Here is a 121,658-nt window from a genome sequence, read left to right on the forward strand (position 1 = left end):
TAGTTGTCAGCACTGTTGCCGCACGCATCTGGGACCAGCAAGCGTTCAAGTCTCTGCCAGAGTTCTGTGTGTGCAGTTTGCATGTTCTCCCCGTGTCATGCTGGGGTCTTCCCCAGGCACTCCAGGGTCATTCCCCGCCCTGCACCCATAGGCTCCAGACCCCCCTCAACACCCTGAAGACGACAAGCATTTATAGATGATGGATACTTCTGGGGACTGTTAGATCACACTCCGAGAACTGAAAGGTAGAGATGTAGCTACAACTAGCTAACTACATGCAAACCTCTACATTGTACTGTAGTACAATTTTCACTTGACTTAACATATTTGCGACAATGAAAAAGAGAGAGTTGCTGATGATGGATTAGATTAAGCTATTACTAAAACAAATGTATAAAAAAATCAAATTCTGCTAAATTATGAGTTGAAATCACCATCAGTTTTCAATACTGCATTTAATAAAATGTGATTTTTTTTTAAAAGGCATTTTGGTGCTTGCAAACCGGTATGACAGCAGTAAATGCGATGTTATTTGTTCAGAAGTCTGTAAAAAGCCTTTTGAAGAAGCCTGAATTTGACGAATCAAACAGAGACTGTGCCTGTTGAACTCTCCCGCTCCTTCCATCTCTCTGTGCTTACAAACAGCTAATAAAAATTCAGGGCAGGGAGCATGAGCACCTGCAGCTTTTACAGGGGAGATGACAGAGCGCTCATCCCGCTCTTAAGAGGCAGGTGTAAACAGCGGGCCCCACCCCCTCGCCCAGGAGGGGGCGCTGCTTCTGAGGCCCTTTATACTGCCTGTCAGGCGGCTCCAAATCAGCCCGCTCGCCGCCTGCAGCCTGTCAGGTCCCCCTGTCGCTCAGCGACAAATCTAACTCACCTGGGGAGCGGAGAGGACACGGAGCAGTGCCTAAGCCTTCACAAGTCGGTGAAATGAAAGTTACACGGGGGGAGGGAGAGAGAGACAGAAATGGTGCCCAAGGCAGTCTCCCCTAAATCTGATTCTCTCATTTAATCAAAAGCACATTCTCTCTCTGCACTCCTCTGACGCAGACAGGCAGCACGCCCACTTTAAAGCGCCTTTCTTTAAACTCGGCGTTAGAATCCAGAAAGTGAAGTTTGCGGCTTAGATGGGCCGCGTTTGACGGCTGCTCTTTGCGACAGCGGTGGGGTCGGTCTGGCGCGCCGGGCGGAAGGCGGGCTTTAATCGACTCGGTTACGCGCATCGCTTTGCGCCGCGGCCGGCGCGTCATGGCGATTTGTCTCGGACAGTCTCACGGTGGCGCTTGCTGCTTTATCGCAGAGAGGCAGAGCGGTCTAGCCGCCTCCGCGCTTGTCTGAAGCTGAGTTTTTCTGAGTGATATCTGCGAAGCCGCCTCGGGGGCTGCCCCCCCCCCCCCCCTTACCTAGCCTCCTAAACACTGCACATGCCGGCCCCGCGTGTTACCGTGGAAACGTTCTACCATCCTGCTCATGTTGTACAAGCGCATGCAAAAACATGCTGCCTCTTTACCTTTGCGTTGCACGCCGCTATCCCTTACAGAAAAATACACCGCACGAGGCCAAAAACTATACACTTAATTTTGATTTTACAAATTATATACTGATAACTCCATTACCACCTACGTGGGGCAACCTGTTACAGCAATGTATTTATGAGTATTAACTGAAAAACTGAAAATTAGAGTGTGTTCTCTCTGGTAGGCTTTTGTACATTGTGACCATCGGCTCATGATTTTTACACTTCAAACAGGGAGATTTAAATAATGATTTTCTAAGTACCTGACAGCAGCCAGTCTGCTGAGAAATTCTGGTCAACACCTGGGCTCAGTACCTCAAGCCACCACAAGATGCGCTGCAAACCTCATGAATGTACTTTTCATTCCACATATTGTAAATCCTGTTCAGCTTCATCAGAAGGTTCCGGAGCAGCTTTCCAGCGTGGTCATTCTCAGCAGCCCAGAGCCGGGCCTTGGTCACAGATGCAGAACGTAATCCTGGGACCCACAAACTGTAATCTGGGATGTACCATGACCCACACATCAGCCTGGCAGGGAAGGGAACGGTCAGGGTCTACAAGATCTAGAGATCTAATCCAGCAAATGGCTGGCCTTCTGTCAGGTGTTCCATATTCATGGGACATGCATGGATTCTAACACGTACAGCGTCATTGAAATTCTCTCACCCTGCCAGATATGTACTGAATTTCCTTTGTGAATAACTAAATAATCTAAACCACAACATAGACAGATGAGTACTTTTTTGTAGGCAATTTGCATGTGTTACTCTGATGTTCCAGCTCTGGTCAGATGCACAAACACATTAAACCCATCCAGGATTGGTATTCTCATCCCAGAGACCCTGATTTGGCTGCAGTGCAGTACACTGGGGGTGGAGGTTTGATCTGTTGCGTAAAAAACACCCCCCCCCCCCCCTCCGTGAGAAACATTTATTCACTTCCTGGTGTTTCGGATTATGCCGGTCCAAGGCGCCTCAGCGTGGGCCGCGCCGGAACATTCCGGAGCTGAACCGGGAGCCCGCCGCCGTTCCGAGCAGACCGAAAGAACAGCTTGTGAGAGAGAGAGAGAGCGGCATACCTGCATGCATATCAAACGGGATGACAAGATCTGGTGATCGGCCAGAGGAAGAGAGAGACTGAGATGGGGATCGGTGCCTAAAAGTCAAAGTTGGTCCAAGTGAAAGCCATGGCATAGATGGAATTACCCAGAAAAACTGAAGGAAGCTTCCATTCCACTATAATTCACTTTTTATAATCTATAAAAAGCATGGCGGGGGAGGGAACGTGCCCTTGCCGTGTGACAAAGCACCATCTGTAGAGTTTTTCCCTGTATTTTTAGACTTTTTTTGTGATTACTTCTAAATTCTCATTCACGGCCATTTTTGGACTCATCCGAATGATGAATTCCTGCCATAAGTGTCAGATATTAGGAGGCAGAGAAGCAGCGCTTTGATATAAATTCCATGACTTGCAAATGAAAGCTAATAGTAGGATCTGACAGGGCTGAGGGTGGGTGAGGGTTCGTTCTGTGCCCTGGATCTGAGGACGTCCCTCTCGTGTGACCCTGAGGCTGGGGTACACATAAAGAGTTCACCATGGTTCAGATGCCGGAGCTGCACTTAAAGGAATGTATTTTTAAATCAAAAATATCCACTATGTTTCAAAGTCCTCCTGCTTTCTGCTGTCTGCCGATCAGACAGATGAGGTGAAGTAGCTGCTTTGCTGGCGTCAAAGATAAATTTATGGACCGTGCAATTGCATTAATCATGGATTGCTCCCAAAAGAGAAAAAAATAAAAACAACCTTCTACACAGTATATTTAAGTTCTGCCATTGTTCTCACCCAGCTTCGAAGCTGTTTCGTTACTAAGCCCATCAAGCGGAGTAACCGATGTCAACAAAATGAATCACGCAAGTCCCCTGTGAAGGTAACAGCGCGTGGCTGTTGCATTTAACATTTTGAATCCCGAACCACTCATTGTCTGTTCGCTGCAAACCCTGTATTCAAACTCAGCACTTCATAGGTGTGGAGTCAGTCATACAAGCTGTAAAGACACACTGAGTCATAGCTGCTGTTTCTCCGCCCCGACAGTGTTGGGGGGCACAAAGCTGCAATTTTATGTTCAACTAGTCAAAAAGCTTAGACTACAAATGGCAGGCATACCAATAAAATTACAGTCCTGACGTGTCAAATGCAGTGAGACACTGCATATATAACAATATGGAAGCACCATAGGGTTACATACAGGTAGCTCCAGGGTATGAACGAGTTCCCTAAGTCTGTCCCTAACAACAGCAACAACAACAGCAACAACAACAACAATAATAATAATACTAATTTATTATTATTATTATTATTATTATTATTAGCCTGCTCTTAGCCTGGGACTGCCTGTATTCACATACAAGTATTGTTCTAATGAAACACGCAGGACACCGTGAAAGCACATCATGTCAGACCCTAACCAAACCAAATATGTTCCTAATTTTTTAGGGCCCCTGTCACTCAGGGGACCCCAACATCATCCTGACCCACCACCACCCATGGCGCTCTTTCAGATATATACAGTTAGATATGGACCACAATCCTTTGCTGCTGTAATTTCAAAGGGTATATGAAACCAAACCATTCACACACACACACACACACACATACATATACACACACATACATACACACACAGGTTTGTAATTATATCTTTGTGGGGACTCTCCAGTCATTTCTATGGGGAAAACTCCAATCCCAACATGACGACCTTAACCCCTACCCAGCCCTAACCTTAACCATAAGTAACCAAAATAAATACAGTACAAGACATTTTTAGTTTTTTGATTGTATTAACAGATCTTTGTGGGGACCTGAAAAACAGTCCCCACAGTGCCAAAATGACAGGTCCCATGTCCCCACAATGTAATATAAACCTAATCTACACACACACAGACTCATAACTCAGATTACTTATGGGGCTGATGTTCCTGCAGGATAAGTAGGCCTATCATCCAGTGGAGAGCCAGACCCGGCCACAAGGGACAGGGGCTCAGTACCGCATGGGGTCACGTCGCTGCCCTACATCTGGAAGGACATTATCTGCAGCTCTGAGCGAACACTAGCAATATTGCAGATTCTCTGAATCATCAGGCTGCAAGAGTCAGCTACCTCACAGTAACTGGGTTATGGGGTAAGTAATGCCTGTAGAGATGTGTGCAAACGTACAGTGTGACTTCCAGCCACATCAACTTAGTCACACCAGGGTTATAAATGTCTTTAATATAAAAGCGTAAGAATCCAGAGATTAGCAGAAGTCAAATGATGAATCGGCAAGCTTCTAAATTTAGAGATGCTAATAGAAATGCATGTTCCAATATTTTAAAACTTTATTAAAACAAATAATGTACAGTAGAAGCTAATTTGGGCTGGTATGGTGACTCAGAGCCCAGCACTGCCGCTTCACGCCTTTGGGGTCGGGAAGTTTGTTTGAATCCCACCCATGGTTCTGCCCAGACAGAGTCTGTCACGATCTCCACGTTTGCTGCAGGTAGGACTAGACGACTTTGCTCTCAGAGCTCAGATACACAGCCAGGTGAACTGATGTCTGTAAATCGCAGTAGCCTATGTGTATTAAAAAAAAAAGGTCATTGTGTGTATTAAAACTGCAGGATGTGGACGTTTTTGTGTCTTTGCAAACATTTTAGCTGTGAGATTTTAAAAACTGCATGACACTTAGGATTTAAGGGTCCTTCCGGGAATGGAAACGTTAACAGCCATTAAAATAATTATCGGCTGAAGGGTGTGTTGAAACATCTTGTTTATGACAAATAAATTGAGTACAAAGGTTCGTACTTCGTGGTAAATATGTATAATTGTAACCGAAAGGTACATTGCGCTGGAACAAAAGCTTTTTAATACCTGCGGACGAAGACAAAGGGTGTTGGGCTCCCGAAGGACGGCGCCTTTTCACTGCAGCGCACCTGCTTAGATTCGCAAGTTCGGGCTCCGATCCCCGTCGCTGGGCGAGGGCGACATCAAATAAACCCAGCAAACGTGATAAACTGCGGGACAAAGACACAAGTTCAAGTGATGCCCCACTCCCGAACGGAGCAATTAGCAAAATCCGGGGGAAACTGGGTGTCATCGGCGGCCGCATTGTACAGCACGCACCTGTATGTTCCCGGACGCTTTGCATATCACAGAAACCAGCCCCTTGTATGCATTTATTTCAGAGGATAATTAATTAATGAAAAAAACAAACATATGAAACATTCAGGACTAGTTTAGGATATCTCTTTTGGAGGGCGGGGGGGGGGGGGTGTAGAACAATGGAGGCCAGATACTATTGTGGGAAACAGAACAACACGCGCATCGAAAGCTATCAAATTAACATAAATTCATGTTTGCGACTGATTACGTGCCACGTAATTAGCAAGTGAAAAGGGAATCCGAATGCAAACGAACTCGGGTCGTGTCGATGGCTTCGCGGAGAGAGATGTAGAGAAATAATCTCGCACAGCTATTAATGGGTGGAGAGTGGATGTGCAATTCTAATCTGTCAGGAAACACTTATGGAAACATCTGTCTTCCTGTTTCAGCACAGCACAGATTTTTTTTTAAAAAAGGTTACAGCATCAGTTTTTCAGGGACAGCGTCCGGCCGAACCCAAGCTCACCGCGGCTCAACTGGTACCACTGGCTGTACCAGTAACAGCAGCGGCAAGGATGGAGGTCATTTAGCAGACCACGTTTTTCTACAGTCCTCGAGCTTATTACCTATACAGGGTATGACATCCCCTCAACTGAAGATTCACGCTCTGTCTGTCGTATAAGCACAACGCAATGACTGCATGCAGTTTTTCTCAGCCCATCTGGCAGCTAGCTGAAGCCGACAATAGGCGCATCTTTAAATGAGATTACTTAAAATCATTATTATTGAGTTAACTTTCCTTTTGGGGACCAATTGAGTTGAATCACCAAATCAATTATTCTGCAAAATAAACAAATGTATATTTAATTATTAACAGAGCTCAATAATGCAGTTGTGCATTATCTATTGACTTTTTAAATGGCATATTAAACATGCTACAAGGACAAAAAGTGCATAAAGGAATGAAATTAACTAAAACTGATGAGAATTCAAAAGCGGCCAACCTTTTCAGAACACAGGTGATTCTATTCATTTAAAACCACCATAAAAATGCTATATTTTGTAAATCAACACAATTCTTATCGCTAATAAGTTTCACCACAGGTTATCTTGCCAAAAATGTTTACATTTTTTTTATTAATGTCGAGAGTTGTATGTTTAATAACAGACTGCTCCCTTAATGACTGTACAATCCTCAATTTCAACTATCACTGGGGTTTCCTGATTAAGTTATTCAATAAATTTTGTTCTATTTCAAGGGAATTAAGATGCTTTAACTGTTGCAGGGTATCCAGCCTCCACCAAGTGAAGAAATTCTGATGAGTTTCTGAAGTGTATGAAAAATAAAACAATGGTACACTTTAAAGTTGAACTGGCATGAATCAGGATTTTTTTTTTACAATTTAGCCAAACTAAGGAAGGATTCCGCAGCTGTGCACCTGCCCAGGCCTTAAGCTCACTGCCGGCAGGAGTGCTCCGGCCCAATCGAATCACCAACTCAGAAGACGTCTTCCACCAGCCTGCTCGAAGTCACACGCATCAGAAAGCTTCTTCGACTTTTCTTCCACACATTTCCTTCCTCTCCGGCGCCTCCATCAGCCTCAGCCCACTTGGAATTTCTCCACTTGGCTCAGACTCCCATCCAGAGAGACTTACACAGCCGGGGTTAGTCTGTGCATCACATGACCAAACTAACTGGAGCTGAACCACCCTTTTGTCAGAAGCTGGACAGAAAACATTCCCTTTCTGGGGGACCAAATTCTTGCATTAATTAGTTAATTCATCTTGAATTAATTGGATTTATCTCCAAATTTTTTGGGTATGCACAACATACATTATAAAACACAAGGAAAATCACATCATAGGAATAAATAACCTGAAGGAACAATTTTCCCTTCAGGGGAGATTTTCAGCTTATCAGCTACTCTAAATTCTAACCTTTAGCAGTATTTACTGTTAATTGTAGAGTCATTCAGAAAAAGCCATCATTGCCGCAGCACATTGCCTCACCAATCAGAAGACATGAAGTACAGCCAATGGTGTGTCAGCATCAATGACCCTATTTAGACCTATGGTACATTATCCTTCTTGTTTACCAGCTTTTTCTTACCCTTATATGTGCATATTTTACATTTTAAGTAGACAATTAAATTGTTATTTATACCTTGTGTCCATATTTCTATATAAAAACAAACTTTCAAAAACAATGCTTATGTGTCCCGGGCCTTCATTGTGAATTTACACTAATTATCTCAATTTTTTGTCTCGATATATATACTTAACATGAAGAGCAAAAACGGACACAGAGCCTGAGAGACACTGATGCGTACCTACATGCCAAAATAGAATTCATTAATTGCGTGCCGGACCTTGTTCTCGTAGGCTAGCTGCTAGCGGTCGTTGTACGTTTCATTATTTCTGTGCGTGACTGGCACCTCGGAATTAGCTCACGCACTAAAAGTCAGGGCAGGCTGCTCTTCTCTCATTAATTATGCTGCCCGGGTGTAGCCACAGCTTTTAAACCCAGACAAGAGATTCCCGTGCAGATAAGCCTGCTGTTTCTGCCGTAGATGTGCATCGGAAAGGTAACAAGGAGAGTTGGAGAGCGAGCATCTATTACTATTACTATATTATCACTAATTTTTAAAATCCCCGTCTGCTGTAGTCATATGCTTTGCTTGTCTTCACAGATATTTGAGCCAGTTCCCTAAATCACCATCTTGAACCCAGAACACGAACCATTCAAAACAGATTTGCAGCCTTTTAATTCCTCTTATTCAACCTCAACATGCTTGCATTGATGTGAATGCCACGTGTCTGTCCATTTTTTTTTACTGGAAGACAACAGAGTAACCACAATGTGTTTAAGTCGCCAAAATAGTCCATTCTTCCACCGTATTGACGGAGGAATTAACAATCCCTCCGGCCCGTAGTAGAAGCCCCCGGAATTTTGTCCAATCGCACGGTTTTCCCATCACACCCTGCCCCGCCATGCAAATTGCAATTCTGCGCACGAGACGGCAGCAGATACAGTTGTAGGGATAAATCGGTTCTGACGGACGCCTGGAAACAAGAGGCTGGACCGAGGAGCCCCCTGAGATTAACTGAATTTCCTGTAGGAGCACCTCGCAGCGTTAGATAAGAGCGGGGTGAGTAATGGAGCGAGACCCCCCGCCTGATTAGGTGGCCGGCACGTGTCACGGCCCTCTGTGGTATTCTCAATTAGAGAATCAACGTTCGGCTCGCCAGGGGGCGGGTGCTCTGCACGGCGGAGCAGGAAGGTACGGACTTTCAACGGACAACAGAAACATCAGCAGAAGTATCTAACTCACAGTGACCTGCTGAATCCCCCTTTGCATCAACTGGAAATTTAATTATAAAATAAACTTGATTCTGCTTCGATTTATCAGCAACGCCAAGCTGTCTTGTAGGGCCTGTTGGAGATTGGACCGTTAGATATGACCATTGTCTACTTTTTCCTGGATCAACAGCTACCGATAAGGCTGAGGTAATGTATTGCTATTGGCAAACAGGGGCTCCGTTATCTGTGGAGAAAATGGCTTCTCTTCAACTCAGAGTGAGGATTTAAATCAGCCTGAGATGCAGTTTATTGCCAGTGGTCCTCTAAGTTTGGGGGAAGGGGAACTTCCTGACCCCCCCATTCCTCTCCAACAACAACCATGCTGACTCACACCCTATAGAGACACCAAATTACAGCCAAAACCACCTTTTTTATACATGCAATTATCGTACCTGCACTATTTTGAAAGTTGATGCCTTTTTAAAGAAATATAGTTGTTTTTGTGGCTTTGGGAAAATGCCGTGTTTCAGACCTATTCTTTGGGGAGATCACATCAGTATGTAGGACAACGTTTCCATAAATATTCAACAGAAATCTGTGTTTTAAGACGTAGATTCCAGAAATCGAATGAATGGCATATTTCCACCTTCTTCGGGGATGACGCTGAGGTTTGAATCTCTGCTCAGCGCATAACGAAACATTCACGGGCAAAACAGACCCAGAAGGCAAGGCTGCATTAACCGGCCCTCTATCAATCCAACCTCCTCCTGAAGTTCTCCCATTTTAGCACTCTAGGGGAAGTGATGGGTCTGCCCTCGCTCTTCATGTCCATCACAAACCCCGCAGACTTCGATTTATACCCGCAGATCTGCCGGGTGAGCTACGGCTCACCTGGAAACGAAGCCCACCCCCAGGGCGGGGGCTGGGATTGGCCCGCCCCAACTTTGTTCCTTCGTGATGGGAGGGCGATGTTGCCTTCAAGGCCTGCACCTCATCATAAAATAAACAAGCCACACTTCCCAGTGGCTGTTTCACATTTATAAGGGGCTGACAGGTGACGGCACAGTGATGTGGCACAAGCAAAAACAAGCCACACTTCCCAGTGGCTGTTTCACATTTATAAGGGGCTGACAGGTGACGGCACAGTGATGTGGCACAAGCAAAAACAAGCCACACTTCCCAGTGTCTGTTTCACATTTATAAGGGGCTGACAGGTGACGGCACAGTGATGTGGCACACGCAAAAACAAGCCACACTTCCCAGTGGCTGTTTCACATTTATAAGGGGCTGACAGGTGACGGCACAGTGATGTGGCACAAGCAAAAACAAGCCACACTTCCCAGTGGCTGTTTCACATTTATAAGGGGCTGACAGGTGACGGCACAGTGATGTGGCACAAGCAAAAACAAGCCACACTTCCCAGTGGCTGTTTCACATTTATAAGGGGCTGACAGGTGACGGCACAGTGATGTGGCACAAGCAAAAACAAGCCACACTTCCCAGTGGCTGTTTCACATTTATAAGGGGCTGACAGGTGACGGCACAGTGATGTGGCACAAGCAAAAACAAGCCACACTTCCCAGTGGCTGTTTCACATTTATAAGGGGCTGACAGGTGACGGCACAGTGATGTGGCACAAGCAAAAACAAGTCACACTTCCCAGTGTCTGTTTCACATTTATAAGGGGCTGACAGGTGACGGCACAGTGATGTGGCACACGCAAAAACAAGCCACACTTCCCAGTGGCTGTTTCACATTTATAAGGGGATGACAGGTGACGGCACAGTGATGTGGCACAAGCAAAAACAAGCCACACTTCCCAGTGGCTGTTTCACATTTATAAGGGGCTGACAGGTGACGGCACAGTGATGTGGCACAAGCAAAAACAAGCCACACTTCCCAGTGGCTGTTTCACATTTATAAGGGGCTGACAGGTGACGGCACAGTGATGTGGCACAAGCAAAAACAAGCCACACTTCCCAGTGGCTGTTTCACATTTATAAGGGGCTGACAGGTGACGGCACAGTGATGTGGCACAAGCAAAAACAAGCCACACTTCCCAGTGGCTGTTTCACATTTATAAGGGGCTGACAGGTGACGGCACAGTGATGTGGCACAAGCAAAAACAAGCCACACTTCCCAGTGGCTGTTTCACATTTATAAGGGGCGGACAGGTGACGGCACAGTGATGTGGCACAAGCAAAAACAAGCCACACTTCCCAGTGGCTGTTTCACATTTATAAGGGGCGGACAGGTGACGGCACAGTGATGTGGCACAAGCAAAAACAAGCCACACTGCCCAGTGGCTGTTTCACATTTATAAGGGGCTGACAGGTGACGGCACAGTGATGTGGCACAAGCAAAAACAAGCCACACTTCCCAGTGGCTGTTTCACATTTATAAGGGGCGGACAGGTGACGGCACAGTGATGTGGCACAAGCAAAAACAAGCCACACTTCCCAGTGGCTGTTTCACATTTATAAGGGGCGGACAGGTGACGGCACAGTGATGTGGCACAAGCAAAAACAAGCCACACTTCCCAGTGGCTGTTTCACATTTATAAGGGGCGGACAGGTGACGGCACAGTGATGTGGCACAAGCAAAAACAAGCCACACTTCCCAGTGGCTGTTTCACATTTATAAGGGGCGGACAGGTGACGGCACAGTGATGTGGCACAAGCAAACACAAGCCACACTGCCCAGTGGCTGTTTCACATTTATAAGGGGCGGACAGGTGACGGCACAGTGATGTGGCACAAGCAAAAACAAGCCACACTTCCCAGTGGCTGTTTCACATTTATAAGGGGCGGACAGGTGACGGCACAGTGATGTGGCACAAGCAAAAACAAGCCACACTTCCCAGTGGCTGTTTCACATTTATAAGGGGCTGACAGGTGACGGCACAGTGATGTGGCACAAGCAAAAACAAGCCACACTTCCCAGTGGCTGTTTCACATTTATAAGGGGCTGACAGGTGACGGCACAGTGATGTGGCACAAGCAAAAACAAGCCACACTTCCCAGTGGCTGTTTCACATTTATAAGGGGCTGACAGGTGACGGCACAGTGATGTGGCACAAGCAAAAACAAGCCACACTGCCCAGCAGAAGGGCTTCAGAGTCAAGATCCAAGAGTATTGGGTGCATTCCAGAAAACCTCTTAATTAAGCTTAATTAAGCTGTTAGAGAATTTCCAATTTGGATCATAGGGATGTATTGAAGCACATCCCATCCAGACTGTGCCCCAGCCTTGTGCCATAATCTCCCTGGGACTCGGACCAGCATGATCGCTTTGGAGATGGATGGAAGGATCTATTGAAGCATTTAAATGAAACACAAATTTTGTGGCAATGTGAAAATGAAATTTGTTCCTCCGTCAAAACTATTGGGGGGAGCATTTGAGTTCACCCAGGTTCATTCAGTCGACATTTAAGCTGCTCTTAGGGATTACAGGCAGCTTGGGAAAAAAATCTCAGAAAAGGAGGTCTTAAAATACTTCAGAAACGCTTTTCTGCATTTGACGCATTGTGTGCAACTCAAAAAGCAAAACACAGAGATACTCAAAAAGAAAAAAAAGAAAAAAAGAATTTTCCCTTCCTATCTGTTTATTGTATACTGCGAGTAACTCCACAGTTTATTCGATACCGAAAGAATTTGATAAGATTGGAAAAAAGGTCCACATTTACCGGTGAGATCATATTGTATGATATATGACTGTATAATACACCTAGTAGGCAATAATCTTTTGTTGTTTGAACCCTCGGGTTAATTTTGGGCTTTTCAAAGCTTTTTGTTGCACCGACTTAATCATTTGCAAATCATTTGTATTCTCGCAGTTTTACACGGAAGAAAGCCTTTCTGTGCCACATTGTGCACGCTGACACCGCGATGTCAGGATGCCCATTAAATGGCCGGAGAGGAACGGCATTCCCATGCCGATCGCCGTCGCCTTCAGCCCCAAGCTATTCCGTTCCCACCGCTCTCCGGCAAAAAACTCACGCTGTATTCACACAACGCTCAAATGCTCTTTCTTCTCCTACTAAATCAAGACTTCCTTTTTCTCAAGTGTCCCCGTTTTCTGTCCGTCACTCACGTCTCTCTGAGAAATCACAGTGGTGGCGACGTGAAAACCCGTCCACGGGTGTCGGCATTCAATGAAACACACAGGCGTGGCCACGCACGCGTGCACGCACACCCGCGGCCGCCGTGTATGTCAGGCAAAAGTCTTGTCAGGTTTTGATTTTTTTTTTTATCATAAATCCAATAAAATTTGTATTGCACGTTATATATCAAGCTGTAAGGCAATAATTCTGAAAGAAAGAATAACTGAAATATAGTCTCTTTGCATAGCCTAATAGATCTGACATGCAATCCACCTGATACTTTATTAGTTAACATTTATATTATTAATTTAAATGATGTTACTGAACCAGAACCGTCATTAAAGTGAGAAATTGCTATATGCACCATATCATGGCCAAAGCGGATGATTAAATTCATCCTGACAGCTGAGCCCCCAGATTGTGCCTCTCTCCCCTCCCCCGGATCCCTGCTCTACGAATCCCTGCCATCTTCTCCGTTTAACACCTTCGCTTTCTCCAGTGCCTCGCTTCATGTGTGAGACCAGGTAAGACCAACAGGAGTTTGCCTTCCAATCTGCATCATGTGGAGACAGGATGTCGTTAACCTTGGTGCTGAATCCGGGATTGGATCCTATACCTGCTCCTCGAATAATCTACCATAAATTATGAACATTTCATATCTATCTAATTTTCACCCTAATGCGATCCAGAACAGAAAATCCCCCCTATGACAGAGTCTTAAGCACCATCCCTGGGTAGGTGGGGGGCGGTGTGGATCGCAGTGGGCTGGGACTCTCTGCCTCTGATCAGAAGGTCACAGGTTTAAATCCTGTGGTCCACGGAGTGATTTCAGCATTGACCCCTTGAGCAAGGCCTTTAACCTCAATCGTTCCAGGTGTGCCCCTGTTTTTCCAAAAATGTACATTGCTTTGGATGAAAGTACCTGGTAAAAAATATTTCTTTCTGATGATTCAAATTCACCACACCCCCCCCCCCCACACACACCTGTTAGGTCATCATTTACTGTTTTTCTCAGCAACATATCCAGTGATGCATCGGACCATTTGTGACTAATAGATTTATGAATCTTTTCATCCTTTTTTACACCTGTTCTTTATGACTTATCTGGAGGGGATAAAAATCACCAGGAGCGCGGTCCGTGAAAAGCCGTGAGAGAAGACGCATCCGGAATGGGACGCTGGACCCTCTGAGGCCAGGCACACGCATAAGGCAAATTTAAAAGGTGTCAGTTCACCTGAACCCGAGCAGATCTTCTGACTGTTAGAAGATCACGTCAAAGGAAAAAGGAAAACCACAGAAATGCAGAGGCAGAGCAAACCTGGAACCTGCAGCCCTGGAGCAGTGAGACTGCAGTGCTCACTGTCACCCTACACTGGATATGAGGAAAACACATGGATGGATGGACCTTTATTCCTGCACACAGAATAAAAATTTAAGTTTGCATTTCAAAGCCATTAAAATATCGACTGAGATAAGTAATAACTCAATAACCGGCTCACTTTCCCGCCTGCCAGGCAATGTATTTACAAAGACTGAAAGACTGAATGTTTAGTTTGTGACCAAACAAGTCATTTGTCATAACATATGTATTTTTAGCTCTGCCGCTAAGCTGAGCTCTGAAGGTAAGCATCCGTCCGCGGCTACCGGAGATAAGATGCCCTCGCAAGAAGAATAATCTGAGCCCTTACTGACGGTGTGAGAGAACTGGGATTTATCCAAAATAGCCAGAGCTGAGTGACACAAGTATTGTGTTAGTTAATCCCCCCCCCCCCCCCCCCCCAGAATACCAAAACACTTGACAGCGACATTCTGCTTTAACACATTCTGCAAAAACACACAACTGAAAAAATGGCTCATCCATCTGTTCCTCACTATGAACTTTAAACAGAAATGTAGGACTTCACATATTCACTATAGCCCTCTGACCCCTCCGTGGTCCTTGTACATAGGTGCTGTCCTATCAGAAAGCTCGATTAGAAGCACATCCAATGGCAAGCTAGTGGTCTGTTAGAATTCCGGAAGGTTAATCTATTCAATGGAAACCGCTCTGTAACATGGATATCATCGGCATATCAGCACTGTAGTCGATTCTGACCAAGGTACATTAGCTCACTGTCACCCAGTTTGTTGTCATTTGACGTTGCATATGAATAGCTAAGTGTGTTTGCCGAATAGTGTGTAGCTTTCATGGAAAATGGTGCACCTGGAAAATGGAAACTTGTCCACACTCTTAGCAGTTTTTGACTGGGAAGGGAATGCTCAAGTCTGAAGAGACTGACAGACAACAAGACAAAAGGCAGACTTTAAGCCCATCCATTTCCGAGATGATGGATTTAGTTTCTTATATGAAAAGTATCAAACAAGCTAGTCACAACAAACATTTGGATAGATGCAGGTGGATCTCAAAAAGGAACTCTCTTGTTTTCTTGATTAGTATCAGATATCAAAGAGTCTGGCAATTGGAGAGAGTATTTACATAACTGATGGGTAGGCTGCGTTTCATTCCTCGGATATACACAGTCTTAACGTGAAAACAGTGAGCCAATTCCGAGGAAAACAAAAGGCTTAATTTGCCTTCATGGGCCTGCTGGGCTTGCTAACGGAGAGCAAGCAGTGAAAATCGCACACAGTCCTGCAGATCCTGCTGTCATGCAGAGTTTGACTCCGTGTGACTTTGCGGAAGGAGGTTCTACAAGACGTGATGAGAAGATGACGAAAACACTCAAAACTGAAACCGAGTGCGAAGGTATTTGTTTAGTGTATCATAATAATGTAACTGCGTAAACTGTTGGGGACATGGAGTAATACATAGCTTTGTTATGTTTTGTTCCATGATATGTTACAAAATATAATTTAATTTGCCTGCAAGTGAATCCAGGTCCACGTGTCATAAAAATTATCTTAATTGTGTATCCAATTAACAGAGCTTTACAAGAAAGGGTCAGGATTTTCATAATTAATGGATGTCCTTAAAAAAATAAACCAAAGAACACAGTGAAAGGCCATCTTGGTTCATGAGGAACTTCGTCACTCGGGTCTGAAAAATAGAACACGGGGGCAGGGGGGTTTAATAATGAGTGTTCACTTACGAGTCTCTGTCTGCGTGGCGACCGGAAAGGAGCAGCTGGCCACGGACCCTGGCCTCGGACCGGCAGTGCGACTTTCGGTCAGCTGTGAAAACGGCGACGTGGCGAGCGGCACAATCCTCACCTGCCCTTTGAAGTTCGCTCACACTAAGAGTTGCACCCACACACAGAACACCCCCCCCCCTCCCCACCACACACATACAAACGATCCCAGCTGGAGTCGTGTTAACCCCCCCAACATGAAACCAAAAAAAAAACAGCCTTTACTTGTTGATTCATGGTAGCATCACAATGATGTTTGAATCGCATCCAACGGTGAGTGAATCAGAATCTGGCGCTGATCACCATGGAACAGTCGACTGATCGTGTCATTCCATCCCAACCCCCCACCCAGCCCCGGCCCAGTCCATGGTCGGTGACCCTCTGGAGCTAGGTCAGACATGCGGCATGCTGGGATTGATCCGATTCACAGATTCACCGCTCCCAGACTCTCCATGTGTGACATGTGTTCGCTGGTATCGCCCTCCCACCCCCCCCCTCCCCACAAGGCCTTTCCACACTGACACGATGGAGAAACATTCACTGTGCTCCCCAATACGACAAAGAAATTCAGCACATCGAAGCACGAGGTGAATTCATAACAAAAATGACTTAAGACTGTATATGCACACCTGGGCAGCAGACTGAACACAACTCTGCACGTGTCCCGTCGCTCATATGCATCTATATAACCTCGACGTCGTGACGCTCTGTTTAAATTTCACATTTCCATATGAACAGAACACCTCTGTGGGTGGCTGTCTTATTCATACCGTGACTTTTCTCCTCCCACTGAGTTCCCAGCATGCAACGTGCCAGGACCAGGCTGCAATCTCAGACAGATGTAGAAGGCAGCTTATATTCTATAATATGTGTGTTTGGACAATCTGAATTTTTCTTCTGCGCGAGTTGGTCAAATACCTTGGGGGGGGGGGGGGGGGGATATATGAGGGGCGTGGGTTGTTGGGGCAGAGGGGGGCATCCAAGGTCTAGAACGACGACAGAGAGGAGTGGGTGGGGAATGAAGAGCCTCCCATCGATCTGGGTCTTCTGGCCTCGTGCAGCCCGCAGACAGAAACCGCAGGGGATCTGTCACGAATTGCGCAAGAGCAGAGCAGTGTGCTTTGCTGGGGGGGGGGGGGTTTACTCTGGGTGGATAGAGTAACCACTAGCTCTTATAAAGGGTACTCCCCCTGCTTTTCAGTCAGACAGCTGGCCAAACACATCCGTACCCCGAATAAGTTTATGCATATTACCGCCGTTTTCTTCACTTCTGATCAGCAAAAACGTGGCCAATTTCAACCCATAATGAGACTCATGCCTGCAGCCCCCACCAGGGAGGAGCGGTCTAACACCCAACCCTCCATTACGTTTCGTACTTTGATGGTTTGTGCTTTATAAACATCTGTGTGTCTGCGAATTGTCGGGAGACGCGCATTTACGGTAACGGGGCTGATGGACCCAAACGGGACGCGACAGACCGAGGTGCTCACCCTGTCTCATGCGCGCCCCCCCCCCCTCCCAGGACATAACTGCATTTTTAAAAACAGGTTTATTCAAGAGTGATCTCACAACGAATCTGGGGGTGGGCCAGCAAAAAATTAAATATTTAGAAGTAAGAAGGACTATAAAAGAGAAAGACTTCACACGACATGCCCATATAAAGCGCCTTGGGGCGACTTTGTTGTGAAAGGCACTATATATGTAAAAAAATATATTTTAAAATACGTCACACAGGCAGCTTGTTAATGGCAAAATACTTTTTTGCCCGTAAGCATGCATTTTAACCATGTATTTGTAGCAAAGAGCCACTCAGGAGGGAAAGGGAAAGCACTGGTACTGCAATCTGGTACTGCGATGCGGTACTGCGATCTGGTACTGCGATCTGGTACTGCGATGCGGTACTGAGTTCTATCCCTTTAGAACCGACCAAGCCTCAGAAGGGGATTCCTGTGAGAGGTTTCATTTAGGCTAGGAAACGCTTAATTTGTTCACCATTTTAATTCATATACACCATGTTTTCATTTGAACTGGACGGATAATGGACAATACATATGGAAATGGAAGATAATATTATAAATTATACTAGTGAAATACACTAATTCGTTTGATATATGCCGATTTGCATTCATTAGCAGACCTCTGGTGCCTGAAAACAGCCAAAAGGGAGACGTTACTGGATCTAATTACAGCTACGATCACAGCTGAGAGCTCTCCAGCAGTGAGGCTTCAGTTTCTTTTTAAATGTTTAAATTTGTGTGCAACGTCTAGATTAAACTATTAACAAAAAACATATGTTGGATTCCGACTGCAATAAGACGACATACAACGGATGAATACCGTTTTATATGAGGGAGTCAGTCGCCCTGCTGAAATATTTATATACTTGAATGAACGTGTGAATGTGAGTGAGTGTTCAGACCCGTGGAGCAAATTAAATACCGCGCAACAGGGAAAGTGCCCCATTCATCTTCTACAACTGCCTGTCCAGTAGAGGGCGATAGCGAGCTTGGAGCCCATCCCAGGACGCAGTGGGTAGGAGGCAGGAGACACCCTGAGTGGGATGCTAGTTCATCGCAGTGAAGCCCATTTGAACCACCACCAGTAAACAAATATTAAGACCTGGCAATGAAACAGCTACAGCACCCACAGTCAGGTAATCCTGTCACCAGAGTGTCCCAGCCCCCCCTCTGGCTCCTCAAATTTATGTTCAATTTAGTTAGTTACACCCAGTGGCCTGTTTATTAGGTACACATGCTTGTTAACCCAAGCAGCCTGTTCCTTAAAACAGCCAATCATGAGACTGCAGCACGCAGATAGGATCAATAGCAAGGTCCCCGAATTCCAGTCCTGGGGGGCCGGTTTGCAGCACACTTTGCAGAATTCCGTGCTGTTCAACCACGTATATTAAACCAGGCGATTGGAAGGTGAGTTGAATAAAGTGTGTTTGAGCTAGGAAATCTGCAACAGTGCTGCAGGCTGCCTGTGCAGGACCGGAACTGGGGAACCTTGATCTACAGGGTCATGTAGCGTTTGACTGAACGTTAGAACAGCTAAGACACATCTAAATTATTTTGAACATGGTGTGTGTGTGTGTGTATGTCTGTGTCTGTGTGTGTGTGTATGTCTGTGTCTGTGTGTGTGTGTGTGTGTGTGTGTGTGTGCGTGTATGTGTGTGCAGGTGTCAGACGTGACATTTCCGGCCTCTCAGAAACAGCCACCCCTGTGGGACTTTTCACACACTTATTTTGTCTAGTTTACAGAGGATGGTGAAACAAACAAAAAACATCCAGTTCAGGGGCAGTTCTGTGGGTGAAAACAGTTTGTTAATGGCCACTCGTTAAAGCTGGCAGGAAGTACAAAAATATAACTGAACACACGACGCATCAGCCGAGGGGACCTACCCACTACTAACTAGGTGTATCTAATAAACAGGCCACTAAGTGTATGTTAAGCTATAAGTCAAGCCTGAACTTACACAGAGTTATTATTTCTATACTAAACTTTAAGACCATAATCCTCCAACCCAGAGCTACTGATTGCTCATGGAATAACTGCATGGGCTCTTACAGAACTGGATGCCAGTGAAAGACCCACACAGTCATCATATTTCACACTTCTGTATGAGCTGTGCATTGCTTTAACACTGTTTTTTAAACATTATTTTTTTCCAGCAAAACACAGCTTTCAACATTACTTGCACCCCCCTCCCCCCCCTATAAAATATGAAACAAAACAATACAGAGAAACCCCTGTTAGAGATAGTCTCTGTTTCCTGGAACTGCATTTCTGCCTTTCATACTCACTGTACATTATTAATGAGAGACTGAATGTGTCTCTGATGGCACAGAACATATCAGCCACATGCTTAAAACATTCATCAGACACAAAGGACCTAAAATCTCACGGGGGCTGCAAGTTGTGTGACTTCATTAGGCAGATCTGAGGTTAAATCTTTCACAAATAGCCCCCTTATAATTACTTATAAAACACAGGGATATCTCACAGACAGGAAAAGCATGCAGACGTACACACTCAGGCAGACACGCCCATTAATGAGCTCACACCAAAATACATCCGCTTCATTTTTACCCAGTATCCCTGACGGTCCCTAAATGTCACCTTCTGCCCCGTCACGTCAGCCATATTGCCCACGGAAACTGCTGCAGGGGCTGCTAATGATGCTCAACTGAAGTGCTTTTGCCTGGTTTCCTAGGCGTTATGGGATGGAGGACCATGAGACACAGATAAGTGTGACAAGCTGGCTTGGGGGGGTGGGGGGAGAGACCAGCCAAGGGTGAGACGTCCACCGGCGGAGGGGGGGAGGGGGTGTGATATGCGTCACACCTCTGCTGCAGCGGATCCTCTGCTTTGTGCAAAATATCATCGTCTACAATGTAAGTTTGGGTTCAGGACCAGATGCGATGTTAAGAAAGTGACTAAAGGCACTTTTCAAATCAAATCAATTTAAAGAATCTTCTATTCAATGCATAACAGAACAGGGAACAGCATTCGATAAACTCATTTGAAAGATGTCTTCAATTAAAAAGAGACACCTTGTACGTGATAAAGATCTATTAAAAGATAGAGATGAAGCACGCAAAGAATCCTTATGGATTCAGTCTCCGTTACTCTCCATTAGATCCTAAAATCCGCATCAGGCAGTGGACAGACGGCATGCTGGGGTCCTTCGGTAACACGTGCCCTGCAGCCTCTGCATTCCACATGTGGTTTACTGGCCGCGCCAGAGGCAGGCGGACGGGCCTCAATGTCACAGCTCAGACAGGCTGAGGTGCCCCTGGGCAGGAAGCAGGTGGCATTTGGTGGGTCACTTTCTGACCTTTGACCCGGGGGCCCGTGGAGTGATTAGCGGTTCCTCTGCTCCAGAGGCGCGTGAACGACACCGAGCTGAAAGGATAAGACACAACATTAATCTCAAAGACACATCGCTCAGGGGAGGCCTATCCATCCATCTCCCATAATCACTTATCTGGTAGAGACTCCTGGAGAGTCTGAAGCTGGTCCCAGGAAACAGGGCAAAAGGGATGTCAGTCAGGGAAGAAGCCCGAATCAATCCAAATTACACTTCCTTCAATTCGAAAAGGTAACAAAACAATACATTTTCATTATTGAGGCAAAACATTTTTTACTAGCTGACATCGTTTTCACTCCGTTGATCCTCTGGCGTTAAAAACGCAGCTCATACTTTTAACACTTTGTTTACTCTGGTTAGCTTAGCATACATTTGTCTTTAGCAATTAGCGAAAGCTCTTCAGATGACTTCCTGTTACAGCCTCCATTCCTCCGTCTCTCATTCCCCTTCCCTTCCCAGGCTTCTCCTTTTGGGCTGATTGCAGAGAATTTTTAAAATCAGCCCCCCCCCCCCCCCACCGACCAGAGCCCCACCATGATCAAAATGTGATCCGCTAGCCAAGTCCAAGGCTAAATGCCTCAGATGGTGAACGTCCCCCACCCCACCTCCCAAAAAAACACTTCCCAAACCATCCATTATCAGGGGCAAGTTATTCCAGTTCATCTAATGAGCGCTTCCTGAAAGCATTCTGGCGGATAAGGGCAGCAGCCAGACATACAAAGCATCCAGATGGATCACAAACACCAAGGGAGGGGGGCTTCAGTAAAATGTCAAAATACCAAGGCTGCGCTTTCAATGGGACGTAAATTAACGGATTCTCACGCGAAACACGCGCTCCTACGGGATTTGGGCAGTGATTTCACAGAGGAAGATGGCATGTCTCTTCCCATTACAGCCATTGCATTGTCTCCCACCAAACTGAACCCTTTTCCACAAAATGGACATGGGCCAAGATCGGGTGCATTTTTTTTTATCCCAAAGAGTGCAAGTGAACAGCATTATCAAGTGAAACTGATCAGTTTGCTTATTTCCTCACCTTATTTCCGCACCTATATTTCCGCAACGATAATTTGGGCCGTTTCAAGAAAAGCTGTCTTTGTGGTGGCACAATTAAAAATGGGCTTTACAATCTACTGTGTTCCCCACAGACCTCATTAAATGAGATGCTTTCTGGTTACCGGCAGCCTTTATCTGCTTCGCGATTGTTTAGTTTGTCCTCCGGCACTGACTGTAAGAATCGTTCTGTCAATCAGATGGTACTGTTGACAACACAAAAACTCTGCAGAAATCAGCAAGGTTTGGAAATACAAAAAAAAAATCAAGCGATCAACTGTGCCACATTGCTAGTCAGGATTTTATTTTGATGGTTTTCCACTAGGCTAATTTCATACAATGATGTTGCCATAGTATTTTATTTATATAAAGTAACTTGCAAATCGCAAACGCTCTACCTTGTAAATTAGAGTTCCACAGCACAACACGAGTGTTTACTTAATATTTGAGCATTGAAGGGAAAGGGATTGGACACGAACGGTCCAGCACACGACAGTCTCACGGGTGAGAGGAGGGCATGTGGGCAAGTTCAGATCGTCATTATCTCCCCTGTCGACTCTAACGATGTGTGTGCTCAGCCTCCTCTAGATTTGAGTGCTGGAGGACTCCTGTATCCTCTCGAAAACCACACTGGCCTTTCTGGAGTAGTGTTGAAATTGGTTTCAGTTCTCTCTTACTGTTAAGGGGTCCCTCTCAACTTAGATCGCCATTGCATATAAAAAAAAAAACGATATTACCCGCTATGTTCCACAGGGATCTATTTTGGTTTTTTTTTCATTATATGAGTGTTCAGCTGGTAGTGTGTGGGCACAGTGTTGATTTTCACAGCTACGTTGACAATACACAGTTGGGTATATCTGTCGGGCCAGACAGTGATTATAATGTCAATGTATTGCTGGTCTGTTGGACGGATATAATATTCAGGATGTTTAGGAATGTTATTAAGAAACTTAATACATAAAGGTCTTCATTATCATCCCAAAAGCATACTGAGAGTCTTACACAAAAGCTAAGATTAATATATAAGAAAAACAGGAAAACGCCAAGGAATCGAGGAACGGTGCTTCACACCAAACTAGATTTGCAAGCATATACATCTTATGTAATAAAAACAGCCTCTTCTCACTTATGGAAAAGAGCAGAACAGACGATTTAACTGGCCCCCGGTGCAGAGGAGGGAATCGCTGCAATCAGAACTGGGCTCTTTTCACAGGGGAAAAAAAGAAAAACGATATCTCGATGGAAGTACAGCAGCATGAATGCTAATAAAAACAGAAGAAAATCATCAGTAAATACAGCAGCAGATATTTGACAGATTAAGGTGCTTTGGATTGTTTTTAAAAGCCAAAATTGCGGAGCAGCTGTCTACATTATGGGCTGTTCCTCCTAACACACTCAGAGACGTTGTGGTTGAGCATCCCATCCTGCCTCCTCCAGATATTCAGAGCCTGAGCTCAGTCGACAGGAGCTTGATGTGCAACAAATCAACACCACATATTACTGAAACCAGCTGTCAGGATATTTTTAACACATCACTTTTCTCGGACAAAGTATTTTGAACTGTATTCTGTATAACGATAGTAATGACTTTCCAAATAACTTTGCAAGTTTATCCCTGCATAAAAATGTAAAGACAGGGGAAGGACGTCAGTTGATAATGACACCGAACATAGACGGAAGGTCAAAGGTTTGCCGGAGAATGACTTTTCGTACAGAATTCGTAATAAATGTCTATGTGAGCCTGTGAGAATGTGGGCACATTTTGCACCACTAACCCAAAAGCTTAGCTACTTTATTACCCGAATCGGGTCCGATGATGGCTGCATTTCCTTTATGAGTCACACAACAAGGCAGTAAATCTGGGCTTAACATTTAAAGGTCCAGTTACCGTCCCAGCATCAGCTGGCATTAAATCATTCAAGGGCCCACATGACCTCTGTTCCACCCCCCTCCAAAACATCCCATCAACCCCCTGAACGTGTGCAACATGAAGAATCGTCAGCTCTAACTCGTGGCATTGCACTGACATTAATAGGTCCATAAACAGTTTAAGGCACCATTCCAGCATATGTCAGTGGGCGCAGTAGCTGAGGCCTTATGGGTAGGTTCCCCCACTTCAGATATTTTAACCCCAAGATCCACGAAGACAAATGTTAGGCAACACGTCAGATGCCAACGAACGTCATGGAAGGTCAACTGACGTCATTTCTAACAGCTGGGTGTTTTTGCTTGCAAATTTCTAGGATTTAACTCTTTACTCACTGTGACGGATTCGAAGCAAACGAGACCAGGGGTGAAGATTAGCTGAAAATAAGACAAGAATGCTTGTGCAATTTGCATTTTTAATATACAGTTCCCTGTTAAACTGCATTTTAACTAAAAACCATATAGAGGTATTCAAATGTGTGTAAACATCCAGGAGTTGTAGATGGATGTCACGTTTACTAGATCTCTTTTAACCAGTAACAAAACCATTAATGGCTTATTATTCCATTTACATTTCAGCTATTTAGCAGACATTTTTATCCAAAGTGACATTCAGGAGAGCAGGGCCTGCCAGTCCTGGAGCAGATGGGGGTTAAGGGCCTCGCTTAGGGGCCCAATGGTGACATCACTCTGCCAACTGTAGGATTTGGCCCAGCGACCTTCCAGCGCACTGAGCCCCAAACCGCCTGTGTGAAAGGCACTGATATCTGACTCAGAGAGGCTTATTATTAGTGTTTCCATTAGGACATCAATAGCTGAGGTTTGTACCCTGAACAGGGACATGGAGGCTGAGCTGGAAGATAATGAAAGGTCTGGGACAAGCAGCTGAACCTGCACCAGACAGACCAGGAAGCAGCAGCTTCTATGAAAAAAGAGGGTTTTTTAAAGGCTTCCTCAGTTCAACAAGGATAGTTGGGTAAAACCTTCAGATAAGCAAGTAAATTCTCATTTCAAGATGTCCTGAGATACAGGGGGGGGGACGTGTGAGACTTTGAGATTTTTTTTTTTGACGTTCAGCCAAGCCTCCTGTGAGATTCCTCATGAGGAAAATGGTGAGTCTTAGTGCTAAGTCTCATCTTTACGGTGTACTAAACTGCTTGTTTTTTGTGGGTTTTTTTTTTTTTTTAATGGAGAAGAAATAGAACAGAAGACCTTTAGCGCAGACGAGTGGAGCTCGGGGAGGGCAAGCCCGTCCACTTTTGAGGACTTGTGCATTTCAAGCGGCCTCCACAGAAGAGTGAGAGGAGTCCATCGTGGTTCCCATAAGCGGCGGACAATCCCCGTGTGAGGCTGCTCATTCAGCTGTGCTGGGGGGCTTAACGCTGCCATTGAGGGCCTGTCACCCGAGCCCGCCGCGCCGGCCCAGGGAGGCTCCCGACCCCCTCACACACTGCCCGCCTGTGTTTGTTGGGTCTGAAGTTTCCGTGGGCCGGACTGGTAGAAGTCCAGCGAAGCCCAATCCAAGCCCAAGGTATTCTTCGACCATGGTAGAGGGCCGGCTCCCTCCCAGCCCCCCAAGACTGGCTTCCCTGGTGATCTTACAGGGAACAAGAATGCACCTTGTTTGTGAGTGCTTGGCTCTCGTGGAGGGTTAGTGGAGAGGTTTTGGGGTTCAGTGGGGGGAGGGGTTAGGAGCTGAAGTGGTTTGGCGTATGGGGGGGGCTAGAGAGAGGGGCGAGCAGCCTCTCCATAGTCTCATAAAAGACACCCCTCCCCCGCCAGTAAAGAAACGCGAGCGGATCACTAACTCATCATCACTAACAAACTGCCAGCGGTCAATGAAGAGAATAACTCCTCGTTTAAAGGCCCTGTTACATCATAAAATCACATGATCACATGACCATGTGACCTTGGCTCCACCGAAACGCACAGTTTCAGGAATTTTGACTAATTTCAAGTATCTTAAAGCATATGAGCTGCATGGAGACATAACGAATCAAAACGTTTGTACAGTGGTGAGTAACTTAATTAATACAAAAATGCTCTGGGCATCGCATCTGTGATTGTTGAGAGCCAGGCTAAAATCTGCTTGCACATTGAGGACAATCTGCTTGTGCATTGTCCTCCGTCGTCATGATTTGATGCTCACCATTCGATCGTAGCAACACTGCTGATATGATATTGGGGTCATGCATGAAAACTTAGATCTAAACTGAAACCACATTATGTCCAGACATATGTAACAGTTGATACTGTCAGATGACAGTTCCGGAATCTTCTGCTTGAGTATTTTCTGTTCTTATCATACTAACGTTAGCAATGGATGGCGAGCGGCCGATGTTTTGAACACTAAGATCATGGAGAGGCTTTAATCGCAATCACAGCTGCGGCGCTGCCTTCGTCTGACTGCCTGACCGCAGCATGGAGGTTCTGTAAGAGCACAGAGAGAAAGTGTCAGTGAGGATGAAGGAACGTGAACTCAGCAGCAGGACGGGAAGGGGGGTGGGGCATCATCAGCACGTGGACAGCAGGGAAACAGGTTTGCAATTACCCTGGATAACCGGCGAGCTGTGTAAGGAAGCCGGAGATTAAACACCACCCCCCCCCCCCACCCCCCCGCTCACTGCTGAGTGGACATCTGAGGCAGATCGGGAAGACGCACGCGGGACATTTCTCATTTCTGCCGGCCCCGGAGCTAAGTGCCGTGTCAGGAACAAGATCGATTCGGCCACGTGCTTTTCACGGCATCAGCCCCCCCCGTTTACAAAGTTTACACACCCTAGCATCACTCGGATAAACGGCAAAGTGCAAGAAAAGGTGTCGTATCAGGACAGATTTGCAAAAGGACATTTCGCAGTAGGTTATTATAGAAACTGCCAAAGAAAATACACAAGGTGTGGTGGCCTCAGAACTACAGTCACTTAAATGTGGTGTTATAGGGGGGGCAGCAGCTGAAGACTTCCCTACATATCCTTACAGCCATTCCATGGTGATGACGGATAAAGGATGATCTTTACAGAAACCTGCTTAGGATTTCTGACATTGATGTCCCCATGCAGATATGAACAGGAGCAATTAGAGGTTCTCCAGTGGACAATTAAACGTCCCAAAATCTCATCTCTGTGCTTGAGAAAAAGAGGCTGGCGGACTCGAAGGTAATTTGCACATAAGCGTGGTGGTTCTGACAGCATCGCAATGGCATCCCCATTATGACATCGTCACTGTGTCGTTCCCATTATGACATCGTCGTCGTGGCACCCTCATTATGACATCGTCGTTGTGGCGTCCCCATTATGACAGAGTCCCCGTGGCATCCCCGCGATGCCCCGATTGTGTCCCTACAGTCACAGAAATGAAAAAAACCATGTCGTGACTCAGTAGCAGAAGCTTGTGCTGTGATTGACGCGACTGGAGAAGCTGCAGCGTGGACAGCAGTCGCTCATAAATATTACATAAATGTTACAATATTTAGCAGGGAGTTAAAGAACAGAGACGTCTGCGGAATTCTGATCGGCAGGAGCTGAACTATTACATATAAATCAGAATGAAAAACTATGTTTTCAGGGACATTTTTTTTGGGGGGTAGATTTTGAACATTTCAATTGATCCACCATTTCTTTTAAAATAATTTTTAATAAAAATTTTTTACAAACAATAAAATGATCCATATATCTGCCTGACTTCTGAGAGCCCATGTCAGTATACCATGAGATATCTCTTATTATGTTGCTGTCCATATTAGACAGAAAAACTATTCACTGGAGTTGTGGCTTTTTTATGGCGATAAAAGAGCGCCCTAAAAATAGCCGGAGAAATTAATCAGAGTTTACTTTTGAGGTTGGCACTTTAAGCACCTTTTGTTTGCTCTTAGAAGCGTATCTCCCTTGGGAATCTCCAGCAGGTGTGTACCTTCCCGTTCAAGGGGCCAGACAAAATGGGGATTATCAGAGTTTCCATCCTGCAGAGCCTCTCAGGGGAGATTAAATATCCTTCTTGAGTCAACCAACGACACTGCGATAAGGAGCCAAGCTAACGGCCTGGTATCAGATGGCGGGAATGATCAAACACAGGAGGTGTGACAGAGGGCACATTCAATCATGGGGGACGTAAAGGAGGCTCATTTTCTAACCTAAACTTGAGCCCGACACACCTTCTGAGGCAACTAGCCACATGGCGATGAGTCTGAAAAGAATATGTCAAAATAAGTCATGAAAAAATGTTGTATTTTGACACCCCCCTTTATCGGGTCTTGGGGGTGTGTGTGTGGGTGCCTGCTGGCAGAGGCCTGCAGAAAACTTAAGCACTGTGAATTTAATTAGGATTTAATTAGGACTTCTCTGAAAAGCAAACAATTAAACGATTGGCACGTTCAACAAGGTCAGACAGCAACTGCACCATTTGAGCTGAAGAGTCTTTAGCGCTCACCGTTAAGTGTTTACGCTCTCGCGTGGAGTCTCACCAACACACTGAACACCTTGCTCCTCATTTACATAGAATCCGTACATCATTTTACACCTCAGAAACTGGGAAATGAGAATGTGTACAGATAGCAGTGAGCTGTGTTACATTTTGTGTTTTTGATATTACTGTATATATTCATTGTCTGTAACAGAATTCATCTCACCTGTGACGAATGGAAGGCCCATAGAGGGAGGGGCCTGCAAGACAGAAAGGCTCACAGAGGGAGGGGCCAGCATGACAGACAGGCCCACTGGGGGAGGAGGCTGCATTTGAGACAGAAGCACAAATGGTGGAACCTACATGGTAGACATGCCTATTGGGAATGGGGCTACATTACAGACTGGCCCAGCCCATTTTCTTATGGTTGTCTTCTGTCTCAAACATCTAAGGTAGACCAATCCCAGATCATTGGGGGTCAGCCTTACATGGTAGACATGCCCATTGAGGAGGGCCTACATGGTAGACATGCCCATTGAGGAGGGCCTACATGGTAGACATGCCCATTGGGGAGGGCCTACATGGTAGACATGCCCATTGGGGGAGGGTCTACATGGTAGACATGCCCATTGAGGAGGGCCTACATGGTAGACATGCCCATTGGGGAGGGCCTACATGGTAGACATGCCCATTGGGGGAGGGTCTACATGGTAGACATGCCCATTGGGGGAGGGCCTACATGGTAGACATGCCCATTGAGGAGGGCCTAATGGTAGACATGCCCATTGGGGGAGGGCCTACATGGTAGACATGCCCATTGAGGAGGGCCTACATGGCAGACATGCCCATTGGGGGAGGGCCTACATGGTAGACATGCCCATTGAGGAGGGCCTACATGGCAGACATGCCCATTGAGGAGGGCCTACATGGCAGACATGCCCATTGGGGAGGGCCTACATGGTAGACATGCCCATTGAGGAGGGCCTAATGGTAGACATGCCCATTGGGGGAGGGCCTACATGGTAGACATGCCCATTGGGGGACGGTTTACATGGTAGACATGCCCATTGGGGAGGGCCTAATGTTAGACATGCCCATTGAGGAGGGCCTACATGGTAGACATGCCCATTGAGGAGGGCCTAATGGTAGACATGCCCATTGGGGGAGGGCCTACATGGTAGACATGCCCATTGGGGGAGGGCCTACATGGTAGACATGCCCATTGAGGAGGGCCTACATGGCAGACATGCCCATTGAGGAGGGCCTACATGGCAGACATGCCCATTGGGGAGGGCCTACATGGTAGACATGCCCATTGGGGGAGGGTCTACATGGTAGACACGCCCATTGGGGGAGGGTCTACATGGTAGACATGCCCATTGAGTAGGGCCTACATGGTAGACACGCCCAATGGGGGAGGGTCTACATGGTAGACACGCCAATTGTGGAGGGCCTACATGGTACACATGCCCATTGGGGAGGGTCTACATGGTAGACACGCCTATTGTGGAGGGCCTACATGGTAGACATGCCCATTGGGTGAGGGTTTACATGGTAGACATGCCCATTGGGGAGGGCCTAATGGTAGACATGCCCATTGGGGGAGGGTTTACATGGTAGACATGCCCATTGGCGGAGGGCCTAATGGTAGACATGCCCATTGGGGGAGGGCCTAATGGTAGACATGCCCATTGGGTAGGGTCTACATGGTAGACATGCCCATTGGGGGACGGTTTACATGGTAGACATGCCCATTGGGGAGGGCCTAATGGTAGACATGCCCATTGAGGAGGGCCTAATGGTAGACATGCCCATTGGGGGAGGGCCTACATGGTAGACATGCCCATTGAGGAGGGCCTACATGGCAGACATGCCCATTGAGGAGGGCCTACATGGCAGACATGCCCATTGAGGAGGGCCTACATGGTAGATATGCCCATTGAGGAGGGCCTACATGGCAGACATGCCCATTGGGGAGGGCCTAATGTTAGACATGCCCATTGGGTAGGGTCTACATGGTAGACATGCCCATTGGGGGACGGTTTACATGGTAGACATGCCCATTGGGGAGGGCCTAATGGTAGACATGCCCATTGAGGAGGGCCTAATGGTAGACATGCCCATTGGGGAGGGCCTACATGGTAGACATGCCCATTGAGGAGGGCCTACATGGCAGACATGCCCATTGAGGAGGGCCTACATGGCAGACATGCCCATTGGGGAGGGCCTACATGGTAGACATGCCCATTGGGGGAGGGTCTACATGGTAGACATGCCCATTGGGGAGGGCCTACATGGTAGACATGCCCATTGAGGAGGGCCTACATGGCAGACATGCCCATTGAGGAGGGCCTACATGGCAGACATGCCCATTGGGGAGGGCCTACATGGTAGACATGCCCATTGGGGGAGGGTCTACATGGTAGACACGCCCATTGGGGGAGGGTCTACATGGTAGACATGCCCATTGAGTAGGGCCTACATGGTAGACACGCCCAATGGGGGAGGGTCTACATGGTAGACACGCCTATTGTGGAGGGCCTACATGGTACACATGCCCATTGGGGAGGGTCTACATGGTAGACACGCCTATTGTGGAGGGCCTACATGGTAGACATGCCCATTGGGGGAGGGTTTACATGGTAGACATGCCCATTGGGGAGGGCCTAATGGTAGACATGCCCATTGGGGGAGGGTTTACATGGTAGACATGCCCATTGGCGGAGGGCCTAATGGTAGACATGCCCATTGGGGGAGGGCCTAATGGTAGACATGCCCATTGGGTAGGGTCTACATGGTAGACATGCCCATTGGGGGACGGTTTACATGGTAGACATGCCCATTGGGGAGGGCCTAATGGTAGACATGCCCATTGAGGAGGGCCTAATGGTAGACATGCCCATTGGGGGAGGGCCTACATGGTAGACATGCCCATTGAGGAGGGCCTACATGGCAGACATGCCCATTGAGGAGGGCCTACATGGCAGACATGCCCATTGAGGAGGGCCTACATGGTAGATATGCCCATTGAGGAGGGCCTACATGGCAGACATGCCCATTGGGGAGGGTCTACATGGTAGACATGCCCATTGGGGGAGGGTCTACATGGTAGACATGCCCATTGGGGGAGGGTCTACATGGTAGACACGCCCATTGGGGGAGGGTCTACATGGTAGACATGCCCATTGGGGAGGGTCTACATGGTAGACACGCCTATTGTGGAGGGCCTACATGGTACACATGCCCATTGGGGAGGGTCTACATGGTAGACACGCCTATTGTGGAGGGCCTACATGGTACACATGCCCATTGGGGGAGGGCTTACATGGTAGACATGCCCATTGGGGGAGGGTTTACATGGTAGACATGCCCATTGGGGAGGGCCTAATGGTACACATGCCCATTGGGTAGGGTCTACATGGTAGACATGCCCATTGGGGGACGGTTTACATGGTAGACATGCCCATTGGGGAGGGCCTAATGGTAGACATGCCCATTGAGGAGGGCCTAATGGTAGACATGCCCATTGGGGGAGGGCCTACATGGTAGACATGCCCATTGGGGAGGGCCTAATGGTAGACATGCCCATTGGGTAGGGTCTACATGGTAGACATGCCCATTGGGGGACGGTTTACATGGTAGACATGCCCATTGAGGAGGGCCTAATGGTAGACATGCCCATTGGGGGAGGGCCTACATGGTAGACATGCCCATTGGGGGACGGTTTACATGGTAGACATGCCCATTGGGGAGGGCCTAATGTTAGACATGCCCATTGAGGAGGGCCTACATGGTAGACATGCCCATTGAGGAGGGCCTAATGGTAGACATGCCCATTGGGGGAGGGCCTACATGGTAGACATGCCCATTGGGGGAGGGCCTACATGGTAGACATGCCCATTGAGGAGGGCCTACATGGCAGACATGCCCATTGAGGAGGGCCTACATGGCAGACATGCCCATTGGGGAGGGCCTACATGGTAGACATGCCCATTGGGGGAGGGTCTACATGGTAGACACGCCCATTGGGGGAGGGTCTACATGGTAGACATGCCCATTGAGTAGGGCCTACATGGTAGACACGCCCAATGGGGGAGGGTCTACATGGTAGACACGCCTATTGTGGAGGGCCTACATGGTACACATGCCCATTGGGGAGGGTCTACATGGTAGACACGCCTATTGTGGAGGGCCTACATGGTAGACATGCCCATTGGGGGAGGGTTTACATGGTAGACATGCCCATTGGGGAGGGCCTAATGGTAGACATGCCCATTGGGGGAGGGTTTACATGGTAGACATGCCCATTGGCGGAGGGCCTAATGGTAGACATGCCCATTGGGGGAGGGCCTAATGGTAGACATGCCCATTGGGTAGGGTCTACATGGTAGACATGCCCATTGGGGGACGGTTTACATGGTAGACATGCCCATTGGGGAGGGCCTAATGGTAGACATGCCCATTGAGGAGGGCCTAATGGTAGACATGCCCATTGGGGGACGGTTTACATGGCAGACATGCCCATTGAGGAGGGCCTACATGGCAGACATGCCCATTGAGGAGGGCCTACATGGTAGATATGCCCATTGAGGAGGGCCTACATGGCAGACATGCCCATTGGGGAGGGCCTAATGTTAGACATGCCCATTGGGTAGGGTCTACATGGTAGACATGCCCATTGGGGGACGGTTTACATGGTAGACATGCCCATTGGGGAGGGCCTAATGGTAGACATGCCCATTGAGGAGGGCCTAATGGTAGACATGCCCATTGGGGGAGGGCCTACATGGTAGACATGCCCATTGAGGAGGGCTTACATGGCAGACATGCCCATTGAGGAGGGCCTACATGGTAGATATGCCCATTGGGGGAGGGTCTACATGGTAGACATGCCCATTGGGGAGGGCCTACATGGTAGACATGCCCATTGAGGAGGGCCTACATGGCAGACATGCCCATTGGGGAGGGTCTACATGGTAGACATGCCCATTGGGGGAGGGTCTACATGGTAGACATGCCCATTGGGGGAGGGTCTACATGGTAGACACGCCCATTGGGGGAGGGTCTACATGGTAGACATGCCCATTGGGGAGGGTCTACATGGTAGACACGCCTATTGTGGAGGGCCTACATGGTACACATACCCATTGGGGAGGGTCTACATGGTAGACACGCCTATTGTGGAGGGCCTACATGGTACACATGCCCATTGGGGGAGGGCTTACATGGTAGACATGCCCATTGGGGGAGGGTTTACATGGTAGACATGCCCATTGGGGAGGGCCTAATGGTAGACATGCCCATTGGGTAGGGTCTACATGGTAGACATGCCCATTGGGGGACGGTTTACATGGTAGACATGCCCATTGGGGAGGGCCTAATGGTAGACATGCCCATTGAGGAGGGCCTAATGGTAGACATGCCCATTGGGGGAGGGCCTACATGGTAGACATGCCCATTGGGGAGGGCCTAATGGTAGACATGCCCATTGGGTAGGGTCTACATGGTAGACATGCCCATTGGGGGACGGTTTACATGGTAGACATGCCCATTGAGGAGGGCCTAATGGTAGACATGCCCATTGGGGGAGGGCCTACATGGTAGACATGCCCATTGGGGGACGGTTTACATGGTAGACATGCCCATTGGGGAGGGCCTAATGGTAGACATGCCCATTGAGGAGGGCCTAATGGTAGACATGCCCATTGGGGGAGGGTCTACATGGTAGACATGCCCATTGGGGAGGGTCTACATGGTAGACACGCCTATTGTGGAGGGCCTACATGGTACACATGCCCATTGGGGAGGGTCTACATGGTAGACACGCCTATTGGGGAGGGTCTACATGGTAGACACGCCTATTGTGGAGGGTCTACATGGTACACATGCCCATGGGGGAGGGCTTACATGGTAGACATGCCCATTGGGGGAGGGTTTACATGGTAGACATGCCCATTGGGGAGGGTCTAATGGTAGACATGCCCATTGGGGGAGGGTCTACATGGTAGACATGCCCATTGGGGGAGGGTCTACATGGTAGACATGCCCATTGGGGAGGGTCTACATGGTAGACATGCCCATTGGGGGACGGTTTACATGGTAGACATGCCCATTGGGGGAGGGCCTAATGGTAGACATGCCCATTGGGGAGGGCCTAATGTTAGACATGCCCATTGGGTAGGGTCTACATGGTAGACATGCCCATTGGGGGACGGTTTACATGGTAGACATGCCCATTGGGGAGGGCCTAATGGTAGACATGCCAATTGGGTAGGGTTTACAGAGTAGACATGCCCATTGGGGGAGGGCCTACATGGTAGACATGCCCATTGGGTAGGGTCTGCATGGTAGACATGCCCATTGGGTAGGGTCTACATGGTAGACATGCCCATTGGGGGACGGTTTACATGGTAGACATGCCCATTGGGGAGGGCCTAATGGTAGATATGCCAATTGGGTAGGGTTTACATGGTAGACATGCCCATTGGGGGAGGGCCTACATGATAGACATGCCCACTGGGGGAGGGTCTACATGGTAGACATGCCCATTGGGGGAGGGTTTACATGGTAGACATGCCCATTGGGGGAGGGTTTACATGGTAGACATGCCCATTGGGGGAGGGTTTATATGGTAGACATGCCCATTGGGGAGTTGGGCAGAGATCTGACATACATTTCTGACCACCTTCATCACCTTTCCTGTTTACAGGGATGATTGGCACAACTTGTGTTATTTTCCAGCTTGTCAGAAACTGAGACACATGTCCTTAGCCCACAGCAATGGACAGGCTGTTCAGGCAGGCAGTCAGGCACCTCAAGCCCCCGGGAAAGCTGGACCGACCAGATGCCCTCTCCGTGGGGGAAGGTGCCGATAAAATGAGGCACAGCCAGCCCAGCTGACTGGCTCTCTGAGGTCTGCGATTCCCAGGGGGCTGCTACTGAGATGGACAATATTAATTCATTCTGGAAAGAAGCATAAGCTAGGTGATTAAAACGTAATGGTGTAAATGAGCCACTGTGCCATCAGGTTAAATGGCATAATATTCCACATAATCCCAAGCCACAAGTCCAGCAGGGGCAGGACTCAGAGATAAACATCACTCACCTAGGGCAAGGAACTCAGGAATGGGCACCGCCCACCTCAAAGCCAGGACTCAGGGATTGGCACAGAGCACTCTGAGGACACGCCTCCATGACAGGCACCACCCACTTGGGGGCGGGGTTCATGGATGGACACACACACATATGCATCCAAATGAGGGCTGGATTCAGGGACAGACGCTGCTAAAAAATCTTGGATTAATAAGAAGAAATGACAGAAAAACTTTATAGTTTATATAACAGTTACATGCCGATTTGTATTTTCTTCTGTTACTCTACAGCAAACTTCAGATGAAGCATTGTGTTTATAGAATTGCAGCACCTGTTTAAATTTTGGCCATCATTCATTCTGTTGTATTAGATACTAACCAAGTAGCCTAGAAGATAAATTCCCAGATACAATGAGGCTTACACAACTCATAAGGAGGAAAGAAAGCAAGCGAATATCTGTCAGCATCTCCTGCCTCAAACAATTTCAAGGAAAGAAATGCAGCATTTCCACCATCAGCATAGTTTACACATTTCAACGGTCTAATTCTATATTCCCACACAAAAAGATGACAGTTATGCAACCATTCGCCACCACTGGAAAAAAAAGAAAATTAAAGAACGTCAGATTGCATTGTTTTATGCGTTTATATGCATAATGTTCATTTTAACGCACTTTACAGATTGGTCCCTGGACAACAACAGCACGATTAAACACGATTTAGGATCAATTTCATATTTATCAGATGTATTTCGGCATCAGCCTTCCAGGCTCAGTCATTATGCCACTTCCTCTCCTCCTGTTATCGCTTCTTTTTACTTTCGCGAAACTGCAAGTTCAAACAGGCTTGAATTCAGCTCGTGAGCCTGGGAGGGAGACAGAGATTCGCGGCACGTATGCGGAGCCGCATAATTCAGGAACTGATGCAAGAATGACGCCCGTGAAACGGCATTATCTAATAGCATTAGTCTTTTCTGGCCCAGCATTTTTTTCTGCGTAGGGAAAAAACTGTACATGGTTATAGCCGAGGGTCTGCCCACAGCGTAAGGTGATAGCTGGGCCGCCGTCAGATTACTTGTATTAATTTATTTAGCAAACAAAGGAGGACTTAAGACGTACGTGGAAACCAATTCCAGCACATTCTTTTCCCAGATAAGACCCTAGGTTCTTTGCGCGTAATTGAAATGCAAGAGACAGATTTTAAAATGCCAAAATGAGGTTTTACTAGCTTCAGGTTGTGAAACATTTATTTCTCCGTAATAAATTTAATCAAAACAACAAGTGCATTTGAAATACGTATGATACGATTGACGCCATCGGAATAAAAACTGCAGTAATTAAAACCAAACTAGATGTATCCGCTATATACTATATTTACGCGGGTGTGTAGCGTCTGATCCGTCATTTGAGAGTAAATGTTTGTATATAGTCTTGAGTTCCCGCTCTTTCTGCGGGACTCTGGGAACAGGTGCTGGCGTGCTGCATGTCTGAGGTGCAGCATCGATGATCAAACAGGTATCGCTTATAAACAAAAGCAATCCCCCCAACCCCGTTATAGTGGCCAAATTCGGTTTTCACCACCCCCTCCCCTACATACACAAACTCCCGCAGTCCACATGACAGAGCAGCAATGCAGGAAGACATTGATTCAAACCCCAAAAACCCAACAGCGTCGTGCTGGAGGCTCATATTATTTTATTGATGCTGTGTATTATCGCATCTCCTGCTTGTATCTAGTGCAATTGTTAATCAATAATTCAGAAGAGTGCAGTTAATATTTCATGAGAGGGGCTGTTGTGGTCAGTTGCAAATGAATTGACTGTGGTATGTGACTGACCAGAACAGAGCGCAGTACACTGCAAATCACTGCTTGCTGCAAAATCTGCAGTTTCTTCACTGCAGATCTTCAAACGGTGATGGAGCAATGTCATTCCTCAGGCGTCAAAAGGCTTCAAAAGCCTTTCCTCATCACTTCAATAAAACTGCATTGTCTAATGCCCTGAAGTGGTCAGACGGACAAAGAGCGTGATTATATTAATCTCCACCAGAGAAGACCTAGCAGTGACACTTAAATTAGACTTTTCACACTTCAGTTAACATAAATTTGAGGTGCTGGAATTACCTCCATTAAATAAATCATTTTTTAAACAGTTCCCCTACCTTAAAATAAAGCAAATTGTTTTTGTTATCTCCTGTACCTTTCATGATTTAATGTATTTTCTGCAACTAGGTGAGGACCAAGTAAGGAGTAGTGAATTCAAACACAATTGAACTAGGCCAAAGATTGTAATATATGAATTTGAACCAAGACCCATGAGTAGTGCAGAAGTTGGATTGAAGAATAGTAATGGTGAACACTTAGCAACATGAATCACCGGGAAAGGTTCCGGTCTGTCATTCAATATAAAGGAAAACATCAGTCAGTCTAGGGTTTTTCAAAAGGAAAAAAAAATTACACAAGTATTGGTGGAAACCCAAGAGCTCGCCTACATAACAGATATAGCACGATCTTCAAATAAAAGGGCTTGGCACAGTCTGCATTTCATTTCCCGAGTGACGTTCGTATCAAAAGAATCTCACCATTTTTATACATTTACACAAGTGGTTATTTCACTAGAGCAGTTCGGGCTATGCACCTCACTCTAGGGTCCAACAGGCAGGACCATCATGCCTTACTGACACTCTTTAACAGCTTCTCCTTTCTGAAGCCTAGACAGCTACGGCACCCGTGAGGAGAAAGTGGGAGTGTTTTACTATATAAATGGTGCTTTAGTCTAAAGCACATAACCCATCCAAGTATATAATGAAGTCTAGCTACTGTAAACTCATAAAGGATCAACTTCTGTTGCACTGCATTATAAGAACAACATTTGCATACAATGTTTTTCCTTCTTGTGATGAATGAAACGATAACAGGCAGGATTTCCCCGTATTGTTTCAGCTTCGTCTGTATTCAGGGGCGCGTGCATGATAAACACCCATGTGTCAGATGCGAGCGGCCTCAAAGGCAGCCCCGTCCCAGTGCCGCGTCATGGAATCAGCACGTCTTGAGTGCTCTGTCGAGGTACTGCGGTGGGGTGGGACAAGAGGGGGGGGGAGGGGATGTTGCACTGATTCCGGCTGCTGAGCTCATCATAAGTCAGACAGGGCCTCTGCTTCAACCAGATGCCAAAAAGCGGGATTCTCCGGAATATTCCACTGTATCCTTGAACCAGCTTCAACTTGCAGTTCACTATAGTCGCACTGAAGCATGATCCACAGGCGATAAGGTGCCACTCAACGTTTTAGTGGCACTGAGCTGTGGTAGTGAAAAAGTTACACAGTTCATTGATAAAAAATTACAAACACAGAGGAGCTCTTGCATAATGGCATGGGGGTTTGCAGCATCACCCTTGAGTGTTAGGGGTTCGAATCGTGCTTCAGTGCCCCTGTGAGGCTATTCATGAGGGACTCCTCCCCCAGTTTAATTGAGGTTCACTGAATTAGTGTTTCTAAATTGCCCGTCGATGGACTTGTGTGATGTGCTGAACATTTCCTGGGATAGGATCCAGGCTGTCCGCAGTCCTTACTGGGTAAGTGGTCATGGATGGATGGATGGATGGATGGATGATTTTACACATATGACACAAAGCAAAACCAGTTCAGACAGTAAAGATACCAACACTGATTCGATTAATTTTTCGGTATTAATTAGTATCAAAACCTTTCCATCCATCTTAATCCTATACCTGCTTATCTATGCAGGATCATTACCTTTAAACGGTAAGCTGATCATTGTAAACATTTTTAAATTAGTTTAAATTTGAAGGACTTGCTTCAAATTGGAATAATAAAGCTCCGAAATGTGGGGGGACTTGAAATCATAAACTGGGCAGCAATAATCTCAGCAAAAATCCCAGCCGTTCCTACTTTCAGCTTCTACATTTTTAGGTTAGATCAAAACGGGGGATGGGGTGCTGAGATTACAAAACAAATTGCTCCGTCTGTTCCCGGCTGGAGAGACTACACTCCCCCCTAGCTCACTCAGCAGCGGGGGGACAAAGGACGCATTATTCACCCATCAGCATTTCATGACTGTGAAGCTGTTGAAGGCTCTCAGTACCCCGAGAACAGACTGCATGATTAACAAGATATGGGTACCAATTCCTGCTACCCACACGCAAAACAACAACAGCAACAACTACGCAACAGTACAACACAATACAGCGACACACGGACCACAACGCGGCACAACACAGATCCAGTCCAGAGAAGAAATATGTTAACATATTTAAAATGTCTGCTTTGAGGTCTTCGTCTTAAGTGCACAGGGCGCGTGTCGAGCGTGATCTCTGAAACCGCGCGTGCAGGCATGTACGTCATTTGTCTTCATAACGACGTACTACTTGCTCAACAAAAGGCTCTCTACAGAACCAGGAAACCCAGCCTAAAGTCCGGCTGTTGCCACTCAAATGCTGCTCCCCTCACTGAAAGCTCGCCACAAAAGATCGTTAATAAGACAAGTGAAAGGTTTGATATAAATATATAGAAACCGAGTACCTTCTGTCGGGTAATATTTTATGCATACAAGAAATTCTCATAATTACAGTGCGAAGCGACCTGTTAAATGTCTGAAGATGCTGCAAGTCTGATTTAATCAAAATTTATTAGCGGCTCCGAAAACACGATGTAAAGTTAACTTTAAAGGAGCCTTGTGTTCTTTGTTTTGAAATGTACTGTGTGTGTGATAAATTATCCCCTCTTCGGAAAATATACCATTTAGGCAGAAAGGGAGATCGAGTGTATGGCATCAGACTGAGAACAGAGCAACCTGCTGTGAGCAGAGAGGAGCAGAGTGTTTTTCCGATTTTTTTCGATACATTTAGTGATATTGGATTTATCTGCGCTAAGTATAACATTATTTATGTTGCGTTGGCATTAAAAGGCCTTTAATTAAAAATTGACTGAGGGCATTTAAATCTTAAGTTAAGAATTAAAAATAAAATTAGATACGTGTTTATGCAACATTATCAGTATTACTGACTGTTCATTCCGTATGTTTTTGAAAATAACCTTGTTTCATGGTTTTACAATCAAATTTGTAGTGACTGAGGCTGTGGCCAGCCATGAACTACATGCATGACCGATTTGGTTTGCAAAACGAAACATTTTTGTTTACGCGGCATTACTGCTGCTTTAAAAATAATGTAAATTCATTTTCGGGTCACAAAAGTTAAAACGAAAGCCATAACTAAACGCAACTGTTGCGACTGACTCCCCTTTAAAATGCTGTAAATTTACACCTGATACACTCTGCATTTCACTTCACAGCATGCATTTTAAAATCTGTTAGACCGCTTAACAACACCCCTCGCTCATGTACAAAAGGTAAACTTGTAACATGCCCGTTTAAATATCTTACATGCATGAGCTAGATGTAGATTAATCACGCGGTTCATGCATAAGTTTGGAGCAGAAACGCCATTTCAAAGTGTCGGGAAAAAAAGTTCAATGCACTTTTCTAACCTTGAGAAATTCTAATACTGCACACTTTAAAGGCTGCAGAGAGTGGCTTTACTTGAGAAGCGCCTTTTTGAGCTGCGCAAATGCTCGTCCCCGTTTTTATTGTTTAAATGGGGAACGCACAAGAACTCCCAGCCAATGAGACAGCGTTCCGCGGCGAGATTGATTGCTGTTGCTAGGAGACGGGAGCATCCTCTGGCAAGCGGCGCTGCCCTATTGAGAACACGCCGCTTCCCCCCGCTACTCTTCCCTCGCGCGGAGGTTTTTATGGAGAGCTACTACACCTCCGCTGCTTATAACTCCCAGAGTGTGCGACGCCACGGAAAGACTCGCAGGACCGAGCAAAGCGTACATTTCACAAACACGGGAAGCGGCTAGTGGACGGATCTCTGGAGCGGATTAAGGAAAAGAGGAAGGCAAGTCAATCGATTGTTTTCATTGATCAATCAATTTAAATTATAGTGACAGCGGTAATTTTACATTGGCAAGTGGTCGATGCGCGGGAAACAGGTGAAGAGTGCGAAATGTTTTATTTTTTTCAATGTATAATATACATTTTGATTAGTTATTTTTAAACTATGTGCAGACGCATGCAGAACTGAAATTGTCATTGTGATATTTGGTTTTCTTCTATTTGAAAGGCAACAACTAAGAGGTAATACAAGAGATGAGGGATACAAGTTAATGTTGCTATGGACTGTCCTTTTCTTTGAGCTTGATCATTTTCGGAACTGTAATTTGGGAACACTTGCAAGTTATATAACAGGCGAGGCAGAAAGGGACAGTAATTAAATTGGAGGAATTTAAGCCGCCACAGAAGAAACTGTTTCAAATATAGACAATAGTTAGGCCTAATGTAAGTTGCTTTATTGACAAGGCATAAACGTGCCCTTATCTCCTTTGCGGAAGCACCCGGTGCCTTACAGTGTTAACAATTAATCTCCTACGCTGAGCGCAACACCCAATTATTCACTTGTCATTCCTCTCATTTAAAGCGACGGCCCGGAGCTTGTTACTACAGCGGTGCATGAATGCGAGTTTCAACGCTTTCATTAATCGCATCTTGACAAAAGCAAAAGAACAATGGCTACACGGATATCGCCTTGCGAGATGGGCAGGTTTCTACACCACGCTAAAAATATTGCCAAGAGCTCCCCGTTAACTGAGCTGCCGATCGCGTAAACATTTAGACACCAAAGTATAATTCAGGTGAGGAGAGAATTGTCAAGCGGAGGAGCAGACGTGGTGAAAAACACGTTTGCTTTGAAATGTCTAGAAAAGGACCCCATTTCAATGCATCAGGCATCCTGTCCATAACCAGTGCCTAGACACTCTTGCCTGTTACACAAGGACATCTTAAAAGTATTTGGAGGCATTATTTATATCAGCAAGTACCTTTCATGGACTTGAAAATAGCCGACACATGCTGATCCCTCATTCATATATAATTTAAAGGCTATGTTCCATGATTATCCACAGCACTAATACTGTTTATACCAGGGAGAGACATTTACAGCTAGTTCTGGATCGACAAAATCTCAGATGCTGACTGGGAACTGGGAACCAAGTGTACGTAAGACCTAAACTCGGAGCGCAAGCAACAGAAAAAGAGGCTAAATCTCACACAGAGGAGCAGTTTCCATTTGTTGGGAAATCACAGTGCAAAATTCCCACCCTTCCTCCAACACAACTCAGTCTGCAGTGGACACAGGGAACAATCAATGAAAAGCACATAATATTAGCTGTAAGCAGCTGTATACACTGCTTGTTTAGCAGAGGGTAATTATGGCTCTTTAAGAGGTTGTGCAAGTGTGATTAGATGTTAAGTGGAAATGTGACCCGTTACCCTGCTTCAGCAGATGCTAAAATTGTTATTTTGAACATGACAGATGCCTGTGACATTGCCACAGACACACATGCTGATTGCCTGTGTTCTGGAAACCACCGCGCACTCCCAGAGCGTGTATTCGAACCGCGTTCACAGGGCGGAGCTGCAGACAGACACAGGGGAAACACGTTCTCACGTTCAAGGCTGCCCGTCTTCGATCTCCACCAAGTCCGCGCAAAACAACTTTGGCGAAAATGGGGTCTGATGCCGTAGAGAACGCAGTGGTTCTCCGGATCTTGGGGATTCACCTGTGTCTGATTAGTTAAGGCGTAGCAACAAAGCTTGACCCAATGTAATAAATAATGATGTATCTCAGAGCTGAGTATCCATAACTGCTGCCTTGTTTTATCAGTATTCCTGTGAAAAATCATATTTAAGCCGTCTGAAAAGAAGTGATGCCTGGCTGCACATACAGATCTTGGTTCTGAGGACTACTTGTAGAATACAGCACAGTAACAGAAACCTGCTCTATGGATTCCTCCCTAATTGTTGTCCATAACCCTCTGATCATTCATCCTATACTCTTTCCATGAGCATTGTTAGGTACAGCAGAGTTCCAGGCAGAGGTTACATGAAACTGATAAATTCATATTAGATGTTTATGGTGAGAGTGGATGTAGCTTGAGCATCATGTCCTTCTTGGCCGGCCGACATGCGAGCTGCTGTTGTTCCTCAGGGCGGCCAGCTGTCACACGACGTCCGCGAGACGTCCGATCCCTCCCCCTCCCCCCACCGTCTCCCGCCCCTGGTCCGAGCCGGGCCAAATCTCAAGCCATTAAACCTCCGCTCTTCAAAAGGATTGAACTTTAATAAAAACAAGCCGAGTGTTCCTTATCCGACAGCCTGTGGGTGTGGATAGCCTTCGATCGCTGCGGCTGGACCACAGATGCTTTGGAAGAACTTGATTGTTATTGAAGAACCAATGAATACAAATTTATGTCGAGCTTGAATCGGAAGCACAGGGATAAATGAACGAGCAGCAATTTTTATTCAGTTTTTTATGGCCTTTTTAAAATGTCACCGTCACAAACATCTGGCAGCTTGTTATAATCGCCTTAAAAATAAGAAGCTTCCACACTTTGGTTAAAAGGTGGTCAGTGGCATCGTCGATTCCAGCTACGCCCTGATTCTCACTTCAGCCATAGCTTCTGATGCCAAAGTGTGTTTCGCGCGATGGAATCTTCCAGAATGATTAGTGCCAATCCAGCAGCTCAGTAGTGCCGTTCTGAGCAGGTGCCTTCTGCATAGTCATTTCTTACACCAGGGTATGTCAAAGTTTCTAGTCAAAAGTCCACATCAGATTTTTTTGTTCAAAGTCAGAGGTCTGGAACAATTTTCAATGACAAAACTGCATTACGTGAACTATAATGAATTAACAGTAACCTTTAATGTAGACGTCAATATATAACAAAAATGGAAACATTTAACATCCACTAATTGTTTTAACTTTCTGTCATTGGCTGGAAGAATTATAAAGGGTTGGGTGTGTGTGTGTGTGTGTGTGTGTGTGTGTGTGTGAAGTCCGTTGGTTCTAATACATTGTATTTTTGTACTTCAAACCACGTTAAGCCATTTTACGTTAACCATTTATAAGGTGGGGGTTGGTGGCACGATCGGCACTCCAGGTTCTCATCCCTGAGGTGGTTTGTTGTGTGGTGTGTAATCAGTGCATGCTCCTTACCTGACCTTATTCATAAGGGGCAGTATCGGCTGGGTCCGGATTAACTTGCAGTTCGGTCTGTATCCAAACCGCGGTCTGGACTTTGGGAACCCCTGCCTTATGGAGTATGGCATTCGATACTCTTGGTTCACATAAACCATGATTTAAGAAGATGAAGAGTTTAGGGCTTTTCAAGACCGGGGCTGGGTTCAGCCGGTTAGGCCTTGGATCAGAAGGTTGCCAGTTCAATTCCCGTGCTTGACAGAGTAACCATATCATTGTTGGGTCCTTAACTTCCTGAAAAAATCCTCCAGGGGGGCTGGATGGACGGCTACTCTGCACTCAGACCAAAAGCTTTGCTCTGACCTCTATATGGGTGTACCTGTACAGGTACCTGTACCCTGTGTACCTGTACAGGTACCTGTACCTTGTGTACCTTTACAGGTACCTGTACCCTGTGTACCTGTACAGGTACCTGTACCCTATGTACCTGTAGTGTGCAGACAAAGCTTCACATCATTTTACGTGAAGCATCTCTGAGTGGTATGAGCAGGTAGGTGAATGGACATGGGTTGGTAAATTGGCACCAAAAGTGAAGCTTCAGATCGGTGTGATTCATCACCACACAGATACGCTGTTGAAGGCGACCAACTGCTCACTCTGAGCCCTTCCTGACTCCAAATCATGGGGTTCATCACAAATCTAATGCATCCTTACTCAATGATCACAACGATTTTCACACTTCAGCACAAAAATGATACCATGCACTACTCACATTCATATACACGCAGCACATGCAAGTAAGTTTACCACATACAAATACCTGTATTGTAACTTTACTGTATAATTGACTAACGAGCTTGTTTTTAATTATACACAATGTACACAATCTATTATTTTTATTTTTCCGCCTTATCCAACAGCCCAGCAAGTAACCTGAGTATGACAGAGATGTAACATCTACCATTCCAGGCATGATCACAAACGCCAGAAAACGATTTTGGCTGCGGTTATGCATCGGCTAGCTGTGAAGCCTGCATCTCAGAGCCACATTCGGTGGGATCACGCAGGAATACGTCCGACACACTACGACCCCCTGATACCTGTACGTGTTGCGTTATCTCTGACCATGCAATGCAACGGCAGCTGCTTCCCCTTGCATCTTATTCATTGTGTTTTATACGCACATTAACAAAAGCACATCGTTTTAGCTGAGGCACCACAATACGCTTCATGAAGCCTGATTCCACAAAACCCCAAATTCTTTTATTATCTTATAAGCACAGATCACAGCAGCTTTACAGAATGCAAGTGTCTCCCTCATTTGTTTTTAGTGTTATTGTCCCATAAGGTACTGCGATTTACGGGCCACGTTTTGACCTCACTTTCATCATAATTGGGAACGTGTCTCTATTTCCAGGAAGAAAATTGTGGTTTTCATCAACTGCATCTGTGAGAGGAAAGTCCATCATAAACTCTATAATTGCAGGAGATGGATTACTTGCTTCATTGGTTTGAGAGCCTTACAGAGATGGGGATGAAGTGTATACACAAGTATGTTACACCCAGATTAATTTCTGCTGTTCCTTTTATACACTTTTCAACAGTAAAATTCTTCTTTGATGCGTTTTATAATGATATGAGATGTGAACCACTGATATGGATTTCACGTACGTCTTCAGTGTGCAGGTATACAGTACATCTCCCATATGGGAGTGTCAGACACATAATGACTGTGCTTATAATAAATCAGGTGATGCACGGGGTGAAGCACAGAGAGACCATTCTGATAATAGAATATTCATATCCCATCAATAGATCAGTGGCATTTCAATCTTAAGAAATGATCTTAGAATAAGTAATAATATCTTACCCATTTCTCAAGTTCTGGGTGTCTGGACTTGGAAAGTAGCTGCGCTGAATTTAAGATTCACAGCAGCTTGCTGTCGATTCATAGAAATGTTTTTTCAAAGAGGCGTTTTGTTTTGGTTTTTTTTTATTATTGAACGTGTTGGTCAGCCATAACTACGCAGAAACAGATCACAGCAACATACCTGCCCAAATGGAATATAAATAGCTTTTTAGGTTACTGTTAACTCACAGATATTAAGAACACTTCCCTGCACAATTTCACAAAAGCATCTTTCTTGGGGCCCAAATGACAGTGACCAAAATGGTAAGGACACGGTGTCGCACCTTTACTTTACCAGTAAATGCTCTGAACATATCACCAGATAAAAGCTTCGTTTAAGCATCTAATTGTGGCACTTGTAAAGAGAGAGGGTGTCGATTCTTTAACTGTGAGGTTGCTGACTCTAGTTCGAGATGGGATCCCATTGTAATACTCTTTCAAAGTGAGCAACTTGACCTCAACTGTGCCAGTGAAATATCCAGCCGTACAAATGGGTGATAAAAGACACTTTAGGTGGTATTGAGCTTCCCATACCCTGTACAAATGGCCATCAGTGGAAAATTGCCAAACCTGGGTTTCTGAGGGAATTCAATAATGAAACAGGAGCAATGAATTTTGATATAAAGAGGTACATTCTCCAGTGTCATTTTATCATAGCAGATAACACGGTCAGTACGGCAGAGGTTTAACCGGTACCTAAAGAGGCCATCCAGTTTGGCTGAGCAACAAATAGCTAAGAATCACTTATTATGGTGACCTGTAGGGAGACAGCTGCACATGTAGCGGGGGCTGCTGGGATAGCAGGCTGAAAGGCACCGTGACCGGAAGAGAGAGTGAGGTCATGCTTCTCTTTCCAGTGGAATGCGTGGTCTCCATAAGAAAGTATACCATGGGAGTGCAGCCACTGTGCACACAGGCCCCATGATCCATGCTGACCAGGGAGGTCATCTCCAACAGCATGTTCAAATTGAAAACAGCTTTACCTCCTACGAAATGCAGGACTCCGGTGATGCTCCATTATCTTCCATCAAAAAAGAGAGAGACTAAGGAACAAAGCAGTTTGTGTAAGGTTATATAAAAGCCCACCTTTTGAATTAGCATTTTAAATGACAAGCTATTAATTATTCAAATGAAAGTAAATGTTATTCAAATTATCACTGTGGAGTACTCTAGAATTAAGAATTATTTGTCAAGTTATAAAATGCAAAAATAATTCATCGCATTAGTTAAACGTTAAAGCAAATTTGCATGTGCAGAGATGAGTCTCCCGCCCTCAGAGATTCTCTCAGTCTCTTGCGAAGTCAAGCAAATCTCAGTTAAGTATAGAATATCATGGTGGAGTGATTGGGTTCTTAGAAACTGCTGAATGGGTGCCGTTTAGCATTGCTGTGACAATGGGCTCCGCATGGTCACCATCGTCATGCACGTCTCTCACTGGAACATGGGATTCATGCTGGGACCAGGCAGGGATGGGCGGGCACCTTTGGTCTGGAACCAAAAACAAGAGAACGCAATGGGGCACAGAAGGGAGCGGCAGCCATGTTATTTCCTCCTACCAGTAGGGCGGCGACACTCGCTCCATAAAACTGAGGGGGAGGAGAATGATAAAATGAGCAGAGGATGAAGGGTCAAAGCCTGCAGGTGTTATTAGGTTCAGGGTGCCTTAACATGACTGTGTTGAACTGCTTCTTAGTTTGTAGTAGGAGTATTTAATCCAACTATCAAGCTCGAGGAAGAAAGCTTTTCCCAAAATCTGAAAGGTTAGGTTTATGCACCAGAATTGCCATCAAAGAGGTCATATAAACGAATGGCTTATGGGACATTCTGAGGCAGAACGGGGGACTCAGTGGACAGTATGAGGTTTCAGGCCGTTTCCTTCCTCAGGCATGCTGCGGGGAGGGGGGTGGGGGGGGGATGGAGCTGTCAGTTGCCATTTGCATGTTATCATGTATGTCTAGCAATGGTCTGACATCCCATCCAGGGTGTCCTCCTGCCTTCAGCCCTGTGCATCATGGGATAGGCTCTGGAGTCACTATGACCCCGTACTGGGGAGGAGATAGACAGCGGATGAATGTATGGATGCTTAGATTGTTGGATTCACAATCGAGGAACATTCACTTGCTGGTGGACTTTTAATGGAATACAGCAAATCTGTTAGTTTCACTGGCATAAGACAGTCAACTGATAACGATTAAAATACAACACAAGGAAAAAGGTATTTTAGTCTAGGCAATGCTTTTTATTTGCTGTTTGTGCTGATATCTGTGCATGTTCCTTGTCAGGAAACTCCCCACTAAACATTAAACCAAATAACATAACCTCATTCTAACCCTTCACCAACAATCAGTCGTACTCCTCTATTAAACAAAATTCAACAACCATTACCAGCAATTACCCACAAAAATTGCAATTATAATAACAGCTTGTATCTCTGGTGCTCTTTCATTATGGCGGAAATCGCACAGGCATATTGCATTCTTAATATTGCCTTAATTAGGAAAAACATCAATTACTTATACCAATCATCTAATCAAACCCAATCAGTGTTGTTTCCCGGGAGTTAAACACAGTCCGTGGCAGAACGACTGAGGCGTGCAGGGGTGGTACGATTATGACATCATAGTCTACACCGGAGGCTCTGCTCTTTCTTAGGAAGCTGACATATTTGCACGAAACATATAACATTGCTAAGCCAAAGCTTATGCCTGCATTCTGACAGTAGATTTATGTGCTACAAAGAAGCTCGGAATACAGAATCACTTAAGAGCCTTTGATGCAAGCGCCCCGAATGCTAACACCATACAAAACTGTGAGCACTCTAATTAAATGCTAACAATACTCCCCACACCCACAAGCTACATCTGCCTGGGGTAACAGCAGGGGGCAGCATTGCCACCAGAAGTCTCGCCTTAGTGGGCAACTCCCCCCTGTCAGGCCACCCGACAGTCACTCTGCTGGAGGCAACATCGGTCATGGTTGGCCGTGATTAATGTCCCTTCTGTCATTATAGAACTAACGATTAGCGACTGGTGACAAACCCCTTACTTTGCAGATAGCAGACTGAAATTAAGGTATACAATAATCAGGCATAACATTAAAACCACCTGCCTAATACTGTGTAGGTCCTGCTTGTACCACCAAAAAAGATCTGACCCATAGAGACATGGACTCCACAAGACCTCTGAAGGTGTCCTATGGTATCTGACACCAAGACATTAACAGCAGATACTTTAAGTCCTGTAAGTTATGAGGTCAGGCCTTCATGGATCGGGCTTGTTTGTCCAGAACAAAACACAGATGCTCAATTGGATTGAGATCTGGGGAATTTGGAGGCCAATTCAACACCTTGAACTCTTTTTCATCTTTCTTAAATCATTCCTGAACAATTTTTGCAGTGTGGCAGGGTGCATTATCCTGCTGAAAGAGGCCACTGCCATCAGGGAATACCATGAATGCCGTGAAGGGGTGTACTTGGTCTGCAGCAATGGTAGGTGTCAAAGTAACATCTACATGAATGCCATGATCCAAGGTCTCCCAGCTGAACATTGCCCCAGAGCATCTCACTGCCTGGTTTACCTTCTTTCCATAGTGCATCCTGGTGCTGTTCTCTTCCCCAAGGAAATGACACACGTGCACCCAGCTGTCCATATGATATAACACAATATGTGACTCATCAGACCAGGCCACCTTCTTCCATCGATCCATTCTCCAGTTCTGCCGCTCACATGTCCATCGTAGGCACTTTCAGTGGTAGACAGGGGTCAGTATGGGCACCCTGACCGGTCTGCAGCTAAACAGCCCCATACACAGCAAGCAGTGATGCACTGTGTGTTCTGATGCCTTTCTATCACAGCCAGCATTAACTTTCTCAGCAATTTGTGCTGCAGTAGCTCTCCTGTGGGATTAGACCAGGAAGGTTAGCCTTCGCTCCCCATGTGCATCAATGATCCTCGAGCGACCATGACCCCGTCGCCGGTTCACTGGTTGGCCTTCCTTGGCCCACTGTTGGTAGGTGCTGACCACTGCATACTGGGAACACCCCACAAGACCTGCCATGTTGGAGATGCTCTGACCCAGTCTTCTAGCCCTTGTCCAAGTCACTCAGATCCTTACACTTGCCCATGTTTCCTGCTTCCTACAGATCAACTTCAAGAATTAACTGTTCACTTGCCTAATATGTAATGGCACCCTTGACAGGTGTCATTGTAACGAGATAATCAATGTTATCCACTTCACCTCTCAGTGGTTGTAATGCTATGGCTGATCGGTGTATAATGACCTGAAACCTAACCTGAGGGGGAGCAACTGCTAGCATTAGCTTTGCAGCATCAGTTTAGTGAGGAAGTGAGATTTGATCCTGGACACATGGCAAGAAGTGCCATTGTAATAAGGGAATCCCACCCAGAGCGGCACATCTCCAACTAAGGTGACGTGTTTCCTCGGATAGCTAGCAGAACAAGAGAAGCAGGCCTTCCCAGGAGACACCGAGCGGAATATGAGTCATTCATCTCTGTCTGTCTGACGGAAGTCTGTCTGCATGCCTACAGAAACATCGAGTTCCATACTGAATTTCGTGAAAGGCAGCTTTCCCCGGGTATGGTGAGCTGTGCTGACATGCGGCTCAGAATCTAGAACGCGTCTGCTCTGACGATCAGAAACCCTTTATAAGTATAATTCCTATATGTGTGCCCAGATGTCACACTCATCAACAAGATGAATAATGGAGACAGTAAGAGATACAGAAGATGTAGCGCGGTGTAATGAAATGGGAATTGCATTTATTCACAGAAGAACACATGTATGAATGCCTTTTTACTGCCCCCCCCCCCCCCATCATTTTATGGAATGATGCTGTATTTTAGCACCACAGCAAGCTCTCTCAGCTGTGACACAAAGCAAGAGGACCCTGGGAGCAAGGGGACACTGGGAGAAATGGGACACTAGGAGAAGTGGGACACTAGGAGAAATGGGATGCTGGGAGCAAGGGGACACTGGGAGAAGTGGGACACTAGAAGAAGTGGGACACTAGGAGCAACGGGATGCTGGGAGCAAGGGGATGTTGAAAGCAAGGGGACACTGGTAGAAATGGGACACTAGAAGAAGTGGGACACTAGGAGCAACGGGATGCTGGGAGCAAGGGGATGTTGGAACCAAGGGGACACTGGGAGAAATGGGACACTAGGAGCAAGAGGACGCTGGGAGCAAGGGGACAAAAAGCACATTCAAGGTGTTAACTTTGATAAAAGCTGGCATTAAAAAAATTAAAAATCCAAACCGCAGTTTCATCATCTGCAAAAATGTACTCTAAATTCATATATTCACAAATAATTGATAGATATTCCTGTCTCTGAACTCAAAAGCTCGACCAGCTTATAATTCATTGTTCAAACGTGTCTGTTCATAGCCTTGCATTTGTACCTCAGCTTTCACAACTACCATCCACGCAAATTAGTTTGGCCCTTCATCTCTTGTGGATTCATCTCTGCACATGTTCTAGCTTCGGAATTAATAGCCAGATCAAGGTGCATAAAAATTAAAAAGCAGTAATAAAATTAACACATCTATAACTACGGCCCTTTGCAATGAAAGAACTTTAATAGAATTTTTACCCTTCTGTCCATTGTGGAGGATAAAACTATGGCCAAACAATGAACTGCAGCCAGTAACAATCTCAGGGATGATTTAATGAAATAAAACAGCAGTAATTTCTTCATCCAGATATTAGGTTGCTTTCACATTTTCCATCTTGCGCTCCATGACAGACATACACATGTAAATACATGCGAGAGCAAGTTTGGAGAGTAGGGTTAGGGGATTTCAATGGCTCTGAAGCAGTTTGGGTTAAAGACCAAACATAAGATTACTCTGTTGGGATTTGAACCCACAACCTCCTGGACAGATGCCTAATCCACACACCATCGAATATGAATATCACAATGGTGTGCTCTAACTGGTACCTGTATAGGTATGTGCCATAGATATGTGCCCAATATACTGGTGGGGTGGGGGGTAATTGGATCCCATATGGGCCCCCACCCCCCTTTTCTCCATCTAAACTCTGACAGACTTTCCCCCCCTCCCAGCTGATTTGATTTGAGGCTCCACCCCCCCATCTGCCCAATGCCTGCGCCTCAGGTCCAGGTTCAGTCAGAGCTGGACAGAAGCGGGACAGAATGGCAGCGGGCGGGGTGCTGTTTGTCCCCCAGCTGAAGGGGGCAGTGTTGCTACATGAGGGGAGGGCGGTAACCGCCAGGGGAAGAGCCGGCGGCCCGGTCCGGCGGTCTGACTTTGTGCTGCTGCCAGGTCCATTGAAGATCAGCTTGGTTTCATAGGGGCATTCCCCCCCCTCCGCCCCCCCCACCACTACCACCCCACCGGAGGGGGAAACCCAAATGAGATTAAGGCAGCTTTGCCAAGGCCCAAGATCAAAACACAAAGGCATATATATCAGCCTTTGATCTGAGCAGGCTCATCCGCATACAGCCAGCAGCCACTGTGGACTGTAATAGCCCCATCCCCCCCCCCATCCACCCAAAAAAACAAAACACTCACAAAACGCAAATGGAACGTTATCGTGACAGCTGCAGTGCTGCAGGGTCCTCTGCTTGTGTGCTTGGCGTTTTAAGAGGCTTCTGAGGATTTTTGGACTTTAAAGGGTTCACTCCCGTATAAAAGTACAGTTCTTTGTCTTCGAAACAATGCATATTTTAATTAGGCTCTTAAGTAATGAGAGTTAATTATCATTCCATTATCGTTATCAGTGTGAAGAACGATTTTAGCACAATAGGGGAATGGTTATCATTACTGTAAAATGGCCTTGTCAGGGCTCTGGTGAAAGATGATGTGTCCTAGTTTCTCAGCTTCTGGGGCCTTGGAATCTAGCTGCAGAAACAGCACCTGCTTTTCGACATGCTTATAGGACTGAAGATGTATGAGGTTAATGCTTCATGATGCGTGTATGGCTGCGTTTCTCGACCCAGTCCTTGGGGATCCCCAGATAGGGCACATTTTTGCTCCCTCCCTGCTCCCAACACACCTGTGCTAGGCATTTGGTGTTCCTGATTGGCTGGGAGCTGTGAGGGAGCAAAAATGTGGCCTATCTGGGGGGACCCCATAGAATGGGTAGAGAAACACTGGCGTATGGTGCACAGAACCACCATGATGTAAATGGTACTTGCTTTGGTGCTTTTCAGAGGTCCTGGGGCCTCCTGCTCCATGCTCAGCCGGACAGGACACCTGTCACCCCATCCATGGGCAGCATCCAAGGGCACGGCTGCGTCTGAGGCCCCGCCCCCATCTGAGTAATAACCCCGCCCTGAAACCATGACGACCAGGCTGCCTGCCCCACTGCCGCTGCTGCTCCTGCTGGCCAGGGGCCTAACATCGCTGGGCGACGCCAGCTTCGGCAAAAAGGAGATCAAGATCGACGGTGACCTGGTGCTGGGGGGGCTCTTCCCTGTGCACGAGAAGGGGGCGGGGACTGAGGAGTGCGGCCGCATCAACGAGGACCGCGGCATCCAGCGGCTGGAGGCCATGCTATTCGCCATCGACGAGATCAACCGCGACCCGGCACTGCTGCCCGGCGTCACGCTGGGCGTGCACATCCTGGACACGTGCTCCCGCGACACCTACGCGCTGGAGCAGGCGCTCGAGTTCGTGCGCGCCTCCCTCACCAAGGTGGACGACACCGAGTTCATCTGCCCCGACGGCTCGTACGCCCTGCAGGACAACGTGCCGCTAGCCATCGCAGGGGTCATCGGCGGCTCCTACAGCAGTGTGTCCATACAGGTAATCGCCAGCAACGCGCTCGGACAGACCGCAGGCGAGACTGCATGCATTACGGGTGTTAATTAGCGCAATAAATGCAACCATTTCCACGCAACAGGAAAGAGTGAACATCAGGAGATACTGGGTACACTGACATCGTACGTCTGCAAGCTCCCACGCGATATTATAATGCTATATGGCAATATTACATAATTTGGCAAATGCATACATTAAATTTCTACCATCTCTGCTGAAGCTATTGCTTCATTTTCCCACGAAAGATGGCTGTTTCAGAACCTCGCCATAGCCCAGCTCGATTCAAGCTCTCTGTGAACGGCAAGGATTCCCTCAGCACAGTCTTTTCCTCCAGGTCTCCCTGCCCACACAAACCGCACCCCTCCCCCCCCCCCAAGGCCCACCTCAAGGAGGCTGGGACAGCGTGCCGTTATAGAGCACCCAGGGAGTTCTCCTGACAGAAAGGAGAGTATTTGCATAGCTTGAGAAAGAACCCCCCCCCCCCCCAAAGCACTTTGCATTCCCACACAAAAGGGCTGCCTCCCTATCTGCTCCGGAATCCTTAATCTCCTTACAATTCGGGATCCGGCCTCTCGCTCCCAGAGGAGACCCTGGGGGACCGATGACCTCAGCCCCTCGGATAAGGGCTCTTATCCCCAGAGGTGGAGATTTGAGGTCCAGAGAGTACAAATCCTGACCAAGATTTCATTACAACCAACCAGTTGAGTAAAAACAGTCACAGTCACAGAGTACTCAACTGGTGCAAACACCCATCTTCATCCGCGTTTACATGTCCGTCCAGGTCCAAGCTGAATCTCTGGGCACGAAAACCACAGTTATCTTCACTTTCACTCAGGGCATCACCACTGCTGTTTTTTTTTTGGGGGGGGGGGGGGGCTGTACCTTAGCCTATAGCCAACAGTGAACAATAAGATATCTAGATATAGATATACGCGTACAGATATCAATATATAGATATATAGAACACATGTGGGCCAAATTGAAGTTTCAGTCAAAGCCCACATGCCGCCCTAGACAAGCTTCACCGCCAGCAGCCCCCAAACACAAAGTGAAATCGGCTTGCTAAGTTGCCCCCCTAGTAGATGGCACCCTAGGCAGCCGCCTATATCATTTAATGGGTTGATCGGAGTCTGGAACCTATATCCCAAGACATTCGCCAAACTGCATGTTACCGGAGTGCAGAAGGAAACCAAAGTGGAGGGACAAGATGAAAACTCCATGGGATTCGAACCCAGAACCCCGGAGGTGAGGTTCCAATGCTAGTCTCTGTGTAGTTTTAGCTTCTAATAGGTCCAAAATTTCTTCCCCCCCCCCCACAGGTGGCCAACTTGCTGCGGCTGTTCCAAATCCCCCAGATCAGCTACGCCTCCACCAGCGCCAAGCTGAGCGACAAATCCCGCTATGACTACTTCGCCCGGACGGTGCCTCCCGACTTCTACCAGGCCAAGGCCATGGCGGAGATCCTGCGCTTCTTCAACTGGACGTACGTGTCGACGGTGGCGTCCGAGGGAGACTACGGCGAGACGGGCATCGAGGCCTTCGAGCAGGAGGCGCGGCTGCGTAACATCTGCATCGCCACCTCTGAGAAGGTGGGCCGCTCCAACGTCAAGAAGTCATACGAGGCCGTCATCCGGCAGCTGATGCAGAAGCCCAACGCCCGCGTGGCCGTGCTCTTCATGCGCAGCGATGACGCTCGAGAGCTGCTGGCCGCCGCCGCCCGCCTAGCCGTCTCCTTCACCTGGATCGCCAGCGATGGCTGGGGGGCGCAGGAGAGCATTGTCAAGGGCCACGAGATAGCGGCCGAGGGCGCCATCACGCTGGAGCTGGCCGCCCATCCTGTGGAGGAATTCAGCCGCTACTTCCAATACCTGGACCCGGGAAAGAACAGACGCAACCCCTGGTACAAGGACTTCTGGGAGCAGAAGTTCCAGTGCTCACTGGGTGGGGAAGCATCACGCAAGCCGTGTGGGAAGCACCTGGCCATAGACCGCACCAACTTCGAACAGGAGTCCAAGATCATGTTCGTGGTGAACGCCGTCTACGCCATGGCGCACGCGCTGCACAAGATGCAGCGGACGTTGTGCGCCAACACGACGCGCCTATGCGACGCCATGAAGCCGCTGGACGGGAGGAAGCTGTACAGGGATTACCTGCTCAACGTCAACTTCAGGGGTGAGTGCTTCGGCAGGGCGAAAAAGCAATTAACGGCCGTCCTTAAGTCGGCTTGCGGTTAGTCTGAATACCGGGTTTTGCATAAGAATCGCGGAGATAGACTATTCCTGTGCTGCGCCCTCTCCAAATGCAAAAAATAAAAGGTTAAACTGGCGGAAAATAACTGGACGGCGCTGGTCACTGAGATTTTAAATCCACCTTCTATAATCGTTATTTCACACTTAAGCCTACCTGCTAACTGAATGATGACAGGGAAGAAATTAAAAAAAGGAAGAAAAAAAAACATCCCCACAAACAGCCCTGGTGGGCAGGTGCAGATAAGGTGTCCGGCGTGCCCCTCTTTCAAAAGCACCATCTTCGTCTTCCAAGCTGGGAATTAAAACAGGGTGTGCAGAGCTGTCTGGGACCACTTAACTTTCAACCCCGCACCCATTTCTCCTGAGTAATTGTGGAGAGCCCATCCCCACCCTCCAGACCGGTGGTGACCTGTTCTGGCGTTTTTTCCCAGTGACATGCGTGAGAATTTTGAACCGCCCAACATAAAGCAGTTCTAAACACCGGTATGCTTAATAAAAGCTCATCGTCGCCATCGCTTATGACGGTAATAATCGCCATTAAGCAGATGACTCGGCTGCCGGTGATTACGGCGATCGCCATGAATAATGAATGACAAGCCGTCCGCTGTTTTGCACACGGTCCCAGCTTTTTGTAAAATCCCACAGAGCGACGCTTTAATGTAGCGGGTCAGCAGAATGGCTTTTTTTTTTTTATCTTTCATTGCAAAGATCACCATGACACCCCCACTCCCGCATAAAGTGCAGCAGAAATTCCCGTGGGTTTTTCTTGGGTGAGGTGGGAGGGGATCGGTAAAGGACTCGGACATGCAAGACAATACAGTTTGAATCTCTCGTGGGGAGATTTGATTAATAAAACGCCACATGCGTTGACAGAACAAATAAATTCAAAGTACCCTAAAGCTGAACAGAGTACAAAGTGATATAAAATGGCAGGATAGGATAAAAAAAATACAGCGATCAGGATGTGAGGAAGTGCGAAAAGGAGTTTACAGCATAGATCCCTCAACACGCCTCCACAGCGACTCGTAACAAGTGTGTCACGTTACCCCCCCCCCCCCCGAGCATCTGTTACAATGCACGTCCAAAAGCAGTACACACCATCTGCAGGTACCAAAGCACCAGAGGGGAGAAGCAGAAAAGCGCTCTGTGACGGACAAGACGTCCAGAAGCGCAGACTTCTTTAAACAGCAGATTTAAACGCGTCGTTTTCAGGCAGTGCAGTGTTGCATATGGCTTAGCGATACTGCGTCGCAGCGGAAATCCAGCAATATCCGACGGTTGCCTCGCCCGACACCATCCCCCTACTCTGAATCCGGCGTAAAACAGCATCACATCACGCTTTCATCTTCCACAGCTGTGGCATTTATTCAGTGGGGAGGGGGGGGGGAGGGCGATCTTGAGGATAACTCTAGCCTATACATTTTTAAAGCCATCATACGGCACCCATTCCCAACATCTATCCACCCTCTGCGCTCTTGATCAAACAAACACGGTTGTCTCTCCCATTTTCCCTGCGCTTACATTCCCAGTACTGTGCCAGACTGCAACGAAATGTCTGCAAGACAATATTTAGTCAAGAAATGAAAGGTTAAACCGCCAGTAATGACCGCAAAGCTCACTCCGTACGCCCTCCTTACGGATTTAAGCACGCACTGCTACATCTGCACGCAGGAAGCAAGATGTCTGCGCAGGAGTAGTCAAGAAATCACTGCATGGTCTATTTTAAAAGCTGCAGTCACTGGAGATACACAAAATATCCCACGTTTGGAAGGGTCTATGGGAAACGTATCCAAGTTGTGTTTCCCGGCTCTGTTTTTTAATAAAACACAGGAGCAAATCTGGTATTAATAAATCCATCTTAGCCCAGATCATTTCACTGAGCGATGAATGATCGATGGCTCCGATAACAGCGCCCTCTTCTCGCCATCGTGAGCGCGTGACTGACGTCTATATTAAATTACGCCTCATTCCCCTTTTCCACGGGCATTTGCATGTTTGATTGTACGACGTTTAGTGTGCCACCCACTTCATTTCACACACGACTGCCTGCCTTTTGCACAGCCCCCCCCCCAAAAAAATGCCCTACTCCCCATCTATAGCTACAGTCATATTGTGCTGTTTACTTTCTAACGCTCTTAACACTCGCTATAGCTACAATTAATAACAGAAACAGAAAATCAATACGTGATATTCCCTTTATGAATTAAGAAGATATCTTTTATAGTGCTAAATTCAGACAATAGTACCAACTCTTGTAGGAATAATTACTCGAGACCTTTAACTTGACTTAACTAGACAATTTCTTTTGCCACTGAGACTTCACTGGCATATAGACATTTTAAATAAAAACGTCCCGTCCCTGTGAAGGCATCACGAGCCTCGCCAGAAGTGGCCGACGAATGGAGGAATAGAAATCTCGAGCCGTAATTAATAAAAACGCGCACATACACACACGGAGCATCTGGCCATGACAAAAAAAAACATTCTGGAGGGAAAAAAGACCCCCCCCCCCCCACACACACACACACACACAATCCTACACACCCACTCCACTAGAGGAACGAGAATAAATTGGATGTGAGGTTGATTCCCAATGTGCGCCACACTCACACATCGGAATCGCAGGATGCGTTCATTGCACGATTTTCCTCTCCTGATGGGCGGGCATTGGACCTAGGCTGTTTAAGTGACAGACATAAAGCTGGTCTCAGAAAATCAATATGGGGGCTGTTTACTGCACCTCTCCATTTTGCGTAATATAAAGTTAGCCGCACAAATGTAGTTGCAGACGATGGCGAACCACGGTTAAGGGTGACAAAAAATTATCATTCATAAGAACATGAAGAAGAGGTTCTCACATACAAGTTAATGGTGTCTTAAATGTAAACTTAGAGCCTTAAGGAAGTTTTCTAGCCAGTACATCGGTAAATTAAAAATCTGCCTCAATCTCCATCTTTCAGCAGTTTTTTTCTTACATCAGCCAGCATTAGTATGCGAGTTAATCCTAAGAAAATTTTGTTTCTTGGCCAGGTGTTGCAACTACATTGCATATTTTGATATTTCATACGGTTTAAGGCCTGAAGAATTCATTTCTGATGCACTGCTGTAATTGTACTATTGGAAAACTACGGCGCCCTCCCTGAAAATGACGTTTTCGATATAATTGTGGGATAGAGGCCGTCTTTTAGAAAGCATAAATGCTGGGGCGCTGGAATTTGCATAATGGATGTCCGTGTTGGCACAGCCTGCAGCATTAGCAGTTTAGTTGCTAACAGCTAGTTGAAAACACACCTTATGAAACCAGTCGCAATAGCCAAGCAACAAGAGCGAAAATCCACAGTTCACTCGTCGCCAGGTTCTGCGGTCACATGTTGCCAGGAGATACGTAATTCTCCCCAAATATTACCCGTTTCTCCCTGGAGGTAACGTGTAATTACAGGAGCGCGAGCGCGTCCGACGTGGACAAACAGCAGACTTCCTTTCTGCAGGAAAGAGCGGTACTAGGGAAGTTGCCTAAGTGCAATCCGACAAGGATCCTCCGGTGTTTGTTTTCGTCTTTTTAATGAGAGGCATCTCCCCAGGAGTGTGTGGGATCTACCTAGTTTTGAGATCAGAAACACAGGTGCTAGACGGACTGATTTTTTTTTCTCACACGTCTGGTCTTCAGGTACAAAAATGAGCCCCATCCACCCCCACAGCTCAAAACGAGCGTTTCTAAATCTAGCAAAAAAAAAATTACCTAGAAAGGTGTGAGGTGTGGAAAAGACATTCGTGGGGAGGCAGATGCATTTGACCTGAATGTCCTCCAAGTATTACTTACACTAGATTGCCAGCATTAAGAAGCAAAAGTCAATTTTGAAAACCGCTAAGTTATGTATCTCACTCTGATTTCTTGTTTAGTCTGTCATGGTTGGGGCAGTGACGGCCTAATGGTTAAGGAAGTGCTCTTGTGATTGAAAGGTTGCTGGTTTGAATCCCCAACTAGCGAGGTACCCTGAGTAAGGTACTGCCCCAAAGCACTGCTCCCCGGGTGTAGAATTAGCTGCCCGCTGCTATGTCACATATGGGGCAAATGCAGAGGACATATTGTGTTGTTGTGCTGCTGTGTGTCAACAATGACAATGATTCACTTCCGCAAGTTTGATGATTTTGTTTTCGTCGTTAACTTTGTTTTTCACTCGATCAAGCACCCCGGGGCTCCCGCGTTTAGATTACGTCAAGAAAATGTGCTTACCTTAACCCTCAGAATAATGATAGTAATAGTAATAATACATTTATTTCAGATCCAAGTAGCATACACATTTGGGGGGGGGGGGGGGGGGGGCTGCATGTCTTGGCGGGGGCACTGCCCCCCCCCCCAGAACCGCCCCTGCTGGGAGCAGAACTGCTTTGAATCCTTGCAGAATCACTGTAAATAACATCGGCATCTTAACGATTGGAGTTACGATTCATTTCTAGCCGCAGGTCCTGTGATACGCTACTGATTTTACCCATAGAAATCGTGAGCTGTCAACTGTTTTCAGAAGCCCGTTCGCTGCCTCTCGACTTTATGTAACCGCTTGTGTCCTACTGGTGACCATATTTATAGGGACTTGGATTCTGCCTATTGCTCGATCAAATCCTGGGAATGCTCATTTATGTAATAAGCCTGAACACTGAACGGAAACGGAATACCCAGCAACAAATGTGTACATCGCTAACTCGCTTTCGGCAAATGTAGCATGATTAACATGTCAGTTTTGTTTCTGAAACGAAAAGCATTGTCAGTAGCTGTAACACAACAACCAAACGTCTATTCCCCATAGCACTGATGCAAGCAGCTGAGACTGACAGCAAGTGGAAATACTGTACGGAGTATCACAGAAGCCTAGAGCTCCTCTTCCTTTAACCTCAGGGTCGCCGACTCTCACGCATCTGGCGTGACGCTCATGCTTTCAGACTCACCCAAGAAATCTTACGGCAAATCTATATTAGGCCTATTATTAAACCTAAAGTTAGCTACGTCAAAAGCGTTGCGGCAGCCTGCAAACCCTATAGGCTATTTACAAGATAATAAAACTCTTATATACATGTAAAATGGGTGTGCAGACCTGTCTCGAATTGAAAATCTCACTCCAGTCAGCTGACCAAATTTGGCAGCCTTGCTTCCTAAGCAAGCTTCTCACAATAATATGTAGATTACAATTAAGACACAGAAAATGGCATCTGAGGGCCTTCAGACCCGAGTTTAACACTCTTCCCTTAAACAATCGTATTCTCTTTCAAGAAGCCATATTAATATTTCCCTCTGATTCAGCAGGCGGTATTAAAGCGCTATGGCTTTATCTCAGCCTACAATCCCCAGTAGCCATTTCAGAATAAGATACTTGCGTAGATAGTGACCATAAACTCATTCTTTCCCCACCAACACAACTATGTTGTCCTTATTTTTATGATACAAACCGGTTTTAATCGGTTCATTATCTGCATGCATTCAATTCTCTATAACCAGGCAGGCATAATGTGCGTTTGAGTTATTATGCGGATATTTGCGAAGAAATGCCGACTTTCTTTGGTTTTCATGAGCTTTGATCTGATCCGATAAGCTCCTTGTATTAACGTTTTGATGGCAGCCGTTAGTCCATAAAACCGCTCACTGCGTTAACTGGCCTCCGTCTTGGTAAGCAGTATATTTCTGAGATTAGATCTTCATGTTTTCTGCGTCGAGATGTATGGGGGCGGACTAAGTGAAACATGTCCCCATTGCACTGGACCCTCCAGCCTCCTGGGAGCACGACCGGCCCTGCCTGGGTGATTTGCGCGTCCCCAAGCCGGGGAGCCGACGATTAGCGGCATCATCAAGCCGGCGTCTCTAACGCGGTTAATTTCAGCGTCCGGTAAAAGAGCGCCTGCTTGGTTTAGACGCTCAAGATACTGGAATTTTCGCTGGGTAGTATGGAGGGTATTAGAATGAAGATCAAGATCATATTTATACTCACACTCTTTTACACTCAGCGGAATATGATACATCCTTAATGCCCTCTTTAATGTTCATTAAGTAACATTTCCTGCTGAGACTTCACATGCCCATTAACGATAAAAAGATAATTATACCCATTATTATATACGATTTGAGGTAGGGATACAGCTGCTTGGTGCACATGTTAGTTTATGCTCTTTATTCCTGGATAAAGCTTTTGAAAGTCATGCGACGTATCAAGCATTTTTTCACAGCATTTCCTGATCCTCCGGATTAGTTTAGCGCTATTTTAGATGCATTATTGCCCCCTAGAGGTAGAAATATGTAGACTGATGGATCCAATCCATCGACGCCTGCTCCCTTGGTAACATGTTATTCCACATATAGTTCACATATAGTTATGGGAATTTCTCAACATCCGCGTAACCCATTAGTTGAAATTAAGGTGGCATGCGATCTGTTCAGGTATTGATTTTTAATAAATCACAAATCTCCTCAAATAGTAAAGAAACCCATCAATCAATAAAATGTCACGTTATTACTCCAAAAAAAGAGTAAAAAACAGCGATTTGATCATGAATAAATATGATTTTTTTCGTTCACTTAATCTTAATGGAAGTTTTTCAAAACAAATAACAGGCAAATGAGTTGCAATTAATATTTATTGACAAAATGACTATAACATTCAATGAAAAGTGAGGCATATTGATCACTTATGAGAAACCGGGGGAGGCAGCCCTGCCTGGGTTTGTCCACACTACAGATACAGTATTTCTTATGGGGTGTGCATGATAATCCGGATGCATATTAGTTCTATTTCCAGATGCTTCCTTGAAAAACATGGACCAGGTTAGGAAGGCAATATCATCTTGTTTTTTAGATATATGCTGTACTAGATGTATTGGGTTTCTGTCATATCCAGGGAGGTGATTGGGGGTAGATGTGTTATGTTTTATTCGGACGCAGAATTCAGAGAACCGTATAGACTATGTGATGAACTGTGAGGGGTGAGCTGTGTTTAGAGCATTGTAGGTCACACTTGGGTGAGTGCAGTAGGTGTATTTTAAGCTGTGAGCACTGCATGATCTGTGCATGGAGGCCTGAGGTCAAAGGTCACCTCCTCATGCCCTCCCTAGCTTCCTCCTGCCCTCTTATAATCCATTATCCTGTAGAATCGGGGGGGGGGGGGGTAGGATAGTAGCTATTTGGCAACTCGATCATCGACGTCACCAAAGGACCGACTGTCTTGCTTTTCACCCCATCTGTCCAACAGATTGTCCACTACCTCTGGCCAGGGCCGAAATATTACAAGATAGCGTATTCTTCTCTTTTTTCCACGATTAAATGTCTCATGTTTGTTAAGTTTGGAAGTCATAGATCCTGTTAGTCAAGCTACATAAAAACAAGGAAGCTATATGTTACGCCAATAAGAGAAGATCTGAGACATACACGCCTCAAACACACCTAAAAAAAAAAAAATTGGCCTGCTTTGGTACTGTTCATATATATGACACGTTTATTGTTAAATTAACAGCGTGTCACATTGCATTTGGTCCTTTAATGATTTCCTGAAGGTTCAATCAGTATTTTACACGAGGATGAATACGATAGGAATCGATGCAGTGGTGTGTCTTCACGGACTGTGAAATCCCATCATGTCCGCCGATTCTGACCGTAAAAAAAAAAAATCCATTTTCACTCCCCAGCACCTTTCTCTCCGTCCGGCGTGGACAATGTGGTGAAGTTCGACGCCTTCGGCGACGGCATGGGCCGCTACAACATCTTCAACTACCAGAGGCGGGGCGACAGGTACGGCTACGTGCATGTGGGCGAGTGGGCGGAGACGCTGACGCTCAACAGCGAGCTGATGCAGTGGCCCCGCCTCTCGGTGCCCACGTCGCAGTGCAGCGACCCCTGCGCCCGCAACGAGATGAAGAAGATGCAGGCGGGCGAGTTCTGCTGCTGGATCTGCACGCCGTGTGAGCCCTACGAGTACCTGGCCGACGAGCTGACCTGCGTGCCCTGCACGGCTGGCCAGTGGCCGACCGAGGACCTGACAGGCTGTTACGACCTGCCTGAGGACTATATCATGTGGGAGGATGCCTGGGCCATCGGGCCTGTGGCCATCGCCTGTGTGGGAATCATCTGCACCTCCCTGGTAGCTGGCATCTTCATCCGGCACAACAACACGCCGCTGGTGAAGGCATCTGGCCGTGAGCTCTGCTATATTCTGCTGTTGGGCGTCCTCATGTCCTACTCCATGACGTTCTTCTTCATCGCCAAGCCATCGCCGGCCATCTGTGCCCTGCGCCGCCTTGGCCTGAGCACCTCCTTCGCCGTCTGCTACTCGGCACTGCTCACCAAGACCAACCGCATCGCCCGCATCTTCGGCGGCGTCAAGGACGGCGCCCAGCGTCCGCGCTTCATCAGCCCAAGCTCCCAGGTCTTCATCTGCCTGAGCCTCATCTCCGTCCAGCTGCTCCTGGTGTCCATCTGGCTGCTGCTGGAGGCGCCGGGGACGCGGCGCTTCACCCTGCCGGAGAAGCGCGAGACGGTCATCCTGAAGTGCAACGCGCGCGACTCCAGCATGCTGCTGTCCCTGGCCTATGACGTGCTGCTTGTCGTCCTGTGTACCGTGTACGCCTTCAAGACCAGGAAGTGTCCCGAGAACTTCAACGAGGCCAAGTTCATCGGCTTCACGATGTACACCACCTGCATCATCTGGCTGGCCTTCCTACCCATCTTCTACGTGACCTCCAGCGACTACAGAGTAAGTTATTAGGCTGAGCGCGGTCGTGAGATGAAGGCATTAATATAACGTCAGCTCAGTACCAGTTGCAGCCCATGCAGGCAAGCCGTACCGCTGGCGCCCTCTGCCTGAGACAAAGTGAAATTGTCTTGCATCCCCCATAGAAGACGGTGCCTTAGATAGCCGCCTGTGTTGCCTAATGGGTTTAGCAACAATACGTCAGATACACAGATACGGTGTGGCTACTTCGTATGCTAAATTCACCAAAGTAATATACTCATGTCTGGAGTATTAAGCACATTGCAGTGTGCTCATAGGATTTATGTTGATTATTTTCAGCCACTGATTTATTATGCTCTATGTTAGAATCTGAATGCTTTTATTCATCAATTACAAAAAGTACAAGAAGTTTGTTTTGGTGCAAGTTGGTGGCGTGAAGTGTACACTAAAATAGTATAAAAGTAAAACAGGTAGCTATAGAAATAAGGAAGTACAGATAAATTAAAACATGTAGGTGAGAAAAACTGGATACAATCAGCTTTAAAGTATGTGTAAACAAGCTTAAACATGCTCAAAGTCACTCTGCATGCATACACATATAGCAGTTCACCTAATCTATATGTAAATCACAGAAATCTATTATGAAACAGTTATAAGGTGTTTTAAACATTTACCACTTCTGCAAGATGTGTAGTAATTTAAGTGTAAAATTTAGAGAGACAGCAGTCTATTTAGGTTGAGGTAATGACTCACACGAGTAACTTGGAATGAAATGTGTTGCTACCCCTTTAAATGAACAGCCTGTTATTTAATATGGGATTTAGAATACAAGTGAACTGAGTTACACAGGAAGTGAATCATACGGGCACATTTGTGTAGCGTTTTAATTAAGTGCAAATGTCAGGCTGGCTTTCCGTGTTTGACAGAGACAAAAACACAGCTTCAGAGAGCCAGGCCTCTGGGATGTTACATCACAGCTATCCATCACCGTGCGTCTCCGCTGTGCTGTTTGATGACAGTGCGACCTGGAGGGGGCGCTCATGAGTTTCTGTCTGGCTCCGCTTCAGGTACAGACCACCACCATGTGCATATCGGTCAGTCTGAGTGGCTTCGTGGTGCTGGGCTGCCTGTTTGCCCCCAAGGTTCACATCATCGCGTTCCAGCCGCAGAAGAACGTCACCAGCCACCGGCTGAACCTGAACCGCTTCAGCGTCAGTGGCACGGCCACTACCTACTCGCACGGTGAGGCCTCAGCGGGTCAGTTTTTCATTTTAATCATTATCCACTTACAACGTCTTCCTAAAAATAAGATTATAGATTTCAAGTTCAATAAAAATATCGAAAGCTACTTAAAATCTGGATCAGATTTAGTTTATAACACAATAGTTATTTAATATTGCGATTCCTTTCAGTTAGATGATTTTAGACTGCTGTGTTATATTTGCATTATAGTTCGCACTGTACTGATTAGCATGAGCATTCCAATGACTTTTTAGCTATTCCCGCGGCAAACTGCTCAGGTAGTTTTAAGACCCTTTAGGCCAGGTGACAGGACACTGGAGCTAGGTGTCTGCGTTTGGAGAAACATCACTTAGGTCTTTCCTGGGCAGTGATTGAGAATGTGACCTAGACTGACACTGTCCTCCTCTTTCAGCGTCGGGGGGTGCCAATTACGTCCCGACTGTCTGCAACGGGAGAGAGATTGTGGACTCAACCACCTCGTCCTTGTAACCCACCGTCAAACTCGCTGTCGCAGCTGTTAGACTGTTAGCCAATTTGCACATATTGTGCATCTCCTATGAGCTAGTATCATTTACGTAGAAATTAAATTATTTTTAAGGGCTGTACATATTAACTGATGTTGTAGACAAAAAAGAAAACATTTCTAGGATGTTTTGATAGTTTATTATACCTTGTATATAATCATAAACTTCACTGGTAAATGGTTTCCATTGGGTTAGCTAAGCTCTGAATGGCGATCCCAGACAATGTTTTTTCATGCCATTTTATAGACCTCACGGTAATAATCAGCGGGTTATACATTTCTATGTTGTACATATGTATATTATGTCTAACTGATGGTTTCAACAGCACAGTAACAAGTTAGCTGTATGTAAGATGTGTGCTGGGGAGGGCAAGAGAGTCACGTGACACAGGGATGGGAGGAAGGAACGGGGCTTTATTTGGGACCAGGAGCAGAGATGGCTTTAGAGAATGGTGAGGAGGGACAAGCACAAATGGCAGCCATTTTGGAATTGTTATATAAGCTAAACATATAAACGAAGTGGGTGGCATGTCTTCAGGGAAGCAACAGTGGAGTGTAGGAAAAGGCATCGAGGTCTGGGCAAAAAATGAAAAAACGGAAAAAAAACAGACCCTATTTTTAATGAATCCGTGATAAGGCATGTCCTGACTCGTCCACGCCTCTCTGTCTGACACCACTTTACCGGAATCATCTCTGGAAGACAGCCATTTAGACCCCCTGACACTCAGTTCCTTCCACAGATATGTCACGGCTGCAGGTTGTCTTCAAGATGGTGGAATCAGCTATGGAGAATTTACCCATATAATATGTGACCCTCAGTAAAAATTTAATAATTTTTACACTCAGTAAAAACAATGTAATGTTTAAGAATGGCTAGTTGTGCCTTAACTTACGTCTTGTAGTTTTATACTGAAGCCTTGCTGTTAGATTTTGTGCATGTAGGACGTGGCAGGGAGCCACCTTTGTATGAGTTGTTTACATTTTCGTACCGTGTCGTACTTTTGACCTCATTCGTGAGACTGTTTTCAGAGACTCAAACTTCTACCAAGTGCTGCTGATATTACAGAAAGCTTGTCTGTGTCCATTAGTGGCTTGCGTTTGAAGGGTTAGAGACTAGCTCTCGTTTTTAGTGACACAGGAAGTCAGCAGGAAACCGACACCTGAGCCCAAAGCCAGTGACGTTTATTCAACCATCCCAACAACAATAAATAACAGTTATAAACAGGTTTGATCAGCTGCGATGAACACCACAATACAAAACGTACAAAAGAAGTCACCGAAATCGCTAGAACTGATCCGTGTCGCCCATTGGATGTAGTGATAAACGGTTATCGATCTGTCTTCCAACGTATCCCTACCGCCAGACCAGTGGCTTGGGTCTGACCATATAGAGACTCCCTCATAAATAACATCAGATCTGGGCCTAAAGAACTGCACATATTCAGAGAAGACAGCTCGAAGAAAGACAAACAAAAGAAAAAAAAGGGAAACAAATAAACATGGGTATCGGAACCTCCCCACTGGTATGGGTCACTGTACTATAGGGTTCTGGGTCTACCTAGTCCTTGTTCTGTTCTCGACAAACTACTGTGGGAGTCTGAGAGTGAAAAGGGAACAAGTGACATCCTATCAGTCTTGCCCCAATTTCACTGGTCTAAAATAATGAACAATAAAACCACCAGGGTGCGCTGTGCAGTTTTGTGGATGTTCTTTATCGTACACATTCAGTTTCTGTTTGTGTCAAAATGGCTGCTTGTGAAGTTGCTACAGATGATCCCGCTAGCCAGCAAAGTTTCTGCCATTCTCTGCACAGAGGACGATGCCAAAGAGGATTCCGGAAGATCGGAAGCCTTAGCCTCGTTCGAAATTCAGCTGTGGCTATGAAGGGGCCAGCTGGACTCGACCTGGGACCGTATGATGTACGCCACTGGGTTTATGGCCAACGTTTGAGACATAGGAAATGGTGGTTGAGTTTTTTTGTCCAATTTTTCATGTGTTCTAATTAAAAAAAATACCCAGCAAAAATAGTGTTCAGTCAGACTAAAGTCTGGCTAAGTCTACCTAATCCTGAAGCAATAGTTCAGTGCTCGTCGTTTGTGCAATAACAAGGAAATGATGGAACAATAATAAATAAATAACTATTCACAGTCTGGATCTGCTTATTCTCAGTAGTTCCCGATGCCCATTTCCCTGACCAAGACAACCAAAAATGACCAGTTACATTCAACAGGGGTGTTTGCCAGCACTCAGCCCACATGTGGGGCTTTTGACTGGGGTGCTTGTGACTTTTTGAGGCCCCACAAACAACAAATCAGCCCCTCATAACATTTTACTGGAATGGAGCTTTTCCACTGCCGCCAGGAACCGAGCCAGACCCGAGCTGTACCGTAAACTGACGGTTTTCCAGTATGCGAGCCCCACCTGAGTCGTTCCCATATTGAATAGAATGGATTCATAATGAAAATTTACGCGAGCAATGCTAATTCCGTTAGCGTTGGATGCTGACATAAGACGGTGATTCTCATAGACTTGCTAACAGAGTTTAGCACATAGTAAATTATCATGTGCACCGCATGAACAGTAAATAAGCTGGTCTTGCATTTTACGTCACTGTCGCTCTCCAAACCCGACAACGCCTTCACCGAGCCGACCCATCTGTGTGGAAAACCGAAGCGAGCTGGAACTGCGCTGTGACGAGTCCCAGTTCATGGTACGGGTCAGGTTTGGCTCGGTTCCTGTATGACAGTGGAAAAGCACCGTGAGACACAATGAGCAGCCATATCTAGTTGTGGTCAGTTGTGCAGGTTTTTGAGTACAAATCTGTGTACAAAGTCCTTCACTGACAGCTGAAGCATCGGATGAGGACACAAACCTTCCAAAGGATTATTTCAACAAAGCACTGAGGGACTGACAACAATAACCTAAACTTCCCTTGCAGCCAACCAAAAACTGCTGAGCTTCCATGTTATAGATTTTTCAGTAAGGATATTTTAATTGCTTCAGCAAAACACCCATCTTTGTCTGCCCATCACTACAATGTAAGTTATCTGGCTGCCAAGCAACTACAATCATAATATAATATAATACAATTAAAAACAGTAAGTACAGTCTGTCCCTTATTTCTGTTCCTCAACATTCCTCCCACTACCCATCAATCTGAATTAAATTGAAAAACCACATTTGGCCCTTTATGAATAGGGTTAATGCATTTTTGCACACTCCTTTCCAGCTGAGCAAATTTATAGTGAACAAAGGGGTGTTTTTATTGCTGGTCTGTCTGGATGGTGAAAGGAATTTTTTGGAATTTGGGAGAAAAAATGTTTGTCCTTCCTGGGACGGCAGCTCCAGCCTGCCTTTCTGGTCTGAGTTAGTCTGTCTAACGATCAAGTTCTAATCGTTCTGAGAATCAGCCCCACCCCCCAGAGTATGGATCTTCCTCTGCACCCCCCTCCGAAAAAGCCATCAAACTTCATCAGTTTTTTAAAAAGGGAAAAACAAAGAAAACAGGATGTTAGGGAAGCTTTTCATTTTTTTGTATTTTGTCTTGAAATGAGATAAAAAGTATAGCTGGACATGACCCATAATGCACTGCAGGCCAGGCCCAGGCTGACAACAGGACACTGTCCCCTTTCCCATAATGCACTGCAGGCCAGGCCCAGGCTGACGACAAGACACTGTCCCCTTTCCCATAATGCACTGCAGGCCAGACCCAAGCTGACCACAGGACACTGTCCCCTTCCCCATAATGCACTGCAGGCCAGGCCTAGTCTGACCACAGGACACTGTCTCCTTTCCCATAATGCACTGCAGGCCAGGCCCAGTCTGACCACAGGACACTGTTCTGTTTCAGCTACTGCACTCAATAAGTCAGAATTCCTTCAATTCACCGGCTCAGAAATCAAATCTATGACCTTTTAAATAGCTTCATTTTGACAGCATGACAGGAACATGTCACTGTACGATAAAGAATGTTCCCTTAAAACTGGTAGACTTTGATTAACATTGATATATCCACCCAGCTGAAAGGCTTACTGGATGGACCCTGCTGCTGGGAACTGACAGAGTTGTATTGCATTAATAGCAAATAGAAGTTTTATTTTCTGCAATTATACCTTTCATTGAAGGGTAAGCCAATATCTCTAGAAGCACATGCCATTCTAATTATCTTAGTCCTTGTCTAAAACATTTTAAAATGTCCAAGTAGGTACAATATAGTCCAACAGAATGAATATTAACACAATAAAATAAAATCTTAACACATCTCTGACATTCACAGCAAGTTACCAAGCCTTTGGTGAGAAACCTCAGATGAAATATGGCCTTCAGCTATTTTAAATGACCACAGGGACATCCTACAAAACCCCTGTCACCACCATGGCCCTGGACGCTGATGTCCAGCTGTAGATCAGGTCCAGGGGACATGGAGAAGTGGAGATTGACTGCCCTTCCTGCTCTGACCCTCCTCTCCAAAGGGTTACACAAACAGGGAGCTTGACTGAGCCTGATTTTATCTCAAAACATAAATGGGGTAGATTTGCTAAGGAGTTGGGGGATGGGCCAGCCTTACTCAATGTTACCATGTGAATAACTGCCCAAGAGAAAAGCCCACATCAGTTAAAAACAAAAAGAAATGGTCTGGAGGCGTCTATCTCCACGTCAACACAGTCCCGCACATCTTCAGCCTCCAAAGCCTCTCCGAAGACCTCCACTTGGTTATAGGGCCACCAGCTGTAGGCGTCTTCACAGTACTGTACTTGGGTTGCGAGTCTTTCCTTGGGTTGCGGGGTTTTGCCGTTGTATCCTCAGACCCTCCCAGCACCAGTCACGCACTCCCTTTATCCCCACACCCATCTCTCTGCCCCGGAGCACTTCAGCTGGACCGACTCGCAGTTCTCGCCGTTGCCCTGGAAACAAAGAGGGACCACACGTTGCACGTGGCTGGCATGCTATGGCAGAACGCAGGTTTATATTAAAACTGTCACAATTGTGGTGATGCCCTACGTTTTTATTTATGACGTGTGAGTTTGGTTTGCATTTCTCAGTTCCGTTTAATTTTTCAAACATGTACAGAATAGTCTGACTCAGGCAAAACACTATAACCTCACCCTGACTCTGTCTGTGAGAAATTTGCACGTTTTTGCCATGTTTATCGTGAACCAAACATGCATTTAGGCACTGGTGCCTCTGAATTGCCCACAGTGTTTGAGTGTGTCCCCTGCAATGGACAGATATCCTGGTGTCCTCTGCTAATGCTTTGTGTTTCCTACATGTATAGCCCATTCTTTTGTACCACAGAGACTGCATACATTGAAACCTGAAAGGTCAAATGTAACACAGCAAGCCACGAGTTCACAGAAAGTCCAGCCGATGACACTCTGTGAATCATAGACCATTGATGCCGCAGCTCCCTTGTTCACCCTGATTTTGCAGAGCGATGGCCCTCATTAGCCTGTGAGATGGTTCTTGCACCTTAAGGAGTCAGGCACGTAGTCATTTAGTAAATTACGGGTTTGAACCCCCTCAATATCAGCCCTCAATCAGCAAAATCTACAGAGGGTGACCTCAACCCCCCCGTCAGCTTAGTGACCTGAGGGGGAAACCCCCACCCCCCAATCAGCAAAATCCACTGAGGGGGACTTAGCGGATTGGTTGCCAGACCTCCAACAAAGTTTATTTCTGGCCACGGGCCTGGTAGGAGTAAATCCTGGCTCCTCGGCCTCACCTTTGTGGCAATGGACTTGAGCTTGCCCAGTAGCGAGGGCTTGTTGGTGTAGACCACGTCATCATCATTGTCCTCGCCTTCCATGATGGCGCAGCTGTCGGCGGCTGGCAGTTCGCACTCCCTGTTGGCAGTCATCACCAAGCGGGAGTATTTGTACTCCAACCTGCCAGTGGGTGCAAAAAAATGACAGATCAGTTGCCATCCAGCCCTGCTACCACACAATATGAGCACAAGATTCACAGACTAACTAATCAAGGCTCACGCACAAACACTTAATCTCCTTCGAGGGTGCTGCCTGTCTTGGGCAGAAGGTGCCAAGAAAATTCGCTTAAAATTTAGATTAAAAAAATATACATCCACTGTTACTTTTAAGCATTTTCAAGGAGCTTCAATGCTTCTAGACATATCATCTTCTGTGTAGGTAGGGAAGTGTGCCAGACAGAGTCAGTTCACTGTGCCAGATACCACAGAAGGGTCTACACTGAGGACCACAGAAACTGGCCACGAACAAGTGTGCCCGTACTTCTTGTTCTTCTTCCAGAAGTAGCAGGTGAGGGCAATGAGGAGCACACCCATGAAGGCGCCGAGCCCAGCTCCGACCTTCAGCCAGAAGTTGATGTCCTCACAGGGCATGGTCTTCTTCGCTGGGAGTCGGATGCCTTTGGTGCAGAGCTTTGGCTCATTCCAAACATAGAGAGTGTCCTGAAAGGAAGTAGAGGAACATTGTAGGCCCAGGTCAATACAAACACATGAAGGAACAATGCAACAACAATACATCACACACAGTCACTTCCAGAAGCCCAGAGTGACAGTATACATGCCAAAAAAAGCTTGAGTCAGGCTTGGAAACTAAGAAGATAGATACTCACCTGGGCTCCACCTTTGCAGGCTCCCTCGATCTCATGGTAGTCCATCTCCGTGCAGCGAGGACATGCGCTACCACTCTCCCACAGGAAGTTGAAGATACAACCATCGCAGGTTCCCGCAGGGCATTTACTGAGTAAGCAGACTGGGCGTTGGTCATACGGAACCATGTATAAACCGCTATATTGGTGTTCCACTCCTCCTGGAAGGATTCACTGTTCTTTTTTTTAAGATCTACTGTCAACTTTAAAACATTCTGATTAGGTTTTTTCACAGGCTGAAGCACTGCAACATCTTTACCAGAACTTCTGAGGAACTTCTGAAGAACTCGGAGTACTTAAAGTGTGCTGAATTTAGCTGAATTTGCCAGGTCATACATCAAGGAAGATCCAAATGCTGCCAGACTAATTTAAAGGACTGAGTCGAATTCAGTGAATCCTGGGAATTTGGTTCCCTGAACATTTCATGCCTCAGCTCCTTCAAAGTCTCCTGCGTTGAAGCTGTAATAATTTCCTCCAGGCGTCGATTGTGCACGTATGTGGACACAGCGACAGAGCAGCAAGCCCATGTATAATGCTGGTGAAATGCTTTTCATCTCTATTCATACATCGTTGGTCACTTTAATTAGCGTCCATTGTTTAATATTCTACCATATTTACGGCACGTGAATATCGTTTTATACGTGTAAGACTGGGAGGGGGTATGGATGCCCCAGGTTAAGACCCCATTCATTCACCTGTTCCTAATTGCCGGAAGGCTCCTCTCTCTTGGCCTTTCGGACCACACTCGCTGATTTTGTTTTCCAATCCGACTGCAGCCATTCCCATGCATGTGAGCCTGACCACAGTCCTTCCTTTAGCTAGTTTTACAAAATGCATTAAAAGACACACTGGAATATCTGCTGGCTGTTGTTTTTGTACTTATTTTTGATCTCACGCATGTTCATCTGAATATGCGGGACACTGTATACTCATGAAGAAAAACTGAATTCCAGTGCTTTCGAATGTTGCAGTGCTTTAGTCTGTTTAAAGCCTTGCCGTACACCCCTCTGTCTTTTCTTTGGAAGTCATCCATCACTCATTTTCACCCCTCTCTGCTTAAACGGCATTGCTCAAAGCCACCAAACACCTAAAGTTCTACAGATCCTCAGGTATTACTTTGAAGAAGACCCTAAAATTGCCTGTGCAAGTCAGGGCATGCGTGGGCATGACCCTCCTAGTGGGCACCTTTGCATGGCAGCGACAGCTACCTGGGCACGGAGAGCTCTCCTCGTTCCGTTTTCTCTGGGCTACATCTTAAGGTGATGACCGTATGTCGGCCCTTGTCACAGGAAGATGTCGCCTGCGGAGATCTGAGAACAGAAGAGCGTTCTCATGACATTGAGCAAAAATGAGCCAACAAGTCATTTGAGAACAAAGTTCATATTACAAATTTGAGCATAATAGAACATTTCGTAGCAGCATGAAATATCCCCAAAGCAAAATAAACAGGAACCATGCAACCAAGTCTAAAATTGGTATCTAAAACAAACAGATGTGTTTATCCATTTGATTGAATTATACTGAAAAATATCTCCTTCCTGACTAGCTAACCCTTAGCACATGCTCACTCATCTGCAGACACTCACCGGTAGAAGAAGTTGACGTCTGGCACTTTCTTCAGCGTCCCAGGGAACAGGTCGGGTTTCACGGTGACGCCTGCGAGCGTGCCGTCCACCGTCGCTCCTTCGGGAATCAGACGGGATTACAGAAGTCAGACTCGGGGCATCGGAAACACGAAGGCCGGTTCTCAGGAAAATAGCGGGAAAGTGCTGATGAAGATTTCTCAGGATTCTGAGTCCAGAGGCTATTCATAGCATAGCTGCCAGACAAGGGAGCTGCCCAAGCAGCTCAGATAAGCTGACAAACTTGTTACATCTTCATAAATAAAAACGAACGGCAGACACGCTCCTCTATAATCCATTATTGAACTTTAGCTTCCTGAAAAATGATTAGGTTTGTAGCATGTGTGTGTGTGTGTGTGTGTGTGTGTTTATTTCCTGTGGTAAAAAAAGTAGCAGAACTGATGGCAGCTTTGGTGGTAAGAAGAAAGCAATTTCACACAAGGCCGCCCCTGGCTCTCGTTAACAGTGATGGCTGGCAGGTTCCTGTCAGGCAGGAACAGCTAACAACAGCGTTAGAGAGCTTAGTTCTCCATTTGAATGAGCTGCAACGGGGCTCAGAAAATCGCCACTCAGCAGACTGACTTGCAGGTCTTCAGGGCTGGGGCTTTGTGGGGGGGGGGGTGGGTAGGAGGGGCTTTGTGGGGGGGGAGGGGCTTTGTGGGGGGTGGGTGGGAGGGGCCTATTTTCTGGTGAGTCTGACATGTGACCCAAGACACTGGGAACAGTTTGAGGCCCCATCATACTTAGCGACCAGCTGAAGTACCCTGGATACTCTCAATTTTGTGGGTGAGTTATATTATTCTCAAGGCTAACATCTGGCCTCAAAAACTTGCATTTTCATTCATCTGGCAGACATACTTATCCAAAATCCTATCCTAAAGCAAAAGCAGAGTCAGACAGACCCTAGAGGAATTGAGGGTTAAGGACCTTGCTCAAGGGCCCAGCGGTGACATCATTCTGCTGGCGGTGGGATTTGAACCAGCAACCTCCTGATCACGGCATCCTAATCTGCTGAGCTACACACTGGCCCAATTATCTCTTTTGAGTCAGCTATAATGCAGTGACTTAAAAGCTCACAACTTACAAATACTTCCTAACACTTAGTACCTCCCTGGTAGCACTAAGTACCATGAAGTACCACTGAGTACTGCTAGCACTAAGCAAGTGCACCCCCCCCCCCCACTCTCTCACACCCATTTTGCGTAGCTTCTCTGCCACCTGTAGGGCAGACCTCCTTACCCAGGAAGGTGTCTGCCAGACTGATGGACTGGGAGGAGAGGGCCGTGCGGAAGCCCCGCCCATCCGAAGGGATGATGGTCGATTGGCAGATGAAGGTCTCCACCCAGTTCACCAGCTCGCTGGATTCGCTCTGCACATCCTTGCTGGACAGGTCCGTCACGTTGTCGGCGCACATGGCCAACCGTCTTCCCTGCAGAGTGGAGCAGGGGGACAGACATTTCCAAAAAGGCTGCTTTCATCGAGCAACAGCCCAAAACTGAACACTCAGCAGGAAATCAATAGATCAACCCTGTAGTTTACAGGATTGTATACCTCCTATTTTGCAAATACAAGCTTTAGCCATTTACAAGTAGCAAATGGATGTAGTAATGGAGCCAGACCTCACGTCCGCACAGGCTGATGTTGAACTGGTGGAAGTACTTGGTCCCCTTGGATGTGAAGCTCGGCCCATTCATAATGGAGCTGACGGCGCTGAGCGGGCTGAAGTCGTAGGTCAGGGTCTGGTTCTGCAGCGTGTGGGAGAAGCTGCAGTCGCTGAAACAGACGGAGTGCTCCTTCCGGGGCAAAATGGGACATGGAAGCGGGTTGGATCAGAACCCAGGAAAGAGTGCATTCTTTCAGTAACAGCCATACCTGAAGGCAGGACTCCCACCAATTCCCATACTGTAGGGTGTCCAGATCATCCATGTCAGGGAGGACACTCTGAGCTAGGACGGGATTTCTAAAGGACCCGGATTTCACTTTAGCACTGAGCTCTTGTTGTGTCCTGATTGGTCAGTCTCCTAAAATCATGCATGTGCCACTGATATTAATGTTAAACAGCTGGATGAGTCTTTCAATAAAGTGAAATTCACAAGAAGAACTTAAGCACTTATCCAAGCACAGGAGCCTTTCAGTTTCAAATTGGCTTGTAAAACCTAAAGTAGCTCAAAGAGTTAGACAGGGATTATCTGGTCACCCTACCATATTAGGAGGCAGAACTCTCAGCAATGCCCATACTGGGAGTGAGTACTCTGAGTAATACCCATACTGGGAGGCAGTACCATCTGCAATGCCCATACAGAGAAGTGGTAATCTCAACAATACCCATACTGGGAGGTGGTACTTTCAGCAATGGCCATACTGGGAGGCGATACACTGTTAGCAGTACCCATACTGGGAGGCGATACAGTGTGATACCTTGTTGCTCTTGCTGCCGGGACCACAGGGCAGGCAGGCCTCCCTGCCGTAGATCTGATGGCCTGACAGGTAGGTGTCCGGGGGGCATTCCCGGCATCGGTTGGTCTCCTTGTCGATGTAGTGGCCAGCGGGACAGGGCACGCAGGAAGACTCCGACTGCTGGGATACCATGGCGCAGGCACGGCAGGAGGACGCCACGCCGTCCTGGGCGTTGGTGACCGTGATGGAGTAGATCTTCACGATGTCGTTGACCAGCCTCCTGCCCTGGACGACAAACCACGTGTGGGGTTGTAACATGTTCATGTTTCTCCATCTTCGGTCGGCAAGCTAACGCTGCCAGGAGATTCCTCTGCCAGGTAAGATAAGCTTAACTCTAGACATTCTATTCAAAGCCCTGCAAAAATTACCCACCATGAAAACACTCTCAAAGAACAAGTCACCTCACCTCCTCCTCAGAAGAGCATCTGAAGGAGGTGCAGGTTAAGATCTCCTCCAACCTTGATATTCCAAAAACATTCATTTACACAATGCAAATGAATATCAATACTGAGTGTGACATGCGGTCACTGGGCTCTTAGGCCAGTCCCTCAGAGATTACATCATCAGTTGTCGCCTTCCCTCTGAGATTACATCATCAGTTGTCGTCTGATGTATCTCCCCAGCCGCCGGGGCACTTACATCAGCCGCCTGATTGGTCCGTTGAAATGCCCACGTGTAAGACACCGAGGCGTTCTTGGTGATGACGTGGCTGTATGACTGCCTCTCCTTGCTGCCCTCCCATGACTCGACCACACTGGTACTCTTCCTGTTCACATCCTGCGAGGGCACAAGTGTTTCCACTTACCAGCACAGTGGGATGATGACACCAAGTATCTATAAACAGCGTTTCCAAATCCGGCCCCCAGGGACCCACAGACGTTCCACATTTTTGCCCCCACCCAGCGCCCTGCCAGACAGTCCACATTTTTGCTCCCTCTGAAAGCTAGGAGGGAGCAAAAACATGGACTGCCTGTGGGTCCCCAAGGACTGGATTGGGAAACACTGACCAATGGCTAAAGGCCATGACGCACCATCATGAAGTAGAGCTCGCAGTCTGCAGAGCAGATGGTCTCAAAGACAAAGGTTATACGGCCGAACTCGCTGCCCTTGCTCTCCATCACGGACGTTGGGAGCCTGTGAGCACAAAAGCACTGTAAGGGTCCAGCCCTCCCTCAAAGTGACAGTTTTCCCAAATCGTCACATGCATGTGTGTGTGGATCCCGGCTGCTCACTTGAATCCTGTAACGCGGAGGTTTAGGATGAGGTAGTCGTTGTCGGAGCTTCCTGCTCCACTCCGGATATGATCCCCAGCCACTTCCCAGCCTGCAAGAACCAAAAACCTCTTTCATCCAGCAACTTATTAGAGGCATGACAATGTCAACATACAATAGGGAGATGGTGTCCTTCGGCGCTGCTTTATATGGGTTTCCTGCCACGGCCATGGCGACATCACCCATCAATGCATCTCTGAAAGCTCACTATACATACGTGTATCACCTTCTCCTCAAAAGATCTCAAAACTGAAAAGGCAGAAACCCAAATCTGAACAGCCTCAGCAGAAGCTCTATCAGGCCAGCCTCCCTCAGTCTCCTTCACAGACCTTCATTCGTGAAAGGATGTATAAGCACAGTGAAAACAGCATTCCTCAGCTTTCTGGAACACAGAGGTCCTGACTACCAGGTTGTGAAACCAAGCAGTTAATCAATCGTCCCTCTGAACACTAAAATCGGGGGTCGATGTGGCCACAATTCACTTCTCTGGCAGAACGTTTTCTGGGTGAAATGTGCGAAGGCCTCTAAGTGCAAACACACCCTTGCAATAATGTAGGAAACAGAATGACAGATCTAAATGGTTCTGAGGGCCACGTCCGTGGAGACGTCACCTGGGACCTGCCATTCCCTCACATGCGCTGCTTATCCCAGTCGTCCTACTTCAGTGAACAGCAGTAAATCACTTTCAGTGTTTGAGGTAATGGAATAATAAAATATGAACTTACACATCAATCTGGAATGAGCATGTACCGTCCAAGCGTCAGGTCTAAAGGCGTCACTGTTTCATCAGTGATCCCACAGCGCCATCTAGCCCCCAAAAGCCCTTACTGCATCTTTCCTCACCATTCATGCCGTCGCACTTGGAGTTGCCGACGTTGAAGCAGGATGTCTTCATGTTGGCGGGCAGCAGGTTCCACCACTTGTACTCGTACCCGAGGGCCGGCTCCGTGCCCGCTGGGCACTTCTGGCATGCTGGGGAGGTGGTGGTGGGGGGGGGGGGGTGTTATCAGACTTTCCGATGGGTGGGGCTTCATTTTCTTTTTTTAGAATTTAGACGTCAGTGGTCATTGTTGACACACCACAGCACACAACAACAAAACGTGTCCTCTGCATTTAACCCATATGTGACATCATGACATAGCAGGGGGCAGCTAATTCAGCGCCGGGGAGCAGTGCTTGGGGGCGGTACCTTGCTCAGGGTACCTCAGAGGTGCTTTGCTGGTCAGGGATTCAAACCTGCAATCTTTCAATTACAAGTGCGCTTCCCTGACCATTAAACCACCACTGCTCTGGGGACAGGCTAGTGCAATGCTGTCACAGGCCTTGGGCTTTTAACACTCAGCATCTATCTCATTAATGCCTTTAGGCTGATGATATACAGTTTTTGAGCAATGTTGCTCAGGCACTTTCCCATTGATACTGGGCAACAAATTTCGATTTGAAAAACTTTGATCAGCAGATGAGTTGCTCTTTGTCTCAGCTGGTTGGCAACTGTCTGGCAACATGGCTCAAAAAGTGACATGATGTGAGTTGCTCAATCCCACTCCTGGCTCAGTGTATATGTTCCAATCTCCCTCCTAGCAGATTGTGTGTTGCAAACCCACTCCCGGCTCAGTGTATGTGTTCCAATCCCCCTCCTAGCAGATTGTGTGTTGTAAACCCACTCCCGGCTCAGTGTATGTGTTCCAATCCCCCTCCTAGCTGAGTGTGTGTGTTCTTCGTACCTCTTTCCTCCAGGTACTCTGATCTACTCCCATGTGCCAAACTCATGTGGTTAGGTGACCTGGAGTCTGCAAAATGCCCATAGTGGTTGTTTTCTGCACTGTGCTTCCTGGGAAAGGCTCCAAACTCACTATGACCGTGTCTTGAGTAAGCAATTATTGAATTGGATGTGCAGTGTTCTGTTGGACTGCTTAGACCCTATCAGAGACCATATGGTAGTATATCTCAGTGTTATTTAAAAACAGACCGATCATTCAGATTTGAAGTGTGCTGACAAGAATCAACACACACAAGAGAGTTTTCTAGGTGTATTACACATCAACAAAACAGACACAGATGTCCAAATGTGGCATCCACTCCAAGGATCGGGGAACAGGCGTGACAGCATGGATGTATCTTCTAACGAGAAAAACGTGGCCGCACTGAGCTCAATGATGAATGAGATTCAAATAAAAAAAAGTGAATTCGACGTACTGACATTAGCCAAGATCTTCATTGAAAATTAGCCGCAGCTGAAAGTACTGTAACGATGAGTAAGTGATGCCTGTGAGTTAATCCATGGCTGGTATGTTACAGACAGTTTGACAGGGAGGCACCGTGGGAACACCCACACGCGTCAGTCAGTGCCAGTCAGACCATACGCTCACAGGAGGGGCCCGCACCCATGTTGCCACAGTTACCTTCGATGCCGTTGGAGAAGGTTCCGGGGGGGCAGGGGGAGCAGCTGGCCGTGTCGTGGTTATAGAAACCGGGATTGCAGGGCGGGCACTTCTCTCGCTCGCCAGAAGGGGGCAGCGCCGCGGCCCCTGTGACATTCTCCATGCAGATCTTGGGCTCGATCCACTTGTACATGATCTGAGTCTGAGACGAGAGTATTTTAAATATGCTTGTTATCCATCTTCTGTAACTAGTCCTACGCAGGGTCCGGAGCCTATCCCAGAGCTTATGGGCACCAGGCAGGGAATAACCCAGGATGGGGTGCCAACCCAAAGCAGGGCACACACACACCACATACAATGTGATAATTCACCTCAGCATGTCTGTGGACTGGGGGGGGGGGACTGCAGTTCCCAGACGAAACCCCATGACAACACGGGGAGAACAAGCAAACTCCATACACACGGGCCAGGGTGGAGACTCGAACCCTGGTCCCAGAGATGAGCGCCACCATGCCGCCCTTATCCCAGTTATCTTTTTTAAAAATCTGTCAGGCCCTTTATTGGTTTATTGCCGGATCACCAGAGGGATCAAGGAAATCAGACGCGTGCGTAAGGTCCTTACTTTGCCATCGCTGTCGCAGGGCGTGTGAATCTGGAAGTAGTCCTTCTCCGTGCACGGAAGCTTCCCCTTACACTCTGCCGATCCCTCGGCTGTGGAAAGAGCAGATTCAGGGAAAGCGCATGCAGGAATCTGATTCCCAGAATCGGGTCTTTAGAGCAGAACAGGTTTAACATCACACTAAAAAAAAAGAGAGAAGAGCTTTTTGATCAATTTTAAATATGGCAGCTCATTTGTATCTGGTGACACATGCAGGCTTTCGGCAGCCTGGGATAGACGCTTGAGGCAGCACAGGCTCTGCAGGTGACGGAGTCGGCTGGGATAGCTCCGCCCCCTGCTGGCACCATGTCGCCCCCTGCAGGATCAGTGTAGGCAGCGGGTGCAGCACCCTCTGACTCAAGCATTACTCAGACCCCCATGTCGCGTTCAGTCCGACAGCCCGGCACGCTGAGGCACTCGACCAGTGAAGGCAATGCTTCACAGATGCCTGACCGGTCAGCAAGAGGGCAGACAGCCGGCCACGTCCCCAGAGAACCACACCCCCAGAGAGCCACGCCCCCAGAGAGCCACACCCCCCGAGAGCCACGCCCCCAGAGAGCCACGCCCCCAGAGAGCCACACACCCAGAGAGCCACGCCCCCAGAGAGCCACACACCCAGAGAGCCACGCCCCCAGAGAGCCACGCCCCCAGAGAGCCACACCCCCAGAGAGCCATGCCCCCAGAGAGCCAGGCCTTCCAAACTATCTTTCACAGAAGACAAACAGAAGGAAAACATGGTTTCCCAGATCCTCATTGATCCCAATATTTAGACGCCTGTCCAATACAAAATCCAATATTGTGAATTAAAATACCGCCAGCTGGGCAGGCCTTCTTAACGCAACTAAATACCCCCCCCTCAATGTATTCAAACTTTCACCACCGGGGGCAGCGTGTGGCTCAGACAGCTACATCTCATTGCCTCGGATCAGAAGATTGTGGGTTTGAGCCCCGGCCTCAGCAGAATGATCACATATCTAAGGGTCTTTAAGAAAGGCCCTCAACCCCCAGCTCCAGGGGGGCTGTTCCTGTACTGTGACCCCCCCCCCCAGCTCCAGGGGTGCTACACGCTGGCTGTCCCTGTGCTGTGTCCCAAAAGCTTGCTCACACCTGCATATGTGTGTGTGTCTCATGGAGGACGAGATGGGACAGGATTTCCCCAAGGAACTAACAAAGTATCATTATTCTGTATTATATTCTTACATTGTACTGTCTTATCCACCTGTCCCCCCCCCCCCCCCCCCCCCCGCAACTGACACAGGAATTTCACCGAGTTCCTCTGAACACATGCTACAATAAAACTTGAAGGTTAAGAACCATAAAGCCCCGACATGCCGAGAAAGCAGGTCTGCCCGTCTGCAGACAGCGGCACCAAGAACAGCCAATCAACAATCAACAAAACTGCGGGCAGGATCCCCCGGACGCCATTGGCCGGAACCTACGTGCGTACTCCTCCTCCTCCTCGCAGGGGGTGCAGGAGCTGGCCCCTTTGCCCGAGTAGGTGTTCCTGGGACACACCTCGCACGACGAGGACCCCGGGGTCCGGCTGAAGGTGCCCGGTTTGCACTGGAAGCACTCCGATGTGTAGGCGACACCTGGAGCGAGCCAGCCAGCGCTGGGTTAGCATCAGGGCCGTGGCAGCGGCAGAAGGCGAGCTCTGCAGCTCTCTCTCACCCTCAATCTGAATGTTCTTCAGCAGCACGGGCTTCAAGACCTTGGTCCCGAGCAAGATCCCAGTCGTCCTCCAGTACAAGATGTTGGTTCCTGACTTCAGGTTTACCTGCAAAAAGAAACAACCAAGGAGATACTGCTATGTGGACCAACAGTCAGAATCTCCTGCTTGTTCTACACAGTTCTGTAGGATATCGTTTTTCACAAAGCAAGCAGATATTCTTAATGGGCACTAGAGGGCGCAGTTGGGCCCACTGCTGAAAGTACGTATTGTTTTGATATTGGAGCTTGTGGTTGGATATGGCTGCATGAAGAGAGGGGCTTACGGTGTGCGTGCCCCACTCGCCGCTGTTTGTCAGCTTGATCCACTTCTGCTCTGACGTTTGATCCATTTCCTGACACTGATCATTCTGTATCTGAAAGAAAAATCTGAGTAAGCAAACTAAAAACATATCTTTGAGCACAGTTGTTTATTAGAACGATTCTGCTGATAAAATTGAAATTGAGCCATCTGAAAACATAACGTCACGTGACAGCAAAGAAGGCCGTCACATGATAGACAGGCAGGGAGACAGACAGAGACAGACAGGCAAGCAGACAGAGACAGACAGACAGGCAGACAGACACAGACAGACACATTACTAATCCTGAAGGAAACAGCAGGTCATTCGTATGGATGTAATATCTTCTTAAATGCAAAGCAGACTCACAAAGAATTCAAAGAAGATGTGGTTGTCCTCATACTGGTAGTCAAAGGACACAGATCCCTGCTTCTTCAGGTGCACGGCGTATATCAGAGAGACAGTGCACTCATCCCTGTTGGACTCCAGGTAGTTCCCCTGGGGGACCCAGGTGGAGCTGTAAGGAGCAAAACAATGTAAGATGTGTCTCGGGAATCAGGTATAGAGAGGCGAAAAGGCATGATGCAGGTTCCTTATTGGCATGATGCAGGTTCCTTATCGGCATGATGCGGGTTCCTTATTGCCATAATACGGGTCCCTTATTGGCATAATGTGGGTTCCTAACTGGCATAATACGAGTTTCTTATTGGCATAATGCAGGTACCTTACTGGCATAATGCGGGTTCCTAACTGGCATAATACGAGTTCCTTATTGGCATAATGCAGGTACCTTACTGGCATAATGGGGGTTCCTAACTGGCATAATACGAGTTCCTTATTGGCATAATGCGGGTTTCATATTGGCATAATGCAGGTTCCTAACTGGCATAATGCAGGTTCCTTATCGGCATAATGTGGGTTCCTTATCGGCATAATGCGGGTTCCTTATTGGCATAATGTGGGTTCCTTATCGGCATAATGCGGGTTCCTTATTGGCATAATGCGGGTTCCTAACTGGCATAATGCGGGTTCCTTATTGGCATAATGCAGGTTCCTTATTTGCAAGGTCATACAACGCAAACCCATAATATAGTTAAAGAGCATAATTTAAGTGCAGCAGACTTGAACAGTTCCTGGACACCAGGCGCCCTCCATGTCCAGAGTCTGCGGTGTGAAAAGCGGTTTGAAGAGAATGGCTTATATTACGCCTCTTATCTTCACTCGTGTTTAAAACGGCCAAACTCTGTCTCAGGATCTAACAGTCTGCCGTCGTCCACGATGCTTGGATTCCAGAAACAATAGACAAAAGCAACATAACTGGCTACTTTTCAAAATTGAGTAGGATACTAGAAACAGCTAGTTATAAGCGCTAAAGCATCCACGGCATTAAAAGGAATCTAGGTACACAAACCCAGAAGACTTTACCTAATCGAAAGCGCTTCAGCAAAGCAAATATAGTTGAAACGAGTCACCAAACGCAGCACCTGACTCAATCAGCCATAGATGTGCGGCTGGGATGTGATGGAAACTTCTACAACAGTCTCCCACTGGGTTTACTCCCATTCTAAAGTTATCCATGGAGATAAGTCTGTTAATCATTACTTTTAACTTCCCCGACCTAATTATGCTCAAATCTGAAATGGGGCACAGGAGGAAAATTAAATTAAGCTTGCAGTTCTTCTGGCTAAAGTGCAGAACGGAGAGTAAGGTGAGGGGAGGGGGAGTGCCAGACTTGCTATCCTCGGGATGGGAGGGGGCTGTGTTTTTCTAGTAAGATGCTGAGACGTTGTGAGCATGTGCCGTCCCTGCACGAGCTGTGCTGTCTGTTCTCATTCAGAGCCCAAAATAGACACACCTCACTGTCCAAAAGGCTAACCACTGAACAGACTGCGAGTGGGAGTTTTATTCGGGGGGGGTTCACCACGGGGGCCATTGGCACGGGGGCGGCTGCTCCGATGTGGCCAAGGGGCCTGGCCCACTCACTTGCTGCAGGTGAGGGCTTCATCCCCACCGGGGCCACTGTCCAGGTAGGTGGCCAGGTTGGTGAAGCCGGCTGGAATGTCGTCCCACTCGTCAAAGCGAACTCCACTGCCCAGGGAGTAGGTCCCGGCCGCGCACTGCGTGCACTGCTGTGATGACATCTCCAGGAACTCCCCAGCGTTGCAGGAAAAGGCTGGGGGGGTACATGGATCACAAAGGAGGACGTGAGAACCAATAATGGGTAGAATCAACTTTCAACTCTGCCAATCACTGGCTTTCCAAAGCAATAAAGCAACCAATGACATGCGGCATGAACTCTACACTGCTAATCACTGGCTTTAAATGCAATAAAGTAATCAATGATGTTTGGCATTACCTCCACACTGCCGATCACTGGCTTTTCGACTCAATATACCAACTAATGAAATGTAGAGTTAACATTGCACTACCAATCACTGCGTTTCTGACCTAATAGAGCAACCAATGAAATGTGAGGTAAGCCAGGCGGTGACTGAGAGGGCTCGATAACCCCAACCACAATGGATGCAGCAGCCTTATTTTACTGTTGCTTAAATGAGGACCCTCAGGGATCAGACCCTCTGAGAAACGTTACAATGTGGCGGCGCCATTTACCCTGGGAATGGCATCGCTTACAGTCCTGAAGCACCAAACATTTTTAAAGAAATCTAGTTTGATTTCAAGTGAAATATTAAAGATATTAAAAGTAGCATCGACCCAATAATTCGCAGTTTCACACTTTCAGTGTCCAGCTACAGTTTATCTATTCTAAGCCATTCTCTCTGAAGTGCCTCTGTGAACGGACACAGCTTGATGACGTTGCCAATTGCAGTCACACTTCTCTGTGGTGGACGCAACCTGCCAAGGGCAGAATGTAGGGTCAGTGGGGGGGGGGGGGGGGGGGGGTTTGGTAGGGGCAGGGTGAGTGTCTCACCCCCCCCAATATTCACAGAAATAGCACTCCCACATTTGCATGTGTATAGTTACTGATTGCACACTGCCCCCCCCCCAGGTCTTATAGTGCTCTGACTTCTCAGCGATGCCATTCTGTCACAGAAACACCCTTCGCTTCTATGTAAGCGGCTGGCGGGCGGCACGGCGACACTGGGGGGGGGGGACGGCACAGTGACACTGAGGCGGGTGGCACGGTAACACTGGGGGGGGGGGCGGCACAGTGACACTGGGAGGGGAGGCACAGTGACACTGGGGCGAGGGGCACGGCGACACTGGGGGGGGGACGGCACAGTGACACTGGGGGGGGGGCGTTACGGAGACACTGGGGGGGGCGGCACAGTGACACTGGGGGGGGGGGGGCGTTACGGCGACACTGGGGGGAGGGGGGGCGAGTACATAGCAGCTGCCGTTATTGACATAGAGCAGCTGGAAAAGGGGAGCAAAACTGAGTGCAGATGGGGGGGAACTTTAAAGGGAGGGGGTTCGTTCCTGGGCCTCCCCAGACCGCAGGGCCCCCATATGACACACAGCAGACAGGACAGCCTGACGCTACTCATTAATTGTTAATTACGCTCAAGGCTGATTTCCGAAACATCACAATGGCTTGGATTAAACACACAAATGTCACACACTGATGGTGACAGAATAATGGACAGACTTTCGCTAAATGGACAGCTGAGATCATCTGTCATCCCGGCGCTGTCTCTCCTGTGCGTTACCGTGGTAACCAGCTTCTACGCACATCCAGGACCCGCCAGGTTTTCATTCACGGTTCGCCATGCAGCGACGTGGTCACGCCAAGGCCAGCACCCATCATCCCTGTGTCGTCTTAACCACTAAAGTCAGCCGGATTCTTGACATGCTACTGCTGTGGTGGTTTCGCCTGGTCTCCATGGTAACATGGGGAGAAACTTGGGCCCGTTCAGGCTGCATCCTTCCGGGGGGCTTGTCCGAAAGCGGTGTGACCCGGCTGGTCCGATAGCGAGGCGGTCTGCTCTCTGTCTCCAGCAAGACTTGCGGAAAAGGACGCATGCCTAACGCCACAGGATCTCTGAGGCAGGACGTGTTTGGATGGGAAATTCCACACCAGAGATTAGCAGGTGTCAGGAATGCAGGGGGGGGGGCGCGATAATCACACCCTCACATTCATCCTTCCGAGACCCACGACAATTAGCAGGCAAATTAACACACAGGCTTTCTCCTTCCAAAATGCCTATTAAATTGAATGCTTGTTAATTTCAACCTTTTTTTTAAACAATGCCATAATTTTTCCTGATTACTGTTCCCTCGTGTCCATCTCCTCCTAACCCCCCGGGAGGGAGACCCCTTCCCATGGAACCATTCCCTTCCAGCCTGATGCCTACCAGACGGGTTCCCTCCCATACTCACTGCAGTCGGTGCCTCTGACCGGGTCCGGCAGTCCCGAGCAGGTTCCCTGTCCACGGGGGATGGCCACTCTCCACCGCGATCCCGTGCTGTCACACTCCGTGTATTCGAAGTAGTAGTCTGTCTGTGGGAAGGGAGCACAGAGCAGAGCTGTCACTCGCCGCTCGAAGAGCGCCAGGCCCCAAAGCCACACATCTGGCATTAGCTCGTTTATTCAGCGACCGCTTCGCTTTTTAGCCACTGTCTGGCGAGGTCGGCGATGCCCTGGGGTGAAACAGCATCCAGCGTGGGCCGAGAACTGTAACGCAGAAGCGGTCATCCGCATAAGCCGAGCTCACGACATCTTCTGAGGCGCGGCAGGACCTGCTTGTTGCCAAAAAAGTCTCAGTTGTAAAATCTGACGTCTGGATGTAATGTTTTTAATCACTCACGGTGAGCTTGGAGCCAGTCCCAGGAATCGTAGGACACCCAGAGGACACCCTGCATGGGACGCCCGTCCAGTGCAAGGCTAAAGAAACTACCTAAGTCAGTGATTTTCAACCCAGTCCACAGGGACCCCCAGACAGACCACATTTTTGCTCCCTCCCAGGTCCCGGTCAATCAAGAACACCGAACACCTGGCACAGGTGTATTGGGAACTGGGAAGGAGCAAAAAATGTGGACTGTCTTTGGACCGTGGAAGCTTAAGCTTAAGCTTGTGTCCACATGCAGGACAGCCATCATTCCTCATAGACATGGACGTTTGACGGCACAGCACTGGGCCATTGTCCTCCCATTATTCTTAATTTAAAGGAAAAAAATGCACATTTTAGTGAGGAGCACATTTTGAGTGAGGAATACGCTTTAATGATCAGTGTGGGGGCAGAGGGGGCCCCAGTCAAACAAATAATGGGGTCAAAAGTGCAGCGATTTAACAGAAAGGGGAAAGCAGTGTCGATAACCGGCAGTGAAACTGCCAGAGCTGCCTGCTCTCTGCCACGCCGGCCATCATCCTCACTGCCTCACAGCGCAGTTAAGTCACCTTCTGAAGGAGCGTTTTTCTCCATGCTGGATTCCACGGGAAACCTGCTCCTTGCAGTGCGGAAGGTTCTTAAAGGGGGGCGTCTTCCACACGCACGAGGCCCAGTTAACCTGCAGCGTGCGAGTGCATCGTTTTTCCGGAGCGGAGAAGGGGCATCTCCATGGTGGGGACACACCCCCTCGGCAAGTTCGCCGCAGCGATGGCTGCATGCAGACGGTCAGGTGACCTGACGCCGCCGTTCCGTTGGGCGTCTTGGGATGAGAGGGGGTGAGGATTGGAGGAGGGGGTGATGGAGCCGCCACAATTCCATGACTAAAAATGGAAATGGTAGCCCTCCCCATTTCTCTGGCATGTCCCTGTGTCTCTCCCTGAGCCTCTTCACAAGGCCAAACCCCCCCCCACCACAGATTACCATGCCGGGAATCGCTCTCCCTCCATACAGTCATCCCAGCTTCATGGGGGCCCTTTGTGATACGGAGTTAATGATGTGCGCAGCCATCCCCTGGTTTACTGATAAACAGCGCAGGAACACTTAAACAGCGGCCCCCCAATGAAAATAAAACGAATCAGCCATGACAGTCGAGATTCCATTTCGCTGAAATTTGCTCTCCATAGAAGAATCATTATTCTTATCCAACTCAAGAACAAAAGAGGGAGTGTTAGTCAAAAAGTTATTTTTTTTTGGGGGGGGGGGGGGCAGGTCAATTATCATCCCACTGCTAATTTTCCCAAAGATAATCCACAGTCCGTGTTGTCAGCAGTTGCCTTCTGGAAACTTCTCCTCACAGGACTCTGATGTGACAGCACAGATAGCAGAAGAGGACGAGACACACGATGCAGAACAGCCCCCTAACGCAGCCTCGACGGCAGAAGCCACATGACAAGGGACTCCTATTGGCGCCAAAGCCGGTACAGTTACAGCTGCTTTTATCCAAAGTGACAAACATTTTTTAACTGACAAAGTTACCTACAGCAATTGGGGTTTGAGAGCCTTGCTCAAGGGCCCAATGGTAACATCACTCTGCCAATCCTGGGTTTTGAACCAGCAACCTTCCGATTAGAAGTCCCAACCCACATACCAGTTGTGCATTCAGGCCTGTTCCTATGCATCTTGCTTGCTAATTACCCATGCGAGTATTGGCACTTATGAGGGAAATACGAATGTTTAAATCAGCAGACGATCCACACCTGTAGGCCGGGAAGCAGCCAGACTGCTAACAAAAGTGTTTCCTGTCCTCTGCAGGAGAAACAGCGCCAGAAGCACGGCTGTCGACTACATGTGGCCTAATTCACACCCCCTCACCCTATTCGCTAGACCTCAGCCTACTTTAGATCCCAGTTAAATCACAGAAGCCTGTGGCACATCCTATGCTAAGCTTAAAAAGCAAAATCTGGTCATTTAAAGGGGCTTATTTTTAGTTAAAAGCAGGGGAAAGGAGGGAAGGAGCTTGCAGTGCTTACATGACGTTTTATCTGATAAAGGGCTTTTAATTACAAAAACTCTTAAAAGAATCAAGATTTTATAAAGGCAGAATCTCTCAAGTACTTGCATGTAGACACACGTACTAGATTCATGTCACCCTTTTCATATCAGACCCTGAAGGTGCTGGACTCCAGCACATATCCTAAAGCTACAATCACAAAGCTAATTCATTAGCACGTCCCACTGCCAGCCAGCATCAGCACGACGACTGATCAATAATGAAACACGACCCAGCTGAGGTGAAGCAGGGAAGCCCATTTACTTCCTTTTCCAGAGTACAATGTCCAGGATTATTTTCAGGGAAACCATAAAGTGCCCCGTCCACCCACAGGAGAAATGGGAGACTAAAGTAGAGACGATTGCCAAGCATACATGAGACGAATCTGCCTTTCCCTAAAGAGAATGGAGGTCCATGGTGGACGGGAAGAGGCAGGCTGTCAGTGTGACAGTCGTATACAGCAAGACATCATCTCTCCATACAAACTATACATATTTTTTACAGGAAAAATTCAAAGCAAAGGAGTGCCAGATGCCAAATGCGTGGGCAAGATATAAACGACAAAAAAACAAACTGGTGATACAGTGAGAGAGCAGAAGCACAGATGGTGCAACCGTTTGACTGGATTTACTACTTCGCCGCTATAAATAGGTCACCGTTTTATAAATAGTGTAAGACACCCCACATAAAGGTGATTCAATGCGAATGTAAAATAAATAACATGATTAGTAATGGAAGAAGGGTGTATATACAGAAGGTGGGCTACTAGAAGGTAGCCCCTTTCACAGAATTGTGTAGCTGTTAAATGATCCTATTTCAGGGGTTTGGTCCGACAGCCAGAGTGAGTTGTAATAGCAATAACGAACTGCATGCATCAAACTGGAGAACCAATACTATAGATCTACCGATCTCTCTGATTTGATACATATTAATTTCTGTAAAGTACATCGACAGAAACGGGGAGGAGAAAAACGAGGGAAACATTGATGGAGAGTGCAGAGCAGTTCACAGCTCAGATGGTAATTATTAGAACAGATAGGGCTGAATATAGTTATTCAAAACCATTATTATCATATAGATGTTAGTAATGTGTTCACCTGCTAATGTGACAAAGGTTTCGGGGGAAAACAGACCCAGAGGACGTGCAGCTGTAGAGATAAGCATGTGCTTCTGTTTTGTCATGTTAAACAGCTCTCGGCTTCAAATAACAGGGGGGGGGGGGGGGGGTATTTCATGTCAGCACCAAATAACACAAAAAACATCGTATGTATGACCAGCTTTCGCAATGCCAAGATGGAATCGGGTTTTGTTTACTGGACTGCACATTTTTCAGAGGCAAATTTTGTCTGGAAAAGTAGCATTAATCCTCGATAAACCGAGGCTTCCTCTTTATACAAACACTTAAAGAGGAGCCGCGTCATAACCTACAGAAAAGATAGGCCTATTTGATTCCAAAATGTATGTATGTATGTAATATGTATGTAATATCGCATGTATGTAATATGCAAGGATTACAAACATCATTACTATGTAACTGGTTCTATGATTATTTTTTTTTACGTTTTAAGATTATATGTGGCAATCAACCAGTAGCTGAATTAGACACTTATCTGAAAAACTGTAGTTTGAAAACTCACGCATGTTAATTATTTAGTAGTGCAGGCCTATGTAACCAGGACATAGGTACAAACCCCATTAAACTGAAAAAACATGACATACAATCTTGGCAGAAATCGACATACAATTGTGCAAATTTAGGTCTACTTTAAATTCATTATCATTATTTTACACATGAGCGTCCTGACTCCTAAATGGCAACAACAATATTGATGTAAACAATGTATTCTTACAAGAGCAGTCTACACACTAGTATAAGGGACATCTAAGTGGGGTTTACGGCTTATCAGGCTGGGACTCGGAGTGATTGACGAGATTAGCGCACGTTGCCTGGCACCGAGACCCCTTCGAGATGGTAAATCATGGGAGTCCAGCGTCATGGCAACGGCTGATGGGATGGAGGCAGCACCTGGGTTAATGAAGCATGTGTGCCCCCAGTATGCAGGGGACCGGCGAACGGAAACACTATCAAGCGCAGCAAAGAGTAAATACGACGAGTCAACAGCTCAGAGGACCTGGGGTTAATGTGTGCGCTATGCTATTCAGCACGATGAAACAAAAATCTCCTAGATGTTTGACAAAGTCGGAAATTGTCCTTGTCTTTTTGAAAATGTACTTTAATTCCCTAGCGGAAATAAAGGAATATGATTTTTGTATACATTTCTCCTGAGTGTTCACGAGAAAGAACCACAACACAGCACTTAAGTATTTTATAAAAAGGTTTTCTCTGAGAAATACATAAACACGCGATTCAATTGCATCTGAGGTCGCTGCCAAACAATGGTCCGATCTCTGTTAATGGTCGGTATTTTATTCGTTATTTAAATTGATGACGCTTCACATTTTAAGACACGTACAGTAAAGCTTTGATGCAAACATTAGCCATAACGGGGGTAAGGTTGGAAAATAACACCGTTTATGCTGATACTGTTACTCGATGTAATTGTTTATTACATAATTTCAGTTTTCAGAATACAGCACTAAAACTGGAACAAACAGTCCAAGTACATCAAGGGGCTCCAAGGACTGGCGTCTCGCGGCGTCTGCTGATTTCTGCCGCCTGTCTCAACTGTACAAGTGTGACTCATACTATACTATTAGGATTGATCTCCACGTATTGACGAATGTACTATTTTTGGTATAAAATGTAATTCGATATTACTAATTTTTGCAAATATGAGGCCCTGTGAGATTTATTAATATACGATATGTTATATGTGTAATTTAATGAAGGCGCTTTGATTTAAAACATTAAGAAAATGGACTAGTAGAGTATTATAAATATTTTGCCATTAACCATGGTTGTCTCAAAAGGTAAAAAAAAAAGGCTTGCAGTGAAATCTAACAGCCCATCCTTACTACTTCAGCATGTCCAAATAAACAATAACACGTCGGTGCTGCTTATATACGGACCGGATTCGCACACAGTCGATGGCTTTTTACCTCCTGGCACTGAGGCAGATCACCGGTTGTGGATACCCGCCGAAGCGAGCCGATGATGAGGAGGACACAGCGAAGCCAGGCGGAGGAAGGCATCGCGGTGATGAAACCAACGCGGCTCGCAGCGTCTCCCCACTTCCGTGTCTCGTACGATAACCTGCGGGTCCTCCAGGCGAAGATCCGCGTCGCGTTTACATGTGGTTTCGCCACTGCTTATTTTTAAATGTGTCTTTCGCCGTGTGCTTTCCTCCCTCCCAGCCTGTGCCCCTTCAGACTGCGCTCAGATCCACCGGCTTTTCACAGCGATTCGTGTGACGTAATTCGTCATCTGGTCAGGGCAAGCGCACTGAAAGATGTCATTTTGCTTATTAATATACTAGTAAATAAACCGAAGAATATTCAGATGCAAAACGGGTCCGCAAAAAGAAATGCAATTGTGCGAAAAATGCAGTTTACAACAATAGGCTATACAAATGAGTCTATAGGCAAAACTACATGCCATACATAAAACCATTAAAACCATTTCCGATTAAGATTATATCCACAGCATTAAATTCATCATTAGAATTTTTTTTTATTATGCTGTCACTTATAACAGAGAAAATATCATGTCAGATGCTAGGCGCTTAATTGCTTGGAAAGAGGCCCATTGAACAGGTGTAAATGGTGTAAGCATGTGAGTTTGAGATAATTGTACATGAATTATGTTTATTACGTCGATGAATCCTTTACACCGTAAAAGAGGATATTAGTCAACGTATGAGTCTAAACGCCATAATATGATCATGAATACCGTATTAGCACAATAGAATGCATGGTGATTGAACATAGGCCTATATAGATAACAAATAGTAATACAAACATATAATTCTGCGACACTGGTCACGAAGAGTCCATGAATTTGGAGATTAAAATATCAATCGCATTATTTTCTTTTAACCAAAACATTTACGTTATAGTTTCAGTTATATTAACACACCTTGAGAACAGACCCAAAGTCCTCCAGTAACCAACTAAGTGTAATAAATTGGCCTACTTTCCGGAACACACGAGTCCCCAAATAAATTATTCGGCAAACAAAAATTAAAATACAATCTCATAACAAAAGCAACAACAATAATCATGAAGATAACAATAAACACGTCGATATAAACCGATATATGTTAATATGTGAATATGACAATTCATTCTGAATACCTGTAGGACTATTTAGTGTAATTACAGGTAGAATCTGTCTTCGGAGATGTAAAGCGGTTTATGTCGGCTAGTATTGGTACCCAAGAGAGGTCTGTGTCGGACATTGTATTACACCTCCGACAGAGACCTGGTGGGTGCAGTAAACCTGAATAAACTTTTTAAAATATAGGATGGGGAATCTTGCTAAGAAATCAGTAAACATGCACTGCGACTACTGCTTTGATGTCAGTTAATAGTACCGCTGGTTTTGTTTAGGAAGAATTAAAAAGTGAAATACGTTTACACAAATTTAACAGACGCTTAATTTTGTCCAAAGGGACAAACCGGCGGAAGTTAGTCCTCCAACCTGCAGTCCTTTGCCTGTTTTAGTATGTCCTGTTTTTCTAATTTCCCGAAGCCGAAACGGAAAGCAGGCACAGAGGTCTATCAAAAGTCAAATAACAGTCAGCTGTTAAAACGTCAGCTGAACCGTCTTCCATAGATAATTAATTCATATGTGAATATCGCAACTCAGTCCTATAGCGGCCTGAAAATACCCAAAAGCATCATATAAATACTACACTAGTTAAACACTGGACAAGTTTGCAACGTGATACATAGTATCTCTTTGGGAAGCACACGATGTAGCAAAGCGTGTTACTACGCCAGAGTATTTTCCAGGCGTAATCATGGATTCGGGAAGATGTCAAGTTACATTGATGCATTTTAACATTAATTGTAACTAAATTGTAACTTAATTCAGCATCTATGCAACAAAATTTTCACGTTTCTCAGAAGATTATTTAGTTTACTAAATAATCAACACAGCTGCAGGATTAATAACAGAAACCATCAGTCCATATTTTATTTGTTAACACTTTTTGACAACGACTGTTGTGTTCAAATAACTGTCAGCAATAATCTCCATTAACAACTGACTATAATTTTGTCTATCTTATCCAGGTGTTTAGCAATCCATTTCGCCTATTTCGAAACAGTTAAAGTCCCTGCAGATTGATGTATTCCTAGCAGCTGGCTTTTAATGTTAGGTTGAGGCCCTATACGATTGGATTAGGTTGTCGGATTTGGCACACTAAACACCCAATCAGATTGTATGTCCATTTGGTAAGAAGTAAGTTGCTATAGAAATGATTAGATCTGTGATGTTTCTCAATACCAATAACACATAATCATACTTGCGGTCTGAAGAAGCTCGGTCTTGCTAACTTACCTCCCAAGAATGAACTTGGGATACAATGAATCATGGGATTGGTCAAGTTTGGCGAGGATGCAACCAATGTATCGTTGGTATTTGGGGCAAGAATGACATTCACGGATTTTTGCCGTCCTCTTGAGTATTAGAACTGGACTTCGGTGATGGAAGATGATGTTAAACAGGGACATGAGAAGGCAAGTATGGTCAAGCATGCAAATTGAGAAAGACCCCTGGCTTTCAGACCTAGCTACTCTGGATAGCGGCGCATGATTGGCGAGGTGATGAAAACAAAGAGCAGATTGTGGTGGGGGGTGTCCCCTCTCAGCTCTTCATCACTGACAGGTGAGCGGCACTGGCTTTCACATGGCCCAGACCACAAGCAGAGACAGAAACTGAAGAAAAATTTAGACAAATATCTTTGATCTTTGTCTTGATCTTGACCTTTTACAGACATACTTGTGAGTTTTTCATGACCGGTTATGTTCAGGTGCTATCTGGCGACCTTAAATTTTATTAAAAATGAATAAGCACAGGTGTCACTGTGGAGATTCTGAAACCACATTTATCAAATATAACTACCCATATATGGGATACCTTGTTCTAGTCTGTATCCCAAGAATACTGTAAAAAAAAAATGTGCGTATTTATACACACACACACACACACACACAGAGAAAGCTCTGGAAAAAAGTATTTGTTTAAAAATCTGTCTTTTTAAATCTTGGTTTAATCATGGTCCTGCTGGCTGGAGGCTACACTGAGCGTCAGGCTGCTTCCAGGCTCATAATTTCTAAGATAGCAGTACACAAGAATATGGTGAAGCAGGAGACACTGGGAACGACCAGTAACCAGCCAGATAGAAGGTGGAAGCAACTTTCTAATGCCTGAGATGCCCATCAATTTATCCTACAGTGCCTCATGAATCAGAGGATGACACAAAGTGACCTTCAAAAAGAATGGGAGACATTCAGTGCAGGTGTGAAGTGCACTGCTAGGACAATTCATAACAGGCTCCTAGAAGCAGGACTGAAGTCCCATTAAAAAAGGCAGAAGCCTTTCATCGAGAAACAGAGAACTAGGTACAGAAGATATAACAAATCATGCAGTTGCCTATAATCGATGCAGTAAAGTCACAAGGTCAAATAGTATCATATGCAAACATATGCAAACTGCTTTAATAGTATTTACCTTCACTATCAAACATGCCCAGGTTTAAATTACAGAAGGGGCATAGAGTACAAGCAATAAAGAAGATTCCTGTCAGAAGGTAAAATGTGATAAATCAGCAAAACTAGACATCAACCTGCTTTTCCAACCGAAAGGTGTCATTAGTTTCTTGGGGGGAAAAATGATGTTCTGTAGGTGTGTCCACACTTCTGATTGGTACTGTATAAATATTTGTGCATACTTTAACCACTATTATCTAAATAAATAGGATAGCACGTACATTATGCTGCTCTCAGTGCTACAACAACCCAGTTCTTAATTGTGCACTAAAGTTCATCATTGGGTTAGGCATTAAAATGGTTATAAAAGGCCGCAATGGTCAGTAAACATAAACTTTCACTTTGTGGACCTCCTTGTCGTCACATTCTCTCTTTCTATTATAATAGTAAAACGTATTGTCCCGACGCTGCAGCTTTTTCACGAATCCGGTCTCGGGCCAACGATCAACCTGCAATTAATACAAGTAGGATTAAAACATTGATATATATCACATTTTAATTAAAAATTGACCCGCTCTATTCAGACTGGCCATCAGTTTAAACAGTTTTAATAGTCTTTACCAGCTCGACCCGTTTGACTTGCTTGTACTCCTGTTCATCCCTGTATCCAGCCTGTTGGAATCTGTACAGATTCTCTACTTCATCTGTCCATCGCTTCGCCCGTGTAATGGTTCTGGGGATCCCGTCAGCATCGATACATGACGCACAAGCCATTTTTTCCTGAGGCACAATGTGAAACACAGAACGACATAAATGGTTCAATGGTCGACAGCACTCCCTTGGTTCATTACAGCGTAAATACTGTTTCCTTTAACTAACGCTTGTGCATGCTGACCACCATGCTACGTGTATTTTCAGAAATTTTATTAGGCTGGTCGTTATGCAGTGTATAATGCTTACTTTATAGCTCACGTTTATTAGGAAATGAAGTATATGTCCAACTAACAGAGCCCGAAAACCGTTCTCTGAATACTATCGTCGCATAGAAACATCTGCTCCGGTGTCTCCTAGCGACGCTAACGCCAAAACAGGAAGTGACGCAGTACCTCGGCCTACTGAGTACTTTCCCGGGGTTTTCAGGCGCTCCTTCACGCACTGAAAATGCATTCACTTGTAATACGAGGTTCATCAGTATTGTCCGTGTTAAATAATACCATCTGACCATAATCGTAACACAGCCTTCAATCCACTAGATGGCGTACTGCTTTGTGTTTACTGCGTCGATTCCGCGCTGATCATAAATGAGAAGGGGGCGGTTACAAAATGGTTACCAGCCCGCAATAAATGTCGCTTTTTTCTAGGACTTCGTGTCCAGTCTAACATCAGACTGCTGATTACTCAAAATGAGCTCATTTGGCGGCCGCATGAAAGAATATCCCAATATTTCCCTGGACCGTTTCGATAAACAAAATCTACATGCCAGAGCCTATTTTTTATCCCACTGCCACAAAGGTAAGGACCGGATCACAAACTAGACAACAGAGCGTTGGATATTTTGGCTGGGCACAGATTTATCAGTATCTCATCCTTACGCCTGAAAACCAGGCGGGAAGTTAAAGAAACCGAAAGGAGTCGTTTTAGTTCAAATGGTTGATTGCTGTTTTGCTAGCAACCCACTCTAGTAATTCTGCCAAGTTTTTCGATCAAGTCCTTCTAAACTTAATCTAACAATTCCACAGATCATATGAAGGGACTGAAGGCAACGGCCCTGAGAAGGAAACTAAAGCTTAGGTATGATGTGATGTTTGCTTACAGGGTGCTGTCGATGAACGTTTGCACTTTTTACTTTAACAGTAGTTTAACACAGAAATCGATGTTCATCTGGCTGTCAGATAATGCTTCATGACTCTTATCTGTGAATGTTTTCACTGACGCACGCATAATATGTATCTGTATGTTCTAGTTTGACAGTCAAATTGTACTGTTCGCCTGTGACAAAGGAGATTTTGCTAAGCAATCCAAAATATGGATTCTGGGAAAACCACGTTGTAAGTAGCTATACAAATCATTTATAATCATAAGATCACAAGATTGTCAAACTATTACGACCACGTGGTGTTCGAAAAAGGAGGCAGTTTTTACGAATCGGGATAATAACTGGTTTGTACTTACTGCCGTTTATACCAGGTTGCTCTTGAGGTGGAAGACCCAACTCAAATATCTCTGGTTGATGAAATCTCAGGAGAGGTAATTATATGTTCATGATTACTAGGGGGATGTGTGCAATATTACTATTGTGTAAAGAAGTGTTATTAAAGTGACCAGCGACCAAAGCTGTATATACCTGAATAATTGATTATTTTACCCGTTAGAAAGAGGACATTCTGGTAACACTGATTCCAGCTGGACACTGCCCTGGATCTGTCATGTACGTATAAAAACAGCACTTTACTTTTAAAACACACAAAAAAATCCACATGAGCATACGGGAAACATTTTCCTTAAAAGACTACAAACTTCTATCTAGAAAAAGATGTGGTAGGCCTACCCCAATGTTGTATAGTGGGCCTACTTGTTCTTTTAAGTTGTATTATATGTGTATTGTATTATGTTTCCCATGTGTTTCCCCGGTCTAGGTTTTTGATAGAAGGGGACCGTGGCACGGTGCTGTACACCGGGGACTTCAGGCTGGCCCAGGGGGAGGCAGCCCGGATCGAGTCTTTGCACGTTGGCGGCCGGTACGGTTTCCTCGAATCGCCGCTAGCCCGCGTCGGCCTGCCGCCGTTTTCCTTACGCGGTGTGTGTTTCACTGCCGCCAGGATAAAGGATGTTCAGAGCGTTTACCTGGACACGACGTTTTGCGAGCCCCGGTTCTTCCAGATACCAAGCAGGGTAAGTTCCGTCCCTAATCTCAGCTGAAACGGGCCCTGCAGTCCCAGAAGCGCTAAGCTAACCTGCATCATGCCCTGCTCGGTGTCGCCCAGGAAGCTTGCTTAGATGGCATACGGGAGCTGGTGAGGGAGTGGATCGCCATCAGCCCGAACCACGTGGTGTGGCTCAACTGTAAAATCGCCTACGGGTACGAGTACCTCTTCGTAAACCTCTCCGAGGAGTTCGGGTGTCAGGTGAGCATGTGCAGCTGGATGTCTTACTAATTTAACCTGCATGCACAGCGTGCCCCCACCGCGTCCACGTGTGCCTTTTTAAATCCGCCCCTCTTCTGCAGGTTCACGTGAGGAGCACGCGCGTGTTCGCAGGAATGCCCGAAATGCTGTGTCACGTGACCACGCGCCGCGACACGCAGATCCACGCATGCAGATTAGCCGAGGTGGGGGTGTGTCCGCTGTCATCGCGTACCGTGGTATCGGAAGTCATGTAACAAGTCGGTCTTTTGACGAATGTCTACTATGTGTTACGCTGGCATTGGTAAACTGAAATTCAGCTGTGAAGTGTGCCTTATTTCCATTTTTATTTTAGGGTGAGGAGTATATTAGAGGCAGCAGGCTGCCTTGTGGCATGAAAGCCCCGGACGGAGCTTCGCTACACGTCATAAGCGTCAAGCCCTCAACCATGTGGTTTGGAGAGCAGACCAATAAAACTGCCGTAATTGTCAAGTGAGGATGGATCTCAAGATGTTATTCTTCTGCAGACGTAGTCCAACGAAAGCTGCACAGCTTAGCGCATTTCCTGTAATGTTTCAGGGTAACTTAACAGCTGATGTCACTATGCGTGTAAAAACAAAGTGTCTGTCAGTCAGGTTACCCTGTTCGTGACACGTGTAGTTTTTCCGGGATCAGAGGAAGGTGACATTACTTTGCTGATGTGCGATATACTTTCAGAACGGGGCCGACATCTTACCGAGCCTGCTTCTCCTTTCACTCCTCATACTCGGAGGTGAGGAAAATATCTGCACGCTGACACCGGCTCGCTAACCGCTTGGCCCAGTTTTATGTCCTGAATGACGTACAATGAATGATACTTTAATCGGAAAAAATAAAACCGCGCGTGCTCATTTCCTCTTCACCTGTTTGCGGATTATCTTGCCAGATCAAAGATTTCATGTCCTACATTTGCCCCGTCAACATATATCCGAACGTTATCCCGTATGGAAAAACTCTACAGGAAGTTCAACAGATGTAAGTGAATCGCGTCACTGGCCCACCAAAGCCAAGCAGTGACCCTTTTTTTGTAAACTGCACTCAGAAATTAAGGAGGCTGTAATTCAACATCTATCCATCCAGTCATGATCAATTTCTGTGCCCTTTCAGATTAAAACCGATGTGCAGAGAGCACTGTGGACGTGGATTAGTGGTGTACAAACCTCTGGGAACCCTTAAAAGATCGAAAGTGGAACAAATAACAAAAGGTATAGTGGGCAGGAGGCCTGTATTTATAGACGCATCAAAACAGCGCACCTGCATGTTAATGTTGTTCAAGGGTGGGCAACCCTGACCCTAGAGTGCCAGTATCCAGGCTCAGGCAGGTTTTCCATCCTAATTGATCTCTGATGAGCCATGCCTGATCCCAGGCAGAGAGTAACTCATCAGGTAGGATAGAAAACCTGCCGCACACCCGCACTCCAGGGTTAGGGTTTCCTGCCCCTGTGTCTGGCAGTACTTAACTGTCCAGTGAGGTGACACTGTCAAGGCAGAGGACAATATATGATGAGAGAAAGGCTTCATAAACAAAACTGCTTATGATCAAAACTTTGAATAGCATAAAGTGCAGGGATCACAATACAGATACAGAGTTTAGTTTACAGAGGCAGACAGAGAAACAGGCTGGCCGTTACGTCCTTAAAGGAAGGCTACATTTCAAGGGTTGTGCCTCATGGCATGTCGGACATTAATTACCAGCTCTGCTCCTACTGTCACTATTGGCTGAGGAGTTGGCCAATCAGCTAACGGTTTCACTGGCCACTCAAGTGAGGCACTGGTACTGAGTCTTGGTGGCAGTGAGATTTACTTAGGAATGGTTACCTAGTTGTCCAACATAGCTTTAAATCCTATGAATCCAGTAGTTTGTCCAAACAGCCTGAATCCATCTCTTCAGGTTTGAAACCCACATTTTTAGACATTTGGAAAAACCTAATAAATAAAATTTGATTGGCATCCTTTCTAACCCTGCCTAGGCTAAGTGGGTATATGGGAAATGGATAGATGGAAGTATTTGAATCCCTGTCTCTGTTCCCCAGACTCTGACAGCGAGTGTGATTTATTTGACGACGAGGATTTGGCTCCCCGCCGCAGGAAGGTGCCAGGTAAACACCCCCCTGAAAAAGACGGGTCACCGGTCCCAGAGAGGGTGGTCCCTATGACGGACCCTGAACCCACGAACACGGCCGGCCTGCTAAATGAGAACTTCCTGGACTGCACGGAATCGAACGACGAGGAGGAAGACAGCGAAGATGAAGGAGGTGAACCGGCAAGCCAAACCTCAGACAAGTCGTCGAGTGGCACCCACAAGGAGCCAAACGGAACAGACGGCGGCCATCTTGGATCAAAGCCCCCCACGTGGGAGGCGTTTTTCTCAGTCGACCCGGAGCTGACGGACGAGAGCCTAGAAAGCAGCCAGACACGACGGGTGGAAATGGGGGCCTCGCAGTCTCCCAGACTCTTCAGCGACTCGGACGATGACTCCTCCCACTTCTCATCTCAGTCCACCCACATCTCAGACCCAGGTATCAACAGCCAGGTGGACACCATCCTTATCCGCCCGCCGGAAAACGTACAGGGAGACGCTGGGCTTACCAGCCACTCCAGAGAGCCCAGGGATGCATGTTTCACGCCGACGGCGACCGAGGGAGAAAAGCCAGATTCCCAAGTCTCGTCCGATTTTGAAGTCCCCCCAACGCCTGAATCAAACCCCCCTCAGCTAGAGGACCTGAAGGAATTGTACAAAAGACTGGCCGCAGGAGAATCTCTTTTTAAGACAGGCAATCAGACGGGCAGCCTCTAGGACACCTCGGTAGATAACTACGGACCCATTAATGAATTTTAATACCTGACACTAAGATGGGCCTTCAGGGAACATCCATTGTATTCGCACAACAGTATCTTGCACAGTTAAAATTCAATGTTTACAATGCATTTAACATCTGCTGGACTAATTAAAATTGAATGATAACAGTATGATATTATCAATGTTAACTTTTTACCTCATGGAAATTGCACAAAACAAGGATTGTAAGAATTTTAATTACTACTTAATTAAATGCATTTCTCAGATCTAAACCGAAGGATTCATCTGTTTCTGTACTCTTTTTTTTCTTTTAAAGTCGTGCTGCTTCATCCATCTCTGAAGATCCAGCCGCACTCAATGGGGCAGGTGTCCCCCTTTTATTTGTTAGTTCGTTCTGTTCTCTGCACTAGCAGCTGAATTCGGGTTACAGCTGCCAGCCTTCTGCAGGGGAGGGATTAACCCAGTATGCAATAGGGGCTGGTGCAGAGACACTGTTACGCAAACATGACATTTATAACCTTCTGAATTATTTACATTCTGACGCTTCAAAACCAAAAGTAAGCAATTAAGGATCTAAAAATGAGCAAAGGCAACGGACTAGGAGCAAGAAATGCCAGAAATTGATGAATTAATCAGCTGCCAGCGATACGAAGGTCAATAAAAAAAAAAAATCATCAGAACCTTTTCAGATTTGGGTCACAAACAGCCATTTACCCAAGACAGCCAAACACATTCAGTCCTACATATTAGGCATTTGCATGTGTCAAACAGTGCAGCACAAACATTACTGAAAAATGGGAATATTTATTAAATACAGTAGGAGTTCCCTGTCACGATGCCCAGATGAGGCCAAACAATGTTTGCTGGGTCGGCCTGACAGCTGAAAATGATGGTGATGGTCGTATCCACCACCTGCACAGAGGACACAGGAGGACCACTCTCAAGAAGCAACCGCGATGGTGACCGCTTCGGATCTGCCGCTCTCCTGCTCTGTGCAAGTCACGTGCAAGGACCCGTCCCTGTGGAGGCGGGGACAAGAGTAGAGGGATGTCACCCGAAGCAGGGCCTGGTGTGCTGGGTGTCCGCAGTGGAAATCGGTACCAAAGGGCCACACGACGGCACCACACCTTTTCATGGTAACGACCGTAACAATGTCCCAGGGGTCGTCTTTCGGCTCTAGGTTCCCGAGGACAATCTAGAAATAAACAAACATACTCGGTAACAGAGAAATCCAACACATACAGGCAGTTGCAGATCTTTCAGGGGTATATTTGAATAAAAAAAAATAATAATTAAAAACCACTAGCGGCACGAACAGGCAAGCCATTTCCTTCTCACTGTGACTTTGCCTTATTTAATTACATTATTACTACATTCATTTAGCAGGTGCTTTTATCGAAAGTGACTGGAGGATCAGACAGTAGGGTCAGCCAGAAGGGCTTTGCCTAACGGTCCAGTGGAGATATGAACACTCTACCTACCAGCCATGGGATTTGAACCAATAGCCATCCGGAAACGGGCACAGATCCTGAACCCACTACACACCAGCTTAGTACATCTATACACTATATACACACAAATTCACATGCACTCCCTGCTTTTGGCTACGGGTGCGACGTTAAGTCAAAACCTACATCTGCCACTTTCTCCTGGGGGGTGCAGTTCTGGCCATTCGATTGGTACAGCTCCAGGCAGATGGAAGACAGGCTTCCTGGGCCCTGCAGGGTGTGCTGTCGGCGGGCAGGGAGGGGCGTGCCCGAGGGGAACACCACCGTGTACACATCTGCACCAAACTCATCCGCCTCCTAGAGGAGGGGAGGGGTAATGCGGGTCATAAATCAAGTAAACATACTAATCAATTTCCACAAAATGCAATGAATACATAACATTAGTGGAAAAATGTTTAATGTTTAATTTAATGAGATGGACATTAGGAGATGCACTGAAAGCAGACTACTCTAAATATCAAAGGAAATTTGTTTTTAATCCCATTATAAAACTTCCCTGTTCTTTCTAATTAGTATCAGATGATAAGCATGTCACAGAAGCAGGATACAGTTCATTCTGACCCAAGTCATGAGCTCGACGTCACCTCCTCACCTTGACCAGGATGTCCTTGGCACAGCAGTCCACCGTGATGGAGTCCTCATCCAGGGAGGACGTGTCCCTGCCCACCAAGATGCCCGCCTCAATGGCTGCACCCACAGGGATCACCTCGTCCGTGGGGATGGAGTTGAGGAGCTCCACGTCAGGGAAGATGTCCCGGATCATCTGCTGGAGTTTGGGGATGCGAGCAGACCCCCCACACAGCACCACCTGGTGGCAATGGAGGGGTATGGTTAGATGCAATGAGACATACAGATGGTTCAGTTTCATTCTGTAATTCACGATACAGGTAATAAGCATGTTAAACATAAAGTGGCCACTTCATTAGGTACGCCTGGCTACCTCTGGGTAGGACCCGCTTTATTGGCTACACATAGCTAGTATCAGCCAGGAAGCGCTTTTGCCTGCAGGCCCACTTCAAGGGTCTGCAGGCAAGAATCCATTCTGCACATCACTGTTGTACTTTGCATAGACTAAACATCTGAGCTGTTGTAATGTTTAGCCAAACAGTAGCTGAACCTCTAGGCCCTGTCTGTGTGCTGTACATGTTCAGCTGCAGCCACATGCTGTTTCCTTTAACAAGCAGGTGTCCCTAATAAAAAGGCCACAGAGAGAATTTAAAATGTTGTAATTGGTTCTCCATCGCACCTTGTTGATGTCACTTGTGGAAAGACCCACTTGCTCCAAAAGGGTTTTGATGGGCAAGATGCTCTTATTAAAAAGGGAGGAACACAGGAGCTCGAACCTGGCCCTGTAAGGAACCGCAAAGAGGCAGGACATGGAGTTGGTGACACGGTAACTGGCTCCGCCCCCCGCTCCTTCCCCGACACCTTCCGTGAGACACACACCTGGACACATTGCATTCGAAATCCATGCCATCGTACAGCGAGTCCACAAAGCAGTTGGAGCTGCCCAGCGTGGAGAGGGTGTGTTTTGCCACGTCGGCGCTGTTCATCAGCTTCATCATGGCTCTGGGGTTTCCCGTCACGTCCTGCTTGAAGGTCCTCGTGTCAGAGAGGGAAGGGAGAGAGCTTCTCAGTAAACAAGGGGAGAGTAACGTGTTGGTCAGGAGGTCATGGCCAGACTTCTTGGCTGGTGAAGGTCCGCAGTGTGGCTGCTGGATTAACAGAGGTGGAAAGTTCAGGTCCAGGAAGTAAAAATCCAGACCAAGATTTTGTTTCAACCAACTAGTTGAATCTAAAGAGTCATAGTGAAGGAGTATTCAGCTGGTGGGTTGGAACAAAATCTTGGTCTGGATTTTTCCTTTCTGGACCTGAACTTCCCATCTCTGACTATTAATAGCCATCCAACCATCTTCCATAACCCCTAATCCAGTACAATGACAGTGACCCTGAATAATAAACCCTCAATAAGTACAGGCAGGGGTGGATTAAGGTGTACAGAGGCCCCTAGGCTACAGTAGTCTGTGGGGCCCCCCAACCCCACCCCCCTCCGCGCCAATGGGGGCCCCCTTGCAGGCTGACACATGTGGGGCCCCTAGGCTTAAGCCATATCTAGCCTGTGCGTTAATCCACCCCTGAGTACAGGACACAAGGCAGGGGGCACCCTGGACAGGATGCCAGTCCAGAGGGCAGACACACGAACAAAGATCAATTTGAAGTCGCAGATTCATCAAACATCCAAACAGAAAGGAAAAAAAAAAAGAATGAGAGTGTCTTACTTTTTAAATTCTGCAGCGAGATACTGGGCCAGGGTTCGAGTGAAGCTTTCCCCACCAGTGCTATGGTCAGTGTGGGTGGCCAGGACTCTGTACAGCCCGCTGTTCACCTCCATCACCGTCACCGTCAGGGACGTCCCTCCCAGTTTGTACACCATCACGTGGCTGTGGGGGATTTTAAGAACTCTGCTAGCTGAACCCAGAGGACAAGACACACAACTGACTACACCGACTATATGTAAATGTTTGGAAAAACGTCAACCCTTAAATTCAGCACAGGACAAGAGCATTATGCTTTTTAAAACTTGAACACTGAAGTTTACCTCTTTCCAGTGGGCGAGTCTTGGCCGATGCCATAAGCCAGCAAGGCTGCAGAAGGCTCATGAATCAGCCTGAGAACATTGAATCCGGCATCTTCTGCAGCCAGCCTAAAGGATAAAGAAAAAAACTTTAATGCCTTCTTAGGTGGGCGATGCGTCTGCACCCCCCGCTGGGTCACTGTAGCAGAGCTTGTCGTTTCCAGCTTACCGGAGGGCATTCTTTTGCATCTCTCCAAACTCAAAAGGCACAGTGATGACAGCATCACTGACATCAGACCCCAAAGCAGACTGGGCCGTTTCTTCAGCAAGACAGGTAACAACAGAAACCGAATGAATTAAAAATGAAATAACTTCCACATTTTACTTACCAATAACAGTTTCCCCAAATACCCCATATACAAAACAATAAGTAAATTTACTCGAATCTAAATCTACGTTTCCCTTTTAAAAGCACCTACCTTTCATTTTGTGGAAGACTAACTTTGCCACTTCTTCAGGTGACACAAATTTGGTGGCCTCTCCAACATCTATTTCATACATTGGCTTGTCACCTTTGTTGACAACCTTTAGAGCGACAGACAAACATCCAATAAGCGAGTATTTCCCACGTTACGCTCTTCACAGGCAAAACGTAGAGATGCTTGCAGCATTTACCGGGCATTTGCTGTCGGCTTTGTGCGCCTGTGCTTCTGGGTCATCAAAACTAAATGGGGAATTATGAGGTGACGAAGACAAGACTACAGTTACAACAGTATCCATTAAATTTAAATATACAAAAGATAAGAAAAATCCATCCATCCAAAGGATACATATGAGAATTATTCACCTTCTTCCCAAAATTTGCTTAACTTTGACGACGGTGTTGGCGGCATTCCTTATTCTGCCTTGCTTCGCGGCTATTCCGACAATCTGTCAACGACATACACACATAAATACATACAAGCACACGTACATACACAAGCACATGCATGCACGCCAAAGCGGTAACGTGTGATACCTGTTCAGTGTCCCGAAAGGCAACAACTACAGGAGTGACTCGATCGCCGGCATCATTTGCGACTACATCCGCCCTTCCGTCCTAAAATTAATACATGAAATGCGATTTATCTCAAGAACAAAATTTAAAATAAAATTATCCATTTAAATGTAACGTACAACGCAGTACAATTCATTACAAAGCAGAAGAAGTTGCTAACGTGATCCCCGCCGGTCTGTAAGCCTGCTACTTACACAAGCACCTAAACCCATGCCGACCGCTATCCTTACTTACACGGATAAATACACATATAAACTGCTGTCCGTGTGAGTATACCTATCTAAATGCCCGGCGTCTTACCTTAAATATTGCCACACAGGCACATGTGTAACCAAAGTGTACGCCGATAGCGGCCATGCTTTTGGTAAATGTACAGCAGTCGACCGGAAGAGGTTGAAGTCAGTCGCTTTAGTACGACCAATAGAAAACGAAGGTCCCACATTTTATCCAATGAAATTAGGAAAAATCCAAGAGTGACAGAATATATAACAAATAAGAAGTTGAACTGCAGGAAGCGTGGCCAATAATTATCGCATTACATTAAGCGATTTGGTGTGATGAACCAATAGAAAAGGAACGTATCGACCAATAAAAGATACCATTCAGCGTTATTTATTTATGGAAAAATGTAACTTGTTCTGCATGAGACGGAGAGCTGCAGACTTTGCGCAGGTTTTAAGTATGAAGTTTTCGTTGTTGTTCGTGAACATTTCCGAGGTTGTATTTCTGTGTGTCATGCTTGACTTCTCTAGTGCGGGGGATTGCGAAGGTGAGCTTTGACGTGAAGGGTTGCGGTGCGTGTGAAGGCTGCCTGTAAAAATAGTTGCCTGCTTGGTCTTGCGGACGCTGCTCAAATTTGGACAAAGCTGAAGGAAAACGCATGTGCACGTGCTCGCAGAAGCGGATACATTAATAAAAGGTGCATTACCAACAATATCATATGAAAACTATAATAATTGACTATAGATAAGGATCGAGCGCACACGGAAACACAATTCCTGAAAATAAAGATGGAATTGTCGTTTGACTTAATATTAAAACCTGGAAGTTTCAGATGATTTGCGTATGTTTTATTTAAACCTCATTTGTTTGGCCTGCAGAGAAGCGTCATAACACAACAGCAATATTATGATGATATATTTATGCAGTCGTATAAACAAAAACACACAAAGGAAAATTGCAATTAAATTGGGCTTTGGAATACCGGGTCTATTACGCCAATGTGGAGTTAATAGGATTTATTTTTCAGACGTTGGGTGCCTGTGGCTAATTAACCAGTGAATGTATATGACGCCGGTAACATTTGTATTTCATGTGACTATAGCAAATCAGTCAGCACCACAATTATTCTAATAAAAAAGTTAAGATGATAAAATAAAAACATGAATAATACGACTTCTTCATATCCATTACTGAAAGCTGCTTGATATCTGCTTGTATGTATAGGTATATTAATGGAATAATGTGTAGTAACAGAGTACTACACACCTTTGCCATGTGCATTATTACTACTTTTACTAACATAGCTTGTTTTCAAAACATCTAAAATAATCTCATGTGGTTAACATCACTGCTTCCGCAGTGTGCGTAGGGTTTCTGAGTAGGCTATACGAGGGACTGATGTCCAGGCATGTGGAGCTGACCCCTGCCGTGGTGGAAGAGGATCTTCTGAGGGCCTGTGGGAAGGCCGTCGGCAAGGAGAACAGGCTGGTGAGGGAAGAACCTGCTTCTCCTTACGCAGGGGAACAGCATGGCACCACACTCACGGACTGGCCAACTGACACCCAGGCCCTAGATATAAATAATTTAATTACTCATCAACATGTATGGATCAATTGTGATATGGTGAGATACACTGAGATAATTCTGTGAATTCAACGTGCTGGTTCTACACAGTGTGGCACATTCACGCTTCCTGGAGAACACCGGATCCATTTCCTGATTTGGGAGAAGGCATTTCCACTTGGTTTTGTCTTGATTTGGTTTTGCTGCCCTTTCTTTACTTTCAGTGTTATTACTTGGGAGCCACCAGCGATGCGGCCACAAAGATAACAGGAGAAGTCACACGGCCCATGAGTTTCCACCTGCCCGTAAATAAAATCTGCGAGCGGCTGCAAAAGCGAGACAGTCAGATTTGCGAGCTCACATACGGTACGTCTGAGACACCGAGTCTGATTGCGTCCGCAGGTTTGTTTTTGCCGATGCAAATTGACCTCCTGCTTCTGTTTTGCAGAAAAGCAGGTGACAGACCTCAGTAGAGAAGGCCTGTCAAAGCTGAGAGTGGCCGAGCTGAAAAACATCCTGAACTCCTGGGGCGAGGTGTGCCGCGCGTGCATCGAGAAAAGTGATTTTATTAGCCTTATCCAGGAGGTGGCGACAAAGTACAGCAAACAGACGGGGCAAAAAGCAGAACTCTAACTAAACGATTTATATTTTCTAAAAGCCAAATATATTTTGCTAAATATATTGTCGAACCTATGTTACACTATGAGTATAAACTCCTTAGGTAAAAAATTAATAAATAAAGATCTTTTAACAACTCATTTGAAAGTGGTGTTTATAAGGAAGCCTTTATATTGTATTATACTGATATTTTGTAAAATATTTTGTTTAGATCCAATTGTTCGTCATTTGTTGACATTGTCTAATTTATTGTGACAAGTAGGGTGCAGTATATCGTGTGTTGCGGAAATGTAATACTAATGCCGATTCTTAACATACGGCAGGTGGCGCTATTTTCATATTTCAGTTTGAAAATTAAGCAACGTGTTTATTCTCACTCTAAGCTGGATGATCCGGCAGAGACTGACAATATTATTTCATTAAACGTAGTCCCGCTATGGCTGTATCGAACTAACTGGACTTGTGTATATATTAACCCAAGGCAGTTCTGCAAACAATCTGCAATCTGTCAACAATTACATAAGTGCTCTGTAAACAGTTATAAGAGCACTTTCCCCACATTTTCCAATAGCCCCGTTTCGTCGTAAGACAAAGATAGTAACCTTGAGATATTTTAAATTCCAGGAAGTTAGACGGGTCCCCTGAGAACAAAACAACTTTCCTTTTGAAATCTTTCCGTAGACTGTTTGCAAAGTCTTATGATTCCATGGCATTCGTGATTATTTTCTTACTCTATGTAACGTTTTGTAACTTTATCAGTGTCTTTTGTTACTTCATATCTTACAATACACACCACAAGTCTTGATCTTATATTAATACTCTACTGTTATTATTGAGTGCTACCGTAGCGGCACAGGTGGGCCTGGGTGGTCCTAGTACCTGGGACCACCCAGATGGAACTCAGGCCCACCGCATCATCGCCCACAACGAGCGATACAGGCCGATAAAACCATCGTGTCTGACAGGTAGGCCTATGGTTGTGCGCGATAAATTAATTAATCGGAGTAAAAGTCCTATTCGGAGACAAATACATATTTTTTTCTCTGTGTAATGCCACGTGCCATTTAAAAACGGAAAAAATATATGTAGCTGTGTCTCCAGTGTGATTTTATCCGATTTTCTACCACTCACTTAGGCTATGGTTTCTGACTCTACTACTGATTAAGTCCACTGATAAACGTAAATGCACAAGTAAAAGCATCAGATGATAATTCGCAAATTTACATCCTTTGCATAAGGGTACACCTGCAGTTCCTTCCAGGAATCTTAGCCAGTGTCAGCTATTACTTTTCTTCATAAAGATAAACATTGCATCCATCATCAGCGTTTTCTTATTGACAATAATCTTTATATTCACAGCATGTGTGTTTCCTTCCGAAACATTGCGGTTATGCAATTTTTGTTTGTAAAACACGTGTGCAGAAAGGCACAGCACCGTTTATCCTAGAATAAAGTGACATGTCGCTGTACTTTAATCGGATAATTCGTATGTCGACTTGGTATATTTTTTTCCTGTAGAATGAGTCAATGATATTTTTGGTTCCCCACAACAGAGAAACTACAAAACATATAAGCAATCGGTGGCGGATAAGGACGGATTTAAGGTAGCCCAGTTGAGAAAATAAAATTGTCTTCGTTCACTTACATTTAACCCATACTGCCTTAAATCCAACAAATTATCTCAGATTAATCGTAACCTGATATTAATGTCCCTGTCGAATGAGTCACACAGAGAGTCGACAAAGGGATTAGCTTCCCCTAGCGCTGAATCACACAGAGAAAGCTCCAATTTAGACGGTCTATTTTAAAGTTTACAGTCTTTAATAATTTATGATTAGCAGCAGTTGACCGCTAGGACGATTTAAGCGTGGTTGTTTGTTATCAGCCATATACATCTCCTGTTCAGAGTTTGTTAAATACGGTGATTACAAGAGCTGTCAGCAAACGCAGTCACGCCGATGTTCCGCTCGTTCGTCCACACCGACCAATGGAAAGAATATGAATCTGCATATAAGGCCTCATAGCATTCTGGGAAATGCGTGAAATCACAGACCTGCTGACCTATCAAGAAAAGGAGAATGTTTTATAAACATTCCTTTGTCCTATGTGTTTGCTATGCAAAAAGTTCCAAGAAATGTAAGCTTTAAACTGCACATTTTCTGGAAATGACAGTATTTTGTAATTGAAAGCTTCTTTGTGATTAATAAACAGTTCCCATGTCTGACATAAGTCTAATATATATGCGTGCAAAAAATAAAAATGTGCTTCAAAACTAGACTACGTCTCTTTAACTTCAATCACTTCTGTATCATTTAATAGCATCTTCGGGTTGTCAGTGTGTGTTGAATAGGTGGTACACAAAATATATACAAATATTTTATTGTTTTTATTTGTATTTAAACAGTTTGCACAGTATACTGTTGTTAATATGAGGGTCTGGGTGCTCAGACAGTTGAACACAGGTGCATTGTGGGAGGTAGAGCTGTGATCGCGAAGGTTTGCATGTGCCAATATTCTGAAACATGTGCCAATATTTCCAAACCCTTAACACAGGTAATCTTTTTATGTGCTAGTGTAAAGTTGTCCTGCTGACATCTCATAAACAGCCCTTTGAAAAATACTTCCACCTCCGTGACAGGTTTTATATATACCGTCATTCTCAGATCCTTCTCCATTCATACTTAATTGTTCTGTATTAAGTCGCCCTCAGATCTAAGGTACTTTATTTTTTTGTTCTCACGGGAATTTATTTCTTTTCAGTACAAAATTAAACGTCGTCAAACTAATTTTCAGAAATGTTTCTGAAGTGTTTAAGGAGTCCTTAGAACCCTGGAAGAAGTCAAAATATATTTACCACAGAACAGTGAACACACTAGTATGAAGTCCTGGCCTGCACTAACACTTGCTGTAACAATGGAGGACGATTTCCTCAATGCGTGACAGAGAGAGACCACCTTGGACTGAGCCTGATCTTATGACCAGGAATAGCTGGGGGAATTTCTGGAAAACTGGGGCAGGAATGAAATATTTACTGGGAAATGAGTAATTATCTTGGGGCTAATTGCAAGTCATATCCAAGCCATATGAGTAACTGAATGAAACATCTTGTCACGCTTCAATGCCCTGGGAACGGACTTGATAAAGTACAGGCTTTGGCTGTCTGGGTACTGTTACTTCTCTGTGATGCTGAAATCATGGCAATCCAGACTCTGTATCGTCAAACAGTGCTTCCCAAATAAAATGATTATTCCGGCATTTGAAAAGCTAGTTAAGGCTTATAAGGGAAGGGATAAATTTGTGGTATTGTTCACGAGTGAAATGCACCGTTATTCAGTACCTTTAATATCCCCTCTATGAGTTTAATCTTAAATGTAATTTTAAATATTTTTTTCTTGTGTTCCTACTGCTGCAATAATGTCTCATGGTCAGAGTGTCATGTGTTTGGATAGTTGAGTTGTTTACAATCAAAATGCAAAGATGTGCCAGACCAAAGTGAACTGAATTTTAAATCAACACTGTAAGCACATATTCGACAAACAGGCAGCGGAAAAGCACCCGGGGGCAGGTGCCGCTGTGGACGTTATTTAAATGGCCACCGACAGACTGCTTGTAAAGGTCATCTGTGCTTCCTGCTTTAGAGGGGAACTTGGACCGCCTTGAGTTTCCAGCACGTGACACTTCTGAGCACATCTCACGCTGAGTTTGTGCTGGCCGCCCGAATCCGTCTCCCGTTTCACCTACCGCAATGCAACCTGTTGTACAGCTGTGCCTCTGGGGGGGGGTTGTTCTCTTTAAAAGCTCAGATGTTAAGATTAACAGGCAGCCTGAAAGTCAAGTTTGACGTAATTAGCCGCCTTGACTTTTTACAAGGCCTGCAGGAACATGCTGGGCACTATGTGAGCACGATCATGGGCGTCAGGTGAATGCAAGGACGCCCCAGTGGGTTTTTGGCCACTGACCGAAGCAGCGGAGCATCCAGAGAGCGGCAAGTAGCAGGGGGGGGGGGGGGTCAAATGGCCAGATAAACATTCGCCAGCTGCCCGCAGAGGACGTCTGCGTTCGGTGATGACAGGAGAGCTGCCCGTGATCATTAGCTCAGGCGAGTGTCGAATTAGCGATTAGTGGCCGTGTTCCCAGGATGGCGGAAGTTTCGACCGATGCAGGGCTAATGCTCTCCTAAGCAGTACAATTAATGAAAGTGGATGGTGGAGACTCTTCAGAAGCTTCAGAATGGGATTCTGGAAAAAAACAGGCCAGGCTAAGATCCAGCACAGGCGCCGAAAACAGCTCAGCTCAGTGCAATAGAAAGACACCTCTTGTCCTTGTTCCTCTGCCCCTGTTCTTTTGTCCCCCTGTTCCTCTGCCCCTGTTCTTTTGTCCCCCTGTTCCTCTGCCCCTGTTCTTTTGTCCCTGTTCCTCTGCCCATGTCTCTCTGCCCATGTTCCTCTGCCCCTGTTCCTTTGCCCATGTTGTTTTGTACCTGTTCCTCTGTCCCTGTTCTTTTGTCCCTGTTCCTCTGCCCCTGTTCCTTTGCCCATGTTCCTCTGTCCCTGTTCCTCTGCCCATGTTCCTCTGTCCCTGTTCCTCTGTCCCTGTTCCTTTGCCCATGTCCCTCTGCCTCTGTTCCTTTGTCCCTGTTCCTCTGCCCATGTTCCTCTGTCCCTATAGCCAGAAATGCATGTCAGTGGTACAGCAGCGGGTGTGTGTCTTTACCCAAACTATATCTGACACTTGCTAAGCAGCGCTCAGCTCAAAAGTCTCAAACTACTAGAAAAGTTCATTTGTAAGTAACTAGATTTGGCATCAGCTTGCACTACATTTGACAAACAAACAAATGTGCTGTTTTTCCATTTGCACAAGCACAAGTATAGGTACAGGTTGATGGAAATGCTTGTCTTTGCTGACCAATCTAGCTTTCCATAGATTGGGGGTAACAGTGCAGGGTCATCTAATGCTGGGGGTTAAGGGCCTTGCTCAAGAGCCCACAGACATATGATTGTTCTTCTGAGGCTTGGGCTTGAACCGGCAACCTTCTGATCACAGACACAGAGACTTTGATATAACAATTTACTTTATCATATGTGCAACATATACTCCATCTAATAAAGAAATTACATTTATCAGGAGGCCATGGATTGTACAGAGTAAGAAAAGTAAATTCAGGCTTTATGCATCCCATTCGGACTATTACAATTTATTATCAACCCTCCTAAATGGCTTACAGGAAGAAGTTCTGTCACCAGTGAGGTGTAAAGGTGGGTTGCAGGCTGGGGTTGATGGGGTGGGGTTCTCAGAATGTCAGTGGGAGGGACATGGCAAGTTGCCCCCCCCAAGACCCAAAGGGACTCTCTCCCCCCCAGTTCCAGCTGTTACTCCCACCCATGCTGCTCGTGGTCCTGGACGCCCTCCGCTGGATCTGTCTGATTTTACGCTGTTTTGCTACGGCATGAATCACTCACCATTTCCTTTAATACATGTCTGGCTAACATTGCAGTCAAACAAGGATTTTATAAGTATTTGTTGTGTGAAAGTAACTTAAAATACTTAAAATCATCAAGCATTTCAGTACAGTGACCTTGACTTTTTTCACCTTGGCTCTGCTATCCAGCCCACCTTGTTCCAGAAACTTCCGTCCAATCAGTGGCCCAAGATCCTGACAATGACCTCTGTCCTGTAGTGTCCGGTCCAATGGACAAACTGGGCAGATAATCTGACAGTATGGATAGGGCCGTCCAATTTGGAGTGTTCGTGACAGTTGTAGATGACGGTGAGATGCATTAGTTAGCAGACAAATCTGCAAACTAATACAACAAAAGCTATCAAGTGTCCTCTTACAACCTTGAAAGTGTCCTTGCTTAGAAGGCACATAAAAATCAGTGTAGCTGGTAACAATAGCCAGCAATGTTACTCCTAATAGCAAACGCTGTGAAGGCGTGGCAGCACCTGCGTAAGGGGTGCCTGTTTCATTATGTGACGTTGGGCCCTTTCTTGGGTCAGTGACACTCGATTACCATGTGGGAAGGATATCAGGCCTCTTAACTGCCAGATTGGTGGGTTGTCTGTGGTTGGCCACGCCCTCCAGAACAGTCAAAGTTAAGCTTGTAACGTTTGCCTACACGTCAGTTTCCTGCACAGGCCCTGTTGACGTCATTGTTCTGCAAGTTTCCGAACCCCTCCACAGCCATCAGATCAAAACAATTGAGTCACAGATATTTCATATTCGTCCAGAGCGAACTGTCCGTCCCCACGGAAAAGGTATTTCAGGATATTATCTAAGCATCTTGTGACGGCTACGTGATAGTGACACGGGTGAGATATTGGGGAAGTTATGAGTGACGCAGTGGGGACGTGCCAAGCGAGACAGTCAAACATGATAAATGACCTTCTATTAGGACCAGGCCTCGGAGTCTACAGCAGATTTCATAAATCAAGCAAGTATGTCATTAATTCATGAAATATGTGGTGGAAGCTTGTTTCCTGCACGGAGACGGAGGCTGTCGATAGAATAACAACGTCTCTGCAGCTATTAGCTATGAACCTTCTTCCCGCCGTTATCTTGTGTGGTCAGGTGTCTGCTTGATTACCTGTGCGTCCTCAAAGACAGGCAGTGTGTTGTTTGCCCGGATAGCACCGGGAGGTGACTGGCTCTTGGCCATGGTTGTGTGTGGGTTTGTTTCCCATCGGGTTTATCATGGATGGTGAAGCCTGTGAGAGATCACTGGGCATCCATTGACCTTCTATAGGCTTCTAAAGCAGATTGTCCATAAAGGCTCCACTCCTGCTGTAAATGGGCCCCAAGACCTTAATGTGCCAATAGAAACGTAAGAAGATCTTAACGTGCCAGGTCAGTAGCTGTCGTTTTACCACATCCAGCTGAGAAGATCAGAACAAACATTCAAATAAAGCATAAATCTGCCGTCTGCGCTCCTAAAGACAGCTCCTGAGACTCGCTCCAGTGACACAAGAAATCATTCCCCTCTCTGCTCTCCGGTGTGTCTGTAATATGTCAGGAATGTTAGGGTGTTCTTTCCCCTTCTGGAAGGACAAAATGAACTAGATATAGAGGACTTGATGCTTCATGCCTGTCCATCTTAAAAATAGCAGCACATGTCAGTCAATCGTTTTTGAACATGCTAAAGCATTTTAGACAAACCCTGCTTACCCTTCGAATAGAATCCACACAGCAGTTCAAGCTCAAGCATTGCTCAATGGAACCTTCCAGTCAGGAGTCTGCCCCCTGTAGATGGGCAGTTGGTGTTGCAGGCATTAAGGCCCAGAGGGTCATCATCCATAAGGGTTTATCTGTTGTACCCTTGAACGAGATAGTTCACCTGAGCTTCTCCCGTAGGATACAGAGCTGCAAGAATGGATAACATAAAATTTCTTGACACAATGTCTTCGGGTGGGGCGGCGGGGGAGCGGGGGAGTAAGGGTGTGAATGACATTTACCCATTTGCCCTCCAGTCTTTCTCTGCCCAGGTTTTGGACAGGGACACCCCGTGGCAGGAATTGCTGTCAGATTTTAAAGAGGGATATTATCAGGTAGAGAATGAAGCAGACATTTCCTCAGACTTTTTTCCTCTTCCCCCCTCGGAAAACATTCCTGGTGTTGGAGAGGAAAACGCTCTGGCATCAGCTGGGGGACTGGAAAAGGAATCTTACTGGTGTCGGGTTACTCAAGGAACATAATGGTGTGCAATGCTGCACTGGGAGAGCTGGCGTGCGAGTGTGTGTGTGTGTGTGTGTGCGTGTGTCACATGATACTGTTAGGGCAGCATAACTACATTACAGTGTAGTGTTATTCCTGTGGTCCTGGGGCTGCCTCACTGACTAGTCACTGGCATTCTGAGCTGTTTCAAAGTTTAGGCATCTACAGAGACAATATGAATATCAGTGTATGTAATTCATGAGGCATTCTGGACTGAATCAGGCGTGTGTGACTCAAGTTTGATGCCTATCAAACACAGGAAATCTTGTCCAAATGCCTGGTACGTCTCCCAGACTCTCAGAGGTCAGTTATTCCATCGCTCAGCTTTAGGTCTAAAAACTGTAACGCCCATCTTACAGACAAGATTGGGACAGAGTGGCCGGTCACTTGAAGAGCTTCCTGAGTGCTTTGTCGAGTCCTTCCCCTTCTCTGAAACCAGGATGGGACACAATGAGGCTGTCTGAGTATTTGTCCAGTGCTAGGATGAGCCAATACGCTACATTTGAACTTTATCTGGGCCTGAACCACACAACTGGGCCACTGGGCCTGGCCAATCAGTGGAGCCTGAGACTGCAGAGCCTCAGGGGAGGGGCTCTTCATCACAGACCCCCCAGTTAGTGCTTCACCAGGAATCTCATCACCGCTCCCAAACAGGACCCGAAGGAGCCCCGGCGATCGTCCGAAACCGAGGCAGCGCCTTACAGTGCTGAGAAGAATCGGAATATCCTTGTTGGAACAAACGGCCGCCAGCGAACCCTGAAAAGTCAAACTATAGGTGCCATTGTCCAGATTCCGAAACGTGGAGTTTGTCTTTGTGGAAACATTTACAGGCAAACAGGGAAATGTTTTTTTTTTTTTTTTAAATGATCCCACGCTCTTGGCTCAAAGTAGGACGTCCTGGAAATCCTATCATACATCAGCTATTTACGAATCCCGCAGTAAGACGTCTCACTCTTGTGGGTCTGACTTTCACAGCAGAAAAACATCCACATGAGCCCAGAATCGGCGCTTTGTACCTTTACCACTATTGCCATTGAATCTGAGGCCTGCTCTGTCTTATTTCGTCTTATTTCCGTGCTCTCCAGTGTTCCTCATGTTAAAGACACACCTTTTATGGAGTTCATAAACTGGAACAGCTGAGATCACAGAGGTCAATATGTCATAAAAAAACAAAAACAAACAATGACTTTTCCTTGGCAGCGGTTCTGGATCCGGAAAGATGACACACTCACAGAAACTGTACATTCATTTGATTCTGGATCGCCATAGAGACAGACTGATGCGCCGTGTAATTTATTTAATAAGTTGAATGAATTATGTGTTTCGTTTTCCTGACAGAGAGGGTTCACGGACACTCATTGTTACTGGCCTCCACTTCTGAATTTGCTCCCCAGCCATGCGGTCGCCCGTTTCCGGAACCTTCCTGGCTCTGCAGCAGAAATCCTGCTGGTTCAGCATGTTTATCTAACACTTCCCATTGTCTCCTGTTTCGGAGGAGCACGCGGTGAGGCCGAAACTCCGATCCCAAGGATAACGTGAAACACTGGGGTTGGGTTCATGTCCCTAGAAGGGGCGGAGCTAAGGGGAAAGCCCCCTCCTTACCTGTAATGAATTCCACAAGATATATAGCAAGTTTGTAAAAAGTGTATAATAAAGGGGGGGGGGGGGGGGGGCACGGACAATGGCCCAGCTCTTGTGGTTATACAACTTTCCCCATTTTAGAGACAAATGGTTTTGTAAGTTGCTTGCTTCACTGTGGTGAAGTTTCCTGAGGGTTGTAATAAAACCGTTGAGTTCCATCCTCCACTCTGCCCAACCTGTTTGCCCCCCAGAGGAGCTGAAGTTTCCACAAAACATGTTAAACGCTCACAAAAAAAAAAAAAAAAAACATGCTACGATTCTGGCCGTGTCGTTAATGTTTGATTCCAAAAAGATGTCAGTAAAGCTCACAGATAAAGCTGTGAAAGATAGCAGCTGCAAACAGGGAGGGGATTTCAGCATATCAAGCGGAGGGACGTCGCCATTCAAATGCGGAGGAATGGTCTGGCTCATAATTTGCGTGCAGAGCTTAATTGCGACTTCAGCTTTAATGGCAGCTCCTATCGATCCCTTGGCTCACGTCGCAGGCACTGCTGCCATCAGCCTGCCCTGCATCTTCTCCCGGTACTTTAATTAGCATCCGATACTTTGTGACGCCACTCCACTGCTGAGTTATGCGCAGAGAGAGCGAAGAGCTCCGACGCCGGGCCATAAATCCACGTCATGACGGCATCACGTGCAGGGGGGGCGTTCCCCAGGGGTGACCGCTCCAGAACACTGAAAATGAGTTTGATTGGATGGATCAATGGCTACTGATACTTGGATCCTCCACCCCAGTGGGATGTAATTACAACCAAAATAACCATATTTGAGGTAAAAAGTATAAATTAGCTGTGATTTACCAGGCATTAGGGAGGGTGGGGCTTACAGCCTGCATCAGTCTCCACCCCTGAGCGAAGCAGTTCGGTCAAGCTGTCCTTCTGAGAGCCCTACTCCCTTCACAGACCCCCCCATCAAGATTTACATATGACAGGATGCCAAGAAAGCAGACTCCAGAAGCCACTTAAATGATTAGCGTCCTGTGGCTAGCAGGAGCATTCCTGAGTGGACTGAGGTCACCAGAGGAGGGGGGACAGCAGGCAGGGAGGGGGGACAACAGGCACCACACCGCTGTGTTCAGGCATCAGATCAGCGTCTCCTGCTTAACATTCTGCAATTTCCTTTGGGATTAATAAAGTATCTCTTTAGATAGTTTCCATCTATCCATTTCCTATGCTGGGGCGTGTGGGTTCAGAGTCTATCCCAAAGCTACAGGCAATAGGGAGGGAACAGAATAAGGGCAATTGGGGGGGGGGCTTGAACCCGGGTCTCCAGAAGCGTGAGCCATTCACTTTATAGCCCCTGCACCAGCCTACAA

At 46.4% G+C, this 121,658-nt stretch overlaps 6 protein-coding genes across 16 annotated transcripts; 3 read left to right on the forward strand and 3 right to left on the reverse strand.

The window, feature by feature from the left end:
* The first annotated feature begins 41,038 nt into the window (after positions 1-41,038).
* On the forward strand, positions 41,039-69,157 carry LOC111842401 (metabotropic glutamate receptor 3-like). Of its 2 annotated transcripts, none has more exons than XM_023808965.2 (6): positions 41,039-41,441; positions 53,679-54,273; positions 55,608-56,460; positions 64,203-65,266; positions 66,313-66,502; positions 66,900-69,157. In XM_023808965.2, exons 2-6 carry the CDS (start codon positions 53,809-53,811, stop codon positions 66,974-66,976), a joined length of 2,649 nt encoding a protein of 882 aa, XP_023664733.2. In that variant the 5' UTR covers positions 41,039-41,441; positions 53,679-53,808; the 3' UTR covers positions 66,977-69,157. The 2 variants fall into 2 exon arrangements, with proteins under 2 accessions (XP_023664733.2, XP_023664734.2); XM_023808966.2 differs by having other exon boundaries at positions 66,313-66,487.
* LOC111842399 (endosome/lysosome-associated apoptosis and autophagy regulator family member 2-like) lies at positions 68,176-94,243 on the reverse strand. Its single transcript, XM_023808964.2, has 22 exons — positions 93,936-94,243; positions 88,377-88,497; positions 86,019-86,208; positions 84,405-84,552; positions 84,021-84,110; positions 83,698-83,803; positions 83,466-83,618; positions 81,991-82,079; positions 81,390-81,570; positions 79,831-79,959; positions 78,949-79,039; positions 78,748-78,850; positions 78,356-78,493; positions 77,678-77,941; positions 76,879-77,052; positions 76,499-76,688; positions 75,224-75,320; positions 74,846-74,947; positions 73,602-73,728; positions 73,256-73,434; positions 72,733-72,895; positions 68,176-71,914 (listed from the first exon to the last, which is right to left on the reverse strand). Exons 1-22 carry the CDS (start codon positions 94,026-94,028, stop codon positions 71,846-71,848), a joined length of 2,997 nt encoding a protein of 998 aa, XP_023664732.1. The 5' UTR covers positions 94,029-94,243; the 3' UTR covers positions 68,176-71,845.
* Positions 94,244-97,472: 3,229 nt separating this feature from the next.
* meig1 (meiosis/spermiogenesis associated 1) lies at positions 97,473-100,729 on the reverse strand. Of its 8 annotated transcripts, none has more exons than XM_023809008.2 (4): positions 100,580-100,697; positions 99,856-99,911; positions 98,112-98,270; positions 97,473-97,999 (listed from the first exon to the last, which is right to left on the reverse strand). In XM_023809008.2, the coding sequence occupies exons 3-4, from the start codon at positions 98,262-98,264 to the stop codon at positions 97,871-97,873; spliced, it is 282 nt and encodes a 93-aa protein (XP_023664776.1). In that variant the 5' UTR covers positions 98,265-98,270; positions 99,856-99,911; positions 100,580-100,697; the 3' UTR covers positions 97,473-97,870. The 8 variants fall into 8 exon arrangements, with proteins under 8 accessions (XP_023664776.1, XP_023664777.1, XP_023664770.1 ...); XM_023809009.2 differs by lacking the exon at positions 100,580-100,697 and adding an exon at positions 100,335-100,432; XM_023809002.2 differs by lacking the exon at positions 99,856-99,911 and having other exon boundaries at positions 100,580-100,729.
* On the forward strand, positions 98,618-103,723 carry LOC111842420 (protein artemis-like). Of its 2 annotated transcripts, XM_023808998.2 has the most exons (14): positions 98,618-99,002; positions 99,230-99,281; positions 99,454-99,538; positions 99,678-99,737; positions 99,863-99,918; positions 100,127-100,228; positions 100,310-100,382; positions 100,475-100,615; positions 100,717-100,818; positions 100,968-101,104; positions 101,330-101,384; positions 101,538-101,626; positions 101,759-101,856; positions 102,685-103,723. In XM_023808998.2, exons 1-14 carry the CDS (start codon positions 98,894-98,896, stop codon positions 103,446-103,448), a joined length of 1,923 nt encoding a protein of 640 aa, XP_023664766.1. In that variant the 5' UTR covers positions 98,618-98,893; the 3' UTR covers positions 103,449-103,723. The 2 variants fall into 2 exon arrangements, with proteins under 2 accessions (XP_023664766.1, XP_072558477.1); XM_072702376.1 differs by lacking the exon at positions 99,454-99,538 and having other exon boundaries at positions 98,968-99,002.
* A 512-nt stretch (positions 103,724-104,235) lies between these two features.
* hspa14 (heat shock protein 14) lies at positions 104,236-108,997 on the reverse strand. The gene is made up of 14 exons (XM_023808999.1): positions 108,892-108,997; positions 108,553-108,633; positions 108,382-108,464; positions 108,210-108,258; positions 108,014-108,119; positions 107,764-107,854; positions 107,559-107,663; positions 107,239-107,400; positions 106,406-106,561; positions 106,206-106,308; positions 105,552-105,767; positions 105,086-105,256; positions 104,579-104,646; positions 104,236-104,470 (listed from the first exon to the last, which is right to left on the reverse strand). Exons 1-14 carry the CDS (start codon positions 108,946-108,948, stop codon positions 104,392-104,394), a joined length of 1,527 nt encoding a protein of 508 aa, XP_023664767.1. The 5' UTR covers positions 108,949-108,997; the 3' UTR covers positions 104,236-104,391.
* A 151-nt stretch (positions 108,998-109,148) lies between these two features.
* cdnf (cerebral dopamine neurotrophic factor) lies at positions 109,149-111,134 on the forward strand. Of its 2 annotated transcripts, none has more exons than XM_023809001.2 (4): positions 109,149-109,270; positions 110,174-110,301; positions 110,601-110,742; positions 110,825-111,134. In XM_023809001.2, exons 1-4 carry the CDS (start codon positions 109,210-109,212, stop codon positions 111,007-111,009), a joined length of 516 nt encoding a protein of 171 aa, XP_023664769.1. In that variant the 5' UTR covers positions 109,149-109,209; the 3' UTR covers positions 111,010-111,134. The 2 variants fall into 2 exon arrangements, with proteins under 2 accessions (XP_023664769.1, XP_023664768.1); XM_023809000.2 differs by having other exon boundaries at positions 109,166-109,360.
* Positions 111,135-121,658: the final 10,524 nt, after the last annotated feature.

The sequence above is a fragment of the Paramormyrops kingsleyae genome, chromosome 1 (genome assembly GCF_048594095.1).
Source record: "Paramormyrops kingsleyae isolate MSU_618 chromosome 1, PKINGS_0.4, whole genome shotgun sequence".
Lineage (NCBI taxonomy): Eukaryota > Metazoa > Chordata > Actinopteri > Osteoglossiformes > Mormyridae > Paramormyrops > Paramormyrops kingsleyae.

Coding starts and splice junctions, on each gene's coding strand:
- LOC111842401 (XM_023808965.2), top strand. CDS start 53,809: ATGACGACCAGGCTGCCTGCCCCACTGCCGCTGCTGCTCCTGCTGGCC. Junction 65,267..66,312: donor TGACCTCCAGCGACTACAGA/GTAAGTTATTAG, acceptor GCTCCGCTTCAG/GTACAGACCACCACCATGTG. Junction 66,503..66,899: donor GCACGGTGAGGCCTCAGCGG/GTCAGTTTTTCA, acceptor CTCCTCTTTCAG/CGTCGGGGGGTGCCAATTAC.
- LOC111842399 (XM_023808964.2), bottom strand. CDS start 94,028: ATGCCTTCCTCCGCCTGGCTTCGCTGTGTCCTCCTCATCATCGGCTCG. Junction 84,553..86,018: donor GAAGCCCTCACCTGCAGCAA/GTGAGTGGGCCA, acceptor TGCTCCTTACAG/CTCCACCTGGGTCCCCCAGG. Junction 77,942..78,355: donor GGACCAATCAGGCGGCTGAT/GTAAGTGCCCCG, acceptor TTTGTCGTCCAG/GGCAGGAGGCTGGTCAACGA.
- LOC111842420 (XM_023808998.2), top strand. CDS start 98,894: ATGAGCTCATTTGGCGGCCGCATGAAAGAATATCCCAATATTTCCCTG. Junction 100,819..100,967: donor ACGCATGCAGATTAGCCGAG/GTGGGGGTGTGT, acceptor TTTTTATTTTAG/GGTGAGGAGTATATTAGAGG. Junction 101,627..101,758: donor CTACAGGAAGTTCAACAGAT/GTAAGTGAATCG, acceptor GTGCCCTTTCAG/ATTAAAACCGATGTGCAGAG.
- meig1 (XM_023809002.2), bottom strand. CDS start 100,657: ATGCAGGTTAAATTAGTAAGACATCCAGCTGCACATGCTCACCTGACA. Junction 98,271..100,579: donor TCGGAGAGGTTTACGAAGAG/GTACTCGTACCC, acceptor ATTGTGCCTCAG/GAAAAAATGGCTTGTGCGTC. Junction 98,000..98,111: donor AAGTCAAACGGGTCGAGCTG/GTAAAGACTATT, acceptor TATTAATTGCAG/GTTGATCGTTGGCCCGAGAC.
- hspa14 (XM_023808999.1), bottom strand. CDS start 108,948: ATGGCCGCTATCGGCGTACACTTTGGTTACACATGTGCCTGTGTGGCA. Junction 106,309..106,405: donor TTCGAATGCAATGTGTCCAG/GTGTGTGTCTCA, acceptor GGTTCCTTACAG/GGCCAGGTTCGAGCTCCTGT. Junction 105,257..105,551: donor CCAAGGACATCCTGGTCAAG/GTGAGGAGGTGA, acceptor CCCCTCCTCTAG/GAGGCGGATGAGTTTGGTGC.
- cdnf (XM_023809000.2), top strand. CDS start 109,210: ATGGAAAAATGTAACTTGTTCTGCATGAGACGGAGAGCTGCAGACTTT. Junction 110,302..110,600: donor TCGGCAAGGAGAACAGGCTG/GTGAGGGAAGAA, acceptor CTTTACTTTCAG/TGTTATTACTTGGGAGCCAC. Junction 110,743..110,824: donor GATTTGCGAGCTCACATACG/GTACGTCTGAGA, acceptor TCTGTTTTGCAG/AAAAGCAGGTGACAGACCTC.